This window comes from Rhamphochromis longiceps, linkage group LG22 (genome assembly GCF_057381845.1).
Source record: "Rhamphochromis longiceps isolate RC_006_pf linkage group LG22, R_longiceps_female_GT1.1, whole genome shotgun sequence".
Taxonomy (NCBI): Eukaryota; Metazoa; Chordata; class Actinopteri; order Cichliformes; family Cichlidae; genus Rhamphochromis; species Rhamphochromis longiceps.
In genome coordinates, this window is record NC_140577.1 from 4,101,535 (window position 1) to 4,209,335 (window position 107,801).

General features: G+C 39.3%; 2 protein-coding genes across 2 annotated transcripts; both read right to left on the reverse strand.

Moving 5' to 3' along the window:
- Nucleotides 1-4,982: 4,982 nt before the first annotated feature.
- Nucleotides 4,983-23,494, reverse strand: cacng8a (calcium channel, voltage-dependent, gamma subunit 8a). Its single transcript, XM_085396524.1, has 5 exons — nucleotides 23,151-23,494; nucleotides 18,196-18,447; nucleotides 15,139-15,222; nucleotides 11,798-11,938; nucleotides 4,983-11,278 (listed from the first exon to the last, which is right to left on the reverse strand). The coding sequence occupies exons 1-5, from the start codon at nucleotides 23,179-23,181 to the stop codon at nucleotides 10,419-10,421; spliced, it is 1,368 nt and encodes a 455-aa protein (XP_085252650.1). The 5' UTR covers nucleotides 23,182-23,494; the 3' UTR covers nucleotides 4,983-10,418.
- A 12,692-nt stretch (nucleotides 23,495-36,186) lies between these two features.
- cacng7a (calcium channel, voltage-dependent, gamma subunit 7a) lies at nucleotides 36,187-77,207 on the reverse strand. Its single transcript, XM_085395803.1, has 6 exons — nucleotides 77,080-77,207; nucleotides 59,849-60,044; nucleotides 57,518-57,604; nucleotides 53,746-53,886; nucleotides 45,556-45,701; nucleotides 36,187-40,940 (listed from the first exon to the last, which is right to left on the reverse strand). The coding sequence occupies exons 2-6, from the start codon at nucleotides 60,042-60,044 to the stop codon at nucleotides 40,419-40,421; spliced, it is 1,092 nt and encodes a 363-aa protein (XP_085251929.1). The 5' UTR covers nucleotides 77,080-77,207; the 3' UTR covers nucleotides 36,187-40,418.
- Between the last annotated feature and the right edge of the window lie 30,594 nt (nucleotides 77,208-107,801).

A 107,801-nucleotide genomic window follows, 5' to 3' on the forward strand; every position in this document is an offset into this window, starting at 1 on the left:
AGGGCTAGTAGGAGGAGTTGGCCGTCCGACTGCGGTCTGGGGTGTGGGGCCTCCCTGCTGCTGCGGAGTCGGGGTGGTCTGCCTCTCCCCACCGCAGGGAAAAGGGTAACACCACCTGGGTCTGGGTGCAATTCCCCCCTCCAGGGGCAAGGGTACCTAGACCCGGTTTGTAGAGTACGCTTGGGGAGTGTGATTGTGTGTACAGCGTCTCTTTATGTCTGTCTCCACGTTGGTTGAGTGTGGAGTGAGTGCATATGAGAGCATGAGGGTGGGAATGGATGTTTGTGTCTGTGTGTGCCTGTATGTCTGTGTCTATATGTCAGGTTGGGTATCAGACGCCACCTCTCTGGGGACACCTCAGGCCCTCCAAGGTTTGGAGGCCTATCTCCACCCACCACCACTTCCCCTGCCGGTGGCGGACTCCCTCAGGTGTCGGTGTGTTGGTGGTTCTTTGTGTCTGGGGGTGGGCGTCCGGGTGCACACCGGCTCACTCCTTGGCGGCCGCTTGTCGGGGCCTGGGGCCTGGGGCTCGCTCGGGCCCCTTTGGAGGTGGGGTGCCCCCGGCCTCTCGGCCTAGGGCTCGGTCACTCAGGCGCAGCTGGGGGCCGGCGGAGCTCACGGGCGCGTCACTGCAACTCCCCCTGACTTCTGCTCCGCGGCTGCTGGGCGAGCCCTCATCTGGGACTCTCCTCAGCTCTTACTGGAACAGTGGCGCGGCTGCCCCTCTGTTGGTCTTCCATGGTCTCTTGTGTTCTGGGGGCCTCTGGATGTCTGGAGTTTTGATCTCCTCCATACCCGCTTCACACCCTGGAGGACGGGGCTGTGGCCCCCCCACACTCCCTAGCAGATCATTACATGGAGAAACCTTTGGAATGCAAGCATGCTGATCCACACAGGTATGCACACATGGGTATTCACAGACGCGGACTAAAGCTTTCTTGGCTGCTGCCTCAAAGCACACTGTGCGCTGTCTATCTTGCGTGCTGCACAATATCGTTTATTACTTAGTAAATACTGATATCTATGACTAGCTAGTTTATTGTGATGGTGCTTTGTTTTCTCTATTATTATGTTGCTCTTTGTTGTTTGCTGTCTCCTCTGTTTGTTTTTGTTTGTTTGTTTGTTTTTTTGTTTTTTTTCTCCATACAGGTGACCCAGGAGTTTTTTTTTTTTTCTCTCTCTCTTCCCCCCCCCCCCCCCCTTCTCACCGTCTCTTCTCCCCTTTGGTTTTCTTTCTTTCTCTCCCCCTCTCTCTCTCATTCATTCCCCCTGTCCTATTTATTAAAAAAAAAAAAAAAAAAAATGACAAAGGATGAACTGAAGCTCTGCCATCACGTAATGTCGCATACTGCTGTTTCTGATGTCATTTAAAAAAAAAAAAAGAAAAAAAAAAAAAAAAAAAAAAAAAAGAAAATCATAATGAACATACGTGTGCCTATATCATGACTAACAAAACAAACATATCTCTGAAGTTTGGTCTTTGTTTGAGTTTTCATGAACCCGAGTGTTACTCAGACAGCCCAGGTTTCCTGGAAAGAAGAAGGATTTAAGGACAAGAGGAAATGAGAGTGTAATCTTGAGTGACAGACCTCCCCACCAGCATGTGGATGTCTGTCGTCAAGCCTGAAGCCGTTATCAGTGACTGCAGGCGTGCACTCTTTAACACCAAAGTGCCCTGGAAGAAGAGACAGCCGGACGGCGAGCTTCAGACTGAGTGAAGAGAGGAAATTAAAATGCAGAGTGTCTTCACTGGTGGCAGACTCCTGTTGACTCATGAAAGCTGACACAAGGCGGTAGCTATTATCGTTACTTAATGTATGTATGGCCATGCTGCAGACATAATAATAATACAGGCTAGCCAGGAGCACCGTGGGAAACTCCACGGTGGACATAAGTCTGCTGTGATAGGATGTGGTGCACTGGGCTTTTATTAAATGCTGAACACTGCCCACACAGTGTGATATACAATAATGGAAGCTCCTACCTTATTAAAGCTTCAGAAAAACTGTCTTTATAGGGAAAATGCAATTATGTGGCCATTAATCCATCAAAGGTACTGACCTGCCACTCGTGTCAAATATTTGTTTTTCTCTTTCATTAGTGTTTATACCTGAATGTGCCTGTATAACACTTACACATCTTCCTATAAAGACATTATAGCAATAATGACAACAACTTTACAAAACTTGTTTTATTAGTTTTAATCTTTTAACTTTATGCACATAGCATTAAGCAAAAATGTAATTATAAGCACAAATTAAATTGTATGCAACTGTCTTTGACTTGAAGAAATTTATTTAACATTTAAACATATTTTCTGCATATTCCAGAGTATAAAATAATAATAAAAAAAATGTGTTTACACTCATTCTTTCAAATAGATGCAAGTAAAACACAGCAAAAAATAAATAAAATCAAAGATTCAGCGGCACTAAGTCCTGTCGCTCTTACTTCTATTTTCACCTGTTTAGCAGGAGTGGAGCAAGCGGAGGTTTGCCCGGTGCCGCAGTGGTCATGTCAGTGGGATCCAGGGGTTTCTCTGTGAATGTCACATTCCTGTGGCAGCGTGCTCGCTGCTCGCTCAGATTAGAAGTTTAATTTTTCGCTGTAGAAAAAAGTTTTCTTCCCACGGAGAGTAAACAGCAGACGCTAATGTTTTTGTCACTTTTTATGGAATCAAACTCAAAGTAAGGTCAGTACTTCCATGCATATTATCCACTGTTGATCTGCACATGTCTGTTACCATGGGCATCGAACGCGCTTACGTCATTGTCATGAGATACTCTCACAAATGCAGTAATGCGGCATGCTTACAGGAAAGTAACAGTAATCTAATTACTTTTTGTGATAGTAATCACTTACTTTACTTGTTACTTGAAAAAAGTAATTGCATTATACTTGCAACACGTTACTGCCCATCTCTGAATACAACTAACTGAACCCCACTAACTGCGTGTTGTTAAACTGTGGGAGGAACCTGGAGTCCCCAGAAAGAACCCATGCAGACAGAGGGGTATCATGTAAACTCCACATAGGAAGGACGGTGGATCGATCTATCTATCTATCTATCTATCTATCTATCTATCTATCTATCTATCTATCTATCTATCTATCTATCTATCTATCTATCTATCTAAAGAAGTAAATCTGATATGAAAGCAAGTGGAGCAGCCATTACATAATATTATTCTTAGAGTCTGTAAGCGAGACTGAAAACTCATAGTTTCCTGCAGTTGTGCAGTTGTCATTGTTCCGTGCTGAAACAGAATCGTTGCACTGACTGAGCAGAAAAAGCAGCGGAGCTCAACCAACCTTCTCTTCTCTGCAAAATGAATGAGGGCAGCGAGCCACAAAAAGTACATGGTTTCTTATGTCTGTAGTTACAAAGATATGGGAAGAATGCAAACTGAAGCTACAGTTCACATTATAGAAGCTGCTAGTGCAGAGCTGCTGTGCCTGTTCCTGCCACAAAAAGACATAAAGGCTGATTCAGGATGATTGCAAACAGAAACACAAACTTTGACACCAAATTCCTCGCTCCTTCGACCAAACACATCTCAGGCTCCTGTGTGCTCTGTCAGCAGATCTATTGTCAGCGGGATGGATTAAAAGCAGCCACATTTCCCCTGGGCTGACAGGCCCTCCCTGTGTTATTCTCTAGAGAGGACGTCAGCTCGGCATTATTAAGGGACCGCACCGTCTTAATTACTGGCTGTCATGGTCTCTACTGTTTCCTCGCTTGGAAAATTATTCTCTTCTGCAGTACTCGATCGATCTGTCCATCCATCCATCCTTAGAATAAAAGCTTATTTTTGCATCATCCAGTGAAGATCCAAAGGTGAATAATGACTGCTACACCTCTGCATCATGTAGCATTGCTTCATTTCACACTCAAATCACACCAGAAACACCAGTATGACAGAAGACGTACCCTGGGTGTGTACTGTTCCAAGCTGAAATGGGGAAAAAAAAGGTTTTCATTTTATTGTAAATATAGTGTATACTCAGCGGACTACCAGCGATGTCCTAGATTTAACCGTCTCGGCTGACACCACCTCCAGCACTTGTCTGTTGTCGCTATGAGAATGCTAACACGCAGACTTTCTTGAATAATTTACACGACTTTGTTTTTTGTAACTTTGGAGGCAAGAAAGACACAAAAGTGAGATCTTAGAAAAATATGACAAGGGCCTTCTCATCTACCGACATTATTTCACCTTTCCTGAAGGCAATCCTAGCTGATCACCTTTCCCATTAATCCCTTAGCTGTGCTTCAGGTATTATCCCACAGTGCTTGGAATTACTTGCAAATCGCTGCTTAAACTTTGCTTTTCATCACGTTGGATTTGGTGTGGACACCTTCTGTGTCATGCAGTAGCATTATATCATTTAGCACAAAGAATTACCACATTTGCATTACAGACTGAAAAGGTAGATGCTATAAATGAGCCTATTTTTCCAGTCTGTGATAAACAAATGGGACAAAATGTTACAATTCTTCAACAAGTTTAGTTAGTAAACAAGATATTAATTAAGTCTAATACATTTCCAAGCATAAAAGAAGCAAAAATGTTTCCCCAAGCTTTTGACTCCCATGGTTTTACAATTTTTTTGCTTTGATTTTTACTCTGATTTTTTAACTTTAATATTAAGCTTTTTGTCTGGGTGTTTGAAAGCCAAATTAAACAATAATAAATAACGTGAAATAATAAATTAAATACTGTACTATAGTTCCACAGTCATATTGGCTGTGGTGAAAAAAAGGACAATGATGCACATGTACGGGAACAGATAATCAGTTTAACCAAGTTCAACAATAATACCTTGAATTTTATTTGCACTCAAGAATGCACAAGACGCTACCATTTTTCATAGAGAACTTTATTGAATATATCTATATATTTATATATGTATATATTTATATATACCTTATATTTTTTGTCTTTACCAATGAGGATCAGTATATTGTATTGTATTGCTTCCCCTTTTCCATATTGTTCCTTCCGTGTATCAGTCTGCTGAGTGGAAATTTACTAGTTTTCCATCTGAAGAGCTTCATGTTTGACTTGTGTCAGCAGCCTAGGTGTTGGGAAAAGAACCTGGTGACTCACGCTGGCTTTAAAATGGCTTTCACATCAGGACATGAATTGAAAACGAAAGAACGAGATCTCTGCTTTTGAGCATGTTTTCATAAACATTTTGCAGAAAGCAAAACTACAAGATTAGGACGTGCTCTAGAGTCGATTTAGTTCTGTAACAAAGATGTAGTTTGTTGTACTCAAAGATTATTGTGTAAAAACCATAGACAGCACCAACACAGACCACATTTACTTTGCCAGCACTTAGGCTACTGAGCATATGTCACAGGCAGGCATAAAGCCTTTTATAGCCCAAAGTTACAGGTGTAGGAACTCTGAAACAATATAACATTAAGAATATCTATACATACCACCACCAAAATAAATAGATTAATATAAAGTCTATCGCTTACAGTTATACACTAGTCAGAACATTAAAAACACTGATTATTAGGCTACGTTGGTAATGTTTAGAAAGTAAAACATCAATTCATTTCCTACAACGAAATGAAGACAAAATGATGACGGAGAGAAATGAGGATCAGGGTTATAGAAGAATAAAATGGAAGGAGAGTAAAATAGTTTAGAGAAAGAGAAAACACCAAAGAAAAATCTAACATTAGGAAACAGGGCCGGGCGACGTGGTAAAATCTGCCAGCTGGCCATCGTCAGTCCAACAATCAGCAGTTGCCTTTATATTATACAGGATGGGCGTGTATGCAGCAGCCACTTCTCCCCCTAGCTGCACACACTCTTGTTCACTGCCAAAAAACCCCAAACAAAATAGCTATGAGAATTATTTTAAACTGGACTAAATTTGCAAGCTGTTAGACCCAAATGAAGCAGGATACCTTTCAGGTTCTGAAAGGGTTTTTAAGTGATCAGGTGCAGAAAACTATAATGTACTGATGTGCAACATGCAGCTAGCTTACATAGCATAGCTCTGGAATCACTTGTTAGCTTGGAAAGTTGTCGGACAATAAAGACTTTCACAGGAACTCGACATTCTGCAGCGCCATCACTACCATATAATGTCAGGTCTCCATGACAACTCACTCTCAAGAAAATAAACGCGAACATCCTAACGCTGCTAATTGTAACTGTGATTTACACCTCGACGTCTTGCCAAACTGAATTTTCATAGAGGCAGACCACTAAATTAGAAAAACTAAATGACATAAATAATAAACAGCTGACGGGTTATATGGGCCTATTGATCCAGTTGCCCAACCTTATTCGCAAATAAGACAAACGTTTCAAAAATATTTCTCTAAAAGACAACGGAAGAATTAATTACATGTAAACAGAATAGAAAAAAACATTTACACTAAAAAGATTATACACATTCAAAGTGACAACTGGGTAAAAAACAACAACAACAGCAAAAATAACAAACAAACTGTGGTCCAGAAAGTTGTCTAGTTATATGTAGAATGGTTAGAAAAGAAAAATTACTTTCTTTCAAATACTGACGTGCCCCTGAGCAAGGCACATAACACCCAATTGTCCCAGGGGAGCCACTCCTAAACTGACCCAACAGGGAGGCTTTTATCGGCCAGCTTCCAGTTCCAGCGTTGTGAGGGTGAAGCAGGGTGTTGCTGAAACAGAGCATGCATGCTCAGTCAACTTTCCCCGAACAAATCAAAGCTGATAAAATGAATAAGATGATATATAAATGAATTTACACACCCTCTCACTTTTGTTCACATGCTTTCCACGTGACACCACTGACTGTTAGTGTACATAAGCAAGAGAAAGAAAAATAAAAAGTCATCGAAACGAATATAAAAATATTACAAAAAAATGTATACCCTGCAATAACCATTACGATCATAGAAACACCAGCAACATGATAATAATATTCAAGGAGTTACAATCTCATGTAACCTAGAGATGATAATCACTCAGAATGAAAAGACAACCCAAAGATTACCATTTACAGACATTATGTGCTTTTGTTTTAGTGAATGGGTTGATAATATACTCAATAATACATTTATTATTCTAGTTTCAGAAATAGTATATAGTTATAGCTAATAAAGAGACCGAGGGAAGAGGAACGGAAGCTGGTGTGCGCGCTCGTTTCTCTTTCCCTCTTCCTCCGACTTTCTGTCACCGGGGTTGGGTTGAATTCATTTTCAAACGCAGCTGATTCAGAAGTGCAGTCTGACTTTTACATATCAGTCCAGTAATCAGATTTAGAGCACATGTTATGTGGTACATGTCTCGCTGTAGAATTTTCCTCTTAGAAATCTCAGGCAACATTTCATAAACCCCCTCAAAAATAGGCTTTTACTTCAAATCTGACTGAATGGTTAGAACGTTTTTTGCTTTGCTCACTTTTAAATATTGAGTAAAATGGCTGATCTCTTATATTAGAGTAATTTGTAACTTCTGATTCTAACTAAATCTCCATCCCCTGAGTGTAAACTGAATTGAACCCCACCATGTCCTTGGTTTTTGCAGCCCTTTGCGGGACATTCAACAGATACTGCCTTGGAGCCTTCGGTATCAAATCGTTATCATAAGCAGTCATACAAACCCTGGAATCAGTTTTACTCATTTAAAAACACACATAAAGTGCATAAACGTCCAGCTCTACGAGCGCTTTCAAATTTCAAATGGCATCCAACAATGTTTCCACTGCCAGATGACAAAATGACCATGAATCATGAGCAGGAAGATGTAAGTGAGTGAGTGATGGTGATTATGTTCCAACTTTAACCATGGTTATCACTTCCTTATTGTTGTCTTATTTTTAAAAATAAAGTTATTTTTGGCTCTTCCCTTATTAACTGGCAATTATGGCAAATAAATTAAAGTCTATTGTATTATGGTGTCTCTCCAGCATTTTCTCTGTTGGTCTCCAGAGCAGACTAATGTCAATCTAAGATTGTAACAATGTAACAATGAGAGGTTCTCTGGAGAGGCAGCTGAAAGATATACTGAGTCTGCTGTTGGGGAAGCATGAGAAGGGAAGCGCTGTCTGTGCAAATTAATTTTCAAAATAGTAAATTGGACACATTTTTTTTATGTTTGAAAAAAGATGTGCCAAATATGCATTGTGTAAGTAAAAATAGAATATAGTAATACTCAAATCTCATAAAACTATATCTTATTCATAATAGAACACAGAAAATATATCAACTGTTAAAAAGTGACATTTTACTATTTCCTGGAAAATAGATTTGGAATTTAGTGGCAACAACATGTCTCAAAAAACTGGGATGGGAGCAACAAATACCTGGAAAAGTGAGGATTATTAAAAAGAAACAGGTGGAGGGGCTAATTAGGTTAATTCACATCAGGTCAGTAACCTGAGTAAAAATAAAAAGCTTAGACATGTAGGGTTACAATATCCGAATAATGTTCCTCAGCACAAAACTGCAAAGACTTTGATGACTCATCGTCTGCGCTACATAATATCATCAAAACTTTCAGATACTCTTGGGAAATCTGTGCACAACAAGGCAAAAAATCAATACGGGGCGACTGTGCTCTCTGGGCCCTCGCAGAGCACTGCTTTAAAAGCAAGCATGAATTTGTCATGAAAATCCTTGGATGTGCTCAGGAACACATCTAGGAATCATTGTGCGCAAACACAGATCAGTGTGCCGTCCACAAACACAGGTTAAATCTCTGTCAAGCAAGCTTAGATCATGTCAACTTCTCTTGGCCAATGCTCATTTAAAAGGGACCAAGTGGAAAACTGAGTGGTCAAATAAATTGAAATGTAAAATTTCTTTTTGGAAAACAAGGACATGGCATCCTCCAGACTAAAGGGGAAAGTAACCATCTGGCTTGCTGTTAGTGTTCAGTTAAAAAGGGAGTGCAAAAAGACTGGCACTAATGCAGATTTTAGAGCAACATAAGCTTCCAACCAGATGCTAAACCACAGAGGAGTTCATGTCTTGAACTCCCAACTTGAATTTCCCAACTGGAAAACAAAACAAAAAACTGACGCATCATGACATCACAACAAAGGAGACCCAGGACTTGAGTCACTAGGATCCAACATTAGATGTAGAACAGCATTCCTACGTCTAATATTGTAAGAGAGGATGATGCACACAAACATGGGAATGACCCAGCTTTTTCGAGACATACTGCTTCCATCAATTTCAAAATGACAGATTTTTCTCAGTTTAAACATTTAATATGTGTGAGTAAAATATCTATTTATGAGATTTGCCTCGTTTCCTTCCTGTTTTTTATTTACATTTTATAAAGTTTTCCAATGGTTTAAGAATTGTGGGCAACACTTTGGGAAACGCAAATCTTTCCGTTTAAACAAATACTAGAAAGATTTGATGCCAAAATAAGTTACTTGCTCAAACGATCATGTTGCCGTATCTTACTGCGACAGCTGGTAGTGGAGTAATGGAGGCGTTAAGACTAAAGCTTTAAGTCCATGGCTGTTCCTTTCCTTAGAACTGTGGTGAATGCCCATCTGTCACTGTAAATACCTTTGACACACAGTGAAAAATAATCAGGCTCACAGTGCGGCAGCCTCCTCTGATCTACGTTAGATATGGCTGAGGTCGCTCTCTCTCGGGTCCAGAGGTTAAGGAGCTACTGTTGACCTTCAATTGGCAGTCAACTTGTCACTGAGCAGCTTGTTACTTGGCAGAATGTACCCGTCTGTGACGCTCTCGTCCTTTTAAAACAGAAATGGAAGAAAGAATTGTGACTTGTACCATCTGGCCACTTTATAATTTAATTATTATGTTAAAAAGTGTTGCAAAGTTTAGAATACCAAAAAGCAAGGACTCTGTGTCTTGCTTTGTGAAAAGAAAATGTAGATTTAAGGCCAATCCGATCTAAGATGTGTACAAATTAGTGATTTGTAAGTGGGGTTTATAATCATCAAAGCTTCCTTTACTGTTTCTTTCAGGATTTAAAAAGATGTCCTTGTAGAAACTGACAAAACTGAGATAAGGGAAATAAATAATGAAAGCGTTCCCCTGCCTCCTCGGCAAGGCACCTAACTGCTGCATTGGGAGGCTGTTTTATTACACATCTGGGAGTTTTGTATCTCTATGATTTAGTGAGTAATTCAGGAATAAAAAACAGAGAAAAGAAACATTTCCCGAATCCGCCACTGTACCCCTGCTGTGCAATTAACAAAACAGGTTTCAAAGTCATGACAATTTTTAAGGCGGCTGTCATGAATTTGCTCTTAGCATCAGATGTTTGATGACTGTTTATAATATTTATGGCAGCTCGATACCTCAGGCTCAAGGACAGAAACCTTATTGTTGACGTGCCACCCACACATTTACAGCCCTACTCTTCCTCTCTAAATTCCATCTCTATTTCTCCTCTCCTCTCTCTCTGAGTTTAAACTGGTGTCGTTTTCCTGTTTAGTGTATCTGAGTTGCTATCCCGGTCCCTTTTGGCTGTCAGTCGGTCCAGGGTTCCCACGTTGCCCCTGTCCCGCTCCATGGTGGCTGTAGATATCGGGGCTGGCTGGGTGGTCGGAGCAGCTGATGTGGAGGTATTCAGCGGTGCTGCGTTCTGGGCTACAGCTGCCGCTGCTGCCAAGTTGGACTTGGAGTGGGAAGGGAGCGTACTGCTGCTTATCACTGCTCCTCCTCCTCCTCCTCCTCCACCGCTGCCACTGCCACTGCCACTGGAATCTTTTGGGAAGTAGTTGTGGAGCTGGTAGAGCGTGGCACGGTCCACCGTGCCATAGAGAGGTGGGGCACCTCCTCCGAGGCTGCCTAGCTTGGAGTCCCTTGAGAGGGTGTACATGGAGATGTCTCCACCTCCTCCGCTCCCACTGCTGCTGGTGTGGTGGGGGTTGGGCAGAGTGGCCACAGAGAATGGCGGTGCAGATGGTGGCAAGCTGAAGGTCTTGGAAGCTCCAACGGGCGAGGTCTCCTGCGAACGCGGCGGGTCAGTGGAGCGTGAGCTGGAGCGCGAGCGCCGTCTGAAACGGTAGCTGGGCAGACGAAGCATGGCGTGCGTTGTGCTCTTGAAGAGGTCAGTGCGAGAGCGGCAACGGAGCTCCTTGTTCTTCTCGATGTAGATATTGACAGCGAGCACGCCGACCATCTCGGCCAGGATGAAGGACAGACCGCCAAAGTAGAATGACCAGCCGTAGGAATAATGCCACTTCTTATCCTCATCCTTCTTGGGGGAGATGTCGCTCAGTGCTGCTGAGATGTACACGATCACTCCAATGATGTTGCTGAGGCCTAAAGAAAGATACAAGAGAGATACAAGTGCTCCTCTGAGTCAAATTAACCTGCTGGTTCATTAAATTGTTTTGCAGACAGGCTTTCTGGAAGTGCTTCCTCTCAATTACACTGAGAAGAGGCATGCACAGTATGACAGTCAATCTGCACATCATACATAAGGAGATTAATCTAACTCTACGACTGATAGATATAGGTTCATCCTGGCATGGGCACTGCAGATTATCTTAAGCTGTATAATGTATATGCTAGGTCGTGTTTCATGGCTCATGCTACATGAATATAATAAAAAAAGAAGCATCTAAGTGTTCAGAAATTCTTTTTAGTAACAGAATACAGAGATTTTAAGGACACTGTATCTGTTAGGGATTACAAAGTCAGCCGGGGTAAAATACAAACTGCCCATTTTAGTGTTAATAAAAAATGTAGCAAACATACCTTCAAACAAAATCTTCTTTTCAAACTCTGACTGGAAATATAGATTTCTTTTCCCAAACCACAGTAAAGCTGCAGTCTTACCTGCAGCTACAAAGAGAATCCCACCACCGAGAATAATGTTCCTTTTGCTTTTATAGAATCCGCTGGAAGCGACACACACTCCACCCAGAAGAAGCAATATGGCACTGAGGATGGGGAAGATGCTGGAAGCTCTCACCACACCTGCACGAGACAGCAGATGAGAGCATCATTGTTTTGGCTGCAGTGCTGCTGTTTACAGTCTGTGCACTTGAATCTGATATACGACTGAGTCTGTACTTTTCTAATAGTGGTTCATTAATGCGTTTTCTTCTTGAGGTTCAACACCACTTGAAGGTGCAAAGTTAACAGCCTTGTGACACTTCTGAGGAATAAAAGTGTTACCAAGGCTTGGCACAGCTGACACTACAAATTGGCTGTGGAACAGCAGATGTCTTTTTATATGTTTCCTACATTATATTTTATATGGCACATAATGTCTTTCGAGTCCCCGAGTTTTTCCAAGACTAAATAAAAATAGTTAGATGGCATGTCGTCTTAAAACTAGAGAAGAAAGCTATTTTTTTCTTTTCAAAATGTGAGATAATAAAAGTTATGGGGAACATGATGATTTTTACACTGTAAATTGAAACTTAATGAATAATTCTTTGTTACAAATACAGTAGCCACAGCTCCTCAGCAAGAGTGCACAATCGGCAATTTTGCTGGAAAAGGCCGAATTATATAAAAATCCTTTTCAGCATATCCTTCTGCAGATGCTTCATAGCTATAAACAGAAGTGATAACAGAGAGACGTTATAGAAGATGAAAAGCTCCATCTCAGGCAGGAATATGTGGAAAAGCAGAGCTTTCACATTTTCAAGGTGACTTCTAAAGCTTTGCCTCTGAGCTGAAGGTAAAAGAAAAATGCTGTGATAACCATTCATTCACAGAAGCTTCTGTCAGACATGCACGTTAAATTTCACGTCTCATTTTTTTAACAAGTCAAACGCACATGTGAGCAACGTTCACCTCTTTGGGAAAAAAACATGGATTATGATAAATTGTTGGTGCGATTTTTGCAAACCTGCAATTGCATAACGGCTCATGCATATAGTTCTATTTGTTAGAAATGAATGTAAACTATTGATATTTCATTTTGCATGAAAATTAGTGTTAATGATACCAACTAACTAAATGTAAACTGAATTGCTAACGATTCTAAAAACTAACAGTGAATACTTTCTGAACATGCTGAAATGCCTGACATTAAAAGGGCAAAGGGATGATTGTTGTTCCTCATGACATTCAAAAAATAAATAAATAAATAAATAAAATCATCATGCAACACACAATGAAACAAGACAAAAATGTACCTGCAGTAATGGTGGTGAGTGGACTCAACAAAAGGAAACAAAAACAGGCAAAACTAAATAAAAGGGGATAAAGAAAGACAAAGACAGGTGGAGACAGGGAAACAACAGATACACTAGGATGATATGAAAAGAGAAACACAAGTAAGAATATAAATTGTGTTTTACTTTGAAAACACTGGTGGTTGTCTGTGTGCATGGAGTTAATGTGTGGCTCTCTGATTACAACCATTTCAAAACTAAACACACAACCAATCAAATATTGTCTAAAAACAACCAAACAGATATATGCCTTTGGGTTTTTCCAGCTCATTAAAGAGTTGGTGCTTAACCCTTTTAATTCCAATCACACTCTTTTCCTAAACCTAATAAGTAATTGTTCCAAATCAGCGAGTGAAAGTAAAAAGCCAGTAAAAAGAAACAGAATCAGGGAGTGACAGATGTGAAACAACTGCAAAACTGAAGTCGCCATACCTCAACGTTACACAGTTAAATCCCTTAAACCTTCAACTCCAGACACATGTTTTTAAAACAAGATCATTTCTTAGGCGCCAGTATAGCCACATTTGATGGTTGATGGTTTCGTTGCAATAATAAGTCCAATATTTCTAAGAGAATCTGTGTAGACTGCTATTTTTTAAGGAAAAAACGCCATCAGCTCACCATCTGCTACATAAGCATGATATAACCTCTTTTTTGGCCACAGACACAATTTCACTGGTTGAGCTGTGTTTCTGGGTAAAATAAATTAAACTCACTGGCCACGTTATGTATCAGCTGCTTGTTAATACAAATATCTAATCAGTGACACACATACCACAAGAATATTTCATGATTATTGGCTCCAGATGGGCTGGTTTGAACTTTTGAGAAACTGCTGGTCATTTGGGATTTTCCCACACGACAATCTCAAAGATGAGGTGTGAGCAGCAGATCTCTGGGTGAAAAGGTGAGCTGAGTAATTCAAATAACCACTCGCTAAAACCCAGGTATGCAGCAGAGCATATCTGACACACAACCTTGAAACAGCAGCAGAAGGCCACACTGGGTGCCACTGCTGTCAGCTACAAACAGGAAATGGACACTTTGTACCAACTAAGCCTAATTTCAACACCACCATCTATCGGAGGATGATTGCTGACCATGTCCACTTCTTTAGGACCACACTGTACCCATCTTCTGACTGCTGCTTCCAGCACAATAATGCACAAGGTCACAAAGCTCAAATCATCTTGAACATGACAATGACTTCACTGCACTCAAATGGCTATCCATCAATCTCTATGCCAGCTACCACAGGGCGAGAGGCGGTGTACACCCTGGACAGGTCGCCAGCCTGTGGCAGGCCAGCATCTCAGGCCTTTCTCATTAAATAGGGTTGTTATTGAAACTTAGATGAAACTAAAGAAAACAAACCCATCTAATATCTCTCAGGACTGTCATTCACTCTAAATTTAAAATAGTTTCAATTATTAAAAAACGAATAAAAAAGACTGTGAAGTGCAGAAAAGCAGACAGGAGAATTTCAGATAGTATCACTGCACCTGTCACAGAAATAGATGTCTTTACATAACGTATAAAGCTGGAACATATGCGTTGTAAACCAAAAAGGTTCAGGCTGTGCGAAGCAGAATCTGCTATCACAATGGAGGCAGGATGTGAAACCAGAATCCTGAGCTGAAAATAATCCATTAGTGAAGGCTGTTCTTTCAATTCCTCTGTGAAAAAAACAGCAGCTTTCTGCACACCCCCAGACTCCCAACCCCATGCACCTGGGCATTTATACACACATGCACACTCTGTACAGACACTTACACACACCTTCAGGAACGCTTCGCTTGAATCTGACATCCGTGCATTGATATCCGCCCACCATCCCCTTCTGTCCTTTCTATCCGCATGTGATGGAGACTGTAGTGTGTGCAGTTCTGTTTGCTAGTGTATGGTTATCTAATGTCTCTCTTCATGTTTGTGTGCATTGTGTATTTCTAAGACAGTGTGTGTATGTGTGTGTGTGTGTGTGTCACTCACGCAGCAGATACTCTGCAGCATCTTGGTCATAGTCTGCGTCGTCTGGGAAATGATTGATCTGGGAACACACACCCCTCTTCAAACCTGAAAAAAGACAGAGAAGAAGAAGAGGGGGAGAAGATGATGAAGGTCAAAGAAGAAATCCCACGAAGACATAAAGACAGAATGCACCAAAACAGTAAATAACAAAGGTAAAAGCCAGAAAAGAGGAAGACAGACATGGGAACAAAAAAGAAGAAGAAAAAAGAAATTTTAAAAAATGGGGACAAACCAGGAAGAAAAAGGTTAATATATAGATATATATCTATATATCTATATATAAAGATAGATAGATAAAGATATAAATATATAGATATAAATATATAGATACATGTATATATATGCATGAATAGAGTGAGAGAGAAATGAAAATCAAGAAGATCACAAAGGCCAGTAAGGTGAGAGATATTAAGACAAATGGCCCAATGACACAGCAAAAGACATATGCCCTAAATGTTTGCAACAACAACAACAACAAAAAAGCAAAACCATAACTTGAGTCATGTCACATATGCTACCTATACATTGCTATGTTTTCTTCTTATTCTCTTTCCCCCTCACCCCAAACCTTTCATAGGGAATTGTGGACCCCCTCTCCAAGCTTGATTCTGCTGGAGGTTTCTTGCTGTTTAAAGGTAGATTTTCCTTCCCACTGTCACCAAGTGCTTGTTCATGTGTTCATGTGGCTGTTGGGGTTTCTTTCTAATATTATAGGATCTTTACTTTAATATATAAATCCCCTTGTGGTGACTGTTGCTGTTAATTGGTACTATGAAAATAAAGTGGAATAGTATTGTATTATTGTGTGGGGGTTTTGTGTACTTTAAGCCGAAATAACAGCAAAAGGTTTGTGCAGCATAGTTGCTGTTTTTGGACTGGCATTGGATGGTTGGATAATTTTAACAATCACCCTTTATAGGCCAGAAAATAATAATGATGGGGGGTGGGGCAGCTATTTGCATTTATATGATTTATTGTCTGGGTTCAACCAAGAAAAAAAGAAAATCAACAGTTGTAAGCTGTAATTTTCTCTGAAACACAAGCACTATGTATCGTTTTCCTCCTGCCTATACGGCGCATTGTTCTGGGGCCTTGGTGTTAATTGTGTGCCAGGCTAAGATGCTAAAAATATTCCTCCATATTATTACTAAAGACAGCAGCCCAGCAGCCCTCCTGGTGTACAAACTGTTTTATAAGCTTGTGTTTCTTCTTGACACACAACGGTTGTTTACCTTGACAGGTATTTGTGCATTGCATGGACAAAATTAACATCAGGAGAGAAAAAGAGATACCTGTGTATCCCGGAGGGTAAAAGCAGTAAAAAGCTCATTTCACACACACAAAAACAGAAAGAAGTTATAAAAAGCCTTAAGCAAATTTATACCTTTTCAGGGCAGACCATATTAAATTATTAACATGCAAAGTATCAGGAACTCGGTTAAAAAGAGAAGAAAATACACAAATGAACCCAGCTGTCAATACACTGGTAGAAATCTGCTTGCTATCTTCAAAGAAAGAAGAAAAAAATATGCAAGGCAGCAACAAAAGCAGTTCCTCTGACGCATCTGACAAGACAAAATAGCTAAAACAGCTCCTAAACTTCCACGTCAGATGTGAGTTCCTGCTACAAAGATGCTCTGAGACGGTTTGGCCTTTTAATTCTTGTCTGTTGCTTTTTGAACATTACACTTAAACCTGAAAATGAAAGAAGGCATTTACTGACTTGATAATATAATGACTTTTATATTGAAGGTTTAGGATGTGTAGAATCTGAAATGTGAAAAACACAAATACTTTTTATTTTCATTGCTATCATATTTAAATAAAATATTATCCATTGTAGGCACAGCAACAGCTGCTCATCTCTTAATATCTCAGATAATCTGACATTGGTGTTATCGGTGTTCTGCACTGTGAACAGGTGACAACAGGATGCTCTGTGGTCTCTGGTTACATTCATGAGCATCCTATAGCATACAGTAATAGCTTCTACATCCACTATATTCACACAATGTAAATGAGCGGGAACTTTATAGCCTTGCAACTGCATCTTAACACACAATCTAGATTACTACATTTAAAATGTTGTTATAATTATGTTCAGGCACTGGCGTCATGCTCTGCTTTAATATGGGAATAGCCAGCTTTGACTTAAAATGAAGAGTTTATTATCAAAACAACAGTCTTCCCTGAACTGTGACGAGGGTGCTTTTTCTGCCTAAATCAAAACAAAAAATGTAATCGTTAATCTAATCGGTTTTTTTTATTAATTACAAATTTAATACTTTAGTCAACAGAAGATTGCTATTTCCATCAGAAGGCGATTATATTTGGCAGTTTTGTTCTGGGACTTTGCTGCACTTCCATGAGCCTACATGAAGACAGTTAGAGCAGCAGTGAGAGCGCCGTTCAGAAGAGAGTAGAACAGCACCAGTAAAAACAGATATATTGATCGAGTCAGACAGAGCATAAAAGAAGAGGTGGGGTGGAGGTGTACAACATGTGTGGCTGAAGCAGGTTAATAGCATGTCCTACACGGCCTGCACACCCCGGACCAAATTGTTTTGTCTGTGGTCCAAACTGTGGAGCTTTATTCACTCGAGCAGAAACCAAACTGCAGTTAGGGTCTATAGATGTAATTTGTTCAACAGATGTAATGCAATAAAATGTGGCTATATTATTTATAGTATAAATGTCATTATAATCAAGCCAAGCAGGCAGCAACTTCTAATTCTTGCACCTTGCACCTTACCAGTCATATGCTACTACGGCTTTATACAAATTACAAAATGCTAATGTACTGATGAATAAAATAGAGAAAAGTAGAGCAACATAGACACTGTGGGTGGATGTGGCTGGGTTACTGAACAAGACACCTATTTATGTCTCATGAGCACACTGACCTCACCAAGACCCTCTGGTGACAAACACATGAGAAACACACCAAAATTCATCCCACAGCGCACTGAAAGCATCGCACAGTCTCAAATATGCAAACAGACACACAACCAACTGTACCTTCCAGGCAGCAAATCCTCCAGAGGCCAGAGTGGGTGAGCGCCCCAGGATCCTTCTTGTCCTTATTGTTGGAGTCCTCCTGTGATGAGTTGGCTGTGCTGTTGCAGATGAAGGCCCGGGCGTACAGCCAGTAGTCAGTTCCAATAGCCACTGTCATCAGTGCAAAAGCTGCAAAAGCTCCCATGGTGGTCAACAGCACCTGGATCCCTCGCTCACACCACACCATGGCTGGGCGGGGAAGGAAACTGATGTCTGACAAGAACACAAAAAATAAAATCAGCCGTCTGGAGAAGGCAGGGCTGACACATAATACTAATCAAGTTTAAACGATGACATTATTGGGATGCAGACAGAGCCATGAATATTTTCCTGTTAATATAAATGCCTTGCTTGTAGGATAAGTTACCCAACAGTACTAAAATAAAGGATTGCAACTATAAATTTAGTAATACTACTACTCTAACGCCATGCATTTGTCCAATACTAGTGTTACCTGATAGCATATATGCTCTTGTCCAAATATGGTAACTCCTGGCTCTAGAACCAACATGGCAACAGTTAAAATACTCGAGTTAAAAATACAATCCAAACCCGTGGGTGATGTCATGGTGGCTACAGTCATTGTTTATATACAGTCTCTACCTTTTATACAATTCTCTGTTTTAATGACTTCCTGATCTTACGGTAGCTGATATAGACATTGAAACTGATGACTTTTAATATCCATAACTTTTATGATGTAAGGTCTTGTTTTTGGAAATTTGCCTTTATTCTTATTTGAGAGAGAAACAACTAAGAAACAGCTAAGGGTATGTTAGAAAGTCATCATAAAAAACATTACAAAATTACACCAAAAATACAAAGTTCAATCCCACTGTTAAGTGTTTAAATGTTCAAATGGCTGCAGTCTTGTATAAGCCATTTAATTCCATCACAATTCAGTGGTTCAAATATACCCTCAATGCCTATTAAAATTAAAACGAGAAGCTAAAACAGGTAATTCATAATTCATACACTGAACTGTCAAATATATTTATGTATTAATAGAAATACTGTCCCTCATGGGCCACTGTACGGGACCTGTGAGAGCTGCTGACGGGGTTTACTCTTTCTGTTGGATTCTGTGTGAGCACACTGGAGCAATTTTTAATCAAAAAACCACACACATGCAGCCTGAAGCAGTTAAAAAATGTTGGCAGCAGGCAACCAGCTAAGAACAAAATACCAACCTCACTGAATCAACGGAAATACAAAAGTACAAATATTGTTCCAAAACTGAACACAGAAAGGTAAAATTGACCCAAATACATGGGGTAAGAAATTAAAATAATGTTTGACAGTGCTTCATTTCATACATCTGCGGGGGATCTCAGGAGCTAGTCATATTTAAATTCTGACCTTTTTCTACAAACCACTTCCAGAGAAAATCACAATAAAAGGTATTAATATGAGCAAGGTTTGGAGGAGGCCTGAGGAAAGGAATTGTCTTTTTAGGTTAATGAGAAGATCATCTGAGGAAAATATGTGCAGAACAAAAGGGCAAATGCAGACGAAGAGCAAGATAGAAGTCTTTGTGCACTTTTTTTTATAATAAGCGACAACAAGAGTGGCTGAGGAGATGGGAAGTAGACAAGTGGAGAGGAGAGAAGAGATACAAATCTGAGCTCAGAGGTGGACAGTGAGAGGGATGACAAGAGGAAAATTGAGATCTGTCGTGCTTCAGGAAACATAAATGAAAGTGGATGGAAGCAGGGTTCCTGCCTCTGTGGGGCTCCCCTGTCAGATTTTAACCATTTCAGCTGAAATGGAGAAAGTGCTGGGATTCTGCAACGCTTCAGGTTTGGCTTCTATTCATCTCAAACAAGAGGTTAATGTAAACAATCGATCACACAGAGAATACGAAATCCGCTGAGGGCTTTTAAACTAGTTGACTAATTCAGCTGTCCTGCGGGGGGGGGGGGTTTCCATGGCAACAAACGTCCCAAAAATAACAGAGATCGTTGATATTTTAACCCCGAAAGTGACCCGCCTGCTTGAATATGCACAAGGTAAGCGTCATAAAGACATCACGGCACTGGGGCGGCAATAACAATCCAACAAAAACCAATAAATTTTTAATTTGCACTAAATTGTCAAATTTTTATTCACTGGATGCCGTACTCATTAGACATTGTTTTATTTTGTATTTGCATTATAAGTTTAAAGCCTAACACTGATTTTTAAATTGTGTCACATGTTTTTAATGATTAGTTGAAAGGAATTGTTCAAAAATACATTATAAACATTATAAACGTGATGCTAATATCCAGCATCGCAGTGTTTCCTGTTTAATTTTACTTAAAGAAATCAGTACAAATCAGAATAATTATTCAGTACACGTGTATTTATAAAAAGGCCCAATATTGCTATCTGCCCATATTGCCTTTGCTGAATGATAGTCATAAACTGAAAACATTTTATTTACATTTTCAAAGATAGTGTAATAGAGAGTAAAGAGTTAAGTGAATCGGTTAAAGGGAGGATTTCAATGTTTCTTTGGAACAAATAAACAAACAAGAAATTACAAACAATTAATAAAACTTTACTCTTAAGCAATAAAATATTATTTAGTAATTAGTTTGTAAGAAATTGTGAAGCAGTATGTAAAAACAAGGCTAATGTTCAAAATTGTCATTACTTTTTTATATTTTCTAAAATATTTTACCTTCTACATCCAGATATTATATTACTGTAGAGTCTTTACCTTATGATATAAAGCGCCCTGAGGCAACTGTTGTGATTTGGTACTGTATAAAAACAATATTGACTTGAATTGAATTACCTGAAGATGTTAAACTATGTCTGCTCTTTGAATTACTACAATTATATACTTGCTTGTAGCGCCTTTGTACATCATTAAACTTCTGAGAAAAACTCCACTAGATTTACAAGAAATCTGCTTAGTCACAATCCACACGGCTGGAGATGGATCATTTGCCAGCATCACTAAAGGGGCAAATTTCACTGGGTGACTGGCAAGGTCACACCCCTGGGCAAGCGTGGCTGTCCTGAGTGGGGGTTTCCCCCTCATAGACGAGGCGTTTGCTGGATGATGACCTGGTGTAAATGAGTGCAATCGTTTTTGGTAGTTTGTGCATCAAGCTGTTCAATAAACTATTGATACTTTGACCCTGAAAGTGATGCACAACGTTAAATACACGAAGGGTATTTAAGATAACAAACATTTGAAAAAGTTGTTCTTGACTTTGTCATTGTTTGGTTGTTTTGTGCACTTGGTCATCAACTTTGGCTGTCTTGCTACATCAGAACTTTCTAGATGGTTACTGAAAAGTTACACCTAATTTATAAATGCCTAACGAATAAAGTCTGATTCATGTGTAAACATAATTTAAATGGTTACAATAAAGTTGAAATTTTATGGATATATGATAATTGTTTTTGAGAGTGAGGTGGGAGGTACCTGGAGACTGTGGTCCATGTCCTCGTTCTCTCAGCTTGGCATTGATTACTTCATGATGTTGTATGAAATGTTTTGTATACAAGTGTCTTCAAAATGACATTTTTACAGTCTATTACTGAGTCGGATAAAATACATTAAAAAGTTATTAAGACATATTACACAATGTGATAACAATGTAATTAAAAAATATTAACAATTAGTAACCAATATTGGTAATATTTACTAATAGTTAAGTAGCTTTTTAATACAGTTTATATTTACAATGAATTTACATTTTAAAATCATTATTCAAAAAAACAAAACAAAAAAGACAATTACCAATTATCAGTTTAGGCATTGGTATCAATTAAATTAAAAAAAAAATCCTAAAAAAACTTACTGAGTTTTGAAACTTCGTATCAATATCAAAAAACAATCTTGGGCCTCTATAACTTGCATTCAATCCTTTAATATATAAGAAGATACCCTCTGTGGTTTATATGAAAATGTCTTGGCTTTCAAAATTAAACTTTTTGTTTGTGTTAAATAAGACGATTGATGCTAAAATGAATGAAAGATTGCGAGCGCAGCACACTGACATAGCAACCTGGCAGGAAGAGGTTTCCTCTATATTCACACTTGTCATTTACACATTTTTTTCCTGGACATCTGAAAGCTTCCGATTAAGTAAAGATCTATAAATACGTCTTTTTCACATTATAACCAGTTTGGCTTGGTGAATGAACTGTTTCCACCTGGATGATCAAACATGTTTGTCAAACTCTAGCTTTATGCCTGTGCAGTTTTCCCTACAAATACTTTAGTAGTAAAAAATAAAAATAATAAAAAAGACATTATTTAGATTGCAGAGCTAAAGGCAGTTCAGGTAACATTGTCACTTAAAAAAAATTATATTTCAACATATAAAAAAACTGTGTTGCATCCAGTGACACAAGCCTGTGTATTCTTGCTTTGCTTGACCCTGACTGGCTCTGGCATTAGACCAAAGCAAGGTTACTTTGTTAAATTAAAATTACTGTCAAATGTCAGATGGATCATTTCAATATTTCAAATGCTGTTTAGTTCATTCATGAAATTTGTGTTTAGCAGCATGGATTTTCTCAGCTTCTCATATGTCAGCAATCCCCTCAGTCATCCCTGATCCTAATATGAACAAACATTTAGCTTGGTTACACAAATGCCAGCACAGATTAATCGAAGCTACTCGCCTTTTGAATCCAGACATCTGCACACATCTGTACTTGTGTGTGTGTGTGTGTGAGGGTGGTTTCCTGCATGACTGTACTGATCCAGGCTGGTTTGTGTGTCTTATTCCTTGAATGTGCATGTACATGGGTGTCATGTTCATGCACATCAGAATCCACATGTGCATCTGGTTGTTTGTGTGTGTATGAACACACGCACATTTGCCTGTTCTTGTGTGTGTGTGTGTGTGTGTGTGTGTGTGTGTGTGTGTGTGTGTGTGTGTGTGTGTGTGTGTGTGTGTGTGTGTTACCTGAGGGCATGTTTCTCCCTTTCGCCTCCATCTCCTCTCCCCCCTGCTGCTGCTGCTGCTGCTGCTGCTGTTCTTCTTCTTCGTCAGTGAAGAGCTCTCCGTAGCCCCGGTCCGAGCCGCCTCCATCCACCGTTTATCCGCTTTCTCGCCCCTGCCTCTTTCCTGGCTCTTCTTCGGCCAGTTCTTTTCTTCCTAATAGTTTCTTTTTAAATTTTCTGCCTTTTCTTCTCGTGCGTTTCCCCCCTCTTCTCCTTTTACCTTGAGCGCTCTGTCGCTCCTTTTCAGCAAGTAGGGGATACTTCACTTTGTGTCCTCTCTTCTCATTGAATTGTCATGGCAGTCATCTTAGCTACTGAGAGAAGCAAGAAAGAGGTGGAGGGGAGGGGAGGGGGGGTAAAGAGCAGATGAGAGAGAGAGAGAGAGAGAGAGAGAGAGTGAGAGAAAAGACTGAAAGAGAAGGATGGAAGTAAAAGGACAGGAGAAGATGCGGGAGAGAAAGGAGAGAAGAAGATGAGAAGATGAGAGGTGGGGTGGGGAAGATGGGGGATTTGATTAACGAACGTGACATGAGTCTTGAGAGCAGGGGATGCTCCTGTACAGAAACATCTTCCGCACAAACATATTTTCTATATGAGCATCATGTGTCATTGAAAAACAAACAAACAAATAAACAAACAAACATTCAAAACCTGATGCCGGCGGCAAAAAACAAGCCCCATGTCAAACAAGAGAAGCGGGTTTGCCTCCACATAGAGAGAGAGAGGAAGAGCGAGAGAGAGGGGGGAGATAAAGCAATAGAAAAGAACAGGCAATGCGAGAGAGCGTGCTCTATTCCATTGCCATGGCAACAGTGAATTCCAAAGTCTACGGTGGAGCTGGCGAGTGTGCGTGTGTGTATGCGTGTGTTTTATGTGTGTGTTGGTGGAGTAGAGGACTGGATGTAACAGCTGAGAGGATTTTGCTGAGATAAAAAAAAAGAAAAAGAAGTCCCTGAATTCCACTGGTGTGCAGAGGAGCTGGGATGTCACACACCATCGAAAGCAACGCACACGTGTAGGTACGCGGTGGTCATACATGACTGCATACAGTACAAGAGGAATGAACATTCACAAGAGAGATGACAGACGTGTGAGTCATTAGCGCAGTGGTCACAGTGTCTCGGCATGTTTCATCCATCCAACTTTCTTCCCGTTGGTGCGACGGCTTAATCACGCGCGCTTAACACTGTGTCATGTTTTGAAATGCACAATACAGCGGATCTTTCAAAGCCGAAAGATCCTGAGCGAGGAAAGATGTGATGCCTTGCCCGAGGGCGCTTCGGCAGAGCAGCTGCTTTCCTGCTTGAACTGACATCCTTAGATTTCAACAAGCAGAGTCTTCCTGAAGTGAAAATCCCCATCGGCACTGACACTGGGTCAGGTTTTGCTTCTTTTTTTTTTGCTTTTTTAATGCAAGCTGTTGCCAAAAACTGCAGGGCACCTAAAATCCACATGAGAGACATCTGCAGCAGCACAGCAGGGGATGCTGAGTTGTTTCAAGTCAGCAGCACATCTTGAGGCACATCTGACCAAAAAAAAAATCCCCATTTGAACACTCCCAAGAAAATGACAACACTGGTCCTCTGTTCAGATACAACAGTTGTTAACATTTATCTGAAAACAACTTCTAACACAGCACTGGCATTCCTCACGCATATCTACATATACTAGAAAGGTGATATATAATATGAGCTTATGAATGGCTAGTAAGTCTAGTATCAAAACCTGTGCTCTGTTCCTGATATTTTTTAAATTTGACTTAAAGAACACGGGCAGGACGATGGTGTGACAGTTAGCACTGCACAGCACGAAGGTTCTGAGGTCGACTCCACCACGTGTCTGGGGCCTTACTGTGTGGAGTTTGCATGTTTGTGTGGGTTTTCTCCAGGTGCTCCAGTCCACTCACAGTCCAAAGGCATGCGGTTAGTGAGGTTAGGTTCACATGTTCATAGGTGTGAGTGTGAATGGTTGTCTGTCTATCTGTGTTAGCCCTGCGTCAGACTGGCAACCTGTCCAGGGTGTACCCCGCATGGTAGCTGGGATAGGCTCCAGCCCCCCTGTAACCCTGCCCAAAAGACAGTATAAGAGAAAGACGTAGCTCCTGGGTCTCTCCACTGGTGAAATGTCTTGAACTATATTTCTTTTAATGGCCACTGGGGTGGAGGAGGCACTTGACATCTGTAAACACTTTCCTAACGAGTTCACGATCTCAGTCACTCATTTTGGGTCACAGTGAATAAAACATTAAGTCCATTTTGGTCACTTTAAGTCAGAAGATTATCCAGGGCATGCTCATTGGTTAAGAACATGTGACATACAAGTCATTAACCAGCATAGACAGATCCATCTCTTGCTCGTCACATCTGGTTTGAAAACACCAAGATCGTGTTGGTGAACATGCTAATTAAAAGACTATGTCTGTCTTTTAAACAGATGACTTTGTCTGGCATTGTTATGGGAACACACGTTACCAGTACAAAGCTGCATCCACTGGTCTGACTGCAGTGACTAAGGTGCGAAAATCTAAGGAGCTTGGAAAGAAAAGCGTCTGGACTTCTTTGAGTTGCTTGAAGACGTTTCACCTCTCATCCGAGAAGCTTCTTCAGTATCAAGAATCTCTTTCCTCTACCAAAAGAAACTGCATGGGCTTTGCTGCTTACAGGGGCTCTTCTAAGTTAACATAAAGTAGTGAGTCAAGATTATCGGCAGAAATCAAAGCTTTTTTGTGGCAGCAAGTAAGCAAAGAGCCCATCCAGACAAAACTATACAGAACACTCTAAAGCTCTTCAACACCTCTGCCCCCACCAGGGAATGACAAGGAAAAATTTAGTATCGCTTCTCACAATTTTTGGCTCACGAAACCCTTTAAACTTGCAGTCAAAGTCCTCGTGAAAACGCCAAGGTGTGAATGTTGATCATGCAGCGTTTAAACATCTCTTCTGCCTAGAACAAGAAAAAGCACCTACATGCTATGCTCTCATTCTTGGATTCCTAAAGAGAACACCTGAACCATGAATCGGGCTTTCATGCTCACAGATGAGCACAAGCTGATATGCGAGGCTCCCAAATAGCACCTCTCTGTACACCTTATCTTTCAAGCATCTAGCCAGAAGTAACATTTTGTGAAGATAAGTTCTTGTCACTGTTGCAAACATTAAAAGCATGAATATTGATCTTTGGGACATAATCAGATGAACGGTTTGAATAATTGCAAAAACTGTAAATTATAAGGTTATTGTAAAATATTTGTATGAGTTTAGCTTTTTTATTGCAAGAAATGTAAACATCTATAACCAGAAACGTAGCTAATGTACATGAAGCCCTTGATTTTCCCTTGCTTTTTAAAATCTATTTAAATCCTACAGTGGAGTATTAGGGATGTCTGTGAAATAAAAAAATACTAGTGATTATTATTCCTGTTTTTTTTTATGCATATAAGATAAGAAAGCTGCATCTAGGTCTGCATCAGGTAAACATGCTGATTTAATGGTAAATTGCAGAATTATTGCAGCATGATAGAAATTGCAGGCGACCTTTTTTAGTCAATATCAAATTCATCTGCAAAAATACATTTGGTATATAGACCACAGAATCTGTCCTTCTTTTCAAATGACAGAGTATTATCAAAACTGTAATACAATGTGAGTTTATGAACAGCCCATCTAGTGGTCATTAGAAGAAGTGCACTGCACTCAGCATTCATCTTGATTGCTTCTTTTTTTAACCCCCTTTGAAAGCCCTGCAGGACCCCTGGGAGGCCTGCAATCAGTAACAGCAATCAAAACACAAATAGGAACATCAGACATTGTTATTTTGTACTCAGAACCCTGAATATAAACCTGCTTTTTCAGACTGACAGCGTGCATTAGGAGGGCGCCTCCTCCAGTAGCAGCACAACATGGATAAACACATGTTGAAAGGGCTCGCCGGCGGCAGCACAAACACAGAGGAGGAAAGTTCAAGGACACATCAGCCACACTCTGCATCAGGAACACAAGCAATGGTGGGAATCCTGCTATGAATACAGAACAGAAGAAGAACGTGGACAAACTGTAGCAGCTCACTGGAGCAATGGTCATGATTATGACAGCAACAGAGGGGAGCAACCATCTCAAACCATCAAGTTCAAGTCCGGGGAAAAATCAGCATACAATTACTGTGTATATATTACATAATTATTATACTGTACACACACGTATGTCTTTACAGCCTAATGCTTATTTAATAGACGCACTTTGCAGAAATTAGTATTCGTTCTTCCAATCTCGCTCCCTGTCTGTTTTTATTTGTTTTTGTTTGCATTTCACACAACACACCACCACATTATTACAAGCAAATAACAGATATACTGGCTTTTGCCACTATTTTACCTTTGTAGACATGATTTTCTGCCTGCCCTTAATTCCATATGCAATCACACAAACTCCCATTTTCCTATTTTATAAACATAAAGTCTGGCATTGGTTTATAGGAGTGTTAGAGTAAAATTGGTGCTTTGAGAGAGTTATGTACTATGATGTTCAACTTACTTTTAGAAATAAAAAAAAAATGTTAAATTCTAATATTGACCAAAAAGTCCAGCTGGAGCAAAGTGAAACTTAGCCCGATCACTTGGCGTCCTTGAGTAATATTCGATACTCAGACAGAGAAATCTAAATCCAGACTCCTGCCCAGAGAGCCCACACTCTGTATATCCCCCTGCACAGCGGATCCTACACATGCCATAAAACACATTGTTCTCTAACAAAGCACAGCAGAAACATATCAGTCAAGCTGTGATGGGTCTATTTGAAATAAAAGTGAAATTTTCTGCTGATGAAAATAAATCCCTTACACTCAGAGACTGTTTATAAAGGACTGAGTCGAGCATTTAGTCCGTTCCCTCTACATACCTATAAGTTTGCTTTATCTCATCCTTGATCTTGTTTCCACACTATTCACTATTTTCTCTTCCCTCGCTTTCATCGTGGCTGTCTTACCTTGAAAAACGTCCTGTTCCTCGGCTCTCCTTTAGTTACTTTTACCTTTAATGTGACACTTTATTCTGCAAAAGCTCCTTTAAACGTTTCCTTGTAAACACGCGTACAGAACGACGCGCGATCGCTGCCACACGATTTTATCCAGAGTACAATGCTTGCATGTGGCGCGCTCTTCTACGGTCTAAGCCGATCGGATTGACGCGCTGTCATATAATCAAGGTAATACATATGGTATTACATAAGACATAAGACTGTCGTTTGAATAATAACGTGTATTAATTATAGTCTTACCTCTGGAAAAACAACTTTTTGCAGCGGTGCTCGTGCAGATTGTGACGAAGCCCGTGATTGGAGAGAGCGAGAGAGAGAGAGAGTGATGGGTTGGAAAGAAGGAGGATGCGAGGACTGGCTGTTTTTTTTTTACACACTAGTGTTTGTAGCGAATGCAGCTCTGATCATGATGCTGATGGTTGGGGGTTTTTTGTTTTTTTTTTTTGTTTGTTTTTTTGGAGATTTAATCAGTGAAGGAACATTTTGTCACATATTGGAGTTTCAAACGTTTCTTGAGGTTTTACAGAGCTGTTAGTTTCCGGTGTCCTCAGTGAAAATGGTATAGAGGCTTTAGGCTGAGAGAACAGGTGTGACTGAGTTATTCTTGTGACTTAAGTCAAAAGTCACAGGATGGGGCATTTTCGTGTCTAAATGTGCCTCAGATCTAAATGGGGAAAATCAGGTCAGATCAGAGCTGAACAGCAGGGGTTGCAAAAAATTCTTAATCCTTCAGATGTGCCCACGTTCCTGAAAATAAGTGAATACATTACTTAAAATAAATAAATAAATGAAAATGATCTGTTATAAATAATCATTTTAGGGGCCAGATCTGCCCAGGGACCAAATCATTATGATCCAAGCAACCACCCTCACATCACCCATGTTATGTGGAATCCAGCTTTGCTGTTGGATTTGGGATATCTCTCTTCTCTGACTTTAACACCCATCCCAAGACTGAGAACTGCCACTTCCTCGTCGGGTTTCAAAGGTCATAAAATGCTATAGTTTACAGTATCAAAAAAGCATGTTCACATTATGGTACAGAAAAAAAATCATTTTCACCTCTGTAGATCTGTAGATGGGTTTGCTGTTCATAACACCTGTACAATGGCAGGTTTTCGTTTATTTTGACTCATCCATCTGGATTCTTATGGTTCTGTTGGAGGTTTCTTCCTGTGAAAAGGGAGTTTTTCCTTCCCACAGTCGCCAACGTGCTTGCTCATAGGGGGTCATATGATTGTTGGGTTTTTATTGTAGGGTCTACCTTACAATATAAAGCACCTTGAGGTGACTGTAGTTGTGATTTGGTGCTGTATAAATAAAACTGAATTGAATTCTTGTAAAGCTTAAAGTTAGTGTCATGACTGTCTTAATGGACAGGTGACAGGCAACAGTAGCTGACCTGTGTCTGCTTTGCTTCACCTTCACTAATCAGAGACACTGAACTGGACCTCTCTACGGTTTGTGCTGTTGGTGCATTTCACAGCATTTTAAATGCAATTATCATAAAAGTAATATGTTGTTTTCTGTATGCTACATAAAATCCAATAATCTTTAATCAGCTTTAGTTTAGGTGAATGAAATCCTAGTATTTTAGTCTTCTTGTACTAAGTAACAATTATGAACTATCTCTGTCTACATTAAAGCTATACAGTTTATGAATGCTAAGTTAACACTTCCCTTATTTCATATTTAGTGAGTTCTCGCCCCAGAACACAAAAACCAATGTGCAGTGGAACATAAATCAATATCCATTCATTCTTTACAGTTTTCCGTATTTAAGGTTGCAGAGGGGTGTGGAACCTGTTCCAGGTCAAGATATGGTGTAAACACTGAATGCCACACATCACAGAACCTGGCAACCACACTCCTATCTACGCCTGTGGCCAGTTAGGAAGTTTAGACCCAGTATCTACTTGCCGGGAGGAAACAGTGCCAACTGCTGCATTACCATGTTAATCTTTTTTAAAAATGTCTCATATTGCAATATATAAACTTTTCTGCCCCCAATAGTCGACAAAACAACAAGGAAACCAAACACTTTTTCGAATACCAGCCTGTGGTTACTTATTTGTGCCACTCCCAAATGAGAATGAATGATGATGAGATGGCTAAAACTTTTATTTAAGTGATCTTCACAATCAAGATATGGTGTAAACACAGCAGGGTGGAACTCCCAAATCTTTAGGAATGACCTAAAATTTTAAGCATGTCTGCAGGGGGTTGATGATCGCTGAGTGAGTACAGGAAAGGTGCTAAAATTCTGGCTTAAAAAAAAGAAAACACAAAATAAAGACATTTTATACTGTTCTGGGTTAGATTGTCACAACTCTGGCTATGTTACTGACATGATGCAGCCGTACAGCTGATTGCTACACTTTGTTAACCAACACTGTTGAAATTCACTGACAACACTGCAAATTCGAGACTTCATAGTGACACCTCACAAACCAGTGAATGATGTTATGGTGGCTATGACCTTCTTTTAAATATGATGCACAGTCCAAACCCACTTTCATCAAAATGAGTTTGGAATTTTCAGGAGTTTCTCACAGGATCCATGAAGGAAGCCAAGATGAAATCTGTAAATGATTCCAGTTATTTTTCTTCTTTACATTAGGATCATCATACTGTCATCATGTAGGAAAAGAATTGAGTACAAATACAGTTATTGGATCAGACCAGAATCTGCATGTTCTAAACGTTAGAGGACTCAGATTCTGATGATTGATGATTATGAAAGTTGTGTTGCCCTACAGCCATGTAAGACAGAAGAAAAAAGAAAGAAAGAAGAATGAGGTGAAAAATGACTGTGGAAAGGAGAACGGACAGAATGGGACAACCTTTACAGGTTTCATAAGGAACACAGAGGGAGCTAAACTAAGATGGATAGTCAATATGGATCAGAAGACCGCAGGGGGGAGAGGATAGTCGATCGGGAGAGAGAGAGAGAGAGAGAGAGAGAGAGAGAGAGAGAGAGAGAGAGAGAGTGTGTGTGTGTGTGTGTGTGTTGGAAGTATTCAAAAGAGAGGATCCAAGGCAATAAAGACAGACAGAGAGGAAATCAATGTTCAGGCCAGAGAGACAAACATTTAGAAATGAACTGCAGTCCCTCTCTGTAGTGACAGTAAAAGCCCAAACTTCCACTAGCATTCACAGTCCAGTCACACAGCGGGCAGCAGGAGATTACACAAAAAAAGAAGAGACTCATAACACTGTCAAGACCTGGGAAAAAGCCCTGACTCAGGTACGTGAGATTTTGCAGTAAAGGGATGTTTTGCTTTAGTTATTGGTATTTCAGGTATTGTATGAATATTGTTGAAGTGTGTTGGTCAGTCAGTGCACCAGTTTAGGACAGTCTGAACTATATGATCTTCTATGATGAAATCAACCTGATGGCTACAGCCATGGTCCGAGTCCCTTAAAGGAGATGTAGAAAAACACAGTAACTACTCCTCACATCACCACTAAGGCAGGTAATGTTAAACATGAGAGCTTCCTACATACATTCATGTCCCATAACGTATTCCATTTAATGTAGTTTCTTAAACATTCATCTAGTGCTATTATCAGATCAAAAAATGTTTCGTTTCATTTCAGTAAATATGCGCTGAATCAAAAACACTTGAAGGTTACTGTTTAGACCAGGGACGCCAACCTAAGGCCCAGGGACCAGAATCGGCACAACAAACATTGGACATCTAACTATCGTTCAGAAGTTTCATAGCTTTTTTGACTGTTCAAGACGTCCACTGGGGCATTCATACCGCTCCAAAGTAATTAAGTAAGAGATAAACAAATAATGGAAATGTTTCTGTCTTTCACCAGCCACTATAGAAAAAGTAGATGGGGCACAAATGCATAAATAATGCATTTTTTTCACAGAGGTTACAAAAATAGCACATTTTCATATATTAAGATATCTGGGGGATTAATTGCGTAGTTAAACTTTACACCCATAGGAAAGGGAGTAGCACAGGCCAAGCACACTTAATATCAAAGTGGTCTGTCTGTGGCTCATTATGTAAAATGAGTTTGAAATACCTGGTTTAGAGCATTTTCCTTATTCTAATATAAACTGCTGAGGCAGACAGGGTCATCAACATTGGCATGCAAAAACATAGTACTAAAGATGATGCTTATAAATGTGACGATTTTAGTCAGTTAGTCCTCTTTTCCTCTGCGAAAATAGTTTGGAAATTTTTTCTTTAGTGAATGCAACAATAGATTTTGATAGATGTCGCTCAGGCATTTTGATAGATGTCACCCAGTTTTGTTTTGTTTTTTTCAAGCTGAAATGTTCCTGAGACAAAGGTAATTAGCCTGAAGAACAAAGGAGGTCTTAAAAGGTATAAAAGTATAAAAATACATAGCTGAAATTCCAGCCCAGTTATGGACCATTTGACTTTGGACAACGTTCTTGTCCCTTTGGGATTCCTGATAACTGGACAGACACTAATTATAAAGTTTGCAAGTTCCTTTCAAACTTGTCGTTGCTTGGAAGTGAGAATGATGTAATGGTGTCTGCATCACTGAGCTCACAGCTGCACTTTTCATTAGAGCAGCAGGAACACACTCTTCTGATCAGAGAGAGGAAGTTTCAGGCATTTTATGGGCAGCTGGTCTGACACAATTCAGACAAGTTATTTAATATAGCTTGATTAATGTGTTTAATAACATGTTGTTAACAAGGAGGCTCATCTGACCACAATGAGAAGGATGATGAGGCTTAGAAGATTGAGGTATGTTGCAATAGGAAGACAACTGCAGCACCTTTTTGTAAAGCACCCAATGGAATGGACTAAATGAACACAGTTCACATTATATGTACGTTAGGTTAGCATGTTAGGTAGTGATTCATACTGTGGGCGTAAAGGTGAAAATCAATGGCTGTCTGTCTGTGTGTCTCTGTGTTAGCCTCATGATGTGCTGGAAACCTGTCCACAGCGTACCTTATCTCTTGTCTCATGACAGCAGAAACAGACCCTGAATTGGATAAGCGGTTTAAGGAAATTGATGGATGTGTCAGGAATGGCAGTGGAGGTGTTCATGAGGACCCACAATAAATAACACAAGGTAGATGAAATAAACTCGAACCCAACAGTCAGAAATTGAATTGAAAATAAAGCAAAGTGGGCTCTGAAGTAAAACCCAAAACAGACAAAATCATAGTTTAACTGATTTATTGGAATACAGTGAGCATGCACATGCAGAGATGCCAGCGAGGAAGACTTTCAGGAGACTGAACAGGTAATTGGGAGAGATGCTGAGGTTGGTAATGCCAGCAGAGTACACAGAAACACCCCATAGAATAATTTGTGAGGTGAGTACTCAAAGGAGTTGTAGAAGGGTGGCAAGTATGTTAATACAGAGAAGTTTCACTGAAAAGCGAGCTGTTCTTCAGCCACACGGGGAGCACTGGGAAGTGGTTACACTTTGCAGTAGTTTCAGTTCTTTCCACACAGAAAAGCATCCAAGTGAACTCCAAGCATCCTAAAGTGCATCATTACAAACTGCATGAATATGTTTAGTCTGCAGTTGTGTTGAAGACAGGAGCAACAAAAGTAAATACAGGAAGGGACTGAGTTCTTGACTACTGAGAATTTAGAGAACTTACATTTGTTTTATTGCTAGTTTATAGTCTGTAGTGTCTATGGCACCCTGCCCCATGCCAGAATGCAAAGTAGTGTAACAAACACAAATTTGTTACACTACTTGTTGCATTACTTCCATCTTTCTCCCTAAACTGACTTGAAACACGTTGTCTCATATTTACTATTTAACAGTATAATATATAGGCTGCTGTTCATCACACCAGTTGAAGTTCAGGGTCTGGCTGCTGGGCTGGGGTTGAAATACACTCAGCTCATCACTCTCGGTTCTTTGCTAGTTTAGCGTTAGCATGCTGCCTGTGCAGATGTTAGCAAAGAGCTTAAGTTGTGTTAGCAGCATAATGCAGCTGCTGGATGCAGTTTGCACTTTCCTATCGCACTCTCATCCTTTTGTGCAATAAAAATCAAAGTAATCTCCATATCCAGGCTGTGGACTAATTGTCCCCTCCAGCACACTGACTAAAATCGGCAAGTACAAGCAGAACCAAAGGGAGGCAGACTAGCAATTCCAAGGAATTGAACTGGCAAGAACTGGGAATGAGTTTCTCAATTCCCATTCCTAGTACACATGCAATGCACTACATACTTGCTTGTACATCATGCAAATTTCACCATGGTATGCTGAGAAATACAATTTTACTGTGATTGTGATGCTACTGCATTTTGTGAACATTTGCAACTTGCTATGCCATACATAATGCTAAATGCTTCTGAAGCAAAGATGATAGTTAAGTTATAAAACACAACATTAAACAATGCTACAACAGGAATAGTTTTACCTGCAATGCCTCAAAAAAGTTAGCCAGGTAGCGCTGAAGCCTTCTGGTTGAAAACTGTTTGGTGTTCCTTAGTTACTGACAGCAGAAACATCAGCGCAAAGTTATGTAATTTATCTATGGTGTGCTCTTATATAGAAATTATACTGGTTTGGTGCATTCTGGAATAAATATAATATAATCATTTAATATCATTTAATATTCCACAAAAATATAACATCAAAACGATTTAGTAAGCAAATGTGTTATGCAAGAGGTGAGTCATGCTTTAATAAGGGGCCATAATGCATTTCATTTTCAGGCTTGCCATTGTTACATAAGTGCTGATATCAAGACATGCAAATATGCTTCTGAACTAATCAATTTTTCACTCACTGTGTAACCTGATCTGGATTTTTTCTCCTGTGACATTTGAAGCCGATCCTTTGCCCTCAGTAGCCCAGGATGTGTGGTGAAAGGTGGAAAAATGGTGAAAATGTTAAAAATAATCCCAGTTGGATTGCTAAGGACTGGAGATCACTTATTACTGAGATAACTGACTAGTTCAGCAGTGATATTCATCATGACGCATTATGTTAAAACCATCACATTTAGTCCTTTTAAACATGGACCTGTTGTACTTCTGTATTTTCATTCATTGACTCCGGACCACTTTGGTATGATTCATACTTCACTATAATCTGGTTCAGTCACTCTGTCTAAAAGAAGCTTTTTCAGCTCCCCATTTAAGTTTTTGTGATTGGCTTGGCTTGTCACTTGAAAAAAGAAACCGTAGGCAGGAGGTGGGTGCAGGTGGAGCTTCTGGTCTCATACACAGAGCCATGTGCTTGCCATAACCGTTTTATCCTCTCTCTTATGACATCATACAGAGCCAGAAATATATGAAATGCCCACCCCGATTTACACTATAGGCAGTATAAAATATGCCTGTAGCTTTCAGGTGTGAAAAGTGATGACAGTGCAGAAGTGCCTTAAACCTGTATTTTCTTTAATGGCCACTAGGAGGCGATACCTGTGATTGCAAAAACACCTCAGGGAAAATGGCCATTTGCCCTGGTCTATGTGACCACTTTGCTGTTGGAATTATGGACTCAGTGGTTCACTCAATATGATGTGAAATCAGTGACTGAGTCTGTTTTTGAAATTCTGGTCATTCCAGGTTTCAGAAAAGAGGATCCATGTATTTGTATTTGCTAGTGAGTAAAGTAAGATCTACCACTCACAGTGTAAACACTGACTTCATTTGGTCACATTTATGATCACCTACCACTTCAACCACAAGATAAGTAAAATCATAATTTGTTCCCTTTAATAAATTGTGTCTTTATATAAACTATCAACTGACAAAATTATAACAGTTTTAACAGTGACGCATAACATTTTATTTCCCCATTTTTTCCATTTATTTAACAATCTTTCGATCAATTTTAATTAACAAACAAACTGTCTCCAAACTACTGCTCAAATTCCCACAAGAGTTTTTAAATGAGTGCACATTATGAACAACTAAACACAAAGGAGGCTGGATCCAGGCAAGCTTTATTGGTTTTAAACTTTTAAACAAAACACTGCTGGCAGATTAAAATCCTGCAAATAGTACATTTTCAGGAATATTGAAAACAAAAGTCTCTATTGGAACCAACATGTTTTAGTAATAACATGGCCAATTATTGTCTGATCATGAATCATTAATGTAAACTTTTCCCCTATCATTGATAATGTAAACATATCCAGGGTAACTGGCATAAAGAATATACAGTGAGAACATATATACACCCAAATCACAGTCTGAGGAAACGTCTGCGCTGAATAAAAGAAGTAAACTTTTCAAAAGTGGTTCACGGAATCAGAGCTCTACATCTCTAATGTGATGTCCTCAAAAACACCGTTCTGATTTATTTGTATCAAGAAAAAAACCCTCAGAGGTCAGCTACATAAATATATCTGTGTGTGTGTGTCTGTTTGTGTTAGTGTGTGTGTGTGTGTTTGTGTGTGCTCGCTACACAGCAAGGATGCTCAGCTTTGGCATTTAAAATAAACATCTCAAAACATAAAGCAGAAGCTCTCATAATCAGCTGCTAAAGAATTTTCTATTTCATTTTCACATAGCAAATATTCATAAAATATGCTATTAACACTGCAATTAATTTGCTACAATGTTTTTCGTTAACAGTATCACAGGCTGTAAGCGTAACATTTCTCCCCAGTAGGTCTAAAAATGGCTACAAACAATGCCCTATGCTAGGCATGATTGTTAATATGCTACAAAAACAAGCAATCTTTCTGGTCACTGTGCAACAGGAGAACTTGGATAGGAGGCAAACTGGAAAATGTGTTTCATAGTAACATATTTATAGGTACTCAGAATCAGAAGCTTTATTCAGTTAGTTTTTTTCAATATACCTCTAAATAACCCCAAACAATCCAAATCATTCCAAATAATCCCAAACTTGCTCTCTGTAATATTGGAAGGACTAACATTTTTCTGTTATGCTACAAACTGTAAACATAGGTGACCTTAAATTTTCTATCTTGCTGTTTAAAAAAGATTCATATTATGAGGATTTAAAATGTGCAGATTGAAAGTGTTTTTAAACTTTAAAGTGCTAAGCTAAATACATATTAAAGCACGAAAACCTGGAATCATACCCATTTTTAGTTTGCTCTCCATCCAAGTTTATGTTCATCAAAGCCTCGACCTCCATCTGTTCTTTATATAAACACCCTATTTCATTATAACAAACCAGGAAGATTGAGATTCAATTATGAACCTGTCAGTTCAGGTAAGAACACCGTCACCAAAGTGCACCAAAGTTAAACACTGTTAGATCATTTCATTGTCAAACCTCACAGAGCTCACACAATTTAAGCTATCGGGATTCAAAACGCTTTCTCAGTCTACCTAAACCCAGGCTTGTCCTTGTCATGCAGTATCTGACTAAAGCCCCAATCACACAGGCTTAAAGACTGAACATCTAGTAACCACCGCTTACAAGTGAAACATGTGCATTCTCTTACCAGAAAATGTATATTCTGTAATCAGTTACGAGTGGTTGTTACAATGTTGCACTAAAAACCTCCTTGTAGTTGCTAACAGGAAGCTGCAGTCATCTGTAGTTTGCATTAAAAATGCCAATGTCTGCAAACATGTGCCAACTACATGGTGGTGGTACTACTAAGTGGTAGTAAAACTGTGAAGAGTGCGACATAAACCAGAAACAAGAGACCAACGGCCTTCAAAATAAAAGTATTAGTTGCAGCGGGAAGGCACAACTTTTACTTGAAGGCAAACGTTTTCCATTTCTGGTTTGTATTGCCCTTCAAATTCCATGTATTCCACTACAGCTCAGAGAGCAGTTGGCAAGTGTTTGCAGACAAGTTGGTATCTGCCATGCAAACTACAGGCAACTGTGGCAATCTGCTAGCCACCAATGCAATCACAAGGAGTTGTTGGCGCAGCACCTCCTTAGCAATCAATTTCACCTAGTGACAACCAGGAACATTCAGTATTTACCAACTTTTTTAGGGAATTTAGATATTTTCCGTAGTAACCAGAGGTTGCCAGGGCATCACTGACCTGTGTGACCGGGGCCTTAATGACACATCTGTTGTCACTGATGGAAGGTCTGAGAGTTTGCTGCTGCTGTTGCTACATCAGGCTACGTCAGACAGAGCAGAAACAAAGCGCCAAATACAAATCACTACAAATGGAAAGAGCCATCTTCCTTGGATATTTATTTTAGAAAACTGGTAGATAATCAATTATTAATAACTCCATATAAACCAACCAAGTAAAAAAGGCAAGGTAAGTTCAGTCCTATTGGAGTTCTTTTAGTGAATTGAATAGATTCAAATGAAATTCAATCTCCACCTGGTTTTACATTTTCTCATATCTGCATGTAGTATTAAGTATACATCTAAGACAATAAATTCTAAGTTCATGGCGTCAACATTAAAACTCCAAGGCATCCAGTTTGATTGTACCATGGGTGATCACCGCTGAAAGAGACAGTCCCCATTCGCTCAGGTCATGGAAACCTTCAACCTGTGAAGCTCCCACAGATGGTCGTTGACTGTGCTCAGTTAAAAAGTCTCAGTTACATCTTCTGCTTCAGTCTTCAAAATGTTAAACATTCATTCTCAAAGCTTCCAACTTCTAATACAAACAACTTAGAAAATTTGATAGCTAAAACATCTTAAACATATGGGAGAACATTTATTTCAGCAAGATCGCAGAAGAGGGAGAAGAAGATCTGTACATTAGAAGTATAAATCTCTATTCATACACAGTTTACCTCTGGTTGTACCTGTAGGTCATGGTACAAGGGCAAAAGTGATAAGTGATACTGATTATTAATACACTGGGCACTCTGTATCATAAAGATGGTTTTTCATGAACAGGGTTGGGAAGAACTGAAGAGGATGTGGTGGTGTTAAATTTAAATACACCTGGAAATTCCATGTGAAAGCAGACGAAACATTAAATAATGTTTTTTTTTTTCAATAAACACTAATAACATTTTTTTAATATGTTAAAGTAGCTAGGCCTTATTAGAGCTTGTCTGCTGGCTTTTTTACAGCACACTTCTGTCAAACATTTTATTTATTTCTTTACATCTGCACTGTAAAATGATGTGGTAATGCAGGGATGTCTTTTTGTTTTATAGCTCAAACTGGAGATTAGAAATTTCACCAAGGATTTTTCCATTGGCCTTTTGGATTAATATGGGAATCTGTGGGAAATAAAAGTACTTTTATTTACTTTTTTTCTAAACTTTTCTTCCATGAAGATAAATGTTTTCTGAAATTTAATTAAAACTCTTATTTTTTGTTGTTGTAAAATGAAATAAATTACTAAATAAAATCAAGATAATTTTGTTTTAAATCAGAATAAATAGCCTTAAAAATGGTCCATCCTAGTTGTGAAACAGATTTTAAAGATATAAAATAAATATGGTTTACACAATGTGAAAATGTGCAAACAAACATTCAATGGTCAAAGTCCTCCTTTAACTGAGACGACCGGAGTCAAATTTAGATGTATTCTCTGAAAACTGTGAGCTGTGTTAGATGTAACACCCTCAAAAGTCTACTGCATGTAGCTTCCCTTATGGACAAATACCAAAATGTAAACAATAATTATAATAATATACATATTTTTTTAATAATCATTACTAAGGTGTTACTTCCATGAAACCAAGATTTATTTCTAAAGTAATCAAGATACTGCATCGACCTTCCCAACCACATTCACAAAAATATGAAAACATTAATTACAAGAAATTTGAGTAATGTTTTCATATGATTCATAATTCAACATTTATCTTGTTTTTGTGAATGGACAGCATTTTGGAAGTGATTCAGCTTCCTGTTTCCTGTGCTGTTTGACACTGTTGCCTGTGTATCATGGCCGTGATGATGAATGTACCCGTCAGAAACCCCACAAACGTCTTGTTGCTACTAATCATCGTATCTCTCACTCCCTCCCATGTTCCCTCCCAGCGTGTTAAAAGTTTTGTTGAGTGTCTGTCTTCATCTCGGGCTCAGCATCAGCAGTGAGTCATCCCTCCGCCCACCTGCTTCTCTTCACCTCCTCCCCTCTTTTCTCTCCTCTTTTTTGATCTCCTTAAACCTCACTTCTTCTACTTCTTTGCTACAACCCTTCCTCCCACACACTTGGCGGGTACGGGATCTGTGTTCATGTGTGTTTTTGTCGTGTGGTGTATAAGCGCTGTAACAGAACCAATCTAACCCCCCACCCTCATCCCCAACCCCAGATGTGTTTTTCCCTCCTGCGCCCTCCATATGTAGCCTAGCATGGCGAGGCGCTCATTCGCATGTGTGCGTGGTAGCGTGGAGGAGGCACGGCAGAGGGTGGCGCCGCCATAGGCAGGGACTGGGGTGCAGGCCCACTCGGGTGAGGGTGTGGCTGAGGGTGGGAGTGGATATGTGAACCCCTGGACAGGGTCGAGGTGGCACCTGGGTGAAGAGGATGTGGATATGAGGAGGAGGTGGAGGAGGAAGAAGCTGGTTGGAGCTGGTAGCTGGCAGCTGATGACGGTCCAGAGGAAGAGGGTGTTGCCTGGGAGCTGCTGCCCCCCTTGGGAAATGGCTGCTGGGGTGGAGTTTGGTTGAGCTGGATGGAGATGTCAGAGGAGACATCGGAGGCACTGCGGCCTCGCTGTGGTGGAGCCCAGGAGTCTGGGTGGAGGTACTGGCCGCTGTAGTCGCTGCAGTCGGACATGCGGGGGCGGTACAGTGCAGGGTGGGGCCGGTAAAGCTCCTCCTCAGCGTAACGCTTCATGAAGAGGTAGACAGACATCACTCCTGCACCCTGGAGACACAAACAAAATACTGCAACGTTACAGGATATCCTGTTTGTTGTTTTGTAGATTCATCCAGTGGTAATATTATTTGGTCTGATTAGTTTTTCTTTCGTTTTTTTTAGGTTTGTTGTTAAGCATGATGTATCTCGCTCTATTAATCTGGCTCTTTAAACACAGTCCTCTGCAGTGATACAGCATGTCTGTCATGCTTTTTCAAACAAAAGCAATGTAATTTTCTCCACAGTCCATCATTGTGGCAATGATGGACTGTGGGGTGGGCCATTTATATGGATACACCGTAATAACATGGGAATGGCTGATGATATTAAAGTCCTGTTTGTGGCACATTAGTATATGTGAGGGGGCAAACTCCTCAAGATGGGTGGTGACCATGGTGGCCATTTAGAAGTCAGCCATCTTGGATACAACTTTTGTTTTTTTCAATAGGAAGAGGGCCATGTGACACATCAAACGTATTGGTAATGACCACTTGCATTTGTGCATCTTTGAGTGTGATCCTGAGTGAATCAGGGGGACAACGTCAACTTGACAAGTCTATGAATGTCGAGAAAAGTAACACCATTGTGCTGGTCACAGTGCTGACCTGATGTTTCTTTTTGGAGATAAAGTATCTGAATTTCAGGAGCAGAACCATGCCTCCAAACACACTCCTTCTGGTTCTCATCTATATATGTTCCCCCTGTTTGTTCTCATTTACGTGCCCCACCCTCTGTCCCCTTTTCAATTCTTTAACTTCTTCGCTTCTCATTAGTACATGTGGATCTGCCAGGCCCGGGAGCCACCGCCAGTCCCCTTCTAGGTCTTCCCTGAACTGCAGCTCAATTCATGTCCAAGCCATTTACCTTTATCTACTAAAATGCTGTCAAACCTCAAATGAGGACGTGGGCCCAGCGAGTGAATTGTAGCTTGGACACAATGGAGTCTTGCACTGAAAACTACTAATTGACCTCTTGGTTGAGTCCCATCTCTCCACCAGCGATGAAAGAATTTGATATTTGTTTGTGAAACAAGTTTGAGGTCCATGGGAACAATGACCTTAAAGGAGAAGAACAATTCAAATTCAAATTCAAATTTTATTTGTCACGTACACAGTCATACACAGTACGATATGTAGTGAAATGCTTGGACAACTGCTCGTGACCTAAAGAAAACAAAAAAAGGAAAAGGCTATGAATAAGATAGGAAATAAATATGAAAAATTAAAAAGGGTAAATTTAACTAGGAAGGAATAGAATATAAATTAAGGTTAAAAATGAAATAACTGTACAACACAAATTAGAATGAAGGGTAAATTTAACTGGGAAGAATAAGATAAAGATAAATATATAAATTAAAGTTGAAAATAAAATAACTGTACAACAAAATACACAATACACAATATAGAACTATATAAGAATGTATGAAGAAATCTAAATCTAAATAAATATATACACAATAACAGCAGCTGTACAAGTATTAACCGGAAATGAAGAATATAGTGACCAGTGTTGTGCAAAACCAAAGTCCAGAAAGTCCAGTGTGTGTGTAAGAACTGTATGTGTGGGTCAGTACTGTGTGGTGGTGTGATTGAGAGACCGTATCGCCTGCTCCTCCTCAGTCTCTCTGTGTTGGTCTTCAGGGAGCGGAATCGCTTTCCTGACCTCAACAGAGAGAACAGTCTGTTGTTGGGATGGCTGAGGTCCTTCACGATCTTCCTGGCCTTGGTCCAGCACCGCCTGCTGTAATTTAGTAGCTTTTCCTTATGGCTAATATTTGTAATCACAGCTCAAGTTTAGTTGCAGGTAGACTTCTTCCCTATCATCTATAGTAAGATATAGAAGCTATGCTTTGGGACTATAAACCTTCATTCAAAAGGAAGAAACGGTAATCATTATGCAGTCCCAACATGCATCAGTCCTGCCACTGCACAGAGGAAGGACCTTGCAGACATAGATGATTGAGTTTGGTGTGGAAGAACTTGATTGGCTTGCACGGTCTATCTGATATCATTGTGTTGATGTTTTTCTAGGATCAACATTGCATCTGACAAATCACATAATTATGATGTCATAGCTTTGCAACTTGGACAATAACTTGCCGATGTCCTTTCATGAAAAATCTTTAAAGAAACAGATCAATCAACGTTTTGTAGATCCAGGAATAACACCAACATGATGAGTATCTCACATCGAGAGCCTTGCACAGAGTCCTGACCTCAACCCAACAGAACACCTTTGGGATGAATTAGAGCAGAGACCAAGCCAGACCTTTATCTCCAACATCAGTGTCTGAGCTCACAAAGGCACTTCTGAAAGAACTTTCAAAAATCCCCAAAGGATTTGAAGCTGTTATAGCTGCAAAGGGTGTGTCGACATCACATCCTTTGTAGCTATAGAATCTATAGATTAAGAATGGGATGTCACTCAAGTTCACATGCAGGTGAAGGCAGACGAGCAAATACTTTTGGAAATATTGCATATATATTATTGCTATCTTTCTTATAGTGGAAGTAGTTAGCTTCTAAAAAAATGTTAAATGATTGAAATCACATGTATAATCCAAAACATACCTACTGGCTATAGAATTTCAGATCTAACTGGCCATATTCAAAACAGCTCTAGTAATATAGTTTAGGATAGACAGCAATGCAAGTGACGCTGATGCATTGACAATGTCTGCCAAAAAAACCCATAAATTAGATGAAGCGGGAACAGGCTCCTCTCTCTCTCCATCCATGACACGACAACATCTGCATTGCCTAAGGGAGCCAAAGAGAACAATGCAGAGTTCCCAGAAAATTCCCATACGCTTAAAGATTTACTAAACACAAGAATCAGCATCATCCTCCCTAAAGTGCAACACACCATAAGGAGGAGGGTGGGGGGATGAAATAAATCCGTACTAATTTTGCAGAGAGTTGACAAAAAGGCTCGGTGCTCCTCAGCGGAATGAGCCATTATCAAAAATGTATTCATGTTTTCACCCGGGCATCCGCTGAGCATTCACAGCTCATTCACTATTCATCCACAACATCATCGCTACAACAACCCTGAAACCTGAATGCTGATGAACGTGTGTGTGTGTGTGTGTGTGTGTGTGTGTGTGTGTGTGTGTGTGTGTGTGTGTGTGTGTGTGTGTGTGTGTGTGTGTGACAGAAAAATTGTGTAGTTAAATGTTCTTTGCTATTCCAGCGCAGGTTAGAAGAAGACTGGGGAAGAAAAGAGAAGATAAGGTATGGAAAGAGGGCAGAGTTAAAGAAAATAAATAAAAGGAGAGGAAGTAAGATGAAGGAATGAAGTGATAAAACATGTAAAAAAAAAAAAAGAAAAAAAAGGGGGAAGCGAGTGAACGGATGATTAGAAAAGAAAAAAAAGAAAAAAAAAAAAAAGAAGAGGATGCCTGAGTGACACATGCATGAGTAAAGATGCTAAGACGGATAAACCCATGTCAAAGGAATGGAAAGACGACAGGTAAATGAGCGAAAAGAGGATTAAATAGGAAAAGAGGGGCAAGACTAATAGAAGATTAGGAGGAGCATGTGATTACAGCAGGTGAAGACGCGATAAAGACAGATGACAGCCACTTTATGGGCACGAAAGATGGGAAACAAGATGGGAGGATAGAAGAAAGGATAAAAATTGGAATGAATAAGAAAAATTTAGAGGAAATGGAGGACAAAAATAAAGATGGGACGTGAATTAAAAAAAAATTAACAGGAGAATCAAAGCAAAAGCTAAGCAAGAAAACATGAGTCAAAGATTTAAGCGAAGACTGGAGGAGAAGAAAACAGGATTATAGACTGAAAGATAACTGAAGAGGGAGGACTAAGATCAAAGAAACGATGGTGAAAAAAAGAAGTGGGAAGGGAAGAAGTATGAAGTAAGAGAGAAGAGAGCAAAGAAGAGAGCAAAAGATGAAGTTAAGCCACACCATGCAAGAGGACAGCAGAGGAGATAAGAAGAAGAAGAAGGAGGGGACAACAGAGGATTAAAGAACTGAAGATAAAAGGAGAGAGAAAGAGACAAGATAAAAGTAGAGGACATATAAAGAGAGAAAAGACTTGAGTTAGGCAGAGAAGAGACAGCAGGAAAAGGGAAAGGAGAAAGACAAAAGGGACAGAGATGAAATGGAAGGAATGAAGGATGAAGGAGGAGTGGAGCACCCTCTTTCTCCCAGTGAGGAATATTTGGATGCAGAGCTGCTGCCCTCAAGTATTCAAGCTATTAACATTTATGAATATTGATGCGGGCAAGATGACGGGCTCCTACGCAGGCACTTTTTAAATCTGTGTGTGTTTAGCTGAATAAGTCTGCATTTTCAGCAAGCGTGCATGCATGTGTGTGTGCGACTGTGTGTGCACATGTTTAGACAGCATGGTCGACATCCAAGCAAGATTCCAAACAATCTCTGCATGAACATTAAGGCTTATAAATGTTGAGCAGCAGCACATTTTTGTGTCACTGGGAACTTCTCACTGTGCCTGAGCACATCTGCAGTGTGTGAGTTTTCCGTTCAGCATGCGATCACTCACGTGTTTGTCTGTGTGCAGCAGCTGTGCGTGTTCGTGCTTGATTAACTCTTTGAGAATGCGTGTGGTGGTGCGTATTAGCGTGCTTCAATCACCTCTTTGAGGAGGAAGGAGGAGGCGGCAAAGGCAAAGGACCAGCCGTAGTGATAGTGGAAGAACTGCTCAGGCTCTCGAGGTCGGTTCATCACCTCATCGTTAATACTGGAGATGTACAAAACCAGACCCACCACCAGACTAAGACCTGCAAGAGCACAAATACACACATATGGTAATCACACAGTGAGAAAGATAGATGGTCCCGCTGTATGATAATATAGCGTATCCACGTCTCCTTGCATAAGTAAAATATAACATCAGAAGATGAGTCAAGTGTTGGATGTTATTCTGAGCCATCTGCTTTCCCCAGAGCAGGCACTGGAACTCCCTTGGGAACAGGGTATTCCTGCAGGCTGGTAACCTCTATAAACACATATCTGCACATGAATATGCAGAAGTCGAATGAAAGGGACATGATTTAAGTTACAAAAAGCTTTCTGGTTTTTGTTTGCAGTCTGCTTGTCATCACATTTGAGTAGGCTGCAGTTAGATGCTGGTACTGTGCAGACCCTTTAGGAAACACAGAAGGTGTTTTATTTTTCAAAAACTTAATCTCAAAAACATGGATTATTATTTGACAGCGTTAAGGTTTTATTTGGTTTTCTAATATATAGCTTATATCTGCTTTCATAAACAAACAGCAGAGTACGGAACAGGAAAACTTGACCCAAACACCTTTAAGATCACACGGAACACCTAGCTGTAGATAGTTGTAGATAAGCAGGACTCGAAACTCAAAGGGATTAAGTAAGAGAGGCAGATTTATTGCACTGTAGAAAAACTAAAAAAAAAAATACAAACTAAGAAAACGTAATCTAAACTGGAACCAAAGGACGTGGAAGCTAGGAAACAATAAACAGACAAACTAGACGCTAACTATGAACACCAGGGAGCCCAAGGACCACAAGAAGGACGCACAGCAATGTGGGACAACGCAACAACTGGCAGAGGAAGACAGAGGACTAAATACACAGAGGATAACGAGGGGATGGGAAACAGGAGGGAAACACAGCTGGAAGTAATCAGACAAAATGAGACAGGGAGGAAGCAAAACTGAATACAGTTGTGAAACACAGGATGTGAGACTGTGAAAAGAAAACAGGAAACAAGACATGACAGACTACATATGAAATGTGGACACAGGGGAGGCAAGGACACAGAACCATGAAGCATACGACATCAAAGAATTATAACTGAAACCAGAATTTACAGAGCCAGTGCCATGACACTATCTACTGTTAGTCTTTAACCTCCTAGGACCCGAACTCTTCCACAGCATGCAGTTTTAATTTCTCTTTGATATTTGGGCATGAATGTAAAAATAAAGAATTACCAGATTTTTTTTACCTTATTTTTCTTTTTATGAAAAGTCAGAGCCACATATGAGGATATTCGTTTAAAATTTTGATAGAACAGTAGCAGTATAATGTCCTCGTAAGTGGATATCAGGCCCTTGTAGAGCAAAATTGAGTATTTTGGTCTAAATAACCCAAAATGTGATGTCCACATATGTGGACGCCAGGTCCTAGGAGGTTAAAGTTTAGATAGCCTCTGTTTGAGACACAGGGTGTGATGTACTCAACATGTGTAGATGCCATAGGATTGTTTATACATTTTAAGTTTCTCTTTTCAATTAAATATGGGGTTCAATGTATTTGCAAATCATTGCATTCTAGTATTAGTTCATTTTACACACAGTTTTTGAAGCAGTCATGGTCCTACAGTGGATTCATTAGCTCATCTCCACTGTGGAGAATAGTTAGGAATTAAAAGTATAAATGGATTAAATAACATATCTAAAACACATACTTCTGTTTTTTGTAATAAAACGTGACCACAATGACTCAAAAATGATAACAGCTCCTCTGTGACCTTTACTGTCACCTTTTAGGGCTCCTGGAAATTAGTGTAGCCAAGAGGTTAAGATGAGTTTATTCTGACAATTAAAATAATGGACTGTCACTGTAAACACAGTAAGACAAACAACTGTACATACCAATGTTTTGGACAGGGCATAATATACTATAAGACACCACTATATACTCATCTAAATGTGCAAAGTGTATCATTTTTGAGTCAAAACAGTTTCATGTTAAATACAAGAGCAAAAAGAAAGAAACAAGCAGCTTATGACATTTAGTTCTCTATCCTTCATAAATGTTTAACAAACCTCCAAACTACAAATAACCAGTAAATCAGGAGGGGCGAGGCTAATGCTGCATTCCCCGGTTACCCTGAAATACTAATCCCATCTGAATGGGCCTTTCTTCTTGTTTGTGCGTGTGTGTATTTGTGTGCATGTGTGCACTTTGTAGCTGGAATAGCTAATGATAATGTGTCCTGCTTGTACTGTAAATAGGCTGAGAAACAAGCTGTGCTGTGGCAAACAGAGATAAACAAGAACACAATCCCACAAACACACTTCGTATGGGAGAAGCGAAGCCTCATTAGGAGTGCGTCAGTTCCTCCCCTGTCGACAGACTAACCACAGCAACTGACCTGCAAAATCCTTCAACAGTGAAACCCTCTCATTCCAAACACAGCAAATGATGCAGATGCTTCCACTTAAAATCACCTTACAGCTCATTTTCTCTAAAAGTGTCACCGGCGGATTCATCTCATTGACTGTGCTACATAACACTGAAATAAATAAATAAATATATAAACGTAGCCTACATGGAGCTTCCAAAAATGTGTTAAGCCATATTTAGGCTGCTACACTGACATGTCACAGAGACTCTGTAGCTCAGCAGATCTGCTGTGCTCCTCCTTAAAAATGTAAATGCATGTCGGACACAGCTGCACAACATGATGTCATGAATTATCCTATCATTGTTTTCCCCTATGTTGATGATTGACACAGCTTACAGTGAAGACAATATTATTTAGGGACATTGTAGCGATTGACCCAACAGACTGCAACAATTTGAGGAGTGTTTATTGCAAATCGCATAAAAATGCTTGAAAAATACATGACAGGTTCAACACCCACTTTAGCTTTTCAGCTGGTCTCACACACACAACTTCCTCCAGCTCTCCAGCTTCACTATGTAAAGGGAGAAGCCTCGTTAGTGAAATCCCCGACACCTGTCCCTCCAGCCTCCTTGGCACTGCCTCACTCCTCCCCTGCAGCTGAGCCAGGGACCACACCTCCGCCACAGATATATTTATCAAGCAATAGATGCAACCAGTGCTGGTCACACACTACTCCTGACTGAAAATACATGTTCACTAGATACTTTTTCTTTGTGTAACAGACTAATATCTAGGATACAAAATAGTAATTGACCTTTCAATTTCAAGAAAAGATAAAAGTTGACAAGAAAAATCCAACAAAAGACAACAGGGTGCATGATTCAGACTAAACAAAAAATGACTGACTGGGTGTTGAAAGCATCCCACCTACAGAAAAGTCAGTACATATCAAAAAGAAAATTGTTATCATATACTGTATTTACAGGCAACAAGACTTTGGTGAGTACTGATCTATATTGTGATATTTTTAAGTTCAACGTCAAACCGCTCTATTAGTGGAAAACGAAGGACATTAGTCTGAACACTGTATTTCCTTCATTTGGCCATCAGATGGCAGTGTTGTGAACAGAATGCACATCTCAGTAAAAGCCTCCCAGACATGTGGTGCTAGGACCCATGAACACACATGAATGAGCACACACACATTCATTGGAGAGGAGGTGGAGAAACAGCAGAGAGGGGAGAAAATTACTGGAGGAAGGACAGACAGGAGAAAACAGAGGAAACAGCTGGTACACAGTCACCATGTTATAACCTCAGGCTGCTTTGTGACTGATGGCAAGTTTTCACAAGACAAATACACACATGCTGATTTTCTGCAACCGCGTGATGTCATTCTCACTGATATGTGGAGCGTGCTCTTTTATGGCAAACAACAAGAGAACAGCGCACAATAGAAGTGAGCTTAAGTGTCGTCAATTTGCTGTTCAGAAGTGAAACTGGCAATCATCAGCCATCGATTTCTCACCTAACGCTTTCAGCCGTGAACAACAGGACAGAAATCTTCTACTTCTCAAAAGAAGCCCAACAATTGTTGTTGATTTTTCTTTTTTTTAAGCCACAGAACGTCAGCAAAGGTGAAAAGAGGCTGTCAGGGTTTATTCTGAGAGTCTGTTTTCCAAACAAACAAACATAAAACTAAAAAACAGAATAAAAAATATAAAAACTGATCCTCTTTCAGATGCTCTTAATAGACCTTTTTTTCATTAGTACACTTCAAATTCCCATTTAAAGACCACATAATTATAGAGTTTCAGTCTTAATGAAATGTGGCATCGACGAGATGGTCATGAGACCAGTTACGGCTTGGAAATGTGCAGCTGAGGAAAAGATAGACGCAGAACTAGAGGCAGCTACAGATCCTGAGTTGGGAGTGACAAGGACAGAAAGGATTAAGACAACTCTGGTTGGACTCATCAGCTGCAAGAGAGGTGTTGTTTAATTAGCTTGGACACATGGAGAGGACAGATACTGGGTATACTGGGAGAAGGATGTGGAAAAGCGAGTTAGAATAGAAGAAGACCGAAGGTAGTTACGAGATGCGTTGACAGACGACATGCATGCAGGTGTAGTTTATATAAAATAGAGGTGTCACAACACCCATTATTTTATGAAGCCTTATTGTTTGAAGATTTACTTTATTTTCACTTAGCTTTTAGAAACAAGATGCGATCAGCGACAAACATGAAAAGGGCTGAAAATCCAAAGATATACAAACTCATCTGGCCATCACTCATCGATCACAAGGCGACCCTAAAGCATGCCCTCCTTTATTGACCTAAATAAAGGTCAAGGTCACGGGAACTTGAACTCATCAGACGTTTTTAGTAAATGCACCTATGGGGTGAATTTGAAAATCCTATGTCACCAAGTTATCACATTCACAGACTTGGGTGTCCACTGTGCTCACCCACGGACACACTGGGTGATAACACATGATATATATTTATAAAAGGGAAAATAATGAAAACATATATATATAAAAAAACAGCAAAAACAATGCGTATTAATGCAAATTCTATCATGTGTGCGTACACATATTTCGTGTTTGGTAATATGTGTTTCATGCACAGATTTGTGTGTTTGACTCGTGTCGATGCATAAATGTGTTTCTCCTTGGCTTGGCGACATTCCTATGACATCATGTGTCCAGTCAGCACTCCACCATGCTAAGCTGGCATCTGCGAGGTAAAGCTCCCTCATGCACGAAATAATAAAAAAGGAAAGAGAAACAGGAAGGTGATGTCATCTTATCGGCTCATAGTAAGAGAGAGAGTGACTTCAAGCAAAACGAAATCTCAGCAACTAATGGACCATCCGAGGAAACTGAGCAAAAACGGCCTTCCTGCAGCGACACGAGGAGGTGATGTGATGTCACCTTGTTGGCTGCACTGACTCTTAAAGCACAACTGAGACACTAAGCTCATTAAAACAAAATCCTGCTGGACCCTCGTACAAAGCAGTTCTGTTTTTCATACTGTTGATCCACATTTGTTTTTAATAGATTGAATTTTTACTCCTACCTGTTTTCTCAGTGGTTTGTTTTAACACATTAGGAATACTGACCACTGATCAGTGTAAATCATTTACAGATATTCATAGCTGTACTTGCATGTGCATGTTAAAGTGAGATTTTAGTCTAACAAAGGTGGTTTTATTTTTACTGTCATTACTCTTTAGGTCACCATACAAGCAAATAACTTGGTCTGCAGTATTTTACGAGTTTACAGCAAATTTAAAATCAATGTCACATTCTCACTCAGTCTTTTACAAGATGCTCTAAGTGAGATATAGATTAACTGGTAAAGGAAAACTAAAATCACAAAGGAAAATGTGTCAGTCACAGGAATTTACAAGTCTGCTGGAACAAACACTAGTGTGCTTTCCAAAACTCCCTTATCCGGCTGCGGGACAGCATCTGAACTGAATGCACAGATGTTTAATGTACCAATTTTACATTTGCAGGGCTCTAATGTGCAGCTGTCACATTAGACATAAACAGCAGCACTGAGAGTGCACCGAGTGCATATGCTCCTTTTATTTCACAGTTTTCTGACAGATGCTCTCTTGGCTATTTTGCAGTATCTGTCTTGACTTTTGCCTGCTATCGCCTCTGATAACGTCTGACTGAAGCAGGCAGTCGCTCCTTTTGGTTTTTTTTAAAGAAGTGAAACAACACATTTAATGTGCGTTTCTGTGCACAGAGACTGAAGCAACAAACCTGAGTCAACAAAGAGGGATTATTACCTATTATTGCTGAATTGGGTTTTTAGGTGCTGTTGAGCCAGTAAAATAAAACATGGTCAAAGAGTCCAAAGACAAATCTCTTTCATAACCCATTTTCATTGATGCTGCTGCAGCACAATACAGTCTCTGGGTATAAAGTATGTTACCACCTTAGAAAGATATGTAAACAACTACCACTGAATCCATTTCCATTGGTGAACCAGTCTCTCCAAAGCTGTGGACATTAAGTTGTCACTATGACAATTTCTCTTTGGTTGGCTGCAAGGATTTGCTCCACTTTAGTTGAAAGAGACATTAGTGAGCTCCAGTACTGACAAGAGGTAAAGGGACCTGGCTCGCAGTTAACATCCCAAAGGAAGATGAGCTTGAAGTCGGGTCTTTGTGCAGGTTCCTCTGCACAAAAATAGGGAAAACCTCTTCTTTGGCAGCATGATAAAAAGGCACTGTCATGTTGAAATACATTCAAAAATGTTGGAGACACACTGCTGTTTAAAACTCTATGTTTTGCTGGAGATGAGCCCATGATAAATGCCTCCGGGCCAAATATATCTAGTCAGGGTTGTCTGCACGCTTTAAGCCGCATAATATAATTTGGGTGAGTGTTACAGATAAAGTAAATCTCGTTTTTTAAAAGCACCATGCGGGTCACCAAGCGTGATCAACCACACAAAACAGTTACACCTAGTAACTTTCCACTGGGATAGAATTCGACTGGAAGTTGATGTCCAGTCCACTTACTGCAGTGAGATAATGGGAGAGTTTTGGCTCAGACCCCAAATGTGTCATCCCGAATAAAACCAACCTTCTCATTACTGAATTTCTGATTGAAACGTCAAAATGTACTAAAGCTACTTTCCAGATGGCTTGACTTATGTTGAAAGTTTTTACCAAAAGCCCACAGCAAGACCTCAAATCACTGCTGCCCTGTAGCTCCTCCAGCGGAGAGCAATTATTTGGAATTAAGCCCCATTCACTGTTCAGCCAGCAGCAAGAACAAGGTATGGCCTGACAAGCTGTCAGCTGGGAAACGCTTAGAAGAGCTGCAGAGTGAATCTTCATCCACCGAACCGTCTCTTTTATTAACCTTTAGGAATGTTGACTTTTAACAAGTGCACTTCTCTTCTGCTGCCTGGTTGCTATTTAACATCTTATCTAAGCAGACAGGTGAAAGAGGAGTTTGACACCTTCAAGGCTTAGGTGTTCACAACTGTTATGCTACAGCACAACAAGAAAGAGAAGAGATTTCTAACTACAATCCAACTAACTCTAAGGACAATAAGTTAAAAATGCTATTATAGAAACTATAACCTCAACCACTATAATCCCTAATAGACTACAAAGCTTTTGCTAAAGCCTTTTTATCTGTAGCACTGCGATGAGCTTTAAATCTTCCACCATCACGGACTGTAAAGCCTGCAATTTAAAGCGAGGCAAGGATAGACTGACCTGCAAGCAGTTGATGAGAGTTCACAGTTGGATTTAATCACCTGATCATAAACCCCTGAGAGTGCCTGGCGGCTGAAATGTCCTCAGGATGTGCATATGTTCCATTAATTTGATGGAGCTCACTTTTATTTTTTGGCATCAATACAATGAGAACATTTGATTTTGTGTTTCTTGTATAACCAGAGAATGTGTTTTCTCTCTGCAGACCCTCCGTCCACAGATTTTACGACAGCTGTGCGCTTATGTTTGTCTCCGAGGCAGCTCTGCAATGACCGAAAAAAAACAGCAGAATAATTGGAAAATCAGGAAACAAACTGTGACAAGACAAGTGTAGTTGTGTGCAGTTGTTCCATGAGTTCTGTGAGGTTTTGATTGTTTCCATGAGTAAACAACAGTTAGTGTGCACAGGCTGAGGATATTTTATTTATCCCACTCACACTTTCGGTTCAGATTAACTTTACCTGACAGAATGAAGAATATACCAGAAACGAAGGCGAGGATGGTGCGCTGCGGCCGAATGTGCCCGATATTGCTGATTACAAAGGCGGTGAAGACAAAGAGCAGGGAGACCATGGGGAAGGGAGTGGCGGTCCGGACCATTTCTGAAGAAAAAAAGGAAGGAGGATTAGTAGAATGAGTGTGTGATACGAATAAAAATGAGGAAAACTTCAAACTCATAAAAGTTTAAGCCTTCAGAAATGGTCACATTAATCAAGAATAATTTAAAATGTTACCAAATTATTTCCTGAATTAAAAATAAAGCTTCGAGCAAATTAACTACGACACATGAAGTCGATAAAGTGGATTTTTTTCATAATGTGCAGAATATTTCTCTAAAGCCCAAAAATGTCTAATGCCATGTTGCTGCACATAATAACAACGTTGTGACTTTGTGTTTGGGTTGTTTTGTGTATTTTAAATGATTTAAGGTTTATCATGTTGTTACATCTATATATTTTTTTACAAAGTCTGTGTTTTCTTTAGTCGTGGGAAAAGTGGAAAATCTGCCCCAATGACCACTGTAACCACACAGGTGTAGCATACTGTAGCACACCATTTCACCATAAAACTATCAAACCATTAAGAGCCAGATAACTACATTTAACATCATACTGGTTGTTGTATGTAATATTATTTCCAATTGCCTTTTATTTTATATAGCCTCAGCTTTATTGTGGTTGGTCTGTGTAAGTTCTTAGTCATCTACTTCACGGTACTCGTAAGTTGGAGGCAAATGGACCTTCTTTTACGATCATGAAGTTGTGTCACCTCTCATATGAAAAGCTTTGCCAGTTCTAAAAACTGATGGCGAGTTCCAGGTACTAAACTCATTGTGGCGTTGTCACCTTGCAGGTGGTCCTGAGAGATGTCTACACACGACGTCACCACGTGAGTCACCAAGGGTCACATGAATGAAGGTGTGAAGTAAAGACGTGCAAAGAATTTTTCTCATGCACAACATCCCGGTTGAGCAGAGCCAGGCCAAAACTAGTTAATCTCAAGGACAAAACAACTAAACACAAGCTGAACAACATTATGTATGCAATGCAATGCAATGCAGTGAGGGGTATTAAGACCGATACCTACTGGAGACACAACCGACACAACATAGGAGAGTCAGTTCATTAGGATGAGACTGTGTATCCCCTTTTATTTACAAGAACAAGAATTACTTCTACTGTACTGAACAGTTAAGATAACACTTTGTCTTTTTGTGTTGTCAGAAATCTTCAAGTAAGCATAGGAACCAGAAGTCTGCTGGAGCTCGCTCAGTGTTACGTTGAGTAAGGTCTATGATTTATTCAGTAACCTCTCCGACGGAGCTGCTGCAGTGTTATGACTTGTGCATGTACCTGAGGACATTTATCTAGCATTAAGCGGCGCACACGTCTTCCCCCTGGTGTCTTTAACAACACTGAGTGTGTGCTTTACTTCAAAGAGCAAAATGCAGAGGGCTAGTTCATAGTGTCAACATCTTGAATCATTAAAACAGCTCAAAGACAAAAGGAAAAAAAGAAATGGTGAACTCTGAAATAGTTTATCTTTTTTTTTTTCAAATAAAAATGTTGCTTCATAGGTTATTTGGTTAGCAACATTTGATTTTAAAACAAATCTGGCATAATTGGCTTAATTTATGAATTCCTACAAAAAGTTTGAGTTAACAAAAATCATGTTAGCAAACATGCAGACATGCCTGGAGCATTTGTTAGCACACGAGGAAATGGTTTGGCACTTGCTCATCAGTGGCATCTGAATCAGTGCAGTTTGTCCACAGCCTAATGCTCAGCTGTGCCACCAAACATAAACTAAAGAGTGCACCAATCTTCTTTCTGCTGAAATGGACTAGACTGTTTTCATTAGATCTTGCACCAGATGCTTCCATTTCTTAGACATCAGTAACCTACATGGAACAGATATTTGAAGGAAGAGAAAACTTATAAGCCAAACCTGAAAGCTGTGCATGTTATGTCTGAGAGTAGAAGAAAAATCATGAGTGAAATGTGAATTTTCAGTATTTGGGTGATCTTAGATACAGAGCTAACACAGGTTACACCTATACACCAGTAATGTAGGACAGCCATGGTTCCTCCAACTAAGAAATCGTGTAAAATTTATTCATTTTTAATACTCTCATTACTTTTGGACTATTGTAATACTCTGTACACAAGCCTGAGTTAAAATACCATTTCCTGCCTCCAGCTTGTTGAAAATTCAGCTGCCAGAGTTTTAACAAATTCAAAGAGACAGGACCACATTGCATCCCACATCCCATTTTTACAAGGCCACACTGGCTATACACATTTGATATCAAATTGATATTAGTTACATTTACATGGCCTCCCTTCTGCATCCATTACAGTTTTACTCAGGCCTCACGACTTGAGCCACTGCCTTTGTTTCTCAGGTCAGACTGGTCTAACTGTTCCATCAGCTCATTAAAGAAGGCACTTTCTGTTTGAAACCATCAAGTTTTGATGTCTTTATCCAGACAGGGAGTGTGCTAACCTCACCTCCTCTCCAAAATGGTCCCACAGTTCTGTGTATAGTCCTGCGTAATGACTGAAACCCAAAGTCGAAGTGACCTGGCAGAGAAGCTGGTCATTGCCCTGGCTCTGTTTTAATCGTATTTAACCAGGAAAAAAACATCCATTGACATTAGAAATCTCTTTTACTATAAATAATTTATATTAAGTAATTTATTAATTTATTTATTGTTGTATTATTCAGTGTTTATTTAACTTTTCTATTTTAACATTTGTATTTGTTGTTGCTGTTTTAACTCTGTTTATTAAACACATCGTGGGGTTGTCACCCCGGGTATCAACTCTTTTGCGTTTTGTAAAGCACTTTGTAACCAACATTTGAAATGTGACATGAATAAATTGTAATATTATTGTTATATAAATCTCTTGAAAGTGGTGCAGTGGTGGAGACATGCAATGATCTAATGTAGCAAAACCAAACACATAAAACAAAAAACTGTATTTGTTAGAGTTAAATTGTTAAATGTTTGTCATTTTTATGTTTACCATTTGTACAGTGTTTTAACTCTGATGAAAGAAATTCCACTGTCCAGTATTAAACTTCACATATACCCTGAACTGTAAGCAACATGTAAGCCTTTAGAAACAACTTCTGACCTTCTGATCTGTATATCACATGTATAAACATTTTCTTCCAGACATATATACTCCATATGTTGCACAAATAGGTGTTCTGTCTTTAGGAGAAGTGTTTTAATGTTTTAATGGTAATTAACTATTCTGTTTAATCAAAGACATTTTCATAATTGCCCCACATAATATCTTCCAGTAACAAGTGTTTTTTTTTTTATTTCTACCTGAACCACCAGAGAGCACCTGTCAGATCAGTCATCAGAGCCATGCAACGCTCTCCTCTTTCCTTTGTTCTTATGTTACAGACCCACACAAGGCATCACAAAAACCACGTGTAAGGAATATTTAAGTCAACAAAAGATATGTATGCATGTATTTTGTGTGTCTGTTGTTGAGTGACTCATAGAGTCACAGCTCTATTTAGCACTGAGAAGACAAATCAGCAAACAACTGTAATAATAGACTGATGTGAAACAGATGTAAAGACAGAAATGTTGGTGAGTCTGGTCTGTCTTCCTACGAGAGACTATTTCTCTAGTTGCAGATTTAAAAGAAGGTAGAAACTTTGAAATTTCAAATAAATATAAGAGTCTGTGTGTGTATGAAAGTGACTTACTGAGTATGTTGGCTGTGTTTTCTGTCGTGATCTCTATCTCTGGCTCTGTGAAATATTCCGATGCCACACATCTGCCCTTCTCGGACCCTGGGGGGGAAAGAAAAAAGTGAAAAAGAAAGAAAGACGAGAAAAAGGAAAGCCACAAGCGGGTAGCACGGTTGGACTTGTTTGGGTGGCAAACAGTCGGGGGATTATGCGCATGCAGAAATAAAACCAGTATAAACAAACAAAGAGGTTATAAAAACCCAGAGAAAGGGCAGACAGCCAGACTGAGACAGAGCGACAGTGGAGACAAAGAGATTTAGAAAGGACAAATAAAATGAGAGGTGAAAGAGAAGCGAGGCATCTCAAAAGAAATGAGTTTAAAAAAACAGAAACAGGGAGGCAGAGAATGGAAAGGAGAGAAAAAGTGAATTAGAGGCAGAGACAGATGGAGGTCAGGAGGTTCGGGAGAAAACAAGGTCTGAGCAGAGAGGGAGAGGAGCTGAATGCAGACACAACGATTAACCTCAAACTGTAGCCACAGACACACACATGCAATACACAACACGCAAACCTGACATCTGTATGTATACAAAAACATAACAGAAAACGATGCACAAATCTGCAGACAAATGTGATAGCTCCCCTCCCTCTCTCACCCACACACTCTCTTCCAAATGCCACTGGCGTTTTCCCTCCTCTGACCTTTTGTACCAGGCGTCAGACAACAGGGAAACACAAACATGGCCACCTCCCCAGAGCAACACCATCATGACCCGAAAGACAGAGACAGCTACTGCAATAAGGACAGCTATTTGTGTTTCGGTGTCCTGCCTGCTGGTGTTTGTTTGCGTGTACGAGTGAAAATACCTTTTTTTATCATTCGGTTCAAAAACAATTATCTAACAAAGCCAAATTCTGCCACAGGTGACTTTTTCTCCCAATCATAATAAATATTGTACCTATTTTAAGAAGTTAGATTTGGGCATAGTCTTTAGCTAGGCATCATCCAACAGCTGATGTCATGTTTGGATCTTATTTACGAGTTTAATGCCCATAATATGCCCAAGTTAAATATTTGTGATGTTTCAGGACACTCAGGGCACTCAAAATGTCTCTAATACTTCTGTTCCTGACTGAGTATTATACAGCTTATCTGGGGGTAATTTTTGTAATGGAAAAATCTGTGGGCTGCAGCACCTCACAGTGAAGCCACTGATGTCATTGGCTCCAACTTAGAAGCCACTGACCGTGTGGTGGGTCTCAGTATCTACCAGAGAAGTTCCTGCATTATGGTGAATTTTTTAATGAACATTTTTGCATCAATTTATGGTAAAGATGTCTGGAAAATGTGTCACGGCTTTCTGGCATCAAATAACGATCCTCAGCTTTTATCCCTGCTGAGTCAACACACATATACGTGTATTTATTCTCCTGCCCTCTTTTTTTGATGCTCCACATTGGGTACCAGCATTTGTCTGGAGAGAAAGGGATAAAGGTAGTCTAACTCAGTTTCTGTTCTTCTGCAGTCAGTCAGGACACGGGTCCTTGTTGCACATGAAGGTTACCCTGTGCACGGCTGCTAATGCTGTTTTCATTAGCAGCTGTCATGCATTGTTTAAGCCTTGAACACAACAAATGTGACAGAGCAACATTTTTTTGAACCAGTGTGCCAAGAAAAAAGTTAATTCATTGTAAACATTGTGCAACATGAAATCAATATATTTTAACTGTTTCACTTCGATTCATAACCGTCTATGGAAGCAGTGTGGAACAGATGCAGTGCTCAGCGTTTATTTTAAGACAGATTTTTTTTTTGCAAAAAGAGTGGATTAAGAGAGAAAATTCAATAATGTTAGTCCCTCAGACGAGGTGAACTTTAACTGTACCAGCTGCGAGCCTTAGACTGAATGGCAAAGATAAGGCTCTCCCTTTGGGTTGCACGTTTCATGAATTGCTGCCATATGTTTTTCACTGTTGTGTGTATATTTCAAACCAGACATTAGCATTTTATCCTTGAAACGCCGATCAAAAGCCACACTTTGACAAATAAAATAAATATGCAATAAAATAAATATGAAAGAAGGCGAGCAGGACTATTAAAAAATGGGTAGCCTGCTGTACATGCACATCTATACAAATTGTTTTGTTTAATAATGTGTCTGATTTTTGAAGAATAAGTATATTCATGGCAAAAAAAGAACTTTGCTGTGGGATAGCAGAATAAATGTATAAACAACTGAAATTAATGGCATCAAATTATCTTTATAATTACCAGTTGACTTAAAATATAACTAAACTGAGTTTATGTAAATATAATTAATTTTATACTGTGGAACTGTTACCAACCAGCCACAAAGCAGACCCTCCAGAGGCCAGAGTGCAGCGCCATTTTGACCTCAGTGGTCTGGTTCTGCTGCAGGACGATTCCCTCCTCCATCAGCAGCCAGTAGTCTGTCGACACAGCGACGCCCACCAACAGCAAACCGCAGGCCCCAAAAACCGACGAAAGAAGTGTCAGCGCCCTCGTACTGAATGAACTCATCTGAGGAGAAAGGAGATAAAATCACGGTGATCAGTGTTGCTTGTGATAAATACAGCAGGGATCAGCATGCAGGAAGACAAGGAGGAGAAAACAGTGAATTAATTTGCTGGATTAAACAAATTAATCAATGAGGGGAAAAAAAGAGCTATACCACAGATCGGGGGCGGGAGGGCCTACAAATAGTGGGGCGGCACAAAAAAATTAGAATTAATGTTTCAACTCATTGTAGGGTGTTTTCCTCTCTCTTGTGCTCACGTTTATAAATAGTATTACCAAAAAGAACAGTCTTGCTGGGGGGCAGGAAATCTGGGGGTGTGGACACCCCCTTGGTGGTGGCCCTGACACAGTACAGCATTATCTATTGATTTCTGTGGTGTCAGTTAAAAAAAATGTGGAAAAGAAGAGATGACGAGGACACACAACCTGTCTTGAGTTTCACTGACCTCAGCTATGAAATATGTGCATGGACAACCTAAGAAAAAATAAACCACTTTCTTGTTGAAAGGCAGTATAACATTCAGGTTAACTGCTTATATCAAGCAGCAATTCAGCAAATTTTTCATTTTATGAAGCTGGATCCTTAAATACACAAATGCACACCTTCTCTCTAAATATGTGATAAAATCCCTCATTTTCAAAACTAGACCTTGAAATTTTGAGCCTCTTTATCCAGTGTTTAACATTCTTTTTTAAATTCATATTAAAGTCAAATATTTTAAGAGCTATAATGTCTTTTTGTATGTCTCCATAAATCAGAAGTTGCTGTCTTATTATAAATGTCCAACACTTATATGTACATATGTACATTTTGGATATTTTCTGTCCGTCCCTCTGAAAGAAGACACATTGTTGAAGTAAAATAGCAATGTGTATACCAATCCTGAAATTTTAAGATATTTAAGATGATTTTGTAATATATATATACATATATATATATACACATATATATATACACACATATATATATATGTGTGTGTGTGTGTGTATGTATGGAGGTAGCATGCTTTAAAGACTGTAAAATTTGCAAAGATTGAAAAGCGGACCTGAAAATTTAAAACAAGAAAGGAAAAAAAGTTAAGGAAAGACAACAATGTGACAAATTATGCTCAGAAATATTTTGAGTTCAGCAAAAAATGACAGAAAGCAAATGAAGAAAAGTTTATTGAGGTGTTAACAAGTCATCTCCTGCAAGGGAGAAACAAAACATATCATTTGACGAGTGAGAGGGAGAACAGTGATGACTTTGATCCTACAGTAACTGAGGTCCTGTTTGTTTGAGAACGAAAGGCTGTGTCAAAAATTTGTTCTCTTCAAAGTTAATTCATTCAATAATCAGAATATCTCAAAGTTAATTCATTGCATATATACACAGTTAAGAATGGAAAAGAACATTAACAAATAAAAGAAAAAATATGGACGCTGCAAAGCTTTGGTAAATAATAAATAATTTTCACTAATAGTTAAAATTGTGGTCTGGTCACAGTTTTGTTTTGTTTTTCAGTCTTCTGGATGCTGCTGAGGATCAGTAAGTAGCCAAAATGATTTTGGCAAAGCTCACACTGTGACTGGCTGATCAGCTTCTTCTCGTGTTCGGTGTGTCAGGTTCCTGCATTGCATGCGCATGCATTGCAGGTTGGCACTCACTAGGTGGCAGAAACGCTGCCTCTGCCATGTATCACTTCAACTGTTGACAAGCTGAAAAACATCCTGGTCTCATGTACACACAAACACGACAGGGCTTCATACATCCAGTCAAAATGGAGGTCACATTCAACATGCTGAGGACTGAGGCAGCGAACATGCTCGAAAACCGGCTTTCAATTTTCAGCTGTGAGCTACTTTTACACGGACATAAATTAGAGAAATAATGCAACTGTCTCTGCTACGAGCATGCATAAATTTATACTAATTGGCAGGCCACCTGCAGTCCAGTTCACCTTCAGCAGTGTACAGTGGGAACCATTAATTAAAGCTGAGGCTGAATCATGTTAATGCAGTTCGATAATTGCCATGGTCTTTACTCATGATAAACAAAATGGCATCAGCTACAAAATACACATGTATGCACAGTTTGAGCTCCTGATCCTCAGTGACAACACATGTAAAAAGCACTGATTTATGATAAGATCAATATTAGAATCACCTATTTTTTCCTTCTTGTCTTTGTGTTTTGGAAATCTTGTAAAACCAGTTTTTTCCTCATGTAGAGAAAATGAGAAGCAGTCATCCAGGAGATGAAATAATCTCTCAGGAGACATTTATTATGGAAATACGTGATATGAAGGAGAAGAGAGACGAGCACACCTGTTAGAGCAGGTATGATCATCCACTTCTGATGTTTATCTTTCCACAGAACATTTTCAGTATTCTCCTTTCTGTCTACAAACCCCTGCACACAGTGAACAAGGGAACACAGTGGGGCTCTGCACTTCCTCAAACTAACAATGACATCATATATTACACAAATAGCATCATGTATATAAGACAGGTCTAACACAAAAACGCTTCACAAGGCAAAGTGAAAGATTTTTGTGAAGGATTTACTTTGAGTAGGTCCCTGTAATATGGTGGGGGAGTGGAACAAAGGTAAGGTCTCTGTATTTTGTGGAGGCCTAAAAGCGTCGGGCTCAGTGGAACTTCTGTTTTCCTTTGTTGAGGGTTCAAGTCAAGACAACTGCTAGTTTGAGGAAGGGCACAACCTCACTGTGTTCCCTTGTTCACTGTGTGAAGGGGTCAGTGGACACAGAAGGTAGACATATTTACATTACACACATATAGATATATGTACATTATACATATAGCATCATATACGTATATAAGGGAAGTCTAACAGGATTTGCCATCTCTGTCAACTTTCCATGATATCTAAAGACACATTTTGCAGCTGGTCTTTATAATGCTGTTTAGAAATGACATAAGACAAATTTAGAAATGTTTCCTGTCTCCACATATCATGTAAGTTCAGTCACATGTTATTTTGTACCTTTCTTTAAACATGTTCACAAGTTTCAAACAACAAAACTTGTGAACATGTTCTCTGAAGCAACACATAATAGTGTATCGCCGAAATTAAGCCTTTTACTTTGAAAAGTATCTGCATTATTTTTGGACCAATCTTTTAAAAGTGTGATGGGGCTTTTAAAAAAAAGATAACAATGACAAAGTTATTCAATTAATTTTAGATTTTACCATCAAACAGAGAACACAAGTCAACCTGCTGAACTCCGTGAACTCAGTGTGAAGAGTCTGCAGAAACGCAGCAGCTTTACTGCTGTAGGTCTCACAACAAAAGTCGTCTCTATTTTCAAAAACATTTTAATTTCATATAAAAGGCAGACATTGCTCTTTTTGAAGAGGATATTTATGGTTACATTGAATGGTTTTCATGCATTACTATTAATAAATAACAGTGAAAACAGGGCGTTAAAGGAGGTACACTGACTTTTACGATGCTGTTTATGAGGTGAGGCTTAAGAGAGAGAAGCCGATAAGAGACCAGCCAAGAACAAAATTAAGTCAGGAGACAAGATCAGAATTGAAGCGAAAGGAAGCAAGAGGAAGAGTGAGGCGTGACATCATCGCTCAAGTAAGACGGTGCAGAGCACATTCAGCAGTGTCAGAGAAGAGTCGCTCACCCAAGCATAACTCACCCATTACAAATATTTGATATGGTAAAACATCCATCAACAGAAACCTCCTGCGAAGATGATGGCACTAAGTATATGATGGTGTACGTGCGAGTGCACACGTGTAGGAGATTGCAAACGAACAGGAGACATGAGGATGTGCACAGAAGCAGAATTTCTGGGGAGTATCAATGCCTGACTTTAATAAAAACTAGTTTAGCTTCAGCTTTAAGAACTGAGCCAAGGACCAAAGATCTCAAATAGCTAAGCTTATGAAAAGGTTATGTCTTTTTAAAATTTGAACAAACTGTAGAGAGTATAACCTGCATTAATTTTTCAGGCAACACATACATTTTGAAGAAGGACTCAGTATAAATACATGACTCCAAACATACAAAATCTGCAGTCACATGCACAGTCAGAGTTATACCTTGACTTGTTATAAAAAGGAAAAGCAAAGCGAGGACAGTGACTTTGCCCTTTCTGCACAGTCGAGTAAGACGTCACGGACACTTTCAGAGACGTCACTGCCTCCCAAAGTCACATCCTCTGAAAAAGACAAAAGTGATTGGTGCTCAAGTAAATAAGCATCAGTCTTAGTGCTGCAAATGTCAGACTCAACACGAGAGGCAATCAGGCGCTCAGTGCTGCTGACTCAAAACACAAAAATCCATCCACCACTTAGACCAGAAGAGACACAGTCGAGTACCTGCGGGACTCAGATAACTGTCTCACTCTGTGGGCTTTTAGATTACTTCATTCAGCCTTTTTCACTCTCTGTTGATGACTTTCAGACTGGTGGCATTGCACTACAGAGTAGATAGTTGTCCTAACTAACCTACGTGTCTGAAATGTTTGTACTGAAAGGCAAAAAAACATGAAGAAGTTGTCATGTTTTTTTTTTTATTTAATTTAATTTATTTATTTGCCTTCTTTGGGCATTTAATTGTTTCACTCTAAACCAGGGGTGTCGAAGACCAGGCCTCGAGGCTTTAGATAACACCCTGGGTCAGCACACCTGAATCAAATGATTAGTTCATTACCAGGCCTCTGGAGAACTTCGAGACATGTTGAGGAGGTCATTTAGCCATTTAAATCAGCTGTGTTGGATCAAGGACACATCTAAAACCTGCAGGACACCGGCCCTCGAGGCCTCCTGTTCGACACCTGTGCTCTAAACTGTTTTTCTTTATTTGGAGGAATTAGTTTGTCAGCACTGACTTATGTTAGAAGTTTGTGGTAAATTTTCAAAGACTGTAAAGCAGTCACATGACCCACTAGTTTGTGGTTCTGAAACCTCATCTTTAGTTGTATGTTCTCTGATTTAGACATCATCATATTTGGTTTAAGAAATGAAATGCTAAGTTATCAGCTAATGCTAATGAGATTGGTTAGACTATATGGGTGTGCCACATGGAGACAGATGCCTGTTAATTATCGCTGATTAACTAAAAAATGCTAAATTTGATCTCACTACAGAACTAAACCACAAACTTCTCAGATCAGCAGTTAGTAAGCTACAATTAACTTTTGTAGTGAGTCGGGTTATTTTGTATTTGTTAAGTACTACAATCCCTACTGAGAAGAAGAGTAGCAACTTACAGACTATCTAAAATATAGACATATCCACATTGACACTTTTGGACATTTTCACCTTGCTCTTCTGAAACCAGATTTGGCAGTGTGACAAGCAGGATCAGGGGCTCAATGCAGGTGACAGGTCTCAAAGACAAAAACACAACCTTTTTGTTGGTAGTCCAAAAGCAAACAAAAACTGAAACATTTGCAGAGCAGGAACTTGATTCAAAGTAAAAACAGTGGGAATACAGACCAAAGAAAGACACTACCATCTGGACATGCCAAAGAACAGAGGGAAACACAGATGATAAATACACATGAGATAATTAAAGGTGAAACGCATGGTTGGAAACTATAGAGGAAAGGGAAGTAAACACAACACAAGCCAAGGAAAATAACAGTAACCACAAAAACAAAAACAGGAAGACAGACCTGAATGGGGAACAAGGGTTAATTTGACATAGGGGAGAACACAAGGACTAGACAGGGGAACGTGGAAAAACAAAGAGCACATGCTGATGACAGGACACCGGGGAACACAAGAGGGAACTAACAGGAAACAACCTTTAAGTCAAATATAACAAAACAACAAGAAAAGAAACTCAGAATATACTAAATCCATAAAGAGTCACAAAACAGAAAGTAAACAAGCTGAAACCCAAAGTGAAGTTATAAAACTCAGAGTCACGACCGAGGGAACAGCAGATGTAGTGAGCAGTGAGTAGATCTCACTGAGATACTGAGAGTAATAATAATAATAATAATAATAAACTTTATTTATAAAGCACACTTAAAAACCAAGGGTATGCCAAGGTGCTTAACAAGTAAGATAGAGTATAGGAGGAGGATAATAGAAATAGGACCAAAGCAAGTACTAAATATGCAAGAAGATAACTGTCACTAATACATCGGAAAGCAACAGGTACAGAGCAAACAAGAATTTAAATGAGCATAAAAGTGCATGATATAAAATCATAAAAGAAATATTAACTTGAGGGAAAGGCAAGATTGAATAAGTGGGTTTTTAATCGTGATTTGAACAGTGCAATGGAATCAGATTCAATCAGAGACACTGCGAGCTAATACAACAGCTAATACAACAGCTAATACAACAACAACTCGTCAATCACAAAGCAGTCTGAAGAAAGCTGTGCTTTATTGTCCTGTTCGAGTCTTAAAAAAATGTTATTTTAAAAACAATTGAATCTCACGATTGAGACCATAGCGTGTTTACTGAGGTGCTAAAGTGAGACAACTTTTCTTTGTCCTTAGTTTTACATAAGAGTCTGGCTTATTGCATTTATAGAAGTTGTTCCATGATGGTGATTAAAAATAATAATAACACAAATCTGGTTTAAGACACTTCCTCAATGCTTTCACTTTTAAAGCTTGAATGTGCATCCATCTTTTATGTAAAGTATGTGTGGCAGCCTCCTGTGTCAGCATCCACTGTGCAGTTAAAGTGGTCGCATCCATACTAATGCAAAATTTAAACCCTGAAATGTAAACAGATGAACTTTAAATAAGGTTTATTACTGGTACAGCTGCTGTTAATGAAAGGCAGTACCAGAGTATAACACTTATAACAGGGTACTGACTTCTTTTACAGTCAGCCTTTAGTGGCCAATTATGGAATTGCAGTTTTTAAACCATTGTTTGAACTTTATATGGAATTCATATTTTAGTATATTGCTTCTTGGACTGAGTTGACATTTTTTTTCATCTTCATATATTCTGTTGTTCATATTTGTAATGGAATTGAGCATCTTTAGAAAGCATTGCCTTGTGGGATTAATAAAATGGTTTGATTCTGATTCTGGTCATGAGCTAGCTTTAAAACACTAGAGAGGCAGAAGCTTGAAGAAATGTGGGTTTGGAGGACAAGATCTGCTGGGTCAGTGCATAAATGTTTCTGAGAGTTTTACTCTCTCTCTCTCTCTCTCTCCCTCACACACACACACACACACACTCACACTCACACACACACGCACACACACACACACACTCTCACACACACACACACACACACACACACACACACACACACACACACACACACACACACACACACACACACACACACTACTACCAGGCCTGTGTTTGCTGAGATAGCAGACAACAAATGGGCTGGGATGAGGTTCTCTTTGTAGTTTAAGCCTTGAGAATACAACCACAATTCCCAGGTTGCACCATGCTGCTAACTATGTGTGTGCAGGGACAATCCAGGAGCAGAGGCGATGTAATGAATTACAGATGAATAGAGAAGAGGTGCTAAGAAACAAACAGCCTAAAGTAATGATGTGGGAAGGAAGCACTGAAGGGAAAGTGGGAAGAGAAAAGTGGGTGGAAAAAAGGGGAAATGATTATAAGGGAACATAATAAGGGTTGGAGAGGGTGGAGGATAAAAGGTGAAGGGGAAGAAAGGACAGATGGGACATAGATGGTTAAGAAGGGAATGAGAAGAAAATAGGAGGTGAGGTAAAGAAAGGCAGCAATTAAAAGGAGTGTAATGGGAAGCGACTTTCTAAAGAGGTGGAAAGTTATAAAGGAAGGAAGGAGAGACAGAAAGAAGAGGAAAAGTTTAATCAAGAGGGAAAATGTTTAATGGGAGAAAAGGAGGAGGATACAGGTAACGTGGATTAATGAAGTGGTTAGAAAAGGACTGAGCACAGATGTAAAAGAAATGTTAAAAAAGAAAGTGGATTTTTTTTAACAGGATTTATTTCAAAGCATTTTTGGTTTGTATTTCTCAAATGTAAACGATGATAATGTATTTAAAAAGAAACAAAAAGTTATGTTATGCCTGTCAATCATTTAACCTACATCTGAGGCTTTTTGAGGCATAAATAATGCAATTTTATTCTAATTTTAATACCAAAACTAGTCCTGAGTCCACTTTTTCTCTAATTGGAATGCAGAGAATCAAATAAGGACACTTTAAATTCAGCCTATAATGATCATTTTTGAACCATAATTAATAATTTGGGGGTATTGTTTTTGCTCTTTCAGTGATTTCCTGCTGTAGAATCGTGAACATTTAATAGAACATTTTCTGGAGATTCCAGCAGTGGAGCATTTTGAGGAGCTGTCCACTGCTGCCGTGCTGAAAATCTCTACATTACACTCTACGTCTCTGATTTTCCACTCTTTTGACAAATTACACTTCCTCAACTTTTTGTTTATGTTGCTTAGGTGTGTTTTGACAAAAGCACTATCATATGTACTGAACTGAAATGTTTACACTCGTCTTCTCTTAAATGCTGACTCAGTAGTTGTTTCTTCAAACACTACCTTGACCTGACAAGGACTGCAATACTGACCGAACGCTGACTTACCCAGAAGAAAGGAAGAGGGTATCATGGTGTTCTTAAAACATTTCTTTTCTTTTCGGCTAAAGTCAATATTATAAAATAGTACTAACTAAGACCCCTCTTCACCATAGTTTCTAGTCCAATCCATTATATAGCCATTTCCTGTAAATCTTTATCCCCAGAAGCCAAAATCTTGTTGTGATTAAGCTCAAGAGTCTATAACAACCTAATCCCTGTCCACAAGGTGTCCCTGCAGATTTTAGATGTGTCCTTGATCCATCACAGCTGATTTAAATGGATACATTACCTTCTCAACGTGTCTTGAAGTTCTCCAGAGGCCTGGTAATGAACCAATCATTTGATTCAGGTGTGTTGACCCAGGGTGAGATCTAAAATCTGGGATTGGGGACTCCTGTTCTATAACTTAGGTACAGTGAATTATCACAGTCATAAACCTGAAACATTGTTAGCCCATCACCTGTGGTCCTTCAGTACAAAATGTTAAATATGCACATCCCAAAATGTGAAATCGTCTTCGTTACCAAGCAAATGTCTCCGATATTCCTTATGACAATTAATATATTAATTTGAATTTATTACTAATTCCAATTTTATTGGAGGCTCAGAAGTATCCCCAATGAAGTCCATCTTAATGAATTAGTGTCCCTTACTAATTAAGGCATTAAAACAGGGTTGTCAGTGTATGAGTGATAATAAGTTCCTCTTAATCAGGAGCTTTAAATATTTGAATTAATTTCTGGAAATAGGCCATTTACTTAATAAGAAGACCATTGTACAGTACAGTCAAGAGATGGTTTTTATCTACTATAAAACCTCTTTAAGGTGATTATGATGTTGCATTTGTGTTGGTAATTGTGCTTATTACTAAATGAACAAAGTTATGATTGTAGTACTGTGTGACACAATGACAAGCTGGACTGAGCTGAATTTGATAAAAACATTTAATTTTGAAGATAATTAGGGATTAATCTCAACTGTAAAGACACTGGGTTTCACTGAGAAAGGGATTCTTTACAATTTGAAAGCAAATGTTCAGGGGGTTTATTTAACTTTCATTTTCATAGCAGCTTATGCTAAAATGATTTTCGTGGTCAAATCAGGAGAATGGCATTGCAGCTGTTAATAAAAAAAAAGGCAAATAAGGGATTTAAATTTACCAAGATGCAACATATCAGTGAGGAGAAGATCTGGATGTAGGATGACAGGCTCATAGGTCATAATTTGTTCCAGCTTTCAAGTGGTAGAACAAAGGTGAAGAAAAAGAAGAGAAAATGCTACTTGCTAAAAAAGTCCACAACATAATTGAAATAATCCATTTTATAGTGAACTTTAATGTTATTGGTGTTATAATGCTGCAGTTTTTGGCTAAGCCCCTTTCATGTAGTTTAAACTGTGTCAAAATAATTTAGTTTAGTTTACAGCAATATAGCATTAAAACTGCCATTTAAATGTTTCAAATGTTAGTGACAAAACTCTCGCTGCACATGTATCCACGCTGCGTGTCGGGATGCCGCAGTTTTCCTGTTTTTCCTGTTGATAGCACCTCATATCTTGTTGCCACTGTCACCATTTGTTCTCATAAAATGCTCACTGTTTCAGTTCACAAGTTTATAAATGCTTCATTCTGGATTTTTTTTACTCTGTTGGAAGTTTTTCACACTGCAATCTGTTTCCCTCCGGCTGTTGGGAAGACCTGACTACCCAAATCTCAATTCAGTGTTAACAAAAAATCATGTAGGGGACAAAAGGAAAAAAGTGGATAAACGATAGAAGATTCCTGAGCTGACTGAGCTCTGGTGCCTGAATACTGATGGAAAACCAAATACAGCAGAACTTACTAAAGTGTAAAACAGGATAGGATTACAAAATAAAATCATAAATGCTGGAAGCAGAAATTTAAACTAGACTTTAAAAGCGCATGGAGCAAAGAAAGCTTTAAAACAATCAAGTAGATCATCACATCCTCAGATGAAAGTTATACTGTAATACTATATAAGTAATTAAACAAGTTAATTAAATTAGTGTTTTGTTTTATAATAATCTTTTGGTGACTCACTGTTATGTAGTACTGAATCTGGACATCACGACTGCTTTTTTTCACCCACATCAAATTTAACGTATCCGTCATTTGCTATGACTTCTAGGAAACTTCTAGTTCAGAAAACCCTGAGAGGACTGAAATATTGGCCCTAAAATCTGGAACTGGCAAATAATTAAACAAGAAACAGATAAAAGACTCTGCAGCAGCGATAGGTCAGTGTGGAGCAAGGCAAAGCAACTGCTGAGCACCACGAAACGTCCACGTGTCCCATGGTGCCGGGCAGGGCTCCGCAGATGGCGTTCCCAGGTTAGTTAGCTAATGCTGGGGGTGGGGTGGAGGGTTGTTTTCTGTTGAGAAGGCAATATGTCTCTCTGTCAGCACTGAGAGCCTCATGCCAACTGACAGGGGAAGAGACAGATATTTAAAGATAGAAAGAATGAAAGACCTCATAAAGAGGAAGAGAGGGAAAAGAGGGAAGAAGAGGAAGAAGAAAATATAAGGGCTAGAAGGTCAGATGCATCTACTGCATGAAAGAACTCCAGATTTAGTTATAAACGGAATAAAGAAGCAAAGGAAGAGGTTGGACTGTGTGCTATGACACAGAAGAACTGGTCAAAAGGATTATGGAGAAGAAGATCAGGGTGAAAAGGAGGAAATTAATTCTGAAAGCAGTTACATCAGGAAAGAGTGGGAAAAAGAAAGGGAGAAAAAAGGAGAGGGAATGTGGAAGGAGGGTAAAGGAGGAAAACAACGTAGAAAAATAGCATCACAATCCTTTAAGACTTTTCATGGAATTTAGCTGAGAAAGAAAGCGGTACTTGTAAAAAGAAAGCTTTGGGAAACAAATGTCATCCTATAGGTCGTAGAATGACTTCTGGACTGATAAAGATAATTAGCTCATGCAGCAGGTAAACACACACACAGTAGAAGGAGCCTATGAGAGACTGCCTGCTACTGTGCTAAAGACAGGTAGGGAAAAGCAGACATGCAGTGAAATAATAAAAGAGGAGGAAGAAGAAAAATGAATGAGAGCTTAGAGGGAAAGACCTTGGCCCAAAAACTGAGGAAAGTCCACACACACACACATGCGCATGCACACGGACGCATACACAAATACTATGTCACACACATGCATGCACCAGGGCTGGCAGGCAGACAGCGTTAAGTGTGACACATCCTGCAGTGCATGTCTGTGCAGAGCAGCATTCACAAAACCCTGAAAAGAATCTCTCCATGTCCAGTCACACACAGTTTCATTCACCTTCAGTGTGAATTTCGTATAATTTGGGTTTGAGCTCACACTGAGCTGTGACTGGCCTGAAGACGAACTGACCTTGCATGATTCAAACACTGAAAATGCAACACTGCTGATGGGTGCAAAGCTAGCAATTTATAGCTAGTCTTGGTTTAGTCAGATTTAAAACACTGGAAAGCCCTTCATCTCATGCATTTAGAACTATAGAATTATAGGCGATTGGGACTGCTATTGCCAATCCCATAAGCTCACCCACTCAGAATGCTTGGCTATAAGTATAATAAGATGTGGAGGGTGTGAGCTTTTCTACCAAGCATTCTTGTGTACTTCTTGTTTCCTACAATATTATGTATTAATAATATTATGGAAGTGATCCCTTATGGACATTTGCAGGATTACCAGAGAATAGAGGACAAGATCCTGAAGCAGTTAGAGAGAAATCAAAAAGACACCCTGAAGGAGGCTACTGAGTATTATACAGGTCCATATTACTTTCCCTGAGCCTTTGTTTTGCTAGTGGCCTTTTTGATGGGATGGGGCTTTTATTTTGGCTTGCTTCCCTCAGATTAGAGATGCCACATCGAATCATTATATAAGTAAATCTTGTATCTCAGTACAATACTGTGCTGCAGCTTAAGGGCCTGGTGGTTTAATATTTAAGTGCTCAGCTGGAACAGAAACACGGCACTGTGTGAGTTGATATCCTTCATCTACACGTGCGCTGAAACTGGGTTAGTTTGAAAGAAGTGTCCATATTTGTCACTGATGGTAGTGCTAATGTTAGCAGCACAGCTATCACAAGCACAACTGTGTTAATTCGTATAATGTCATGGTAATGCTAGCCTTCTTCCTTTTATATATACACATGCTAAATAAAGGGTTTGGAAACACTTTTGCTTTTTGTCCCACCTCTGGTATATCTTTAACCTAATTTCAGCCACTCCTTCAAACTAACAGCAAAATGGGCGATCTACTTCCGCTGCATGTTTCCGTTTTGTTATCGCATGTTCACACTGGAAATGTTTTTCACAGTCTTTACAAACTGACATGCTGACTCTTGTTTAAGTTTAAATTTGTAGTTAAGAAATAACAGACAAATGATTGAAAATGGTAAGAGGTGGGTTCTCCAATGTCTGACACCAAACCAACCACCTCACACCACCTTCCTAAAACGTAGCATAATTTCTTTTTTTTTCATTCTTAATTCATTAATTTCTTCTTCATCCATTAGTAACTATCAGCGCAGCCTAGTTGCAAAAAGACAAATTTTCTTAAATTTGCAGACAGAGCAGTGCCTTCAAGGATCAACTCAATTTCATATCAGTTTGCTGTTACTGTACGATTCCAAGAGTTCAATGACTCACTCTTGGTGCTGGATACTGCAAAATATCGCCTCAGAAAATCATCAATTATGAGGCAGCTTTCTATCTGTCCTGTTTTAGTTGTTGTAGCGCTTCTATAGTCATCTTAAAGAATTCAGAAGTATATTCTCATGTCATATGATGTTGGTTTTACTGTGTAGCTTTCAATCCTATTTTAAGCCCTGTGTTACAATATTTTTTTAACTAAGTTTTGTTATTGTCGATCTTGAAAGAACATTTAACAATTTCATATTAATAAGATAAAAGTGTTATGTCATTATTAACATTATAACCGGTTAATACCCAACTACAGTCACTGTCTACTCCTTAGATTAAAATGGACTTTTCATTTAAGTAGCAGCAGTAACCACACTGGTTTGCAATTACATCATTCTAATTTAATTTTACTAACATTGCAGGTGCAATATAAACTTCATCTTGTAGTTTAAGTTGTGGGCTTTTCAATGACAGCAGTGCTGTGTGAAGCACTTTACAGTACCTTGAGTAACCCCAGTGGAAGATGAAGCACTGACCCTGCCATTGTCAGTGACTCATACCATCAATCAGCTGTTTAAACAACTGAAGTTAGAGTATGATTCATTTCGCCTCACCTCAGAGAACAGCACGCCTACTGAAGATAATGATATCTCATGTCTCATACAACCACAGGTCTATAAACATGTGTAGAGAAGTTAACAGTTGTCTGTTATACCTGACCACCTTGTCTGCTGTACAGGACCAGGTTTGGTTTGAATCGGGAGAACTGGCAGCTGTGTTTCTCCTTGCTAGCTTGCTCGGTGGTTTGTTACAGTAATCTAGGAACCATTTGATATTTGATTCTTGGGGAATGACACCAACTACTTTTAGATGATGTGAACATTTTAAACATATTTTATGGCCTTTGATCTCCATTTATGTAATCAACTTAATTGTTGTTTTAAATGTGTTTTCCAGATACCACCTGCTACCTGAATGAAGTGAACAGAACAAAATAATGCTAACCATTAGGGCTAACCTTGTTTTGTGTATACTTTATAACAATGTGACAGTGAGGCGCGCACAGAAACCATCATTATTATGCAGCACTGTTGATGTTTTTGTGTTTCTGTTTCAGATTTTTGTTGAATGCATACTTTAAAAAAAATAAACATTTTTTTTTACCCCTTAACATTTTTAGATAAACTTTTCCCTCACATGGGCCAACATCTTTTTAATTGTTTCTTTCTAGTGATAGTCCCAGTTCTATAAAAGGCTTTGTATATGAAAATGTGTTCTTCTGCAAGGTTAAAAATTGCTGTGTTCAGACTGAAGTGGGAAGTTGCACCTAAAGTCGAACTTCTCACTTGGAAAATCAGCAAAGCCCCACCAATCCCAACTTTGTCATCCACGATGGCAGCAGTGGACGCAAATGGTAGTAAAACTGTAACATTTGTGATCTGTACTACTGTGTTTGTGTGCTTGTGATTCACTGCACACAGACCACTGACCATGCTCTATCTGTGAATGTGCATCAGTGGTGTTTTAAACTGTGGAAACAATAACAAAACGACAGGTATTGTGTTGTATTGTTAGTGTTGTATGAATGGTTCTATCTGCTAGGGAGCATAAAACATGTGTTTCCTTGCTTCTCTGGCTAATACTACTGCAGTACAGTGAACATGGGAATGACGTCATTCCCAGTTCTGACTTGTGAAGTAAAAGACACACAACATAAAGATGACATTTATCCAACTGCACCATCTTCTTGGACAAAATAGTACAGGATGAAAGTACAGCCTGGCCCGTGTTTAACTTCAGATGAGGAAAACATTCTTCTAGGCTATATGTCAGAAGGGAATTTCATTACATCCACAAGTGTTCCTGGAACTTCAATCTCTTATATGGAGTAGGAAATGTACTTTGGAAGTTGTGCCAGAAATTTTCTTCGTCCACTATTCCAAAGCATACATGAGGTACAGAAGGGTGGGGGTGGTTGTGACCGTACTCCATAATTGGTCAGATACTGAACTGGTGAAACAAATTTGTGACAGCCTCCTAAACTAGTACAATGTTGCTAACTTAGAAACTGTTTTATTTCTCTCTGTGACACCTGCAGGGACATGCTAACTCAGAGAAGGCTGGTATTTATGTCAGGCAGCTTTAGAATGAATTTTCTTATCTTTCTATCTAAAAGTGTGTTTACCTATTTTCAGATATTTTATTCTCAGTGTTGCACTTGAGCCCTACATAGATCCATTTTAATATTATAGAACAACTGAATTCATAATTTATCCATGGAACTTGAAAGTTTGTCATTTAGTTTTTTATTAGCTTTTTGTTTTTTGAAAAGGACTTTCTATCACTGTTGTGATAAGTCTTACACGGATTATTTTTTTATTATACTAACATGAAGTGAGTTCTTGGGGCTGGATGGACATGCTGAGACAAACTTGGTTCCATTAGAGCCTCCTGTTAGAAATTAAAGCCTTTCTGATTTGTGCCTTCTAAGGGAGAAACCACAAATTCTGGCTGCGCTTTCTCTCAGCCTGCAGAGAAAATATGTCTCTCACACGGAAATATTAATTTTCTGGAATTCTGAGTGATGCAGATTTCAGGTTGTAGAGTTCACGTTGTCACCTCAGTTTTAATTAAAATCGACCACTTCTCTTACGGCTTATCAACCAAAATTACACCCAATTTAATGCCAATTTGAGTTTCCATTAGAACCACCCACATTGCTAACTCTATCTATCAGTGGGACCTAATGAGTAACTGAAAACACCAAAAAATCACCATCCTAAATGTTTCGTGCCTTGAGCGCTTGCAAATTGTAGCCATGGAATTTTCCATCGCTACTTCGCATCCTACACACTGCAAGAGCTAATACAAACTCTTTGCCAAACCATCAATAAGATGAATAATTCATGTTGTAGAGATTAACATGAACTTATTTCTACAAATTTGCCGTTTTACGTTTGTAAAATATTCTGATACCGTGTCAAATTAAAACTCATCATTAAAACGGACATATTTGCAAAGAAGCTTAACCGTAAAAGACAAAATGCAGACTTCAAATAACATTTTCTCTACATTTTTACCTTTTTCCTTCACAACGGCATGCGCACGCACGTTATCCACAGGTAAGTCAGGAGAGAGAGCGAGACCCAATAAGAAGTGCTGCAGTCTGCTGGAACAGTATCACAGGATGGGTTCCCCAAGAAGCAGCCAAGAGTTCTTTAGAGCACATACACATAAACACACAAATGTGTGCACACATCCCCTCCCTCTCTGACACACGCACACATACAGTCACACGATCGCATCTACCTCACACACTTTGCTTCCCCGCCTCCCCTTTTTTCTCTCCTCCACGCGCCGAAGCCAAGCGGCTTTACTGTGCTTTTCACCAGACTGTATTCAGACTGTACAATTTTACAGCGCGCTCCTTCCAAGTGCACCACGGTAATCACGGTACAGTAACATTCCTGCACTAACTGGCGAGGAATCAGCCGTGCAAACACGCTCATCAGCAGCTGTCAACAGAACACATCTTCCCTCCTCAACCTGAGGTGAGCACAAAGATCACTCTCTTATACAACATCCTTGGCTTTTTTTAGCGGAATAAAAATGTTTCACCAAGACAGTCATGGGCATGAGCATGATCTGTCATCCATGTAGCCGAAACTAAAGTCCTGACGAGCGCATCCAAAGACACGGGGGTCGCTGAGGCGAGCCCAAAAAGTGTGAGCGGCTTTAAAACAGATGCGAAAATGAGGTGGTTTGAGTGGCGTGAAAGAAATGAGAGATACATGAATAAAATGAAGGCGCGGTTTGAAAAGACAGCAGAAGCTGAAGCTACTCACCCTGCAGAGATGAGAGCTGGTCGGACGGTGCAGCCGAGATCTGTGCGCACTGGGAAGCCTGGGTACCAAACTGGCAGGTTCCCCCTTATCTCGGTCTCTCTCTTCACTGCTCTCGGTACGCACACGCTCTGCCTCTCTATCCCGTGTTTCCCCGAATCTCCCCACTTCTCCTCTCTGTGCTGCCCCCTCTCTCACTCCTCCCCCTTCTTCTCCGTCTTTACTTCACTCTGCTCTTCAGCACTGCGGAGAATCGCTTGAATTGGCTTCACTGTAGTTCGGGTATAGGGAGGTGGGACTGGTGTGTGTGTGTGTGTGTGTGTGTGTGAAGGGTGTTGGTGTTGGTGGGGTTACAGTGATGTAGGCTGGAGGGAGAATGAGGCTCACGCGAACACGCACAAAAGGCAGCATGGCCCAGGAGCGCGCGGGCTGGGATTGAGGACACATTATGTACACTGAAAACAGAAATTCAAACATACACCAACAATTAATGGCCATGAACAAAACAGCCAAACATACTGTGGGCCTGCATTAATCTTGTCTGCATAATAACAAATGAAAATGAGTGATTAATGCCACATGGAACCTACATGGTTCTCTTCAGGAATAGTTTTAGTTTAGTAAAAATCAAAAAGGTCATTATCTTGGAAAACATCAAGTTACCTGAACCATGAAAGTAGGAACACTTACATTGAAATAAATGCCTGAATATTGGGGCCAGTATTCCCCGATGCCTGCTGGCTGCTATTACAAGATAGTTTTATACAAACAGACAAACAAACAAAAACAATCAGCATCAGATCATCATTTGGCAGCACACTTGTATCATGACTCATAAGCGCAGCCAGTTTTGCATTGTGTAATTAATGAAGCACCAAAACATCTCAAAATGCCCATGTAGCTTAGCCCCTTAATTGGCCATATTTGAGAGGGTAAAGCCCTATGTTGCCAGCTAGCAAAATCCATCTAACATGTGCAGGTACATGCTATTAGTCCTAAGCAATATGCAAATAAAATAATTTGCTTCAACAACTGCACAGTGTCATCGGCATAGTAGTGAAAGTCAATAACAGATTGAATAGATGGTCTGTAAATGCAATTAATCTCACAGTAAGGCAAAATTAGTTGTCAGATAACGACATTTAAAAATGCAATTAAATGTCAAGATTTTCAATTCAGTCACTTGAACACTTGAACTAAAGGGAGGAAGTGACTACATTTGATCGTGTCACCACCCAGCTGTCAAAGTGGTGTTATACCTGACAATGAAAAGGTTTAAACTCCAATATAATCTAAATGGGTGAATCATTAAAGAAATTTCTCAGCATACAATTGTCAGAAAGGAGGGAAAAAGCTAAAGAGACCAAAACAGTTTTTCAAACCCGACTTGAAGCTGCCCCGTGTTTATTTCTGCTCTGAAGTTTGGGATTTTAACATGCACGTCTATGGGCACTGACTCGCTTTTGTTGTCACCCTCAAATGGCCATTCAAGGAAATGCAATTTTTGACACGTCTGCTTTTGGTTCATTTTTCAGCCCCAAAGGTTGTTGCTTGGTTACATTAGAGAATTTCATTAATAATCGCAGTATAATCAATAATAACTGCATCATCAAATATTTAAAGGAATTAAAATTCTCTTAGATTTCACACTTCCAAAAAGGTATTTTTCAAACACCATCTAAATAACTGCTGCACTGCCTGCTGTGCTCTAAAGGACGAGAAAATGACTGATGAGGATAAAAGGGAGGGAGAGAGTGGTAATAAAGCTGGGTTAATTACAAGCGCACTAATTGCAAAATCGTCTGGTATTACTTTGAGCAATGTTAAAGCCTAAACAGAATATTAAGAAGACCTTTGATTTAAAGGCTCAACAGTATCCATTTTCATTATTTCCTTTTAAAATCTCCATTAAAATGATTTCATCAAACTGCAAAAGACAAAAAAGACGGATTCCTGACAGCGCATGTCTGGCTAAGGCTTAGAGACCAGTCAGTGACGTCCCTGCAACCAGTCAAGGGAAAAATGTGTATTTCCAATCAGTTTGGGAAATCGCTGACTGTCACTTGGTGAGCTATGCCACAAAGAAGGTAATTATTTTGGTTGTGACCACCTGGCAACCACAGGTTGCTAGGGAAAAATTAGTATTCCCTCACTGGTTGTGAGTGGTTGCTGTAGATTGGTTGCTGTTGCTACATGAAATTAGTCCCGAGGATGTTGCAATGAGAAGCTCCTTTTGATTGCTTTGGTTGCTAGCAGATTGCCACAGTCACCTGCACTTTGCATGGAAGACTTGTCTGCAAACACTCGATAACAAAACAGAGCAGCTGTGACACTGCGAGAAGTGCAGCACAAACTGGGAAGTGAGAATGTTTCATTTCAAAGTAAAAGTTGTGGTTTTTCAAAGGTATTAGTTTCAACTGTGAAAAAGTACTTATGAACAAACTCTCCCTTTCCTGTGCTTCATTTTCATTACCACTTAGTGAGTAGTTGGCAAGTGTTTGCAGATGAGGTGTTATCATCCATACAAACTACGTGCCACTGCAACAATGTGCTACCAACCAAAGCAAAAAGAGGGTCAAATTACAACACTGTGTATAGCTCTGTGACTAATTTCACATAACAACAGCAACCAACCTACAACAACCACTCACAACTGGTCTTAGAATAGCCTTGTGATTTGGCCTATGCGATTAGGGCCTAAATGAGTAGTTGAGATGGTACAGCTGGGCATCATAAAAGAAGTATAAACTACTAATATTTCATAGCAGATGTTGTTTTGTATTAAACAAGGGTTGGTTTGGATCAAAGGATACACAAAGCACAGGATTACAGGATGAGAATGTAGGTCTAACATTCTCTGTGTTGATAGATTTAAACTGCTAAAAATCATCAAAAATGTTGTCAGATTGGTTTAATATTGTAAGCGTGCTTTCAGTGTAATGTTTAGAGAGACAAAGAGAAAGACGCTGTCACAAAACTAATAGTGTGCATGTGTCTACCTGTGAACTTACATGTGATATTGTGCGTTGGTGTATGTGCACGTTATGCCTCCATAGCCTGTTTCATGGATGAGTGATCCTGTCAGCCCCTGGCGATCTACAGACTGATACAGTAGACTGTGCTGATCTATGACTCATCCTGTGTGTGTGTGTAAGTCTGTGTGTCTGCATGTGTGTAAGTACATGAATACATGTGTAGGAATTCATCCCACCTGCAAACATGAACCACTCGCACAGAGATGGTCACTCTTTGTACCCCAAGATATGTATGCATATTCTGTAAACTGAGCATAACAACAAAACCTTCACCTACTGTCACAGTAGTCAAAGTATTCTAAACTAATGATGCTCAGTAAGATTTGCTGTTTTTCTCAGGGGAAACATTTGTTGACCATCTCAATGTAATGAAGGCTAAAAAGTCACAATTTTTATCTTTTTTTTTTTTACAATATGATATCAATGTATCCACATTCAACTGAAAACGTGAAACCAAGAAATAAACAAATAAATAAACAAACAAACAAAAACACAACACAAAGAACCAAGATTATCTTTTTATTTTTCTATATTTTTTTATTAGAGTTGCAAGGTTGAGCCTTGAGATTGATAGTTGACAGTGGGGCAGAGGGAGAGCTTTACATCATACACATTTGCTGATCATACATGTTTGCAGCACAGCTTTTACTTTGATGATCAAATAATAATTCCCGTGAGATTAATGCAGCTTAGATGCACATGGGGACTTCTTTGATGACGCCCAGCTGGAGTGGCAAATACCATGAGAAAAACTAATTGTTATAAATGTGTATGCCTGAATATATTTATTTATTTATATTTATCATCACAGTTTCAAGTGAAACAAGAGCTTGATCAGCTCTGCCATGCTCTGTGTGGTTACTGTAGGTTACAAAGACAAAGGTAATAACGTTATTCACTGCACGCTGACTTTTTACAGCCAACACCCTACACACACACACATTTCACATTACTCACTCCAAAAAGAAGACAAAACCCCCTGAGTTTAGCCAAAAATGGATTATTCCCACCTCAGACGGATCTCCTGTAAATATCCAAGCTTTACAGGAAAAGCAGTCTGCTTCCATTAGTCCCATTCTCAGGGGAAAACTCAAAACTTCTTATCCTGGGCTGACAAGCTGTGAAAGCTCAGGGGAAAGTGGTTTCAGTTTCTATTTTTGCTTGTTTGTTTATTATTGTTTGTTTATTTTTATTAATAATTTGTTGGTGTTTTTCAATAGGGTAAAAACAAACTAAAATCTTTTTTCACAGCTTGCTTTCTTCGTATTACAAGCCATGCCTAATTTTCTTTTTAGAAAACACAATATTGTATTCACGACTATGCTGTTGACACTGCAGTTTACCTGGCTTGACCAAAAGTACTTTGTTGATTGAGTTGAGAAAGTTAGATGTGGAATGCCTATTGAGTTTTTAGTCTAACACAGGCTAAAGTTTAACTCGTTGGGTTTTTACATTCACAATACACAAAGAAATTTACAACACTAAATTACATAAAACCATGAAAAAGAGTTCAGCCAAAAATGGATCACTCCCACCTTGAAGTGACAATATGACGATGATACTATGACTAAAAAACTATTAAAGCTAAAACTAAGCATTCAATATAAAATTTAGTGTTAAAAAAAGAGAGAAGGGGAAGAAAAAAAGTAAATTAGTCTATATGTGACCCACTTCAGTAGGATGGAGCCATAGGCATGCAGTCAGTTCACAAGGGTTTAATGTTAATGCAAAACAAAATTGAACATGTAACAGTAGCACCTAAAAAGAATTAAACTCTACTTCATTAAATATGTTTAAAACTATAAAACTGAATGATTGTAAGTGGGTGACAGGATAAGCGCAGCAGGGACTCTGTTAAAAAACGAATCAGCATTTGACACACGTTAAGGGGGACGGCACTTCACATTTTACTGCAACCAGGCAAAACAATATGAAAAGGAACCGATTATTCCAGAAGATGAAACTTTGCAAACTGTGGCCACATACTTTTTAGAAGAGGCTTTTTCCTTGCAATCCTTCCAAATAAGCCCTACTTGATCAGTCGTTTTCTAATTTTATTATTGTGAACTTTAACATTTAATATTCTAAATGAGGCCTGTAAAGTCTGAGATTTAGCTCTTAGGAATTTCTCTGAGCATGGCACAATCTGACCTTGGGGTGACTTTGCTGGGATGTCAACTCCCGGGAAGGCTGACAACCACCTTGGATGTTTTGCAGTTGTAATCTTTCTCATTGTGTAATGATTGAGCTCAGATTGTTTGGAGATGGCTTTACCCATCCCACACTGATGGGCAGCTTCATAAAGATTATTGCCAATGTCTTTCCTCCTTTCCATTGTGTTAAAACACACCTGAATGCTTCAGACAAGCAAACACTCAAAGCTTCTGTTTTCATAGAGGTGCTCACACTTGCCGATTTGCATCTGATTAATCTGGCTGCTACTTGCCCTCTTAATTCCCATTGAAGCAGTAAGGGTGTTCTTGGCTTTTCACACACTGATTCTGCATTTTTGGATTTTTACGTGTATTTTAGTCTGTCTTACTTGGCAGCTTTTGCAATCAGAATTATGATCTGAATGCACTGTGTACAGTAACATGTCATGCTTTCTTTTTTTAGTTCACCTGAGGATGTATTTTCCTCATTTTGACACCTGCTAAGGACCAGATTGGGTTTTTTCATTTGTGTACTTTTCTTTTTACCTGCAAAATGCTGCACTTTGATTTTATTTATGGGACAATTCAGCTACATATAAATACAGTATAAAGTGAACTCAGTTTCTTGATATTAAGAACAGCAGAGGGTTAAGGAACCTCATGCCATTTATGGTGTAATGTATGACTCATTATCACAAACATAGTAATAGCGAGGGAGCGCATGGCCTAGTTAACTGGTTATTCCCGAGTCAGACCAACTGGTCCCGAGTCAAACAGCCTTCCGCTGCTGCACAGAACAGGGAAAAAATAACTACAGATGCAGCCATCATGCTATGCTGCAGTTTTACAATTTCAGAGTGCAGACGGTGTCACAGTTTCACTGTGATGCTCAGCAAACAGCAAATCTGGAAAATGAAGTGAAAGGTAAACTGTTGTGTTCAAGACTTTTATAGCTTATCCTTTACCTGTGTTTGGTAGTCTCATGATAACCAGTCATTATGCTTTCTTTTGTAAAGGTAAAGAAAGCAGCACTAAATATCACTGAGTCAATACCAATCTGCCATCTGAAGGACAAAAGTCTATTTTAACATATAGGGTGATCATGAGTGTTTATATAAAGTAAAGTGGATAATTACGATCAATATGATTATTGATCCAATCCCATTAAAATCTCAAATATTATATGAACGAGGCAACTGAACACCTCTCAGAACAGAAAATAACCAATAGCAACAGAAAGCTGTTAGTGTATATATATGATAAGTGATTGCCTACCAAATGTAAAAAGATATATTGTTTCATCTAATTATTGATATGATTTGTAAGCAGTCAGAAGTTCAGAATTCCTGATAAAAACTGGCAACATTTAATCAAGACATATATAAAACTTATCGAGACCTCGGGCCTGCAGTTTGTTTAAATTATTGCTTGTTGTTGTCATGATAAATTAAACATTTTAAATAAAACATTTTAAGATGAGTCTACCTGGTGGTTTTGTTTTTTTGATACTCCAGTCCCAAAGAGGTCAAGAGAGCTTTTTGTCATGTGTTGCATATAGTTTCTCATTTTTATTCATTATTGCGCCAGAAAAGTTCAACATCTCCACATTTAATTTCCTTTATCATATTTGGAAAAATGATAAAGGTGTTTATATGACGGGGTATAAAAATCATCATCCCCAAGGTTTGAACACCTCAGCCATGTTATCCATGACAGTGTGAGTGCTTCAGGGTTTCAGGATTCCACAAATTGTGTGAAGAACAGAAAAACACTTTGCAAAATCATGTTGTTCTCTGCAGAGCCAATTTGCTAGTGCGTTTGCTAGGTCTGCTATGATAGTGTTAACAGCATAAGGAATCATATATTTTCAGTTCTGATTTGTGTCACTTCCATATGCAGTGCTAAATCAGATATGGGCACGATTTCTTGCAAGGTATCACTTGCCCGCCCCAATCATTTTTATTGTGAGACCTCTGCAGATATAGGTAAAAGTGGTCCTTAGTGCACATCACTTTAAAGCATCAGTAAAAACTAACATTTGTTTTCATATTTATTTCACAAAAAAACTTGGATCTGAGTCATGAAGCAGAATTGAGCACTAGGATTACAATGAAATCGTAGCCCATGGTTTTAGAAAGTCACGGCTTCTTAAAAAATAATCTATAACAAACAATATAAATCCTTTAAAGCCAACACTAAACACAACACCTTATATGAAAGCTATGCTATGGCAAGGACTACCACATGTTCTGAATGCAAATCAGCCTGATGTTCAGATGCTTTTACTACCTCGGCCGGCAGAACGGAAGCTTCGGTGCATCAGCAGCACAGGCAGCTCGATCAGCACTGCACACAAGCTTCTGCTTAACACAGCTTGTAAAAATGTCCCAGTGGACATGGAAATCTACTACTGCAGCCCGAGGCATCCTTTAAGAGCTCCACTGTGGAGTAACTGAAGGAAAACTCCCTTGGCACCAAGATGCTAAAGGGATAAGTGGGCAGTGATCCACATATGTAACCCTGCCCCCATTTTTTTAAAGGTTTATTAACTGTGGCATATAGCACTCCCACTGCAAGAATTGTTTGGCTAGTATACAAACCATTTGTGGTAGAACATCGAGAAAAGGTGTCATGTGAAATGAAAATCTTTAGTAATTTAACTGAATTCAAACAGAAATGCACCAGCGGTAAAACTTGGCAGGGAAGGAGAGGCTGCATAGCGAGTACATTAGCCAGAATCCATATGGATCCTCTTTCCCCTCCTACTTTTATCCATCTGTGTTTGCCTTATTCCTTTGGGGTCCATCTCACCCCCTCTTTCTCACCATTAATTCTATTTTTAGCTCCCTCCCAAGGAAATTCAATACACAAGCAGAGCTATATATAGCCAGCTGTACATAGATCGACACATGTGCGCTATAACACTGAATGCAGGATTTCTGCATCAATGGACTGCAGACACTTGTGTTGTAATGGAAGACAATAAGCTCCCTCATCTTTACTTTCCTTTTTATTGCAGGGTATTTTATGTTTATTTGAGAACTGCAATAAAAAACGCTTTTTTTATTTGGAAGATAAATATGAGCTGATCGGCCCTGGTGAGATAGTTTCCTGCTTTATTTACCATCTCATTAAAGAGTAAAAAAAATGAATTAACTTGCACTCACTAATCAAATATTTAAAGGGACAGCTGTTTGGAAAATTGACTGGTTGGACAGCAAGTTTCAAGGTTAGGCTCATTACATATATTAGATTGATCTGTATGCTAGTCACACCTTCCAGCAATGCAAAATTCATTTTTCGATTGTTGCCTGATTAGTTTTGAAATCTGTTATTACTGTTTTCTCTCTTCTCTGATTCTGTTGGCCAAAACCACAGTAATCATATATTGCATCCCATATGTAATCGACTCATTAATCTTTAATTACATTTTATTTATATATTGGCAGTTTAAAGAAATAATGAGCTGAAGGTGCTTCATCATGTGATGTGGAAGCTTAACAACATTAGAATGAGAACCCCGCATTATCCGATGATCCCCATGAGCAAGCATTTGGCAAGGGTGATGAGATAGAATTCCCTTTCAATGGAAGGAGACCTCTGGCAAAACAAACTCGGGGAGGGCAGCCATCTGCCAGGATTGTTTGGGAGTGAAGAGAAAGAGACAAGGAAAAAGCACAGGACAGTGGACAAAACACAAACACTTTAAAATTGGGACAGGGGCAAAAAAGGCAGCCAAAGTAAGTGGGACCAAAAAGAAATAACTGTAGGAACATTTCACAGCTAATTTGGCTAATTGGGAAAAAAGCAGTACCATGAATGAGTATAAAAAGAACAACTTGGAGAGCCAGAATTTCTAAGAAGTAAAGACGGACAGAGGTTCACCAGTCTACAAAAACTTGTGTATAGCACATAATGCAACCCAGTATCACCGCAAAGCGTGTAATAGACACGTCTGACCTCCGTGTTCAGTTCATGATTTGCCCCTCCAAGGTGTGCAATGCACATGCATGCAGAAGTTGCAGTAACAGTACAGGGAGATATTTTATTTCAAACCAACATGAAACTAATCATGAGAAAGTGTTTAAAGAGATATTATTAACACATTCATATACAAATGCATATTAGCCACCTAGCTTGATTGTTTGTGGCATAGAAGGACCCTGGAATATACTTCATACCCTCCGTGGTCACTAGCGAATTCTTGGCTTTAAATATATTATCGCCCCCTGCTGGTATTGCAACTTCTGCATGCTTTGCCTCTCCAAAGCGTTAAATGAAAACAAAAAGCCATTTAACGCAACGCCATTAGGTTGCATGATATAATCAAAAGATTGCAGGAATCTGGAGAAATCTTTGTGCACAAAGGAGAAAGCCAACAATCAGTACTGGATGTCCATGATCTGCTGTCTGTGAACATGGTTCACCATGCCATCTACAAATGTACACAGATAAAAGCTCAATCTTCTTCTAAGGCAAGAAGAAGAAATGCTGGTGTCTCAGACTATTTAGAACAGACTGAGGCAAAGTGGAAAATTGTTAGAATTTCCAGAAATAAGATTGTTAAATTTGAAATGTGTTTTTAAAAAAACAGGCACACCCTCTGTTATTGGCTCTCTGATGGTAAATGGTTTACCTACTTATATTTACATTTTACACAGTATCTCAACATTTACGATTGTGTAAGAATCACAAAGGAAAGTTTGAAACCTCAAAAGTAGAGACTAGAAAAAAAAAGTAAAGTAAAGTGTGCGTGTTAGTCCCCATAGGGAAATAGTTCCTCTGCATTTAACCCATTCACCCAGTGGGCAGCTGCCAGTGCAGCGCCCGGGGAGCAGTGTGTAGGGACGGTACCTTGCTCAGGGGTACCTCAGGGCAGACGTTCAGTGGAGTCGAACCCCCGACCTTCCGATCATGGGGCCACCACTCTACCTACTGAGCTATCCCTGCCCAGTAGGTAGAGTGGTGGCCCCATGATCGGAAGGTCGGGTAGAGGGTATCTGTCAGTCAAACTGGGAGCTGGTTCCACAGGAGAAGGGCCTAACTAAAGATTATCTCCCTTAGAAACTCTAGAAGAGGGAGGTCCTCTGTTGCAATGAAGCCTGATCCTTCAGGACTTTATTTGTGTGGAGCACTGAAAAAAACAAAAACATAGATAGCTCATACTCCCCTTGGAATTAACAGGAATTATGAGCATTAACTATTCATCTAAGCATGAATGTGTCATCACTGACACTTCTGGGCCACTTTCACTTAATTTTGTAGGACATCATTTTGTGGTACTGGATAATTAAATTTTCACATCCAAAACAAAGATGTGACAGGACCATAGCTCCAGTTTAATATTTGTATGAGCTCAGTAAATGTCAAATGACTCAAGCAGGCATGTGCTCACGCCCGTATATACATGTAGTCAGCCAGTGCGCACACTGTTCTCCGTGCACTGCATTTGCATTTGTGCATGCATTTACATTCATGTTTACTGTATGGGCACATGTGTTTGACTGCCTGCACGTGGCATTAACATGCACCCGGGGTGATAAGACTCTTCAAGACAATTCAAGTGGAACAAAATGAATTACATCCTTGTGTTAAACCACCCAGCTTAGCAGTGTAGCTTTAGCATGTTTTCATACATTTTTCTTTTTCAGAATACTCAGGTAAAAGAAAACAAACCAGGATTTTACTCTGTGTACATTATTACTTATATTACAGTTTCTCTCCTGATGAGAGAGAAAATGGCCTTACTGGGCATACAAATTGTTTGTTTTATATGTTTCTCATTTTGGAACATATAAACATTTAGACAACTTTGCCATACTAAAGAGATTTGTAACCTTTTACTGTCATTGACCTTTACAGCACATTCACTGACTGATTTAGTCTCAAGATACTTTTCCCAATTTTAGGAGCAGCTAGTGGCCATTTAGGCCCATTCAAGGTTTTAAAAAGTTGCTGCAACCTGCCCAGCAACAAAAAGCTGGCAGACAAATCTATTAATTTCATGGAGATAAAGTGGAACATTCCAAAGCTATATATTCACATTAATCAGAAAAAACCTAAACATAACTCCAGCTGGTTAATCACAAAGGTAAACACAGTGTCCAATGCTACATTTATAGTATGCGTAGGAAGAATCGTGAATCGTAGAACTGTAGTAAAGCTGGCTGGAAACGTGCACCTTTTGCTTGTGTGAAAGCTTGTTTTGAATACTTTCAAAGTCATTATGTGGTTGCTGTGACAACAGTGATTTCAGAGAAATTCCACCAGGAAAAATAACATGAGGTGAAGGATGGAGGGAAGGAAGCAGGCATGGAGAGATTACCAAACAGTATTTAAATAAGAAGAGAGGTCTGACAGTTGGTGAAGGAGGCGTTGATGTCATGAAGAAAGGAAGGGGAGAAGGAAGGGAGGATAAAAAGGAGGAAAAATAAGCAGGGAGAGTAGAAAAAGGAGAATGAAGACCAAGATGGGGGAAAGAAAAGAGAAAGACAGCAATGAGGGAAGTGAGGAAGAAAGGTTTGGAAAAACAGAGAGAAAGAAAGCAAGATGAAAGAATGAGAGACTGGAAGAGAACCAAGAAGACAAAGGAAAGAGGAAAGGATGAAGAGAGAGGGAGGGAGGAAACAAAATCAGTAAAAGATTAACAAAGATTATCATCAAAGAAAGAAAGTAGGAGTGTTGCGAAGACAAGAGGAGGCTGATGAGAAGCAGTCGGAGCAGAGAAATGAACAGCAGGAAGGAGGAAAAGAAAATAAAATGTTTAACAAAACACTGGGATAAAAACACAACATGAATACAAAATACAAACACGCAATTTAACGGAGTTTATTAGTCAACACTCAGGTTGAACTAAGAGACGGAGATGAACTAAGGCAAATATAAAACTGGCCATGGTGACAACAGGGTGTTAGTTGATAAATTCTACCTGTGCCTGTGTGGTTTTCCTCTGTAGTCTCTGGTTTCCTCCCACAGTCCAAAAATGTGCTTTTTAGGTTAATTGGTAGTTCTAAATTGCCTGTGGGTGTGGATATGAGACAGTGGTTGTCTTTGTTGTCTTTGAACTCATGACCTGTTTGAGATGTACCCTACTTCTCATGCTATGACAGATGGCACAGACCCCAGCAACTCCATTTTGGATAAAGGGGTCATCAGAACCCAGCCAACATGTATATATGGGCCCCACCTGGTTTTTGCTCGGGCTGGATGGTTACCATGTGGGCATGGGCTCAAACTGGGCTTTTTGTATGGGGCCTACTTGGGTTCTTCACATTAAACCCATATGGGCCATCCCAAGTGGAAACATATAGTAGGTCCTGGCTGGGTCAAACATGGGAAACACTTAACTTGGTCCAAAATGGGAAATACATGTAGGACCCACTTGGGTTTTCCACCTGGGATAGACATGGGCAAACACAGTCATTTAAGGATAGGCTGTTGTTGTGTGCCCCAGGTGGGGCAAAGTTAGGTAATCAATATATGTTTTAGTATCGATGACACAGGTGGGGCCCACCTGGTCAAACTAAATGGGTCACACATGGGCAAATGCAAGTCAGACCCCGAAAACATGTCTATGTGGGCCCCAGGTGGGTTATGTTAAGTTAATATGGACATATATTTTATGTGGGCTCAAGATTGTTTAGTATATATGAGACCCACTTAGGTTTCTCACATTAAACCCATATGGGCCATCCCAAGTGGAAACATATAGTAGGTCCTGGCTGGGTCAAACATGGGAAACACTTCACTTGTTTCAAAATGGGAAACACACGTAGGACCCACTTGGGTTTTTCACCTGGGTTAGACATGGGCAAACACAGTCATTTAAAGAAAAGCGTTTGCTGTGTGCCCCAGGTGGGGCAAAAGTGGGGCAAAGTTAGGTAATCAGTAGGTAATCAGTTTCTTCCAGTCCATTCTTTAAAGAATGGACTGGAAGAAACAAGAACAAACGTGATTTGATGAATCGCTCCTAGTATCCTTTGTGAGACCAGGTGTAATTTGAAATTACTTTTAAGGCAGAACAGGGGAGGAGGCTATTTTCACAGAGACAAGTACATGTGTCACATGACTGAGAAACCAGTTGCCCAAGAACTGTATGAAGGTGTGTGTGTGTGAATGAGACCTCTAGTAGCAAGTCTCATTCGCTTTGAGTCCACAAACTGAGTAGAAAGTCACTATATAATGACCAGTTCATGTACCATTACAAACAAAACACAAGTGAGACTCAAGCAGAAGTGAAAACAATCAAGGTGGGGCAGATAATAAAAAGGGAGGAACAAGGAACAAGAAAAGCAGTCATCTACTGTAGATAAAACGGAAAGTGGAAATAAGTACACAGATGAGAAAAGCAGGAGCAAAGACAGGGAAACAGACCAGACCAGGTGTGCAAAGGTGACAGAGGTCAAGGGTTAATTTTTCTAAAAAACATATATATCTTTCACATCTTGAGCACCCCCAAGTGTCTCACTGCGAATCTTTTGGAGAATCAATACCTTTTGTCTCACTTCTGCCTTTAGATAAATCCATCACAACAGCAATCAAAACTAATGTGGCTTAAAAGTTCTTAAAGCAACAAATGCTTATCTGCTCTACTTTATGAGCTCTGGCAAACAAAGTGAAATGGGCTAAGCTAAAGGACAGACAGACACGATGATGGGAGACTGGGATGACAGAGGAAGATTGACTGAAGGAGAAACAGAGTGATTTTGCTGCTTCAACGGTCTTAAACAGGAAGGTCAGCATCTTCAAACAGCAGTCAGAAAAACAATGAAATGAAGAGAACTGGCAGGAGCAGAGAAGAGGGCTGATAAGAAGAACAGCAGTATAGTTCTGCAGTGTAGTGCTTGCAGGAAGACGTGCACACACAATGGTTTTAATGCGATAGCATTGTTACACAATAATATTAGCTAAATACTTTTAGACTGTAGGATTGGACTTTCTAGTAGATCATGGATAATCATAAAGTATAAGAACACAGTGTCAAAACATGTATAAACAATGCATATTAGTGGGCGTATCTGAATCTTTATTAGTTTGAGTATGTTCTAACAATTAAGTAATTGCTCTAGAATTAGCATAATAAGTACTAATTAAGTTTACGCCCATTGTAGGTGAAATAAATGTTAATTCTAAGTTGCACAAGTTCCACCTACAAACTTTGACAAAGGTGTATGTGATTGATGGTAATGTTAAATTGGGGGAACATTCTTGTTCCAGAAGTAAAAGATACAACACTAAAAAAAGAAAAATAGCAAGATCAAAGTGAAAATCACAAAGAGCAGTGGTGCACAAACAAAAAGGAGAGTTCATTTAAGGTCTTAACAGCATTTAAGGAACAACATTTACTGATGTGATGTGGGTTAAATGTCCCCGATTCACTGTTTCAAGAGGGGACTATCATTTTTCATGCATTTTACCAGAAATTAGTGCTGAAAAACTGAGATTACATTAGAGGAGAAGGTACTTGGATGCATGAATGGAAAATTACTTCTCACAAGTGGCAGTGCTGAGCGACCTGAGGATGAAGGCGAAACTGTCAGTGTATTTGATCCATGTTCCTGCCATGACCAAAAACTGTTGGTACATTTAAAGTGCATTAAAACATTATAGTTAATCTCTGCCTCTCTTCCACAGTGTGCCTTTTGACCCGTCACCTCCAACTGGTCGCATCAGATGGTATGCCCTCCATTAACCTGGCTCTGCCAAAGATTTCTTCCAACGTAAAGGGAGGTTTTCCTTCCCACCAAGAACTTGCTCAAAGGGGGTCATCTCATTATTGTGGTTTTCTCTTTCTTTACCTAACAATATAAAGTTGGGATTTGACGCTATACAAATAAAATTGAACTGAATTGATGTGAAGAGTAAGATCACAGAAACTACTGGCAGAGGGAGGTTCTTCTGAAAGATGTCTGAGCTCATTGTTAGGGTGACAATTTGGCTCAAACTTAGAGTAGAGCAACTGTTCCTCCCATCGAAAAGAGCCAGCCAGAGGATGGTGAGGTGTTCTGGGCATATAGGGAGGAGACCTTGAGCTTTCTTAGGAAAGCTTTGGTACACCCCCTGAAGAGATGGCAGCCATGACTGGGGAGAGTGAGGTCAGCGTGGCTCTGCTTAGACTGCTGACTCTGTGACTTGGACCCTGATAAACAGTAGAAAATGCAATCCTACAGTTTTAGATTATATAGAATACTAGAATAGAATATTACTTAAGATTATAAAATGCTGACAGGAGGTGCTATGATGGAAAATTAAGTGCAGGTTATTTTGCGTTACATAACACAGTTAATGTGACCTTTATCAACCTGCATGTTTTTTCTTAGCTGTTCATGAGCCTTTACAGGATAAGCATTGCTTGATGTTATTCTCCCTGTCATATTATGCACACTTGTGAAGCATATGCCTGGATTATGACTTTGAATGTCAGACAAAGAGAAAGAGTCATATGTAATCTGTGCATCGTGTGCGAACCCTTGCCGTCCTTGAAAAAGGCATGTCAGCATATACATGCTGCTGTGTGCTGTCAATATTGTTTTGTGTATCTCTACACAAATTATGAGTGAAGCAGAGGACAGGAGAGGACGTAGGATGAAGGTGAGGTGAGCGAGTGAAAGGATGTAGCAAAGGACGGTTAGAACAATAAGAACAGACGGCAGACTGGCTGCCAAGAGAAAGGGGAAATGAAGGGAGAGAGTTAATCCTTTGAAAATGGATCATTTTATTGGCAGAATGGAGCTTTTTTTTCATTTTAGTGAGTTTTTATTCAACAATATAGATAAAAAACATAAGTTGCATATTTAGGTTGAAGGTGGTTTTTGACAGAAATGTTTTTCTGAGTGATAATTGTTTTAAATGTGCTGATGTTTAAAGATGCCGTCACTTGTCTGTGTGTTCACTGAGCACAGCGATTTCCATGCGGTTAGACTGAAGGAAATCAGCAAGTTCAGCTTAGTCACAAGAACAAAAACATCTTATACATGATGTCAACATGATTTAGCATTAACATTAAAACAGCTCAGTGAGATGCAAGGAGACAGGAAGGCAAAGTGAGGGACCCTTCGTGGGAGAAACAGAGATAGGGAGATGAAGGAAGAAAAGCAGGGAGGAAGACACAGAAGGAGAGTGGATTTAAGTAAAGAGGGAAATTAGTCATCTGCAGGGGGTGTGGAGGATTTCAAAGAGGCATTATGTCTTGGCTCAGGCTCTCTATTTCTTAATCCTTCCAACTTCCATGTACTGTATCACAGCATGGAAAGTCTTTGCAGAAACAACAGCGAGGATCTTCATAATTTATCCCCACTATGGCACAGGACCAACTTATCAAAGAACTTTGTAGCTGCACTGATAATAATGGGTGCAGTGTTGAGAAAGGCAAAGGAAAGAGAATCAGTGATTTAAAAAAAAAAGGGGGGGGGGGGGGGGTTAAAAAAGGATGTTGAATTTAAGGCACCAATGTCAAAGCTATAATATGCAAACTGATCTGAACTAGAGGGAGTTTTTCTGAGCAGAGATGTTGTCAGAGACAGCAGCACCCGCCTCAGGCTGCCTCTGTCCAAGCACTCGCAAACACTTGAAGTGAAATATGGCAGCGATCAGACAGGGACGAGGCACACTGACGTGGTTACAGTTACATAAGAAGTGACACTGCCCCCTGTCCCCACAGGTTTTTAATGACTCAGGAGTATAAGCAGTAATAATGTCCATTCTACTTCGGAGACGTGGGGTAACATTTTCTATACGTATTTAGCAAGAAGCAGTTTGATGTATTTTTTATTGCATTGACTCTATCAGGACCATTTCTGCAGGTGAAACATGTATTATTTACTTCCTGCAGTTTGAAATCATTTGCTGAGCGTAAGTTGTTCAACAGCACAAGACAAAAATGTTTGTTTAATTTTATGGGAGGTATAGGAAACATTAAAAAAAAAAATCTGTTTTCTAATTATGTTCAAACCTGATATATCTTATAAGCGAACTGGCACATGAATGGTAAAGACTATTGTCCTTCCTCTGCCCCTAAAGAGCCAATCAGCAGCTCATCTGTGGAGCATAAGTCCTCGATCCACCTGCACATTTTCACAAGGTACATTATGTATCCATAACATGAATCACCATGGAACTGGTTCGGTGTCTACAATGTTTAGGAGCAAAATTACAAAAACAACTGAAGCAGTTATTTTTAGACCTGACTGGTGATTGGTTTTCTGTCCTGGATTAAAGCTGTCTATCTGTCTTAATCTCTTAAAGGTTGTCAAAATGTCCACGAAGATGGTGGACAAGTGGTGAGACTTTCCTCCAGAAGGACTTTGTTCAAGCTTAAAGAAATGCATAATTTTAATCAGTAAAAGAGAATATTCATTTTAGTTACATGCTAATAGTGTCCTCTTCACCCTTGCCAGTCACCAAGACAAAAAACATATAGGATAATGCTATATTGCTAAAACAAAAACAATTAATAATAGAGACCTAGTCTCAGTGCACTGCAGTTTTTTTGACCGGCCCTGTGACTGCTGAGGTGTCCAGGGTGTGTCCCGCCTCTTGTCCAGTGACAGCCAGCAGTAAATACGCAATACGCAGTAAAAGCAAGCAATTTTTAAAAAATAAGTTTTCTCTATAAATGAAATAAAATAATTGGACATACCTGACTACATCTAAGGCAGATGAAATATTTAGACTGAGTGTGAATAATTATGGGGTGAGCAACAATGTATTTGACTGCTGTGCAGTGATTGCTCACCTTCACCTCCAGTGGAGAGCCTGTTGTCACTTGACACATTTTGCATGTTAATTTCACCACACATACAGCAAAATCTGCCTCATTCTGAGAGAATATAACTGTCATTTGCTTATCTCTTTGTTAAACCAAGCACTTAGAGACCGCATGATCAGATTTTGGCAATGTTATGGTCAAAACCAACATAGTATACGGGCCTCTCACATTTAAAACAATGGCCTATGACGTATTTGAGATCATGGATCTTAACCAACTCTGCCTAAAAGTGATTACTTTAAATAACTGCTAAAACCTCAAAGGCATGTAATCTCAGGGTTGAAAGGTCTATCGTCATAAAGTTATGGCATTATTAAAACTAATATTTCATCTCTGAGGGAAAAAAGGAAACATACGTCCTTGTTTTTATTTACATTACAGAACTAGAAATCTGATAAACAGCAGCTTCGTTTTTGTGCTGCATCCTGTGAGAGAAATGCCAGGAGCCGCATTGAGATGGCAGACGGTGCCGAGGCCTGAAGGGACGTGGAGACCCCCCCCCCAACCCACACACAGCACCACTAGCATGCACACATCATAATTGAAAGTTATGCACAGAAAAACACATGCTCATTCAGACATTAATTTAAAATCTGCAAATATGTGCTAATGCTAATGGCCACAATACAGCACATAATGAGTTGCCTTTCATTAGCTGGAATATGTCAGAATTCATAAGCCCGACTTTTTAGTTCAGACTTTATGAGGATAAATGAGACTTAAAAATGTTTCCCAAAGAGGCCTCCAAAAAGAAATATGTGAAATGTGACCTATGAATACTAAAACATGGCAGCTCCACTGCTTGTGTGTGTATGAGAGACAGTGTGTGTTCAGGTCTGTGATGCCTCTGACCCATTTAGGCCATCCTGCTCAACCAGATGAGAGACTGAATGTTTTTTAGCCTTCGGCCAGTCAGCTCAGGCACATCTGTGACAGACTGCTGGACTCGAGGCTGGACCTCGAGTGCGTGTGTGTGCGCGTGTGTGTAGACAAACTTGTGTGACTTTTGTAAACATCAAGTTATGTGAATGTTAAAAAAAAATTATGCAGACTAACAGAATCAAACATGTTCTGCTGAATCTGAAGATTACATCACATATGTCTTCTGTTTTTAACACAGCTGAATATAAAATCATGTCTGCGTGTATTTCACAGGCTTTCAATAATAAAGTGTAAGGTGAAAGGAGCCAGGTGTAGTTTTAGTGTGTGGCCACTAGCTGGCAGCAAACCATCTTCCTATTGATGTGCTCACCATGCACAAGCTACAATTTTGATTCTAATAAGAAGAAAAGCACCTCTGTCACCTACAGTATCAGCCTATCGTAAACAGAAGCTCTGCTTTAGTGCTTTTAGAAGAATTATCCTATTATTATGTATTTATACGATAATAAAGATAACCCCCCCCCACCACCATTTTATTGTTTTTCAAAAAAGGACAAGTGATGCAGTTTTGTCTTCTTATGCATATCATTGTGATGAAGAAAGGATGAGGCTGTTTGATGTGGTTTGTTTTCTCTTAAAGCTGCTTCCACTGTGGAGATCTGGAGAAGTCAGTCTGCTTATGAAGAGTATGCGAGCTGATCAAACACTCATGGAGGAAGCACAATCAGGAGGCACAGAAAACTCACGGTTTCTTAATGCTTTTAAATGAATTTAGCCTCAAATATGCACCGATGTTCAGACAGGAATGATGCTATACACAAATGTGATTTTTTTTTTCCTAAATGTATTTTCCCCGTATAGGTAGGGTCTCTACTCTAAGGAGTAATTCTATACTGGAAATTATCAAGGACTTATGAGGCTCATCTTTTCTAAGTTTAGGAGAAAAACAACCTGGCATAACAACATGCTTAATGCTTTTTTTTTTTTTTTTTTTTTTTTTCTTTAAATGACATCAGAAACAGCAGTATGCGACATTACGTGATGGCAGAGCTTCAGTTCATCCTTTGTCATTTTTTTTTTTTTTTTAAATAAATAGGACAGGGGGAATGAATGAGAGAAAGAGGGGGAGAGAAAGAAAGAAAACCAAAGGGGAGAAGAGACGGTGAGAAGGGGGGGGAAGAGAGAGAAAAAAAAAAAGAACTCCTGGGTCACCTGTATGGAGAAAAAAAAAAAACAAACAAAAAAAAACAAACAGAGGAGACAGCAAACAACAAAGAGCAACATAATAATAGAGAAAACAAAGCACCATCACAATAAACTAGCTAGTCATAGATATCAATATTTACTAAATAATAAACGATATTGTGCAGCACGCAAGATAGACAGCGCACAGTGTGCTTTGAGGCAGCAGCCAAGAAAGCTTTAGTCCGCGTCTGTGAATACCCATGTGTGCATACCTGTGTGGATCAGCATGCTTGCATTCCAAAGGTTTCTCCATGTAATGATCTGCTAGGGAGTGTGGGGGGGCCACAGCCCCGTCCTCCAGGGTGTGAAGCGGGTATGGAGGAGATCAAAACTCCAGACATCCAGAGGCCCCCAGAACACAAGAGACCATGGAAGACCAACAGAGGGGCAGCCGCGCCACTGTTCCAGTAAGAGCTGAGGAGAGTCCCAGATGAGGGCTCGCCCAGCAGCCGCGGAGCAGAAGTCAGGGGGAGTTGCAGTGACGCGCCCGTGAGCTCCGCCGGCCCCCAGCTGTGCCTGAGTGACCGAGCCCCAGGCCGAGAGGCCGGGGACACCCCACCTCCAAAGGGGCCCGAGCGAGCCCCAGGCCCCAGGCCCCGACAAGCGGCCGCCAAGGAGTGAGCCGGTGTGTACCCGCTTAATGCTTAATGCTTAATGTCTGAAATCTAATACACAATACACATGATTTTCTTTCTGCCAGCCATCATTTGTCCCAGTAGGGCCCTTTTCCATATATTAGGAGGTTGTTATTGCTTCATCCAGTGTCATTATATTAATGCTGCTATCCTGTATATATCGTAGATACTATTGTTTGAGTACTTGCGATTGTTTTATTGTACTTTTTATATTTTACATTTATATTTATTATTGAATCTTGCACCAAGGGAGTGGCACTCCAATTTCGTTGTACTCTGTACAATGACAATAAAGGCTATTCTATTCTATTCTATTCAGAGGTAATAATGAGCAGTGTGCTTCAAGGTTAAAATGTTTATATATTTCTGTGACATTACAAGCATTTTGGTTTAGAGCCCACAAGTACTCGGTTCTAGCTTTACTATTTTTATGAGTTTAGCATTCAATGATGAAAGTGTTAGGTTTAATTCTGTTTATTCTCAATTATAACAGATGGTAAGAAAATAGCATATAAGACTACAACTCAATGGGCTGATAACATCTGAAACAAGTGCTTTGTGTAAGATTTTGGTGTCTCCTGAATGTTCCTCCTGTCTCAAAATATTTCCAGCAACATTTAATGAACCTTTAAATTTTTCCTCAGGATGGTTACACAACGATAACTCTTGGTATCGCTTCTTGTTTAGAAGAAAGTACTTTCAAATTAATTACTCCATATCAAGCACAACATCAAAATGATTCGTCAGAGTTCCCTTAAGAAATTCTGCATTTCACAGCCAGCTGTGTAATAAATATTTTACAGATTCAGACTGTGTCACACTGAGGAGAGAGCTCAAAACTCTTGACCTTCTGTCAGGTGTCTTTATTAGCTCCAACCATCTGCCGTTCCAGGTGGTGGGGTCATAGCGTATGATGCTGTGTGTACAAGGCGCCCATCTTAACGCCCGTTAACATGCAGGAACACGAGCACGCACAGCTAAACAGCACTCCCACAGGGAAATATTTGGTTTGATTATTCCAGCTAACCAAGCTCAGGCCAGTTTGCATCCTTGTTATGGAACCCAGAGCTTGTTAACACATTCATTCATTAAGATGTTTTAATTGCTCCAGTGATGTATTACAGTATCGCACAGTTAAAGGGGAGATTTCCCCTCTGAGATGATTCATTTTCAGGGTATTTTTACTTTATTTGTTAAAGCTGCTACGGTGCGTTTCAGTCTCTGTGATGATGATGAGTGCCTATAATGATGATGATGATGGTAAGTTGACTTTGTCACATGTTAGTGTTGCTGATGTTGTTGACTGTTTAGAATTGTTTTTTCCATCGAGCGTGCACCACAAAAGCAGAGACACTCCATCCTCCAATACAGTATTTTTTCTAAGTGCTATTGATTAAATGATGCCTTATGTTCTGTTCTGATGTCTTTAGCTTTCTGTTTGCAGAATCCGTCCTTTGTGTCAAGAATTTGTGGTGTGCAGGAGACACCACTCTAGCAGACTAAAATTCAGCTCGTTTCACCCATTGTGTCTATAATTATTATTGCTAACTGTGACATTAGTTCTGACTGCTTACAGAAATTGTATTGCATTTATTTTCAAGGAAATTTGTCTGGTGAAGTTTTTTATTTTATTTTTCCATCCCTGTTGAATTTTGTACTTACGCTTGGTTCCTTTCTTTACTTCAAGACTCTCATCCCTGGAAAAAAAATAATAGCATCAGTGGAAACTAAACTGGAAAACAAATGAAAGTATCATATAAGAAACGTTAAAATTGTTTTATTTTGTTCCATTTCCACATAGACTGATGTGTGAAACATTTGCATTAAATTCGATATGTTTTATTGTGCAATTCAGTAAAGTAATAAGCTCATAAGACTTTAAGAAAATAACTGAATCTATTGGATCAGAAGCCAAAAGGTAAAGAGACAAATACCTCTAGTTCCTGCAAGGCTCAATACGTTTATGTTTTCATAGTCACAAATATGGTTTCACCACCAAAAGAGTCAGCAGTCTGGGCCAATTTCAATGTCACCATGAACCTGTCCTACTTGATGTCAGACAGAATTCTCAATAGTCCATAATCACTCAGACACTCGGCCCATTCTCACTGGTTCCTGTGGGGGAGAGGATTCAATTTTCCCTTACCAGTCACTAATGCTTGTAAACAGTCTGAGAATGGTGTTACCACGTAAAGCTAATTGTTAGCCCTGAAGTACCGAGTGTTTTTCAACCAGCTTTTATTGTCACAGCGCCTGGTGAATCAGACAGATTCAGACACCTGGACCCTGGTTAAAAAAAACAAACCCAGTCATCATGTTCACCAGTTTGTACCAGAACCACTGTATCACTCACAGGGAATGTAGGTGACAGAGAATTAGCAAGAAAGCAAGGGACATATTGTCTAATTTTAATATTCTAGACTTGATTGAGTTTTGGACAAAGGGCCAGTTTTGTGAAGTGAAATTCATGTCGAATGCATTTGTCAAATGTCTTTGAATACATGTTTTTGATCAGACAATTTTTGTTTGTATTCCAAGTCTCACTATTTTGTTGTTTTGAGAGGGAACACATTTTATTTTAAGCTACAGTTAAATTCTATCTTCACACACTGGAACAGATGAAGCCCTGTCTGAATTAATGAGGAAGTTTTTTTTATTAATGTCAATGTTCAAAAAACCCCAAATGTGGTCCAAGTGCATCACCACTGAGACCATGTTTAGACCATCTGATTATCTGCCATGTCTGTCAGATGGATGACAGACCCAACACAGCTACTGCTCAGTGTATTGTCACAGAGAAACAAAGTCACAAGGAACTCTGAAAAGCACTGGGAAGACTGCACAAAGCAAGATCTTTGGGTTCGACTAGCAGCAGTACAAAAGGTACAATAGTGAAAAGTCTTGTCAGAGGCCTATTTAGCTGTCATAGATGTCATAACAGAGCCACCAATCATCAGCAATGATGTGGATAATACTGACTGAGTGTTGGCCAATCCATGACATTTTGTAGCCCATTAGTTTATGTATCTAAAGTTGAAATGAACCATTGCCTAAATCCCAAAATGTGTCTGTAGCTGTAAAGAGCAAATACAAATTTATTTTGACATTTCATTTGTTTTCTTCTTATTCATTGCCACAAAGAATCCAACAAACTCACTTGGAAACAAACTACACTCAAAAAAATCTGTTGTTGGATGAACACAATTTAATCATGGCACCCTTTTTGCACACAATTTAACCAAGTACAATAAACCCTTTTCGATCATGTCAAACCAACACATTTAGCATTTGGTGGTTTAATGTAATCAGATTACGTTGGATCAACATACTATACTTACATTGATTTGAAGTGATTTATTTAAGTATGTAGAGTGAAATTTGTTTTAATTCATTCTACACAATTTAAAAAGTTTAGGAAAACAGAATTAAATCTTGTTGTTTCAACAACTACTTTGTTAATCAAGGCAATGATCTCACTCATTTCAACCAAATTATTTCAATTAGATTTGTTTACATTTGTTACACATTTAGAAACCCACTACTTTACAAAAAAAGTCACAATCAGATTATGATAACATTATCTTTATTAACTGGATTTAGTGGACAATATAAAAGCTTACCATTTTTGTACACCTGCAAGCATATACTTCAAAAGGTAAAATGTTAGAATACTTATTTACATAGGTAATATGTTGGAACCAAAGCTTCCACAACTAAAAACAGATGCAAAATTTGCTCAATATATCGACTGCATTTTAAAAAATTAAACTAAAAGATAAAAATACATCTCCCACTTGGCAAGTTAAAACATGTGACAAAATCGAATTGTGTGAATTTGGAAAAATAAAATAAAATAATTAGAAATATTTTGGGGGCAATACAACAACAACAAAAAATTCCATAGGTGATGAAAATCTATATTTGTTTGGTGTATCTCATTGAAATAATTATTAGTTTGACCAATTTTTATATTTCTGTATTTATTTTTTTAATTTTGGTTGCAGTCCTCCACAGCTAGCAATATAGTTTTGCTGTGTTTTAAAACATGCTAGCAAGCAAAATGGAAACAATAATACAGTGAACTTAACAGGTGGCAGTGGTCTTAAACTTTACAGGACCTTGATACATAAACACAACATAGTACTTCTGTCAGTACTTCTGATCCATTTTGAGCCATCTATATAAGGACAAACAAAAATCATCTGCAGTGCTGTATAAAAGGTGAATTGCCCAACAGAGAGAATCCAAAAACTTAAAAAAAATGTTTTAAATGAAAGAAAAGAAATATAAACAACTCAAATATTAACATTATATATTGGAAATCACCATTGCACCAATGAACCATTCAAGACCTATCAGTCATTTTCAAGTGCTCTCACCCCATAAGCTTGTTTTTCAGAAACTGTACCTTTGAAGACAGCTTTTGTCCATCAAGATTTAAAAGTATCTTCTGGAGGACTTCAAAGGTGCATTTAAGTTCTGGTGGGTAGCTCAGGTTCAAACGGTATATGAGTCCAAACAACAGAGCACATGCTTGTGCAATGTTACCCAAATCAGTGTTAGCCTCCACACCCTCAATCACGACACCAACGTCCTCTGGGTCATCTTCAGGTTCAGCACCCTCCTTCTGGATGACGTACACCCCCATCACAGTTTGCTCCATGCAGCTTTTTGCCTCGCTGTCCGTATCCTACATGAAAAAGTATAAGACAACAAAGTAAAATTTAAGAGATTGTTTAAACAACTGTTTCTATGCTGTTCATAAAATCCAAGTAGTCAAAGTAATAAACAGAAAATTACACCACTAAAGTAGTTGTTAGTAATTACTCCAATACATAAATTATAAAATACACCTCTCATGTCAAAAGAGGTGGCATAATTGACCTCTCACCGGCCCCTCCCCCGAAAGGGCCATTGTCCAATTACACATTATAGCAACCGTTACTGTGTCTGACAAACATTAACCTCAAGCAAGATGGAGAAGCGGTGTGCCCACCGATATGCCGAGAGATTGTGTCTGGAGGAGTTGTGTTCTTTCCATTCACAAAGTCAAAAACAACGTGAATGGATTAAACAGTGTGTATGGCCCCATTCCCAGGTAAATGTACCGAACATTATGAAGCATGTCTGCTCGCACATTCGGGTACCCATTGGTGCGCAGAGGAAACCATTTGTTTGTCGGACGTAGCAAGAGTAACTTAGGGGGACAGGACTCGAGAAAAGGCTAACTCAGCTGCTAAAATAAAACAGGTATAGAAGTGTTAGTACTAAACAGCTCAAAGTTCATAGACATTTCTATTTACAAATACTGATGACCATAACAATGAAAAAACAACAGGACTTGTTTTAATCCAAGTACAGATTCAAAAGCAATATAGTCTTGATGCATGTTAAATGCATTGTATGTTTGTGTATCAAGTTTAAGTAGGCATAAATTTCTTTCCTTCCAATACCAAATTCCAGAAATTCTTTATTGCAACGCTTAATACTGTTTGGTATTCAAGACATCCTTTCCCCAATACCAGGTGTCTTGTTGCTAATCTCAAAATTTTAATTTTAATGATTTGCATTTGAGGCAACGTCACAATTTGTATGAGAATGTTACAGACAACATGCTGTCACAATGGCTCACCAAGTACTCCTTTATTAACTTCTCATAGTCTTCGTTTAGGTGGATGCACAAAGACTTCAAGATGCATGCTCGTCTGGTATGGATGTTGTCATGCTGGAGAGGAGGAGGAGATAATATGAGCCAAAACCAGTCTGTTTTTCTTAAAGCTAGGGTAATCAGTTAACTTGCATAATTATTCTTTAGGTTAGAATCTGGCATGTACCAATTGTTAAGCCGAAACAAAATTGACAACTTCATCTCCAAATAAAAGTTATTTTTGCTGCCTATGACAAAGTCTACTCAATCCTAATACAAACCTTGGAGATGGCAAGCATGAGACCTCTTATTTTCTTTCCACGTGTCCCTCCTTTGGTCAGAAAGATTTCCATTAAGCGTGGCGCGTATTGGTCAAGCTCGGCAAAGAAAGTAGATAGCAGAGGCTTTGTGGTGATTCGCAGAAACTCCTTCTCAATCTGCAATAGAGAACAAATACATTGATTAAAAACGCAACTGTATATTTCACTCACTTCACATCTAAGCTGACTAAAGCTGCTTTTAGAAGACCATGCAGACATCAGTGCTGTCTGTGTAGGACATGAATCAGTCTGTGTCAGATACTGAATTTGAAATTTCCACTAAAGTCACAAGTAAGAGGCAAGTGGAACCAAGATCTAGGCCATTTGCTTTTTGAAGTTTGCAAAGACTGCTAAATTGCACCAGTGGTAGTTCACTCTTTGCAACACAGTATGCTGTTCTAAACAGATTTTTCAGGTTTATTTTTAGTATATTATTTGCAATTGGTGTTTGTTCTGGGAAAGATATTGCAGACTGAGCAATAATCCATTTCTAATGGGGGCCTTTCTTAAAATGACTGGTCCCAGTAACAAAGGCGCTTGTCGACTCAGAAATCGAGGGAAAACCAACAACACACCCGGCAGAACATTATGTTATTTACACGGGTGCACATAAGTGGTCCGCATGTGCGCATTCGCTGTCAAAATAAAAGACGCGCAACAGATAAGAAGTTGCAACGCACGTTTGCATCCATATAAAAGGCACTGTTTTTGTCCGCTAGAGTGGGATTTTCACGGCACATTCTGCACCACATCTGTGTGTTCATCATTTGTTTGAAGCCAGCTCACCTCCTGCAATCACTTTCGCGCTTCTTTTGTGGTTCGGACTCCTTCTGACATTTCTTTGGAGGTGGAGGAAAACCAAAGTAATTGCTTAAAGGAGCTTCTTCGACATATTTAAGAGTTCTAAACAAATATGTCCTCCTCCAGAAAATCTTATGTATGCAAACACGCGTTGCAACTTCTTATCTTGTGCGCGTTTTTTATTTTGACAGCGAATGCGCACCTGCGGACCACTTATGTGCAGCCCTGGTTATTTAGCTCATCATGTTGCAGCCACAGAAATTCTTTTGTCCATGAAACCATAAAGCTGCACTTTCTTTTTGCCTTATAGTCTGATTTGTCATAACTTTTCCGTTTTGTGGTAAGCTTTTCTTTGGCTGTCACTTCTTCACCCTGACCTGTCTTATTTGGCTAAGCAGAACTACAATTAATATCCTGCTGCTTTTACACACGCACTCACATAACACTCAGCGATTGTCTGCGCGATCAACCTCTCACATGTTTAAGCTGCGGGAGATTTCACTTGTCATGTTTGCATAGTAAGCTAACGATTGATAAGACGATGTCAGAGGAATTGGTGCACAAATTATCATCACTCACAGATCAGTGCTGTCGCTCTCTATACACAGGTCGCGCGATTGCAAAGTGAAAGCAAAAAACAAGCGCAAATTCAAACGCGATTTCAATATGTCACATATTGACAGTGGCTCACCGATGCCAATGACATAATTACCCAGCTACATTTCCGAAAGAATGCAGAAGCATTGACATATATTTTTCCTTCTTATGACAGCCCGACGGGCAGGGCAGAGATAGATTTTGGTAGCCCGACTGGAAAAATCGCTAGCCCTGGGACGTCGGGCTAGCCATTTTGCGAGCCCTGTACAGTGTTTCAATAATTGTACCTACTACTCTCCCTGATGGAACAACGCTTGCACTGCCACATACAAGTCACTGAAAGAAAAAAAGAAAAGCAGTTTTAAGGATAGTTTTATTGGCACCTTTTTTTCACTTTGATTAAATCATAAAACTATCATAAAAAATATATGATGGTAAAAGGCTTACCATGTATTAAAGAGGAGGCACAAACAATCAGAAAAAGGGGTCAGCTTTCTTTGTGGTGTTACTATGGTAAAGAAAACAGAAAAAATTATTTTATAAAAATTCCACAGTGGATTTTTTTTTACTTTGTTGCAAATGTATAAAAAAAATACAAATACATATAAATACCTCTTGCAATATAAAATTCACAGATAAATATCCAATCTGTTGCCAAATGTAATAGCAGTGTTTCACACTATGCAATAAAGATGCTGGTAGTTGCGGTAAAGGTCCCACAGGCAATTTTCATAACTATCCGCCATTGCCTTTTCCTCTGACCTCGTGTTTATGCTCTTTTTCCCATGCACTAGCATCAAGTCAATTCGAAGGATGCAGCCCCTGAATTTGGACACAGCTAATATTTAGCAAATCGCGCATGCTAGTTTAACTTGCATTACTGTGAGAGGCCGAATGCTTAAAATAAAAGGAGAGAGAAAGAAAGAAAGAAAGAAAAAATGCAAATGATAATAAAAAAAGTGAACAAAGACCATGTCTTGCAATAACCGTCATTTAAAACCAAAGTGAATGCTAACAGAGCTAGGTAGAAGTTCAATGAGACAACCATACTAGCTTTAGCTAACTTCATTTACTTTGAAAGTGAATTACAAACGTGTTAAATATTGAATTAAACATATCAATAACCGCTAAAAACACTATAAGACTAACTGCAAAAACGGGTAAAAAAAAGAAAAAAGAAAAACAATGAAGTGGAAATGCTAATAATAGTATAAATATACCCAGAGCGGATTATAAATCAGGTATTAGACGGTACCGATTGGCACCGTCTAATACCAGATTTTCACTGTATTTGCTCCACTCCCGCTGTCTAATGACAACTTACACATTTGGAATTAAAAACATTGTTAAACAATTAATGGACAAAACAACTTCGTTTGACTAAGATATTTTGAGTTATTTATTACTTACCTGTATTGTGGAAGATTCCGCAGAGGGAAATGGCAGTCCACTGAACACATATAACTTCTCCGCGTTCCCGCCTCTTCACTTTTGGGAAGTTTGAGCATGCGCACTAGGCATCGGTTTTAGAGTTGTTGATTTAAAATAATTACATTTAATTGAACTGAAGAATGCAAATCTAGTTCATTAAACTTTTTGTTATTTTATGTTAAACCAACAACTGATAATGATTTAAAAACCTAAACTCAATATGTTCATGTTAAATAGACAAATGTCTATTGAATTAATCAAACAACTGCCTTAGTTGACTTTTTTGAGTGTACATATTATATTTCCCATTTACATTCATGGTTGAAGAATGAAGATTGACATACACTACTGTGCTCTTTCTCTTTCTACTCTTTCTCCCTCTTTCTCATACAGACGTGTGGACACATGCACTCACATTTTCACTGCCCTCCATCGCCACTCGTCTGTTCTCTTGCTGATGGAGTCAGGCTCAGAGGGGATGCTACATCTCCCGCTGGCTGTCATCAGCCAAGGCATCACCTACAGACACACATGCATCCACGGGTCACACTTACTCACATCCATGCACCTGCAGATCACCAAGGATGCAGGATGTATGCAGTCAAATGTCATCACTTCAGAAGACATGTTGTTTACTTATAAGCACACACACATACACACTCTTTCTTTCCCACCTGCAGATACTAATATAAGACAGGCAACTAAGAATTGATTACCATCCCATGAGATCAGATTAAAGGAAGTCTATTGCCATTCTCTCTTCAAGGTCAATGAAGTCCTAATCTCTGTTAGACTCTGCATACATAAACCATCAGTTATGAATTACACAGTAGTTCTATAGTACATTATAAAGACCTTGAAAGGCCAGACAGACTTCACTCATATTCATCACTGTTATGGATTCTTTTGGGATGGACCCCTCCATTTGGTAAAGTCTCTCTTCTTCAGGGAGGCCCTGAGCCTTTTTGGAGGTGACGACCTGACCATTGTGTGTTTGGCATCTTATGTTTTCCCTCTCGGGAAGCCTCAAGAACAGACTGGCTGCTTGTTATCTGTAAGGAGATATGGGAAAGCAGAGCCTCACTGTGTTTCCTTATCAGGAGGGTAGAATAAACGTAGATGGGATACAAAGGAAAGTCTCCGAGGAAGGATAAACTTCAAAACTGAACAACCTAAACCTACTGTAATACTTGTGCTCTCTTTTTTCTGCGAT

Coding starts and splice junctions, on each gene's coding strand:
- cacng8a (XM_085396524.1), bottom strand. CDS start 23,181: ATGGAGGCGAAAGGGAGAAACATGCCCTCAG. Junction 15,223..18,195: donor GAGGATTTGCTGCCTGGAAG/GTACAGTTGGTT, acceptor GTCTTTTTTCAG/GTTTGAAGAGGGGTGTGTGT. Junction 11,939..15,138: donor TGCTGCAGAGTATCTGCTGC/GTGAGTGACACA, acceptor TGTCTCGTGCAG/GTGTGGTGAGAGCTTCCAGC.
- cacng7a (XM_085395803.1), bottom strand. CDS start 60,044: ATGAGTTCATTCAGTACGAGGGCGCTGACACTTCTTTCGTCGGTTTTT. Junction 57,605..59,848: donor GAGGGTCTGCTTTGTGGCTG/GTTGGTAACAGT, acceptor TTTCCCCCCCAG/GGTCCGAGAAGGGCAGATGT. Junction 45,702..53,745: donor TATATTCTTCATTCTGTCAG/GTAAAGTTAATC, acceptor GTGCTCTTGCAG/GTCTTAGTCTGGTGGTGGGT.